At 36.7% G+C, this 121,896-nt stretch overlaps 2 protein-coding genes across 2 annotated transcripts; one reads left to right on the top strand and one right to left on the bottom strand.

Annotated features, from left to right (window-relative positions):
• Nucleotides 1–624: 624 nt before the first annotated feature.
• On the bottom strand, nt 625–86,348 carry enpp1 (ectonucleotide pyrophosphatase/phosphodiesterase 1). The gene is given in 26 exon segments (XM_048208431.1): nt 625–2,672; nt 10,227–10,371; nt 11,121–11,253; nt 17,637–17,711; nt 20,888–21,014; nt 26,575–26,729; nt 26,823–26,862; nt 30,216–30,394; nt 35,530–35,617; nt 38,377–38,446; nt 38,941–39,068; nt 39,171–39,202; nt 40,346–40,477; nt 45,012–45,120; nt 45,442–45,514; nt 45,797–45,862; nt 46,198–46,307; nt 50,849–50,968; nt 52,793–52,872; nt 53,174–53,271; nt 55,635–55,695; nt 58,308–58,433; nt 79,324–79,414; nt 79,416–79,453; nt 81,608–81,680; nt 86,024–86,348. Coding segments are annotated over 26 exon segments (2,631 nt in total). The 5' UTR covers nt 86,153–86,348; the 3' UTR covers nt 625–2,519.
• Nucleotides 86,349–89,523: 3,175 nt separating this feature from the next.
• kcnk3a (potassium channel, subfamily K, member 3a) lies at nt 89,524–112,487 on the top strand. The gene is made up of 2 exons (XM_048208429.1): nt 89,524–89,960; nt 107,610–112,487. The coding sequence occupies exons 1-2, from the start codon at nt 89,678–89,680 to the stop codon at nt 108,488–108,490; spliced, it is 1,164 nt and encodes a 387-aa protein (XP_048064386.1). The 5' UTR covers nt 89,524–89,677; the 3' UTR covers nt 108,491–112,487.
• Nucleotides 112,488–121,896: the final 9,409 nt, after the last annotated feature.

Raw genomic sequence — 121,896 nt, 5'->3', positions numbered from 1 at the left:
TTAAAATTTTACAGATTTTATTTATACTCTAACAACAACATTACACACTAACTAAAGTTTGAAACATGGGATCACGAAGAACGGGACCTTTAAGAGAAGGCAGACTAGTATACAGTTCTCATATCACATAATCTTATTAACTGTTTATCTACTGAACTGCAACTTTCTTTATCACACAAATCCCGCCATGCAGTCAGTTTCACTGGTCAGGGTTAAGGGTAGGTTTAGGGGTTAGCATTTGTTGTAACATAGCATTTGTGTAGGGAATCAGCACTGTTTGCATTTTTCGGCTGTAGGGCGGAGTTTGCATTGAACTGGATTGGGGGGAAAAAATGCGTGTCATTGTGCCTATCTGCCAATGGGAGGAAGCCACACCCTGTTTTGGAGCTCCCACTCCATTTTGGAGTTCCCACCCCCATTTGGAAATCTCCAGGCTGCAGCTATACACTTCTCGAAAATTCAGTCAGTGGCAGGGAAAGTGTAAAGCAGACTTGAAGTAAATTCCTACTGTATGTACACTACCAGTGGACTAGCCTACACAAAAATTCAGATCAGAATTATGAACATATTGATTTAATAAAGAAAACAGATATTTTCAAACAATGCAAGTTTGTAAACAGTATGTAAAACTGTGAAAAAAAGTATTTTATTCATTTTTTTTTTTCAACTGCTTTTCTTCAAAACTTTACAAATCCAAGAACTGCACACACAAAAAGCAAACATTCTGTCTTAAGTTGCAAACACCTTTGCCATAATATTCTATTTTGGGATATATCATACACACCCAGTTATTCAAAACATAAAGCTCTTCTTTCATGAGCTCCTATGTACGTTTCTGTACAAGACCGAAAGTAACTCGCAGAGAGATGTTGAAAAATTCACAGTAAATGCGAAAGCAAGATTGAAACCAAACTTTTTTTTTTTTCATTTGTGGTTGTGAATACAGTATTACAAAGTATGAAAGAAATACATTGACCAGAAACCATGTTTGTGTTTGAAAAAGGAAATCAAGAAACTTCCTGGTAGAGTGTTGTGTATTACATAGAGAATTGTGTGTTGTGTTTTGCAAAAAGTGTTTTATGAAATTGAAAACTCAATTTAAGTCAAAGGCCCAGAATTAGTGTATGGTTTTGCAAATTTGGTTTGTGGTTCTGGTGTTTGAGTGTCAGATTTCAGAAATTGTGTGATAAAGATTTTGTTGTGTAAGCAGCTGAAAAAAAAAAAAACAACTGTAAAAGGCTACTCAAACAAATGATTAAATACAACTACAAGCCAAGTATACTTATAATACTTATAAAACAAAAGACAAGTATACTCAAAATATACTTATACTTTTCTGTGAGTACAAGTCAAGTATACTTAAGTGCAATTTTAAGTATATTTCTGTGAAGTACATTAAAAGTTGACAAAGTAAACTTAATTTTTAGTTTAAAAGAAGTATACTAATAGCACACTTGAATAAATTACTTTTTCATAAGAGAAGTTCAAAAGAACAGCATTTATTTGAAATATTTTGTAACATTATAAATGTCTTTACTGTCACTTTTAATAAACTTAATGCACCTTTGCTGAATACAATTATTGATAACTAACTTATGAATGGTAGTAGGTAATTTTATAATAAATATGTCCATAATGTAGTACAAATCTTACTGAAGTGAATAATATTGACAGTGACGCTTGAAACATAAACTGCACAATCAAAATACACACAAATATTAAATATTTAATCATTATTCACCAAATGAGACAACATGTAACATGCTAATCGCTGCTTACACATCGTAAACCTTGAATAACAAAAGTACCATACAAATGTAATAAGAATGTTGATGCAGATTTATTAATATCAAAACTGACCTGAGAGAGTGAATCATCAAAAAAAAAAAAAAAAAAAAAAAAAATACACAGTGACATACATTTTGCTTCTCTTTTTGATGTAATTATGCATTCTGGCCTGAAGGGGGAGTAAAAGCCACTAATAAACAAAGTAAATAAATCTTGAATTGGCTTGGACATGTTACAAACTGCTGGAAAGAGCATTTGCTTCATTTGTTGCAGAACAATTTAATAAAACAATGTAAAGCAAGTGACACTTTGAGAGTGATTCATGTGGAAAATGTGGCTTTCCAAACCTTTTGATATGGTTTCTTTTTTTTTTAGGTACTTTTTCTTTTTTGAACTGGCTGAATGCAGGATCAAGTCTAACCACAAATCACTAACATATGTGTGCTGAAAAACCTTTTTTTTTTTTTTTTTGAAAAACAGAATTTTAGTTACTCTAAGATTGCTGGGCAGTTTCTAGTACAGTCAGCTCTTCTCCAGTTATATAAATAGATCGCCTCTGAGAATAAAGATTTCATTAAAGCAGAGATCATTTTATTTTTCCATTTTGGGAATTGAAAGACTCTCTGGATGAACTTGTGTGTTTGTTTCAGAGTCTGGTAAAGCTCAGCTGCATTTTAATGTTGAAAAAATCCATTCTGAATGTGGCCTGCAGATGCAGCAGAATGAGGTTCCTAAAATGTTTTGAGTGTGGTCTTGAGTTGTAACGTTTCAGCAACAGATATCCGGTCATGATAAAAGCTCAAGCCTGTCAGAAGCTCGATGTCTCTGATTCGCGCCACGTGAAGCTGAACCCAGTCCTGGAGCCATGAGTAATCTGTGCCATTCTGGGGAAGTAAAAAAGGAAGTAAAACAAAAAAGGAAGTGTAAAAAATAAATGCATAATGAGATATGAGAGAGAAATCCTTAGCTGTATTTGATTAATCTCCTGAATTTTTTAGATTAATAAATACCCTTTTCCATATTATGCTTACACTTGTGAAAAAGAAGTACACTTTAGCATACTTTTAAGAGTACTTATTACAGAATTAATACACTTTCAAAGAATATACTTAATTGCAAACTGAGTGTAATGTTTTCAGACACATAGCTGCATCCTTAAAGGTGCTCTAAGCGAAGTCACGCGTTTTTAGGCCAAAACATTTTTTGTCACATACAGCAAACATCTCCTCACTATCCGCTAGCTGCCTGTCCCCTGAACACACTGTAAAAAAACGCGGTCTCTGTAGTCGCCACAAGCTTCGAAAACGGCAACAAAAACAAACTGATGCAGCCTGGACCACTTAACATAATAAACATGCTCCAGCCAATAACCGACAAGCAGCGTCAATACGCAAGCTACTTACATTTTAAATGCGCGTTCATGACTGTTTCAGGAAGCACGGGGGGGGAGGGGCAGGAGGAGTAGGAGGGAGGGTCTAGCTAGCCTGTTTTGTTTGACAACACTTCGAACGTCAACAGGAAGTTACTCCGCTCAGAATCGCTTAGAGAGCCTTTAAATGAATTATAGTTTAGATTTATATTAAATGCTTAAGAGTGCTTTTTGACACACTTAAGTAGGACTTCAGTACATCTTTATAGGTATTTTCATAGTACTTCTATTGTCTTTGAAATATGGTTAAAGTGTACTGACGAATGTACTGACAAGCTTTTATGGACCTTCGTTCATCTTAGGAAAACAAATTAAGATATTTTTGATGAAATCCGAGAGGTATCTGACTCGTCCATAGACAGCAATTTAATCACCACTTTCAAAGTCCAGAAAGGTACTAAAGACATTGTTAAAACAGTCAACGTAACTGCAGTGGTTCAACCTTAATTTCATGAAGCGACGAGAATACTTGCGCGCAAAAATAACACAAAAATAACGACTTTATTCAACAATCTCTTCTCTTCCCTATCATTATCCTTACACAGTTAACGCAGTGAAGGCTTCCGAGTTTATGTCCGAATGCTGGCTCGGTATTGGCCAAAGCTGCACACCGTGAGCAGCACGACACATGCGTGTGATGCTGACGCAGGAGCCGGCCAATCCTGAGCCTGGAAGCGCTGGACACGAATGACACAGAAGAGAAGATATTGTTGAATAAAGATATTGTTGTTTTTTGTTTGCGCACAAATGTGACCCGTCACGGAAACCAGGGACACAAGTCGGCAGCACAACTATTGAGCAAACTGAGAAAGAAGCCGGGTTTTTTTTTTCAAAATTGGTGATTTTCGTTTTTTTGCAGAATCTGTTAGTTGAGATCACAAAGAAGCATCTCTGTGTTTTAGGTAGCAGTATTGGTTTATTTAAAAGCGTGCATTTTGAGGTTGAAATCTGCTTGTTTTTCTGGGATTCTATCTCACAGTAGGGGCGTGTCATTGTCTGTTTGTATTTCCATACTGGAATCGGATACGCCGGCTTTTGTTTCGTTTGTTATTGCCGCCGCCCTCCAAGGGAAGCGCGGCTACTTATTTATGCAGCGCTCTGGCCGGCTCCAGCTGATATCAAAATTTAATGAAGATGGACGCCGCAAAGAATATCGTAGACGAGCTGAACCGTGGCCGTTACACCGAAAATGTTTTGAAGTACAACATTCGGCTGGATTCTTTAGCTGCGGAAAAAAGAGTGGCAGGACATGCGAATTATTGGACATTTAGAGGCAAACAGACGCATAGTAGTGCAAACTTTCGGAGATGGTTACATCCACAAAGAAGACCCCGACAAAGAGAAAGTGTGCCCGAACAACGAGATCTTTTCTGTTTCTTATGGGGTGAGTTTCCATAAACATCAAAGTTTGTCATTTTGTGTTCATTCTAAGAACACGTAGGCTACACGTTATCTCGTGTGTCTTTTGCTATTAGCTAGCTCAGGAGTTTTGTTTTAATTGTAATCGTTAGCATCGTATCACTTGCCAAAAACCCCCATTACTATAATGGCCTTTTAGATGGTAATGTTAGCATCTGCTATTAATTTGAATAACGCTTCAACTGCTTGAATTGACTGGTGTGAATGACTTAGCTCATGTAAACCTTACTATTCTTGAATTGAATGTGACGCTAATAATTTTAGCCAGTTACTACTTAATATTCTTAACAAGGATTTACTAATGTAATAGTAAATGCATCAGATTAAATTCCTACATAAGTAAAAGTATAAAGTATCCGTAGCCTGTAAAATGTGCGTTATAAGTCAAAAGTAAAAGTATTTATTGAAGAGTTTAATGTACAGGACTTTTTTAATCCTTTGACTCAAACCAGGTCTAACCACTAACTGAGGTCTAAACCAGGACTATAGTGACCAAAATGATCACGGTTATCACAGAATCCTGTTTAAAAAGTCCTAATGTCAAAAAAGATAAATTACTGACATTTACAATGCACATTATCCTTTATTATTAATAGTATGCGGTCCGATTTTTCCCGTTGCGTCTGTCGTTGCTATGCAACCATGCAGCTTTACAGGGGGTATGGCTTATCTAAATGAGATGTAAATGAGCCCTTTTGTCACTCCCAGCAGGTGAGAACAGGCGAGAACTGCAAAATTAGAGGTCATTTTCTGCCCTTTGAGCATTTTTGAGTGCCTACCTTCAAATGGCCACAACTTCTCCAAATATTATCAGATTTCCATGTGTTACACATCGTTGGAAAGCTTGGAGACTACACTTTCAGAATCTGTGAATAACTCAAAATGCCCCAGAACCGACTTGTGTCCCTACTTTCTGTGACTGGTCACAAATGTATCTTGTCGCTTCATAAAATTAAGGTTGAACCACTGCAGTCACGTCGACTGTTTTAACAATGTCTTTAGTACCTTTCTGGACCTTGACAGTGGTGATTAGATTGCTGTCTATGGATGAGTCAGCTCTCGGATTTTATCAAAAATATCTTAATTTGTGTTCCTATGATGAACGAAGATCTTACGGGTGTGGAACGACATGAGGGTGAGTAATTAATGACAGAATTTTCATTTTTGGGTGAACTAACCCTTTAAGCACACTTCTTTTTCACAAGGGTACTGCAGCAGATAAAAACTGCTATGCATATTTTCATTCATGGTTTCAAATCAACTAAAAGGACGATCAGGCTGTAAATTTAAATGGTAACAATTCTGCTACATAAAATTACAGAAAAAGTACATGTTGATTTTACACTTATCAGTTACCAGCTGTGTTGGGGAAAGTTACTTTTAAAAGTAATGCATTACTCCATAAAAAAGTAACTAATTGTCTAAGTTATTTTTTACAGAAAGTAATGCGTTACATTACTTGTGTGTTACTTTTTCTCATCTGCTTGTTTATTTGTTTTAATAACAAAAAAAAAAGGTTTTATAGTTTTGCAAACGTAAAGGCCCTTTCGCACCAAAAGTGAAATGAATAAAGCCTCGGTTAAGCTGCATTCATAGTACAACAGCCAATCACATTACTTTCCAGTGTTGCATGAACGCAATTGGCTAGCGTCTGTGATCTGATTGGCTGACTCCTGCGTTGGTGCTTGAAAAGTTGAGAAATCTTTAACTTCTGCTGCGAGCAACGCAAGCAAAGCAAAGCAATGCAACGGAACCCACATATGGAGTGAATATTGTGCCATAATTAAACAAACAAATCCAGAATTTTGCAAACAAACACAATCTGCTTTGCAAAGGAAAACTCGACTCAAACAGAAAGTGATGTGCAAATACAAAGGTCAGTTTGAGCGAAAACGCAGAGGAGTAACAAATAAATGTATTGTGTTACAAATATAAATAAATGAGCCTACATCATATTTCAAAAATAAACACATACCATCCTACAAATGGCATGTACACCTGTCTGTTACAGTTGTAAGACACTTGCCTTTTTATGAGATCTCTCGGCTTGATTTTCTCACAAATGTGTGCAGGCAGATTTTCTCAGAAATGCAGTTGAGCTACTTCCTCTTCCAAAACAGCAGATGGCACTTTGCTATGGGTAAATTTACCCTAGTCTCCTGAGAGAAGCCCTTAAACATGCATTTATAATAATAATAATAATAATAAATTTTATTTTATAGCGGGAAATTTTATTTAATATTTAAATTTTATTTAATTGGGGAAATAAAAGATAGAAACAAACATCAAAACACATTTAAAAACATATATAGTTCTATATAACACAAAATAATCACGTACAGCCTGAAAGTTTACAAGGAGTTTACAGCTGACGAAAATGAGCGGTGAACAGGTGAGTTGGGCATTTCTCAATACCAAGTATGCAAAGTTTGGTAATTCTGCATTATCTGCAAAATGCAACAGCAGCAATCTTGATAACATCACTCAGCTCGCTCTGGCTACTCCGGTTATCTCTGTATGTATAACCACCAGCAACAAAACATGTTATAAAACACAAATCTGCTTCTTTTCATTTAAACATATTTTTATGTTTTTTTAATGTTTTTGAAAGAAGTCTCTTAATCTCACCAAGGCTGTATTTATTTGATCAAAAATACAGTAAATACAGTAATACTGTGAAATATTACAACTTAAATTAACTGGTTTCTGTTGTATATTTCAAAATGTAATTTATTCATGTGATCAAAGCTGAATTTTCAGCATCATTACTCTAGTCTTCAGTGTCACATGATCCTTCAGAAATCATCATACTCGCCTTGTAAACTTATTTTTTCAGGCTGTACGTGATTATTTTGTTTTATATACAACTATATACAGTACAGTCCAAAAGTTTGGAACCACTAAGATTTTTAATGGTTTTAAAAGAAGTTTCGTCTGCTCACCAAGGCTACATTTATTTAATTAAAAATACAGTAAAAAACAGTAATATTGTGAAATATTATTACAATTTAAAATAACTGTTTTCTATTTGAATATATTTCACAAAGTAATTTATTCCTGTGATGGCAAAGCTGAATTTTCAGCATCATTACTCCAGTCTTCAGTGTCACATGATCCTTCAGAAATCATTCTAATATGCTGATCTGCTGCTCAAGAAACATTTAATGTGTACAATTGTACAAAATATTTGTGTACAATATTTTTTTTCAGGATTATTTGATGAATAGAAAGTTCAAAAGAACAGTGTTTATCTGAAATCTAATCTTTTGTAACATTATAAATGTCTTTACTGCCACTTTTGATTTAATGCATCCTTGCTGAATAAAAGTATTAATTTCTTTCATTTCTTTTAAAAAAAAATAAAAATAAAAATTCGTACTGACCCCAAACTTTTGAACGGTAGTGTATAATGCTACAGAAGCTTTGTATTTCAGATAAATGCTGTTCTTTTGAACTTTCTATTCATCAAGGAATCCTGAAAAAAAAAGTACACAACTGTTTTCAACATTGAAAATAATCATAAATGTTTATTGAGCAGCAAATCAGCATATTAGAATGATTTATGAAGGATCATGTGACACTGAAGACTGGAGTAACGATGCTGAAAATTCAGCTTTGCATCACAGGAATAAATTACTTTGTCAAATATATTTAAATAGTACACAGTTATTTTAAATTGTAATAATATTTCACAATATTACTGTTTTTTACTGTATTTTTAATTAAATAAATGTAGCCTTGGTGAGCAGACGAAACTTCTTTTAAAAACATTAAAAATCTTAGTGGTTCCAAACTTTTGGACTGTACTGTATGTCTTTAAATGTGTTTTGATGTATGTTTCTATCTTTTATTTCCCATATTCCATTGTATTTTATTTGTATGTTCTTGTAAAGCGCTTTGAAATGGAACTTTTAAAGGCGCTATAAAATATAATTGGTAACACTTTACAATAAGGTTCATTAGTTAACATTAGTTAACTACATTAATTAACATGAACTAATAATGAACTCCACTTATACAGCATTTATTAATCTTTGTTAATGTTAATTTCAACATTTACTAATACATTATTAAAATCTTGTTAACATTAGTTAATGCACTGTGAACTAACATGAACAAACAATGATCAACTGTATTTCCAGTTAACAAAGATTAGTAAATACAGTAACAAATGTATTGCTCATGGTTAGTTCATATTTAATACATTAACTAATGTTAAGTAATGAACTTTATTGTAAAGTGTTACCATAAAATTTATTAATATTATGAACGCATGTTTCAGGGCTTCACTCGGGAGACTAGCGTAAATTGTAAATTGACCCATAGCAAAGCGCCTTCTGCTGTTTTGGAAGAGGAAGTTGCTCAACTGCATTTCTGAGAAAATCTGCCTGCACACATTCATGAGAAAATCAAGCCGAGAGATCTCATAAAAGGCAAGTGTCTTACAATCGTAACAGACGGTGTGCATATGTATGCACTAGATTTGGTATTTGTTCAAAGGTTACATGCCAATTGTAGGATGGTTTGTATTTATTTGCGAAATATGATGTAGACTCATTCATTTATATTTGTAAAACACAATACATTTATTTGTTACTCGTCTGTGTTTTCGCTCAAACTGACCTTTGTACTTGCACATCACATTCTATTTGTTTGTGAGTCGAGTTTTCCTTTGCAAAGCAGATCGTGTTTGTTTGCAAAATGCTGGATTTGTTTGTTTAATTATGGCACAATATTCACTCCATACCCACAATTCATTTCGGCAACGCATGACGTCACCCATTCAAAGTAAATGACACGTACACGGACAGCTGCGGACAGCACGGACATGGACTATTTGTATTTATACTACTGAAAGTGTATGCTGGGGTCCGCTCGTTGTGTACAGTTCCACACATGCGCACTATATCGGCTTAATCAGTAAACAAACATCGATTGTTGCATATCATTATTATTGCACATATGGCTGTTTTTACATTGTTCTAACGACGGATTGTAGAGGTGCTTGTGGCGACAGATTTCTTCACACAGTTGTTGTTTTTCCAGCATATGCGCAGTTGGTGCTTTTGTAGCCCAGTGACAAATATGCGCAGTCACAAAAAATGGGATGTACGCGGATGTCCGCAAAGAGCCTCCGCGGACACCCCCCGATGACGGGGATTTTTACGTCACGCGGACACTAGCGGATCCTCGCGTACGCATAAAGTACACTAGCAGGCTACCTCAGACTGAGGGAAATGGTATTGTAGTATTTATTACTTTAAGCTCTCCAAAACTGTCAGTTGCAATGATCATAAGACATCACTGTTCACTACAGCTAGTATCTTGATAACATTATGGCAATAATCTGCTTATTCCTTTTTTTTAAACTCCCATTTGTATGAATGAATGCTACATGATCCCATAATGTTATACATTAGTCTAGTGAATATTAAAATTACTCTTGAGTGTCTCAGGTTCACTTACACAACATGAAAGTTAATACAGTTAAAACAGTTAAAAAGTTACCTAACAAGCAAGTTACTCAACTACTTCCTTAGTACAATCTTGTGGTCAGTGTGGTTTAGATCATGAATGGCTGATTACATACATGACATGTTTCCAGACGATCAGGTCGATGAGGAAGAACGAAAGACACAGCATCTAGTGGGCCGTCACACTGTCGCATAGGAAGGGACGAGTTCTTACAACTTGTAAGAATCACAAAGAAATGTGTAGGCATGGGCGGCCCATTCCTGAAAGAACAAGAGAATCATCTGAATAAGGGAGGAATTCAGTGATAGGCATTTTGAAATAAACATTTGGCCACCAGTGGGCAGTATGAGCTGTTTGTGAGGTACCAATAAGGAAACAAACTTTTCAGGTCTAAGTCCTGTTGCCAAATGGTGTACTAGGCCTAATAAAACATTTCTCATCACATATAACCAGATTTTTGACGTGAAGCATAAAGTTGGGTCCACTTTGCATCTTATTCTGGCCAAGCATTGCTCACTTAGACAGGAAGAGACCATGTGAAGTAACCAACCACAGTTTGTTGTTTTTTCATTTGGGAAAAGATAAATCTAAAATAATTCTACAGAAATTACTACTTTTATTCAAAATGGATGCAATAAGTTTATCAAAAGTGGAAGTAAAGACATTTATAATGTTACAAATAAATGAATAAACTTTTTATTCAAAGAACCCTGGAAAATATATCAAGGTTTTCACAAAAATATTATGCAGTGATCAAATTAGACTGATTTCTAAAGGATCATGTGACTCTAAAGACTGGAGTAATGATGCTCAAAATTCAGCTTTGCCAAAACAGGAATAAATTACATTTTAAAATATATTCAAATAGAAAACGGTTCTTTAAAATGTAATAATATTTCACAATATTACAGTATTTTTGTTTGTGAAAGTGCTAGGATGTTTTTGTCTACTCTCTTCAGCTAATATCTCTTTCACACTCCATCAGTACTGGTTCATTTTGCAAACTTACGGGGATCCCTTGTTCATGAAGTCATAATTCCCATCAAAGTCGTTATCGAATATTGGTCCACTCACAACGTTTACACCATTCAGCTCTTGTGAATACTTCACCAGCAGAACATTGTGGAAGTGATTCCAAATATCTGTTACAAAGACATTAGACATGAACAACAGTGACACAATGAACAAACATGAAAGTATGTGGTTTATGTGACAAGAAGCCATATGATATCAGAAAATGATAGTGATAACCACATTCAAAACATAATTTAAGTGTTAGTGCAGAGTGCTGTCCATAATTTTGTTTATACATGCTTAAAAGGGTCATGACATAATTTTTTTATTATTATTTTAATATGTTCCTTGAGGTTCACTTATAAAGTTTTTTGCTATATATATATATATATATATATATATATATATATATATATATATATATATATATATATACACACACACTATATTGCCAAAGGTATTGGGACACCCCTCCAAATCATTGAATTCAGGTGTTCCAATCACTTCCATGGCCACAGGTGTATAAAATCAAGCACTAGGCATGCAGACTGCTTCTACAAACATTTGTGAAAGAATGGGTCGCTCTCAGGAGCTCAGTGAATTCAAGCGTGGTACCATGGTAGGTTGTCACCTGTGCAATAAGTCCATTCGTGAAATTTCCTCACTACTAAATGTCCCACTGTCAACTGTTAGTGGTATCATAACAAAGTGGAAGCAACTGGGAACAACAGCAACTCAGCCACAAAGTGGTAGGCCACGTAAAATCACAGAGCGGGGTCAGCGCATGCTGAGGCGCACAGTGCGCATAAGTCGCCAACTTTCTGGAGAGTCAATAGCTACAGACCTCCAAACTTCGTGTGGTCTTCAGATTAGCTCAAGAACAGTGCGTAGAGAGCTTCATGGAATGGATTTCCATGGCCGAGCAGCTGCATCCAAGCCTTATATCACCAAGTGCAATGCAAAGCGTCGGATGCAGTGGTGTAAAGCACACCGGCACTGGACTCTAGAGCAGTGGAGACGTGTTCTCTGGAGTGACGAATCACGCTTCTGTCTGGCAATCTGATGGATGAGTCTGGGTTTGGCGGTTGCCAGGAGAATGGTATTTGCCTGACTGCATTGTGCCTAATGTGTAAAGTTTGGTGGAGGGAGGATTATGGTGTGGGGTTGTTTTTCAGAGGTTGGGCTTGGCCCCTTAGTTCCAGTGAAAGGAACTCTTAATGCTTCAGCATACCAAGACATTTTGGACAATTTCATGCTCCCAACATGGTGGGAACAGTTTGGGGATGGTCCCTTCCTGTTCCAACATGACTACGCACCAGTGCACAAAGCAAGGTCCATAAAGACATGGATGAGCGAGTTTGGTGTGGAGGAACTTGACTGGCCTGCACAGAGTCCTGACCTCAACCCTATAGAACACCTTTGGGATAAATTAGAGCGGAGACTGTGAGCCAGGCCTTCTAGCCAACATCACTGCCTGACCTCACAAATACGCTTCTAGAAGAATGGTCAAAAATTCCCATAAACACACCCCTAAATCTTGTGGAAAGACTTCACAAAAGAGTTGAAGCCGTTTTAGCTTCAAAGGGTTGGCCAAATCCATATTAAACCCTACGGATTAAGAATGGGATGTCATTAAAGTTCATGTGCACGTAAAGGCAGGCATCCCAAAACATTTGGCAATATAGTGTATATGCGGAAAAACGGTTATTTTCAACCTTCATTCTGACCCTCTGTCTGAAATTATCCATTTTTAAAGGGTTTTTAAGTGGCAGCTTACTTTAAGGCTTGTCAGTAAATGACCACTGTTGTGATTGGCTAACATCATTGCATAGGAAACAGTATCAAAGCCAACTCGCTATTGCATGCAAGTAAGCGTTTTGTTAACATTATCCATCATTTAAAACAGTCAATTTCAGACAAAGCATTAAGTCATTTACTAACAGTTTGTGATGCAGCTGCTGTCAGATCCAATACAGTTGGCTGCTTCATCTTTCAACAACAGTTTCTTTGCAAACTCTCCATTACACTGTGCCTCGTTTACAAAACAAAATGCTCTGAATAAACATATAATCCTCCAATGCAATCCAGGATCAGTGATTACAATGGGTTATTTTCTTTTTGACACAACACTCACATCCAGTGTAGGCACATGTCAGTCATTAAGTGACTGAATGCCAGTAGGCGGGGCCTATGGTGCAATGATATATAACTGTTCGTCGATGTCTTGCTCTAGAGGCAGTCATATGTAAATGTATTTGCCCATGTGATGTCACAGATCCCGTAATATCCAAACGAGCAGTTTTTGGAGCTTGATTACTAAATATTTTGTTTAGAATCAGGAGGACGTTTTAAGATATGGAACCTGCAGGATGTTTTAATGGTACAAAGACCTCCTATATGTCAAAAGAACAAGGCAAATTTATCCTCTTTTCCATCGTCAGACCAAACCGTTCTCATGCCATTCTGGGCAGATCCTGCCCAGCTTGTATAGATTTGCTTTCACTGTAAGCTGTATTTACACTGTAGGGCTGATTACAGAGCTCTCTGTAATGTAATACAAATGTGTCAGTCATTGCCTTTGTAACGCAAGAGTTTACAGATGATATGAGATGTAAATAGGCAACAGACAAGTGACCAATCCTGAGTGGTGACATCATTTCACACATTCTAAAGTGAAGTGACATGTAGCCGAGTATGGTGTCACATACTCAGAATTTGTGCTCTGCATTTCACCCATGCACACAACAGTGAGTATTGAACACACACTGTGAACAGACACCCGGAGCAGTGGGCAGACATTTTTTCAGTAGCGCCCGAGGACCGATTGGGGGGTTAGGCATCTCAGTTGTGGGTAATGAGAATGGAAGAGAGTGCTTGCGACCAAGTCCAAGTCCGACTCTCTAACTATCAGGCCACAACTGCCATAATTCTATCAGCACAGTTCAGCGCAGTTCGAGAGTGGTTTGTAATCGTGCCGCACCAAGCTCAAGTGAAAATATAACTGGAATCATTCCTTACCATTCTTAAAACTGATTGATTTGATTTCTCATGTCATGACCCCTTTAATAATCTTGATATGTTTCTAACTTCAGCAAGGAACAAATGAAGCATTTTAACTGACTGAAACCAAACAAGTTTTTGCAAAAGAGCCACAAAGGAATGGGAGAAAAAAGAATCTTAATGAACCGTGTTTAGTTGGGTTCTTTTGAATAATATGCCTATGATAAATGCATAAACTATAAACTTTTGTATAATCAAGCCAATCACCAATAACATACGTTATGAAATACGTAAAAGTTCAAACCACAAACACATTCTGATATTCATTTTCACATTTTGACTCTGTAGATGCACTAAATTACATCAATACTAATTAGTCTATCAGAGGAATGACTTCTAATGGAATACAGATAATTCTACATGAATTCTACTTGAAAGTCATGGGGTGGGGGTGAGTTAGTGGAGGAATGAAATTGGTAATCTTCACTCTGATCTAAACACTTGCACAACACAGAATGAAGAAAGCATTTACCATACACAGGTGTTGCAATTACCAATGATGAGACTCTGAGGTTAAAGCAAAACATCAATTAATTTGGTTTACAGGTCTGAATGGCATATTGCGTAAATAACTCAATATTGTCTATAAATACAGATAGCTACTGGTCTTTAATTACTGTTTATTACAATTTATATGACTATCACTTAAATGTGTCTACAGATACACTCAAAGATGATCCTGGTACAGAAAGGTATCCAATTAAATAGGAACATTTCCAAGGTGAAATGGAGGTATGTGGGATCTGGATCTCAACTAGGGTTGTGGAGCAATAATGAGCCGCAGGTCTGTTCTTGTTTTGAAAAAAAAAAGAAATTTTATATATATATATATATATATATATATATATATATATATATATATATATATATATATATTATATATATATATATATATATACAGTCCAAAAGTTTGGAACCACTAAGATTTTTAATGTTTTTAAAAGAAGTTTCGTCTGCTCACCAAGGCTACATTTATTTAATTAAAAATACATTAAAAAACAGTAATATTGTGAAATATTATTACAATTTAAAATAACTGTGTACTATTTAAATATATTTGACAAAGTAATTTATTCCTGTGATGCAAAGCTGAATTTTCAGCATCGTTACTCCAGTCTTCAGTGTCACATGATCCTTCAGAAATCATTCTAATATGCTGATTTGCTGCTCAAACAATTATGATTATTTTCAATGTTGAAAACAGTTGTGTACTTTTTTTTTTTCAGGATTCCTTGATGAATAGAAAGTTCAAAAGAACAGCATTTATCTGAAATACAAAGCTTCTGTAGCATTATACACTACCGTTCAAAAGTTTGGGGTCAGTAAGAATTTTTATTTTTATTTTTTTGAAAAGAAATTAAAGAAATGAATACTTTTATTCAGCAAGGATGCATTAAATCAATCAAAAGTGGCAGTAAAGACATTTATAATGTTACAAAAGATTAGATTTCAGATAAACACTGTTCTTTTGAACTTTCTATTCATCAAATAATCCTGAAAAAAAATATTGTACACAAATATTTTGTACAATTGTACACATTAAATGTTTATTGAGCAGCAGATCAGCATATTAGAATGATTTCTGAAGGATCATGTGACACTGAAGACTGGAGTAACGATGCTGAAAATTCAGCTTTGCCATCACAGGAATAAATTACTTTGTGAAATATATTCAAATAGAAAACAGTTATTTTAAATTGTAATAGTATTTCACAATATTACTGTTTTTACTGTATTTTTAATTAAATAAATGTAGCCTTGGTGAGCAGACGAAACTTCTTTTAAAACATTAAAAATCTTAGTGGTTCCAAACTTTTGGACTGTATATATATATATATATATATATATATATATATATATATATATATATATATATATATATATATATATATATATAAATATGGAATATAACTAGAACAATAAAATGTTGTTCTATAGCATTATTAACAATTTTCTATTTTTATGGTATTTTAATTTACAGTTTGTTTTGTAAATTCTGAATAAATTCTAAACATAGTTATTGTAAACTCAAAATAAAACTAAAACCATAAAAATGTCATTACTTGAAATAAAATAAAATAATAATAACTAAAATAATAACTAAAAATAATAATAACTAAAATAATAATAATAATAATAATAATAATAATAACAACTAAAATAAAATGAAATGAAATGAACTATAAAAAAAACTTCAACTTTATTTATTTCGGCTAGTTGCCAAGGTATTGTTTCTCATTTTTATGCATTTTAAGTTGAAGTAACCTACTAAAATAACTAAAACGAAATAAACTAACACTATAAACTAAAACTTAATAAAAACAAACAAACAAACAAACAAACAAATAAAAAACTATAGACATTAAAAAACTAATACTAAAATGTAAAATTAATTCAACAGACAAAAAAAAAATTATACTAAAATAATAAAATACTAAAATGACACTTGATATTATATCAAGAATTATATATATATAAATATCACTGAGAAGCCAGTGTTATGTTTGTCTACAGGCCCAAACAAACAGAAAACAACATCTCTGCCTTGGTTCTCTTATCAAGCCCATTTTTGTCTCTCTCTGATAGCAATGCAACAAAAATATGCTGAGAAAACTGCATGCTGGATGCTCTTTTAAACATTCTTAGGTGTTTTTGGCAGGTCACCTGCTCCTGTGAGACTCTTTTCTTTGATATTGGTATAAATGCGGGCTGGCCTCAATTCAGCTGTAATCAACTGATTCTAACTGACATACTTTACAGCACTGTATAGATCATGTTTTACACCCATGCTTATGCATCCTTGCTTTTTATTATCTTTTAATGTAGGAACTTTGACTTATTAAAGTATTTTATTTGCATAAACTGAGAGTCATTCAAAAGTTTAACAGGTGCCATCATGTTAGGCAAAATCTTTTATGTTGTTATGGATGATTTCTGCATGACATTTTCTGGCTTCTAGTCTCATTCCATTACACTTTTCCAAATAGAAAGTTGGTAATTCTTACTTTACAAGTTGGAATGCAAAATTATAGCTGTTTGAGTAAAATAGTCTATATGTTTATTGCCATCTGGCAGTCATTCTGAATTCATTTTTTGATGATTATTGACAATGACACTCCAGACCCATATTTCTTTGTTTATGTGTGTCCAATCAAACTACAGTATTTTTTATTTATAGATAATGATGGCAGGGGTCGCTAAGGGTAGAATTTAGACGTATTCCAGCATGCCAAAAAACGGCAAATATTTTAGAAATATTCACGTGGGCAGTCAGAAGAAAGACCATGACTCCATGCAGTTCTTGCAAGAACAAACATGCAAATTGCAAGTGTACATAACATATCACAAAATAGAAAACACTAAGCAAATAAGAAACAGAGCCCAGCTATCAGGTACAGTTTCACTGTAGTCTGTGCGTTTTGCTATAAGCTGAATATAAAACACGGCTTACCTTTGAAAGCTGGAAACATGGGCACCATGTTGCTTGTAATTAAGGAGTCTGGCTCAGTTCCTGTAGGGCTGAAGTCTGAGGAAGGAAGATAATCAGCTATTAGTACAGTAGACAACAGCTCGCTTATTACTTATTAGTTTTGAAAGATATTAATACTTTTATTCAGCAAGGATGCATTAAATTGATCAAAAGTAACAGTAAAGACTGTTACATCGTTACAAAAGAGTTCAATTTCAAATAAATGCTGTTCTTTTGAATACTTGAAAGTCAAAGAATCCTGTAAAAAAAATGTATCACCAGTTCCGCAAAAATATTAAGCAGTACAGCTGTTTTTAACATTGATAATTGTCACAATCACCAGCTGGAGTGCTTTTGATAGCCACCAGAGGGCACTCCAACCCAGACTAATGTCATTCCCTCAAGGACTACATTTCCCATAACTCACTGACCGGTCTCATCCATGATTGTCTTCAGCTGTCTCTCATTAGCCTTGTTAGCTCACCCTATTTAAGCCCTGTTTATTCAGCCATTGCCTGTGTTTACACTTGGCATTAACATACGTTGAAAAGACAAGTGTAAATGCGTTTGCGCTCGGAATGTTATCTAATCAACGTGTCTTTGTTCGGAGGTAGTCCAAGATGCATTGTGATTGGATCTCAGTGTTATGTAAATGCGATCCAGCCATCATATCTACATTCAGAGGGCGACGTCACATAAATCCCCGCCCAGTCTCTCCACGTGGCTGTCAGAAAATAATGGACAGACACAGTTTTGACAAGAAATTAAACTTCTTTGAACTTTACAATAAACTTCAATCTTTAAAACAGTTTATGTAGACTTATATGATGCATTGTGTGTCATTTTTCATTTTAACTGTGCAACATTATCTAAACGAGGCGATCGCGTATGTTTTTATTGTTTCAGTTTATTCATCTCCCATTTCTGGCGCGTTTTGCAGGTTTTTTTTCACATTGCAGCAAAACAGACTTAAAATACTCCGTCATTTTTTGTCATAGAGACATAAGTAATATATCAATTGAAACTATAGAATATCTTCTTTTATTTGTATACACTCAGAGTAAAAACAAAATGTTGTGCTTTTTGTGAAATAAAGAAAACTAACATGATGCGTGATTTCTCCTCTCCCTCTGAACGAAGTCCAATCTGATAGTTCTCAGAAAATGAACTGTAACTTAGTGAATACTAATCACAGAAAAATTACACTTATGTCTGACAATGAATATTAAATAAATATAACTCCTCTGTATAGAAAATTGACATAAGCATATGAGAATCCAATATTTCTCCAAATGTGCATGCTTTTAAACTAAAAGCCTATATTCAGACTCTTTGCATCACAGAAATACATTATATTTTAAAGTATAATATACAACCATTACTTTATATTGTAATAATATTTTTCTGTATGTTTCATATATCATGATGAGCTTGAGACATCACAGAAGTTTTTTCACAGCCTACCTGACTGAAATGCCTCATTAATATGCAAGTCATTTCAGCTCATTACTATCCAATTCTTTTGTCTTCTCAGGTGAGAATGGCCCATTATTCAGTGGTGATTCACGCCTCCATGCATACTGTGTTTCTTGGCAAAAAGTGTCTTACAAAAACTAAATCAATATATTGTTTTATATGAAGGAGTAGGCAGCATAATTTTTACATAATTTTGAAGCAAAAACTCTAGTCTATGACCTCCAATACCCTAAAGAATTGTAAACACAGATTTACTATACTTTTTTTGGCCTTATTTCAGTGACTTAAGTTTTTTGTTTTTTCAATAACCACGCATAAATGTTATTCCTTCAAAAACACAAACATGTACATACATGTTCCTCACATATTATTGTAGCCTAGTTTGTGCTGAATACAGTGTAATGACACTTTTTCCATTAATATGTTTATGAACAACTGAAAAAAGCACAAATGTCAGGGCATGTCAAAACTTCTCCAGGCCCCAAATCAGCCTCAGACTCCAGAGGGTTAACATGATCAGCCCAGTTATTTTTGTATGCACCAAAAAAACTAAATAATGACTTGAGCGTTATGAATCAGCGTGTCGAATCATGATTCGAATCGCGTGTCAAACCGCCAAACTGCTGAAATCACGTGACTTTGGCGCTCCGAACTGCTGATTCGACAAGCTGATTCATAACGCTCCGAAGCTTCATGAAGCAGTGTTTTGAAATCGGCTATCTCTAAATAAGTCGTTTTTTTTTTTTGGCGCACCAAAAATATTCTTGTCGCTTTATAATATTAATATCGAACCACTGTACTCACATGAACTGATATAAATATGTTTTTAGTACATTAATGGATCTTGAGAGAGGAAATGTCATTGCTGGCTGTGCAGGCCTCACTGAGCCATCGGATTTCAACAAAAATATCTTAATTTGCGCTCCGAAGATTAACGAAGGTCTTACGTAGTTGGACATTGTTAAATGACATTAATTTTTGGGTGAACTAACCCTTTAATGCCAAGTGTAAATGCAGCCATTCATTGCGAAGTCTTGTATGTGTCAGCACTGCATTTCTGAGCACTCTGTCTTTGGTTTCTCATGTTCATGTTTTTTTTTTTTGTTTGTTTTTTTACTTTATGCCCGGTTCCTTTGGATTTCTCTTGTTTTGCCTCTGCCATGGACTCTGTTATTGTTTGCCTATGTTTTGACCTTTGCCTGTTTTTTTGGATTACGTCTTTGGATTACCCATTAATAAACTACTGCATTTGGATCCTCAACCTTTGTGTCTCTGAGCAGTTTGACAATAATAATCAGAAATGTTTCTTGGTAATAATTAGAATGATTTCAGAAGGATCATGTGACACTGCAGACTGGATTAATGATGCTGAAATTCAGAAAAATTCAGCTGTACATCACAGGAATTAATTACATTTTAAAAGATATTCGAATAGAAAACAGTTATCTTAAAAGGTAATAATATTTCACAATATTAGTTTTTTTACTGTATTTTTTGAACAAATAAAGCCTTGGTGAACATAAGAGACTTTCAAAAACAAAACATTATAATGCTAGTGTAAACTTTATAATGATAGTGTATATTTCCCTATTATCCATGGCAACATAATGTACATAATTCAAATAAAATTTTAAAACAGCTCAAAAAATATCACTCACATCTCTAAGACTTTCTCCCAAAAGCAGTAGAGGGCAGAAAGGGAAATGAATTTGGAGTTAAAGATCTTAAAGTAAATATAGATATGCTGTTGGACTCACTGGGTGGATGCAGAAGGCCAAAGGTCAGAGTTGAATTGTTCTTATATAATGAGCAGGACTGTCTCGAACTGGCCTGCACACGCACATCAGCACGCACACATGTGTCTGCTGGGGAATGGATGCTAACCTTTATTTGACAAAGAGAGAAGAAAATCAGTGAACAGAGGAAAGAGTTCTTACTCAATAATTAAAACACTCATCAAGTGTATGATGCAAATCTTGACAAAAGCATAACAGTGAAAATGTCCTCATTGCTATTCAGTAAACAGACATTTCCAAACATTCACATCTGAAACATCTTTCAAACCTCGTGAGAAATGCCAGTTTCTTTATGTTGAAGCAATAGATCACTAATCTTGATTTGAATAGTGGCATATACTTCAAATAAAGACTATTTAGGCAGCTTTACGGCTCAAATATGAATAAGTATTTTAACAAAAATACAAGCTTAACATTTCAGCTTTTAAAACATTCCGGAACGGGGTGATTTAGTAATCTTTTGTGTGTCATGCTTGTCCTTAAAGTTACTCCCATACAAAACAACAACAAAAAATGTACTGCAAGATCAGACCTGAAGCCTGAACTCCCACTGTGGACAAAATTGTGATGTCATTTAACAATCTCATGCTGTGTCTTGAGTCAAGAAAGCCAGAAGATAGTTTACTGTAAAGATCATTTAATTTAGTTCACCTAAAATTGAACTTGTATCATCATGTACTCACCCTTATGTCATTCCAAACCAATATGACCTTCTTTTTTTCCCATGGAACATAAAACATTATTTTTTTTATTTTATTTTTTTTTGGAAGAAGAATTTCCTGGTCATTCCTTGGAGGACTGGCACAGTCAAGCTCCATTATGACAAAAACGCCATAAAAAAACTATTGAAACATTCAGTAGCTTTCTTTAAGGAACAAGCTAAAATTAGAGCCATTTTTGCTGACAATATTCCTGTTTAGTTAACTTTTAATATATTAGATTTCAGTCTGTTCCTCACACAAAGCTGGTGTCAGAAAACTTGGAATATAGTGCACAATTTATGGTGCTTGAAGTCCAAAGCACACTTTGTTTTTTTCAGTACAGTGCATGTGACATACATTTCAATGTGTACTGTGTGTGCTAATCTCGCCCATGTGCCTTGAATTTTTTTTGCACTAATTAGTTTGTCCACAAGGTGGCAACATTGCCCCAGCCTCTTGTTTCACAGTCGAAAAAAAGGAAAAGACCAGATGGAACAACTACAAAAACAAACTAAAAGTTGTGAATTTAACTTATGTGCAAATTTGAATATCACATAAAACATTTACGAATAAAGCGCCATTTCCATCCTATGTGTTTAAGAGAACCAAGTCATCATTTCTAGTAAATTGGTGCAAAACATTTGTAATAGAAAGGGAAGTAACTGGAATTTTGTTGGCATTTCAGAATGACCAAACCAACATTTGAGTTGCTGTGCGATGAGATTGGTTCACTGGTTAGTCAAGTTATACTGTACTGTCACATCCTTACACACCTTGGGGTTTCAATCCAACATTTTTTTAAATTTCAAAATTCACATAAAAACAGATGGATGGAAACCTAACTCATGTCAGTTCCAGTCAAAACACATTTGACAACTGCAGGTCTTGGATCGCAGAAAGGTCTAGATTTGAAAATTCACACATAGCGATCGTCATTCACATAAACAAGCTCCAATTTGTCGGCAAACTCCATTAACAATTGGTGAGTGGAAAATCAGGGCTAAAATCGTGTAATGTGTGGGTGGCATAAGAGATACCCACAACTTTTGTAGTTGCTTAAAATAAAGACATTTTTATCAGTCATAACTTCTGAAGAGAAATAGCACAGACATTGCAAGAGGATGAAACTTTCGAGTGTGCATTTGTCGACCACTTGTTTGTGCATGCACGCTATCAAATGGAGTGTACTTTAAAAGTGTACTCATCAGCAGAGTATACATGTTCTGTACATGTGTAGCCTGATTTTTCTGACCACGCATATTTTTACACATAACGCGCAGATGCGGCATGAATTTTTTGCAGTCTCGGAGTCTGACTTGAAGCAGTACATGCAGGTTAGAAATTGAGACAACGTCGACGTCACGTCACTCACATATGGCCTCAAAGTACAGCGAGAGCGATTCAAGAGCAGATGGCTGACTCAGCCGGCGCAGCGACTGCACGAGCTCTGATGATGACACAGCTGTTCCACAATTGGCCATATTCACAGATGACAACAATGCTAATGCTCACAAATCTGTGTTTTTATAACAGTAAAAACTCACTTCACGTAACCATAATGTTATAGTATCATGTTTATCAAAATATATAGACCCACTTTATTGGTATTTAAATAGTATAGGCTTATTTTGAACATTATTGTACAGATGGCAGCATATTAAGCAGTACAAGTGTTCCTGTTGCTTCATGAAAACGTATTTGACAAATATTGCATCTAATCCCCTTTGCCTGTTATAAAGTACCCAAACACATTGCGAGTGTCACTACGGGAAGCAGAAAGTGTCGGCTTGACGGCTCCGTTTTGAGTTCCGTCCCCGACTGCAAGCGGCAAACAAAGTATACTTTGAAAGGCTATGCATTCGTCTGTGTACATTAGCATGTAAAAAAACTGAAGCTGACTTTGGGCTTAAAGGATTAGTTCACTTTTAAATAAACTTTTCCTGATAATTTACTCACCCCCATGTCATCCAAGATGTCCATGTCTTTCTTTCTTCAGTCGAAAAGAAATTAAAGTTTTTGATGAAAACATTCCAGGATTATTCTCCTTATAGTAGGCTTCAATGGGCACCAAACAGTTGAAGGTCATAATTAGTTTCACTGCAGCTTCAAATTGTTCAACACGATCCCAGATGAGAAATAAGGGTCTTATCTAGTGAAACCATCGCTCATTTTCTGAAAAAAAATTGAAAATTATATACGTTTTAACCAGAAATGCTCATCTTGAACTAGCTCTCTTCTTCTTCACCTCTAAGTGTATTACTGCCCTCCACAGGCCAAAGTTTGAACTAATTTTTATATGCAATATGCTAGTTCAATAGTATATAACAATTAGTTCAAACTTTGGCCTGTGGAGGGCAGTATTATGCTTAGCAGCGTCTACATTGCTGGAATTCTAATAGAGGAGAAGAAGAAGAGAGCTAGTTCAAGATGAGAGCATTTCTGGTTAAAACTTATATAATTTTACATTTTTTTTCAGAAAATGAGCGATGGTTTCACTAGATAAGACCCTTATTTCTCATCTGGGATCGTGTTGAACAATTTGAAGCTGCAGTGAAACTAATTTTGACCTTCAACTGTTTGGTGCCCATTGAAGTCCACTATAAGGAGAATAATCCTGGAATGTTTTCATCAAAAACCTTAATTCCTTTTCGACTGAAGAAAGAAAGACATGGACATCTTGGATGACATGGGGGTGAGTAAATTATCAGGAAAAGTTTATTTAAAAGTGAACTAATCCTTTAAGCTTTCACATCAAAACTGAAGAATACTTCCAGTATGCATTCAAGTTCATTATCTGGAAAAGAGTGGCAAGTGCATTCTTCAAAGAACTTCTTCAAAAAAGCAACTTATTCAGATATGTAAAGGCATAATATGTAAAGTGAATAATCAAAGAATTTTCATTTTTGGATGAATTACCACTTTAAGCTAATTCACATGAATTAACAATACAAACACAACAAGAACTGCATGAGGCTGATGAGCAACAGTTTGTCATAGTCTCGTTGTGTCGAGTGTCAGCGAGTGTGACGCTGATGCCAGAGACTGTGATTTACTCTGCGGTTGGCCCACATAATGAGTAGCACATGCTCTGTGAGGTCAGAAAATATGAGAGATGGCCTCCCTCTCCTCCCTTCAGCATCACCATTAAACCTCTTACACCGTCCTTCTTTGAATGTCATTACAAAGTTCCCTTGTGAAAAATTGTTCCCTTGTGTTTAATTGCAATTATAGTGTACTTCAAATCTTAAAAGTATATTTAAAAAAAAAAAACTAGTAGCACTTGCAGATAACATATTAATGAAATAAAAGGCCACTTAAGTGTACTTAAAGAGAGACACTTTAAAAAAAAGTGCACTTTGTAATAATGTCAAGTTAAACATTTTACTTTAAAGCACATTGTAAATCAATGTTACAATAATCTTTAGTCATGCTTTAAATATACACTTATTTTGATGTGTGGACTAACATACTAAAGCACATGTAAAATATTTGATTATTTTAACTGTAGTGTGTTATTTGATTCAAGTTAATATATTTTATTATTTGTTTATATTCAGCAGTACACAAACCATTTTCAAGGATAATAGTAGTAACTATGAAATTAAATGCAAGTCTTTCTCAAAGTTTAACTAATTGCATTCAATAAAAATTTAAACTATAATACATTTTCATGTATCAATAAATATGCAATTAAAGGATTAGTCCACTTTCAAATAAAATTTTCCTGATTATTTGTACTCACCTCCCATGTCATCCAAGATGTTCATGTCTTTCTTTCTTCAGTCGAAAAGAAATTAAGGTTTTTGATGAAAACATTCCAGGATTATTCTCCTTATAGTGGACTTCAATGGGCCTCCAAACGGTTGAAGGTCAAAATGACAGTTTCAGTGCAGCTTCAAAGGGCTTTAAACGATACCAGACGAGGAAATAAGGTCTTATCTAGTGAAACTATTGGTCATTTAAAAAAAAAAAAAAAAAAAAAATACAGTTATATATGCTTTATAAACACAAATGATCACCTTGTACGTGCTTCTGCTTTCCATATTCTTCAAAAAGCTTACGCCGTATGTCCTACGCCTTCCCTATTCAACTTACGGAACGAACGCAGTGCCAGTTCAGTTTTTTTTCAGTAAGTAGATTAGGGAAGGCGTAGAACATACAGCGTAAGCTTTTTGAAGAATACGGAAAGCAGAAGCACGTACAAGGCGATCATTTGTGTTTATAAAGCATATACAGATAGATAAGACCCTTATTCCTCGTTCTGGTATCATTTAAAGCCCTTTGAAGCTGCACTGAAACTGTAATTTTGACCTTCAACACTGCATTCACTTCACTCTAAAGTGTATTCTCTTAAAGTATATTATTTCTGTAAAAAGTATACTTATGTGTATTGTTGTATTGTTTTCACAAATGTCGTTTCAAGTTACAGTCCTGTAATGATTTGAAAAAGGGTGTAGTTCATTTAAATCCCACTGGACATCTTGCGAGAATTACAGGAAAACATTAAATGAAAACCCCTGCTGTGCAACATTGTAACAGCTTAAAATGAGCTATTGTGTAAGTCTTCATCACAATAAACTCCTCTTTAAAGACCCCAGGACAATTAAGTCATATCTGTTAGCACTCATCCGCGTGTTAGTCTACTCCTAAAAGTTGACAAAATTAACTTTTAGCAGATAAACCGGTATGCATTTTAAATTTACAGTCACTTTTGGGAGGACACTGTACACTACATGACTTGTCTTGTTCTCATGGGCGTGTCCAAATTTTTGTCAAATAACTAAAGTGCGCTCTATAAAAAGACTGTTCCTTCTCATACCACCTCTGACTAGCAATATTAAGTAGCAATATGTACCAGCCTGTACACTTCATGTTTCAAATACATCAACAAAGAAAAAAACAACTGTGCCTGTTAAGTGATAGTTGGTGTCGTAAGACTAATCTCACCATTGCATTCAAAGAGTATGAAACCCAGAGGGGCATCAGGATGTTTCTGCTGTATCCGCTGATGTACGCACTTTGCAGGAGTACACAGTAATCAGACTGCTCCTGAAGGACACGCGGGATTCCGTAAGGCAGATGAAGAGGCTTGATGTTGCCGTCTATGAAAGGATTCAAACAGAAAGTTTCACTCGATGATATTGTCACTAAAAACAGTGCCGATATGAACTATTTCTGACAAATGGTTTACTCACTCGAACTTGAGTTGATGAGACGCTGGTTCAGTTGGTTCACCTGAAAAAGTTCATGGAAATGTATATTAATATATTAATATATGTATATTTATATTAATATTGTTTTAATATGTCATTTATTTCTGTGATGCAAAGCTGAATTTTCAGCATCATTACTCCAGTCTTCAGTGTCACATGATCCTTCAGAAATCATTCTAATATGCTGATTTGCTGCTCAAGAAACATTTATTGTTATGAATGATGTTGAAAACAGCTGTGCTGCTTAATATTTTTATGGAAACCATGATATTTCATGATTCTTTGATGAATAGAAAGTTAAAAAAATAACAGCATTTTTTTTTTGTAATAATGTAAAAGTCTTGGTCAATTTAATGTATCTGTAACGTAGCGGGACTCATGGTAAGATCCATATGCAAGCTTTTATTTACAGTGGTAAGCGTGGTCGTACAGGCAGGGTCTAAGCAGGGGCAAACAGGAACAGCAAGGGCTAGGCAGAATCGTAGTCAGGGTACAGGCAGTAGATCGAGGCAGGCAGATAACATTCACAGAACAGGATGGCAAGGCAAGGGTCAAAGGCAGGAACAGGAACAGACAGGGAAACAGGTTAAACACAGGGAAACGCTTAGAATTGACACACAGGGTAATCAAGACTTCGCGATTGGATGGTGTGAGAGCGAGTCCTTTTATAGTCCAGGTAACAAGCTGCAGCTGGGTGTGGTGATTAGTGAGGAGTGTGTGCATGGCTGTATGTGGCGACAGGTGATAGGTGTGGAGTGAACATGTGACTGGCAGGGAGGATTGTGGGAAGTGTAGTCCGGGAACTGACAGGAGCAGACTGTGATCATGACAGTATCATTGTGGAATAAAAGTATTAAATTATTAAAATAAAAAATAAAAAAATCTAACCGACCCCAGAAGTTTTAAATGGCGGTGTATAATAAATCTTTTGGAATGGTTAAGCACCAAGTGGCTTGACTCACTTCCCTTTGGAAAAACTGGAAAGCTATGTGATTGTGACAAACCACAGGAAAAAATAAAGAAATTCAGACAACACCACAAAGCCAAGAGTGAATATGTGTTGTGGATCAGCACAGAGAAACAAACAATCATAACTCTCTGGGCAGAGACTGGAATGACATCCAAAACAAGATTAACTGGAATGATTACTAATCCTAAAGGCCAGAAAACCCTGAAAACACCACTATTTTCCTTTGAACCATATTTTATGTTTGAATGACATACTAAACTTCTAGCCACTTATTTTTTTCAGAATTGCAATATGGTAAAGGTAATATAATTGGCTTTCCAAGTCAATGCGTCTAATGCCGTTCTGGTTGCAATGCAACAAAATTTTATGTGTACAGTGACGTGCTTCACAAGATTTGAGGCTTAAATCCCCTGTTAACAAGCACAAAGAAACGATTGCGAGGAAAAACTCCTCAAAAGTAATGAGGAAACCTTGGGTGGAACCAAGAGGAAACCCATCCTGTCCCTAGGAATGAGTCATCTAATAACAGCCAGATCAAAGACCGGATTATGCCACAAAACAAGGCAGGCACTCGGTTTAAAGCCTTTGCTCGGCCTTTAAAGGGAACAAGTCTGAGCCTAGAAAAAGTCATTTTAAAGCATGCTCAAAAATGTCCTTAAATATAGCATTGGAATCTATTAATAATATCATGACCTGCATTAAAAGTTCCTATGTTTATGCTTTTACGAATATTACCTTTCATGAAGCTGTTTGTGAATGTAAAATGTCTGCAAAGTTTAAAGATCACAATGCATCTCAAATTAAATTTTTTGCCTCCTAAAAGAAAGAATCGATTCTGAACTGCCTAAACAAGTTGTCAGCAATTTCAATCTCACTTCCTGTTACATACCTACGTAACAATGTAACAAATTTGCATAATATCAGCCTATGGTCTTCATTGGCTGTCCATGAATGCCGTCTATCTTGACCCTCAAACAGTGTAGCTGAGGCCTGGAAGAGTTTGGGCCATCTGACCAATCAGAGCAGAGGAGGCTTGCCATAAGGAAGGGTTTAGATATACTGAATCTTCGAATTAAACATTTTTAGGCTCTTTAAAAAATTAGGTGACGTGCAAATGTATATTATGAGAAAATGGAAGTTTTTTTTTTTTTTTTTTTTACCTTGAATGCATATAAGCCTATTGTAGGAAACCTCCAAAACAACATTAGGAACCTTCAAAATGGCATAATATGGGCACTTTAAGAGTGTGTTCACACTTGTAGTTTGGTTTGTTTGGTCCAGATTTGGTCCTGGTCCGATTAGCTTTCAGATTAGCAATTTTATCACAGAACCAAATGATACTGAACCTAAAGGCATAGGGATACGTTCACAACCTGATTGGTCGGCTTTTATGACGTATTGCCTATTCTGAGACAGAACTTACCGAACATCCAAAACAATGCTGTGTGCTTGGATAAATGCCCTTGTTGTGTGCGCGTAGCCTGCGTATGATGGTATTTTGGTCAGCTGGGAACTCGTGAAGAGCTTATAAAATGTGTCAAGGAGTCAAAACAGCAGCAGGAATCCCAAAAGATCTGCTGCATGGAGATGAGCGTCTGATGCCTGTGATGGGCAAACTCACAACTATGACGAGAAAAACCGATATGCTTGAGGATTCAGTCCTTTTTAGGGTCTCATCTTTCTGTTTTTGGTTTGTTTACATGTCTTTGGTCCGTGTTGCATATCATATATGATATTCATATATAATTCGAACCGCACCAGATTTCGTTTGGTGCGCACCAGGGTTTGGATGGCTGCGTTCACAAATGTTCAAATGAACCGCACTAACAGAACAATCGCACCAGGGTTCGTTTTAATCAAACCAAACTTGACAAGTGTGAACACACCCTGATACATCCTGCAAAATTATATAACATCCTTAAAAACAAAGGTTCCAAAGGAGGGGTTTTGCAGCAATGCAATGGAAGAACCATTTTTGGTTCCCCAAAGAACCTTTCAGTGACAGAAAACAAACTCTTTTGAAAATGCATAAACAAATGATTTTTGATTGCTTCGTGATCTCCTGATGTTCAGTGTAGTCTGGATTGGTTTCTTTTACCTCATGCAATCTCACCCTGTTGGCATCTGTGCAATTTGACTTTGAATTTGTATCAAACTACCGCAGAGTTTGATTGGATGGAAGGCCTTTGATGTTAATAAAATATATGAGAACCTTTTTTGTCCCCCCTTTTAAAACTATGCATAATTAGATAATTATATAATTGCAATAAATAGTTGCATTTTAGTACTATCATAGCTTTTTGTCTCTGCTGTCTGTGACCATAGAAGAACAGATAAAGATTAACATGTTTAGGAATAACAGAATGAAAAATGTGGAAGCCCTGAATAATGTTTTTGATGCTAACCTCAACCTCAGTAAGGGAGTCACAAGTGCAGTCCCGGGGGTCACGTAGGGTCACGCTATCACATTTGGATGGAGCCGAGCGTTCTGCGGGGTACACCGGCTGATGGGGTGGGTTCTTCAGCAGATGGTTTAAACTGCCATGGGTGCCATTATTGGGAGCAGGAGGAACACCCAGCAAATCTAAAAAAATAAATAAATAAAGAGAACTGCATTGCTGTTCTTAGCAGATGCTTTTTAAAAGCAGAAATCATGTTATTGGGAGGCAGCCAAGAATAGCCCATATGCTGTAGCACATGCTAAGCTAGGCTTTAAAGGGATAATTTACCCAAAAATGGGTATTTACTTAATTTACTCACCCTCATATCCTAACTGACTTGGATGACTTAGTAAGTCATTCCTCTGCGGAACACAAAAGAAGACTTTTTGAAGAATGTTGGAAACTAAATTAAACTAAACTAAAGTTTCGGTTCCCATTGACTTTCATTGTATGGACAAAAAAATATAATGGAAGTCAATGGGAACTGAAACTTAAAAACTCAAAATATCTTCTTTGTGTTCAGCAGAAGAAGAAATGCATACTTGATTGGAATAACATAAGGGTGAGTAAATGATGACAAAATATTCATTTTGGTTAAATTACCAAGATACAGCATCCATCTATAACATCAGGGTTGCCAACTTTGGTTGCCTGACGGGAGTGAAATTTTGATGACATTGGATGAATCAATAATATCCCCCTTATTTGAGGTTTTAAGGATCCAACACTTTTAATTTTGTCTTACTGCAACTTAACCAAATACTTCACCCTATTGTTATACTAGATGCGCTTTTTAGAAACTGTCCAAATTTGATATTTTCGCTGATCAATGTGTATATGGGAACAAAAGCCTTAAGTGTTCATCATATAAAGTGACTGTGTCTCTTCAGAAGACTTTGATTAAACCACTCAATTCATATGGATCTCTTTACATTTTGAAGCTTTTGGGTAAACAAACTTTCAGTGGAGAGACATAAATCTCTCAGCTTTCATTAAAAATATATTTATTTGTGTTTAAAGGTGCCATCGAATTGAAAATTGAATTTACCTTGGCATAGTTGAATAACAAGAGTTCAGTACATGGAAATGACATACAGTGAGTCTCAAACTCCATTTTTTCCTCCTTCTTATATAAATCTCATTTGTTTAAAAGACCTCAGCAGAACAGGCGAATCTCAACATAACACAGACTGTTACGTAACAGTCGGGATCATTAATATGTACGCCCCCAATATTTGCATATGCCAGCTCATGTTCAAGGCATCACACAAGGGCAGCCAGTATTAACGTCTGGATCTGTGCACAGCTGAATCATCAGACTAGGTAAGCAAGCAAGAACAATAGCGAAAAATGGCAGATGGAGCAATAATAACTGACATGATCCATGATAACATGATATTTTTAGTGATATTTGTAAATTGTCTTTGTAAATGTTTCGTTCATGTTGCTAATGTACTGTTAAATGTGGTTAAAGTTACCATCGTTTCTTACTGTAATCACGGAGACAAGAGCCGTCACTATTTTCATTTTTAAACACTTGCAGTCTGTATAATTCATAAACACAACTTCATTCTTTATAAATCTCTCCAACAGTGTAGCATTAGCCTTTAGCCACGGAGCATAGCCTCAAACTCATTCAGAATCAAATGTAAACATCCAAATAAAAATAAAAAAAGACTTATATTACATCTTGTAAAAAAACATTCGATGGCACCTTTAAAAGATGAACTAAAGTCTTGAGTGAGTAGCTGATGACAGAATTTTAATTTTTGAATGAACGAACAATTTAACATATATGATGGTTAGCTTGCAAGCTAATATTAACAGCTAATCATCTAACAGCTAACAATCTCTCACTGACTAATTTATTAAAAACTAAAATTCACATTTACTTTTGTAAGCTCAACATTGTACGCCAGAAAGGCATAGTATATAGACTTACATGCTATAGTATATCAAAATTGTTGTAGGATATACAAAGCTTTTTTGTCCACATTTTTAAAACAGACAGTTTAAAACTACTACTAAATTATAGGTAATAAGGAGAAACAAAGGCACAATCTAAGTGTTGAATCTAAATTATTGTTTTCATGTCTGTTGTGACATGCACATTTTGAAGTTATAGCTACCTGTACTTCAATCCGGTTATAAATGAAATGTTAGTAAGTGCATAATTGTAATGTGAGTGGGAATGCTTCTTTCCATTCCATTAAACAGTAAAAGTCAAACCCAAATTAAACTAATAAAGTTAAAGACAAATTGGGTCATGCTATTTTATTTTGCATTGCCTTGTTATTTGCCATGATATTTAGTTGGGTAGCATGAGGCAGAGCCTGAAAGCCTGTGTCTGTGTGAGAGTTGGCAACCCTATAACATCTTGGTGACAGATACTATTTGTGGCCTCAAATACCTTTTCAGGATGCTTACATATAATGTAACTAGAGCGAATAGAGAAGCAGAGTGGGTGACGAAACCAGACAGTATGCAACAGTGTTGGGGAAGCTTTGAAACTGCAGGCTGTCAAGTTACAAATTTAAAGTAGTTCATCTACAGTCAATCTACACTTTAAAAAGAACTTGGCTACACCTAACTACTATTTTATTTTTTAAATATAATGATAAGATAATCAGAGCAGTATTTATCTGGCAAAGACAAGACTCGTTTGGGCTCTGTGAAGGATGTCATCAGTGTTCCCGTTTTGCCGTTTGAGGTCCTGGAGTTTGAACTCATTTGGGCTCTGTGGCGTGCACTTAGATGCAGTTTGATGCGGGTTGCTTGGTGTACCCACTACATGAGGGACTACTTGGATTATTACATTTTCACTCTACTGCTCATGCTGCATAGATTTTTGGTCAGATAACTGTATATTTCTCACTCCGGACTACGCATTTGATTCTGATACCATGACTGTCTGTGATGTTTGATATGTATACTGCATTGTTTCTTGTATTATCCTGTTTTTGTTGTATTTATGTTATGATTGTAAAGCGCTTTGAGCTCTGGAAAGGAGCTCTATACAGTCAAACCAAAAATTATCCAAACATTTTTTATATATTTTTACTAGTGGGTGCAGGAAACTATAGTTCATTTATGTAAGTGAGGATAGCAAAATAAAGTAAACTGTGACATTATACCCAAAAATTCTTCATACACTGCGTTCCAAATTATTATGCAATTGACATCAGTAAGATTTCAGTACAATAAACATTCAGATTTTAGTTTTTCTAAGAAAATGTTTGTTCGTTTATTTATCCATGTCTTTTTAGATAACTGGTATCAATCTCAGACAAAATAATTTGCCAGATCTATGGAAACCCTACTTAGAGGTTGTTCCACATTATTAAGCAAGTCACAGTTCCCATGCAATATGGGGAGGAAGAAAGATCTTTTTGAAGATGAAAAGCATGAAATGGTGCAATGATGTGCAAAAGGCATGAAAACAACTAATATTGTGTGAAACTGAATGGAGATTATCAAATTATCATAAGATTTGTGAGTGATTTAGAGCACAGCAGAACTTGGTCAGATTAAGGCTTATTGAGGAAAGTTCCTGTCAAAAAAATTAATTGTATTAAAAGGGCAGCTATAAAAAAAAGCCAGTGTTGAGCAGCAAACATGTATTTGAAGCTGCTGGTGTCTCTGGAGTCTCAAGAAGCTCTCCATGCAGGCTGGCAGTTGTGCATAAAGATGCATTTCAGCCACTCCAAACCTAACCTCACAAAGAAAAACATTTACAGTGGGTTTAGAAATACATGAAGACTCATTTTTAAATAGTTTTTTTCACTGACTAATGCCGTACTACAATGGATGGTCTAAATGGATGGATTTCTGGATGGTTGGTGAGTGGGCACCACGTTCCAACAAGACTGTGACGTCAACAAGGAGCTAGCGGGTGATGATTTGGGCTGGAATAATGGGAAGTGAGATGGAAGGTCCCTTTAGGATCTCTGAGGGTATCAAAATGACTTCTGCAAGATATGTGGAGTTTATAACTGACCATTTTCTGCTATGGTATGAAAAGAAGGATAGTGCCTTCTGAAATAAAAGGATTTTCATTCAAAAAAGATTTCTGGATGGTTGGTGAGTGGGCACCACATTCCAACAAGACTGTGATGTCAACAAGGAGCTAGCGGGTGATGATTTGGGCTGGAATACTGGGAAGTGAGATGGAGGGTATTAAAATGACTTTTGGAAGATATGTGAAGTTCATAACTGGCCATTTTCAGTTATGGTATAAAAAGGAGGACAGTGCATAGTACAATGCACTATTGTACAATGCACTATGCACTATCCCATGCTGCAAAAAAACACCACAGCAATAAAACTGTTTGAAAACGTATTTCTACACCCACTGTAAATGTTTCTCTTTGTGAGGTTTGGTTAATGGTGTCTAAAATGCATCTTTATGCACAACTGCCAGCCTGCATGGAGAGCTTCTTGAGACTCCAGAGACACCAGCAGCTTCAAATACCTGTTTGCTGCTCAACACTGGCTTTTTTATAGCTGCCCTTTTAATACAATACATTTTTTTTGATAGGAACTTTCATTAATAAGCCTTTATCTGACCGAGTTCTGCTGTGCTCTAAATCACTCACAAATCTTATGATAGTTCAATAATCATCGTTCAGTTTTCACACAATATTAGTTGTTTTCATGCCTTTTGCACAACATTGCAACATTTCATGCTTTTCATCTTCAGAAAGATCTTTCTTCCTCCCCATATTGCATGAGAACTGTGACTTGCTTAATAATGTGGAACAACCTTTTCTTAGAAAAACTAAAATCTGAATGTTTATTGTACTGAAATCTTACTGATATGTCAAATGCATAATAATTTGGAACGCAGTGTACAGTGCGGCAGTAAAATTGCTAAAAATTTGGAACCAAAATTATTCAGACACTTTGACCTGACCATGTTTTGCTTAAGTGTTATCTGACATAATTACGATAAAAAAAAATCTTGTCATATTTTATTACTATTTTTAAACTATAGTGAATTAATGAATGAAATGTTCAAGGTGTCTGAATAAATTTTGGTTTGACTGTAAATTAAACTTATTATTATTATTATTATTATTATCATCATCACAGCATCTACTGCAGGAGCTGACTGAAACATCCTAACCAGCCAAACTTCGTAACATCAGGCAAACCCCAGTCCTGAGGGTCTCCAGGAGGATGCTTGAGGATATGAACCATAACACTGGAATATCTGATTAATGTGATGAAAGGAACTTCTTTCAAAAGTTCATGAAACTAAACAGAAAACAGAATTTACCACAAAGGAGGTTGTAGACTTCAATGTTCTCGAAGGGAGCCACAGTCGTCTTATAATGGATTCCTGGTCCATACCCGATAAAAATGGCCTGCAAACAGTAACATTTAGTTAACTAAATCACTCTTAAAAACAAACACTTTGTTTATATTTTGTTATCTAATTCAATGAAAATTAGACATTTTTAAAGTGTGGCTTTAGTGTCCAAGTACTATTTGGGGCCCCTGGATATGTCAACAAAACACCCACAATAGCTCCAAAAACACAGACCACAGTTAAAAATAACACAAAACACTTATTTTGATTTCCATTGCAGTCACAGTGAGACACACATTCCACTCGCCTCTGGCTGAAACACTCAACATTTGAGCAGTGAAAACTAGACTGATCTCATTTCCTTGACACCAAGTAACAAAGATGAAAATGATCCTCATTCCTCCTAACAGGAGATTTCACTTTCACTAAGATGGCCAAAAGCAATGCCCTTGTCAGAAAAAAAAAAAAAAAACATCCCTGTGTTTGTCACTAGTTTGTGCAATTTACCTCAACCAGTTAGATAATTGCCTCTTAAGAGTTCCTGTAAGATGTTTTCATAAGCCCTACCAGCTGCATTAGACATTCCTAGACAACCACATAGACCGGGGGCACAGATGGCTAGAAGTACAAACACGTCACAGACATAAACAAGACTCTGTCAAAGGTCCAAAATGTGGCTAGAGTGTGTGTTTAAAACTGTAATCTGAACACCTTCCAGTTTGAAGGAACTACTAAGTGTGAATCTGGCACAAGGGGGTTATTCTCAATGGACAAGAGTTCATTTAAAGGGCATGTCTGGATTTTTCTCAGTTTTTGTTGAAAGACCCAGGGTATCATAATCCCCTTCATGGGAATTTACCCAGATCCTTTAATATGAATTCAGTATAATCCCCATCTAAGTACTTGGTCTCCTAAACCTCATTACATCACAGAAGCATTTGAACAGAGCCTCAAGCAGAAACTGAAAATAGAATGTTTATTGATGTCTATGACAGATTTAAGCAATATTTTCTCTAGATTTAGGGGATAATGCTTAATTTTGTGGATGAGGGTTTATGTTGATGGAAGGGAAGGGAAGGGAAGGGAAAACACTGGAGCAGCCATGAAACGTAGCTGAGAACTTATGGGGCAAGTCCAACCATTATTTTCTTCTTCTTCAAAAAAAAAAAAAAAAAAAAAAAGCCTAAGAGACTAAACAAGTAATAACTAATAACTAAGGTAGCGGATATTTGCACTAAGTGCAAATAGCGATAGATGCTATTTAAACAAGTCTTTTTTAAAACTTGAGTGGCCCAACCAGACATTGGTGGACGGAGCTAGTGTAAATAGTGTTTGCCAGCAAGAGACGCTATTTGCACTTAGTGTAAATAGACACTCCGAAAAACTAATCATTGGGAAGGAAGGCTTTTAAACCACCCCTGTCGACACAATGGGTCAAGAAAATCTTTTGGTAACATAAAAAAAAAAAAAAAAAAACATCTGCTAAAAACATCAATATCAATATTTGTTTTATTTACTTAAAGGTGCAGTATGTAAGAATTCTGTCCACTAGAGCAGTGGTTCTCAAACCTGTCCTGGGGACCCCCCACCACTGCACATTTTGCATGTCTCCCTCATCTAACACACCCAATTCAACTCTTGCAGTCTCTACTAATTAGCTGATGACTTGAATCAGGTGTGTTAGATGAGGGTGACATGCAAAATGTGCAGTGGTGGGGTTCCCCAGGACAGGTTTGAGAACCACTGCACTAGAGGTCACTAGAGGCCTATTCAAAACAAAGGCGTAGCTTGATGATGCCAAGTTTGAGAGCGGAATCTTGGGACATGTGGTCTCCACCTCAACAGACGGTGCAAAAGAATAGGGATAGGACTCGGGAAGAAATCATGTTCATGGATGCGATTATTAATGTTACTGTAGTATGAAGCAGAGCAGGACCGAGTGTTGTGGGAGCTGAACGAGGCCACTGGAGCAATTGCGCAACACACGCCACGAGCAGCAGAACTTTTATTATGCCACAGTCGCCGGCGCCGCTTCCGCTGTTAGTCATGAGTATGAGGTAACACAGCTCTGTTTATCATATTAGATACATTTGAGAGTGTTGAAAATGATGTTATAACGTTACTCTGTGCGTTCGCTCGGTGGCTGCTGTGAGACACTTGTTTGAGACACGTTGCAGTAAGATAGATCGATTTTAGAATATCATATTAAATGCTGGATGGCTTGTGTTGATGAATGGCATGTAATTCATTTTAAAATGTATTGTATGATGGAGAAAATGCTGTATTACTGTTAATAAAAATAAAGCTGCATCTGATTATGCTATGTTAGCTACTTGACAAAATAGTGTTTTTCTCTGAGGCATGGTAAAGCATGGTACTCGCAAAACAATCAAGAAAATTAAATTTAAACAATAAGACTAAACATGTTGAGCTATATAACAACAATTTGTTTTCTGTCTATAAACGTAACCAAACAGTTGTTCCCTTGTCTATTAAAACGTGTAATATATTAAAGCGTCTTTGGTGTCTCCATGGTTTCTACAAAATAAAACCGGAAATCGAGGGTAACATGAGTATGACGCAATTGACAGGCGACTCCTCACACGTCCCGGAGCCTTGGTTAAAATTGCAATTTTCTCACGATTTACAAATAGTTGGAAACATTTGGGATATTGTAAGTACTCAAGTGAACAAAATATATAACACTGGCCTAGTGGTTTTTGGATATTTTATTGCAAAAATATTACATATTGCACCTTTAATTATATAATAAAAGACAAGTGCTTTGAATATGACAGTATTTTAAAAACCAACCTGCATACTCTTGAAGACATTATCTGAACCATGGAAGCCACCAGTGCAGTATTTAATTTCACTCGGTTTGCTGTTGACCAAGGTGAGAAAGAAAAAATGCTTTACAAAAATAGTAGTAGCTTAAATGGTTATATATATAAAAAATCTTCTGTCATACTTTATTTCAATTGTCCACTTCTACGTACTTTTCAACTACAGGTCAACTAGCAGTCATTAGAGTATTAGTAGACTTTCAGCTTAATATCTGTTAACACTTTGTTTTGATGCTCTCCCAACAGACATTCTAAGTAACTTTCCAACTACAGTACATGTCAAATTATTCTACTAACCCAAACCCAAACCTAACAGTCTACTAATACTCTAATGAGAGTTAGTGCCTTATCGAAAATAAAGTGTAACCAAATCTTTAAATGCTTTTTAGTCAAATTCTAGTTACATTTTGAAACAGAACGGTTTGCACATTGATCAAAAACTTCAAAAGGTTAAACAAACACATCAAGTTTTATAGGATATTGATTCCCTTCATTATAGCACTCATTTTGACATGATATGCGTCAAACTCACAGTGCAGCTTGCCACTGCGGCTGCATGTAGAGATGTGCTCTCTCTATACGGATGCTATTTGCAAAGTGAAGCCGTTTGGGGAGGTGCTCTTTCAGATACGGTCTCATTGGCTGATCAGGATCTCTGCACTTCAAACAGAAAGAAAAAAGGAAAGAATAAAGGTTTCAGCATGATTAAGCAGAACATGTGGTCTATAAGTGAGGTGTGGGGATGCTGTGACAGGGTCATACCGAAAGGTTCTTCACCAGACCTTCATAATCAACTGCCAGATGAATACAGGAAAAGAGAAGAGATGGATCGTTTGACTTACATTTAATGGACATAACACTTTTAAGAAATGGGCATTTCTTCAACTATGAGCACTTTAGACCCACATTTTACACTCTCTCATGATATTTACACTACCATTCAAACATTTGGGGTTAGTAAGATGTTTTTGAAAGAAGTCTCTTATGCTCACCAAGGTTTTATTTGATTAAAAAATTGTGAAATATTATTACAATTTAAAATAACTGTTTTCTATTTTAATATATTTTAAAATGTAATATATTCCTGTGATGCAAAGCTGCATTTTCAGCATCGTTACTCCAGTATTCAGTCACATGATCCTTCAGAAATCATTCTATTATGTTGATTTGCTGCTCAAGAAATATATTTTATTATTAATCATTTTGAAAACAGATGTTCAACCTAATTTTTTTTTTTTTTTTTTTTTTTTGAGGAAAATGTGATAGATTTTTATTTCAGGCAGGATTCTTTAATGAAAAGGAAGTTTAAAAGAACAGTGTTCATTTGAAAATTGTATTTATTTATTTTTTGTAACAATGTAAAAGTTTTTACTGTCACATTTGATCAATTTAATGCATTTTTTACTATTTCTTTCAACAAAAACATCTTACTGATCCCAAATATTTGACAGTACATATATTTTTTATATTATTTTTACATATTTCATCTCAAGTTCTTCACTGACACTATTGTCTCCTTGGTAAACAACAATAACTTAGTTACAATTATTGTAAGAATTTGGAAAAAATTTATATATAAAAAAAAAAAATGTAATAATATATAAGTTATATATGTTTATATAAGGATGTATTTAGATCAGCATAGTTTTTTCTGTAAACATTATTTTTTTAAACAAAGAATTATATGTTTCATATAATTGTATAAAAATAAAGTCTATGTGTGGCATATATAAAAACTAGCAAAAATTAATGAATAACCCATTTTAAAGATAAAATGTGAGTTTTATACCGCAAACCTGCAAGTTCTACAGCAAATCTGCAAATAATCAACTGCTGCAAAAAGTTTATAGTTGAAGAAACACCCATTAAACAAAAAAAACAAAACAGAAACAGACACACAAGCACTATTGTGTGGTGTGCCAAATCTATCTGCTTACAGGAGAAGAACTCATCAGGCACACGTTTTGGTCGGATTCTCGCTGCAGGGCCCTGGATGACAGTGATGTCATCAATGTTATCCAGATAATCGGAGACATACGCAGCTTTCTTACATGACGCTTCTTCCATCCCTGCATGTTTTATAGACAGAGAAGGACAGAAGTATTCAAAATGAACTAATATTTCACAGGTTGCACGTTCAATTTTGTTCATAAATTCATGATTTATTCACCCCCCTGTCAATACAAACAAGTACGAATTCTTTCTTTCACAAAACAATGTTAGTAAATGAAGTGAGTACATTTTTGGGTGAACTATTGATTTAAACCATAGTATTAAGTTCACTGTAGTATTATAACATTCAACTTTTTTTTCTTTTCACTGTCAAAGAAAGCATATAATTCACTGACAGTAAAGGCTTACAGCAAAACCTCCTCTTCTCTCATTATATTCTTGAGCAAGTACTAATTAAACATCAGTGATGCAACTGAAGTGCAGCACATCAAAACATACAAGCTCAATATGCATTCAAAATCATTCCAACCACAAACTCAGAGCGGCACATACAATTAAAAACCCAAGAGTCAAAATTAGCATGCTAGCAAGCCTCATGGCACACTTCAAGGGCAGGAGACACATGTGCAATCCCACACACGCCTTTAATTTGCCCAATCGCAAATAAAGACACACGTCAAACAGATGTCACTGCTGAAGAGCTTCTGAATTTAGGTGGGAACCTGTGATATTTTAGTATTGAGATATAATTTTTAGCTTTCATTTTCATTTTCTGTTTGTATTTTAATTTTAGTTAAGTTTTTAGTAATTTTGTTTTGTGTATTAGTGTTTTAATTCTGTTTCCTGGATTTGTACTCATTTATATGGTTTCTCATTCATTTCATTTTCATTTGCCCATGTTGTTCATTTCTTTAACTGGTTTGTTTGTATTTAAGCTCTGTGTTTCTTTCAGTTGATTGTCTGTTCTCTTCTGGTTAATATGGTTGTTCTGTTCCTGTTTTTGTTTTAAATCATTAGTGTTAATAAAATGTAACTGCTATGAAAAAGATTCTGCTTATCTCCATCTTGTTTGCAACCAGTATTGTCCACTGTTGCCAATTTAGCAATTTTGTCACTAGAATTAGCGACATCCCGACCCCATTTGAGACTTTTTTTTAAAAGCCTAGGGACAAATCTAGCAACTTCTTGGACAAACCTTATCTAGATTCTTATCTTATATTTATATAGATCAGTGAAACTGCCTTTATGATGTCACCTAGCGACATTTAGGCCTGGTTTCCACCTGGTATTAAGATGCATTTTGGTTGATTGGATCGCAAGTGGACAAGAGAGACACATACACGTTTCCACCTTGCATGGGAAAAAAAAAAGCTCACATATAAACATATAAACACGCATATAAACATAAACAAGCATATAAACACGCCCGGAGACGACGGAAAAACATACCGAGAGCATTAGCTTTCATATCTGCTCTGATAGCCACAATACCATGCCAAATGCTGTGAAGAAATCGGGAATGGTGAGAGAACATTGTGCTTGCTACGTTTTTTTTTGTCTTCAAGCCAAACTTGGGTCTTCTGACAAAGTTTAAATCCTGTCTGCTTCTCATAATGTTAGATCAGTAGGCAGTCTTTTGTGGCTGTTTGAACACAATCAACCACATGAGCATTTCCACTACCAAAGCAATCGGGTCTAATTCGTTTTCAACTACCTCTGGAAGTGGTCGAAAGTGGACAAGCTCAAAGCGTTTTACACCCCTAATACCAGGTGGAAACAGGGCCATTTAAAGCGGCTGAAGATAAACTGAAGCACGCATATGCGTTGATGTACACATTATATAGTTATTGTTATTGGTGTGAACAGGCCTTTAGTTAACTATAATATCCCTGGTGGGAACTGGCCTGTTGCCGGAGAAGTACTTTTCTCTTTAAATTATATAATGACTTGTGGGAGATAAATGCTTTATAGAACACTGTATAATCCAAATCCAAATTTTCCAACAAAAAGCTAAAATTACAGTGCCATATTCATGCCACAGTAATATTAGAACTATTGCATATACAGTGGGTATGGAAAGTATTCAGACCCCCTTAAATTTTTCACTCTTTGTTATATTGCAGCCATTTGCTAAAATCATTTAAGTTCATTTTTTTCCCTCAATGTACACACAGCACCCCATATTGACAGAAAAACACAACATTTTTGCAGATTTATTAAAAAAGAAAAACTGAAATATCACATGGTCCTAAGTATTCAGACCCTTTGCTCAGTATTTAGTAGAAGCACCCTTTTGATCTAATACAGCCATGAGTCTTTTTGGGAAAGATGCAACAAGTTTTTCACACCTGGATTTGGGGATCCTCTGCCATTCCTCCTTGCAGATCCTCTCCAGTTCTGTCAGGTTGGATGGTAAATGTTGGTGGACAGCCATTTTTAGGTCTCTCCAGAGATGCTCAATTGGGTTTAAGTCAGGGTACTGGCTGGGCCATTCAAGAACAGTCACGGAGTTGTTGTGAAGCCACTCCTTCGTTATTTTAGCTGTGTGCTTAGGGTCATTGTCTTGTTGGAAGGTAAACCTTCGGCCCAGTCTGAGGTCCTGAGCACTCTGGAGAAGGTGTTCGTCCAGGATATCCCTGTACTTGGCCGCATTCATCTTTCCCTCGATTGCAACCAGTCGTCCTGTCCCTGCAGCTGAAAAACACCCCCACAGCATGATGCTGCCACCACCATGCTTCACTGTTGGGACTGTATTGGACAGGTGATGAGCAGTACCTGGTTTTCTCCACACATACCGCTTAGAATTAAGGCCAAAAAGTTCTATCTTGGTCTCATCAGACCAGAGAATCTTATTTCTCACCATCTTGGAGTCCTTCAGGTGTTTTTTAGCAAACTCCATGCGGACTTTCATGTGTCTTGCACTGAGGAGAGGATTCCGTCGGGCCACTCTGCCATAAAGCCCCGACTGGTGGAGGGCTGCAGTGATGGTTGACTTTCTACAATTTTCTCCCATCTCCCGACTGCATCTCTGGAGCTCAGCTACAATGATCTTTGGGTTCTTCTTTACCTCTCTCACCAAAGCTCTTCTCCCCCAATAGCTCAGTTTGGCCGGACGGCCAGCTCTAGGAAGGGTTCTGGTCGTCCCAAACGTCTTCTATTTAAGGATTATGGAGGCCGCTGTGCTCTTAGGAACCTTAAGTGCAGCAGGAATTTTTTTGTAACCTTGGCCAGATCTGTGCCTTGCCACAATTCTGTCTCTGAGTTCTTCAGGCAGTTCCTTTGACCTCATGATTCTCATTTGCTCTGACATGCACTGTGAGCTGTAAGGTCTTATATAGACAGGTGTGTGGCTTTCCTAATCAAGTCCAATCAGTATAATCAAACACAGCTGGACTCAAATGAAGGTGTAGAACCATCTCAAGGATGATCAGAAGAAATGGACAGCACCTGAGTTAAATATATGAGTGTCACAGCAAAGGGTCTGAATACTTAGGACCATGTGATATTTCAGTTTTTCTTTTTTAATAAATCTGCAAAAATGTCAACAATTCTGTGTTTTTCTGTCAATATGGGGTGCTGTGTGTACATTAATGAGGAAAAAAATGAACAAATGATTTTAGCAAATGGCTGCAATATAACAAAGAGTGAAAAATTTAAGGGGGTCTGAATACTTTCCGTACCCACTGTACCTTCATGACATGACATGAATATGGCAGATTTAATACTACAGTTATATGATCGACTGCAATAGGCTTCACTGGGAATATATAATTGCAATAAATATTTACTAATGTCTGATTGTTATTTTTAGTAAAAGTGAAAAAAAACCCATATCAGATAAAAAAAAGTTCCGTTTTTATAAAATACTTGAAATGCAGATAAATAATATAAAATGTTATGCCTACAAAAAGAATCCCTCTCAATCATTACTTATGATCCACTAGAACTGTGTGTTGGTATATACAGAGACTCTGCCTGTATTCTTTTTTTTTTTTTATTCTTCCATTGCTGTGCTCAGGATGTTTCTGGGCTGCAGCCTTTGGCCCATGGGTGTGTCGTCTGTGTCTGAAGCTCAGGAAGCTCCGCTAAGTTGTCATGTCTCGACACAAAAACAATTTGCTTATGTTGCTCTTGCTTTGTCAACTGCTATCTGTAACTTGACAGATTACTAGGCTTTATAAGTTTTTATGATAATTATTATTCATTAGCAGGCTAGACTAAGGATGGCTGTATACACTTTATTTTGACGGTCCTCTTTAGACATTCGGTTGACTATAAGTAACGTTGCACCTACAGTACATGTCAGTTAACTCTCATTAGAGTATTAGTAGACTGTTAGGGTTAGAGTTTGGGTTAGTAGAATAAGTTGACGTACTTGCAAAGTTACTTATAGTCAGTAGAATGTTGGGGGAGCATCAAAATAAAGTTTAGCAGATATTAAGCAGACAGTCTACTAATAATCTACTGAAGAGGCTTTCACAACAGGTAGTTATAGGAACTAGCCACCAAGGTGGTTCCCCGAGAACTAAATCTTCCACTTGGGACATTTTCCTGGTTGCATTTGCAACGTCAGTAGGAACTCTGAAGTGATTTAAGCCGACAGACAGCAACTTATGCGTGATAAACACAATAAACCATCACAGTACTTACCGTGGTCAGAGACCAGAACCAGGTTGACACATTTGTGCAATTGTCTTTCCTTGAGACCGTTCATCAACAACCCAATAAGTCTGTCAACATTCAGTAAAGCCTCAATCACCTGCAACACAAAAATCAATCACAATTTTGAATGAAAACTTTTCACCAGCACCACCATACTGATTATGTACAGTATTTAAGAGTTCTAACACCAAACAACATAAAATACCAGCTTTTACGTTCTTTCTGTCGACGTTCCTTCTTTGCAGTCGTGAGAGCAAACCATTGATAGGAGTTATATCAATCATTTCAAATGGTCTTGTATTGCATGCAATTCATCAACAAAAAAAGCAACAATGACCAAGTTCATTTAATCAGACATTTGCCCCCGAACTAAACAGAGGTTCACATGTTTTGCACATGTGATTTGTCTTCAGTTTACCTGGCTACTCATTGGTCCATATTTATGACCAGAAGAATCAGGCTCTTCAAAGTATAAGGTGTAAAAGTCTGGCCTGAAACAGAGTATATACAATGAAAAAAACTAAAAATAACATCTAAATTAACTGATTTTATTCAAGTCAAAAAATATTATTTAACATCACTTATTAAATAAAAATGTATAACAACAACAAAACACATTTTTAAGGGTTAAATAAGGCATAAATACTGTAGCTCTTTATGGTAAGAATTACAGGTAGGCAGTGTAGGCAGAACAAACTAAATCAATAGGTCTAATTTATAACAAAATTATTAATGATAATGTAAATAAACAATATAATAAACAAATAAATTACCTGTTTCCTTCAGGTAAATGCAACCATTCAAATAATTTTGCCATCCTCTTTTCAAAAGGAATGTCCCTTAAAAAACAAACAAACAAACAAAAAAACAATATATCAGGAAGTATATTAAAAAGCATATGAATTCATATCTTGATGCCCATTATTTAAATCATATGAACTCTGTTTTCCAACTTTTCTTGGTTGTTTCTAAAAACCCTGATATCTTCTACTGGGTTCAGCAGAAGCCTACATTCAGTCATATTATGTGTATACTGTAATATAGTGTTGCTCTTAATTCCTAGTTTTTGATGTGAATTATAGTCAGTCCTCACAACCCTAATGTTTTGTGATTTTAAAATGCTAAAATCCAGTTAATAGCAATGTTAAAACAATGTGGTATTGTAAATACCCACCTGTTATACTTCATCCAGAAATTTGGGTATTGTCCATTGACCTTCACATCAGATCCAGGCCAGAAGCATGTTGCCGTTTTTAGTTTGTTTCTCATGGCTGTGAGCCAAACCTAAAGACAATCACAGGATGAGTGAGAGTGCTGACAAAAGATGAAGTGCAGAAAAGATAAAACACCACATAGAAAAAAAAAAACCTGCGGAGAGAGCCTTAGTCGACTGAAAGTTAAAAAATAAATAAATAAATAAGACAAAAGTGTTGCAGGTTACTTGCAACAGAAGTAACACATTATTTGTACCAACATTCTGCAATTCTGCTTTCTTGATTCATGTTGAGGCAGTTATTTTAGTATCAATGATATAATATTATATTTTTTGTTAATATTTTGAATTGGTTTTTATTGTTATAATTTTATTTTAATTTTAGTTAAAGTTTTAGCAATTTTGTTGTGTGCTTTAGTCATTTTTATTATTATTATTATTATTTTTAATATGGCTATATAGTTTTTAGTCTTAGTTTATTTAGTTTTAGTTATTTTAGTATTTCAAATTAAACTAAACAAAAATGAGAACTGTTGACTTGGAAACAAACTGAAAAAATAAGTTTAAGATTGTTTATATTTTATTTTATTTCAGTTAATGTTTATATTATATTAATATTATATTAATGATTTTTTTATGGTTTTAGTTAACGACAATAATAAGGAACTGGAAATCACAGCTACACTGTGTTCCAAATTATTATACAAGTGACATTTCTGTAGGATTTCAGTATAATAAACATTCAGATTTTAGTTTTTCAAAGAAAGGGTTTGTTTTATTTCACCATATCTTTTTAGATAACTGGTATCAATCTCAGACAGGTTTGTTAAATAATTTGCCAGGTCTTCTTAGGTAAATGGAAACCCTACTTAAAGAGGTTGTTCCACATTTTTAAGCAAGTCGCAGTTCTCATGCAATATAGGTAGGGATGCACAATATATCAGCCACCATATCGGTATCGGCCGATATATGCTCATTTTTAATGTTATTGTTATCGGCCCGATAATAAAATTTGGCCGATATATTAAAGCCGATAAATAATGGATTATTTCCTTTAGCTGAGACACTTCAGATGCACACGGTTTCACAATGATGGTTTTGAATTGCTTGAAATATGATTGAAAATTCCATCAAAAGGAAAATACAGTTAAGTACAACATATAGTGCAGGTCTGTCATATAGGATACAAAAAATTATAATGAGAACATTATAGTTGTGTGCTTAGGACATATGGCTTTTAATGGTGATACTTTTGTTTTTGTAATCAGGCTCTCAAAAATTATAAAAAAATTTGGATTTAGATTTATAGCCAATATTAGCCTGGTAATACCAGACTCTGCTACTTCACTTTGCTTCGTAGACAGAGTCTGGAATGGCATAATAGAGAAGTGTTTTCTCTCTCGCTAGGGGACGCTTGTCTGAAGTTTAAAATCATTGGTTACCCGTAAGCCAATCAGATACGTTTAGTTATGACGTATGTTATCCGCCTGTACAGCCGCATCGAAGCACAGACATCATGCATCGAACTCAAATCTATGATTGAACTTCCACTGTAAACCTGTTGTAAACACATGATGATGTGAGCGAAATACCGGAGTGAACATGGCTGTAAACGACTTTTGCAGATTATGCGAAGTTAATGCATCCCGAAGTTTGCATCCCGTGTCTCGTTTCCCATTTCCGCGGTCGTTTCGGTTTTCGATTTCTCTAACCTACAATGTAAAACTCGGCGCTTAGCATCTACGTCACGGCTCTCAGCCCGCCCTCTGTTCGTTGATTGGCCTGGCTGTTTCCAGACCGGTGGCAAACACAAAGCTCTGACGCTGTATCAGACTGAGTACAGAAGCGAAATGAAATTGAGCGGAAGTAGGAAGTCTGACGTAGTCAGGCTAAGCCAAATATAAAGAGTATAAAAAGTTCAGTATCGGCCAAAATTTTCATATCAGTGCATCCCTAAATACAGGGAGGAACAAAGATCTTTCTGAAGATGATTTTGCAAAAGGCATGAAAACAACTAATATTGTGTGAAAACTGAATGGAGATTATCAAACTATCATAACATTTGGATTTACAGCACAAGAGAACTCGGTCAGATAAAGTAGAAATACATTTTCAAATAGTTTTATTGCTGTGTTTTTTTGAATGAAAATCCTTTTATTTCAGAAGGCACTATCCTTCTTTTCATACCATAGCAGAAAATGGTCAGTTATAAACTTCACATATCTTGCAGAAGTCATTTTGACACCCTCAGTGATCCTAAAGGGACCTTCCATCTCACTTCCCAATAATCCAGCACAAATCAGCACCTGCTAGCTCCTTGCTGACGTCACAGTCTTGTTGGAACGTGGTGGCCATTTACCAACCATCCAGAAATCCATCCATGTGACCATCCATTGTAGTATGCCTTTCGTTAATGAATAAAACTATTTAAAAATGAGTCTTCATGTATTTCTAAACCCACTGTAAACATTTCTCTTTGTGAGCTTTGGTTAGGGGTGGCTGAAATCCAACTTTACGCACAACTGCCAGCTTGCATGGAGAGCTTCTTGAGACTCCAGAGACACTAGCAGCTTCAAATACCTGTTTACTGCTCATAAAATTGCATCTTTTCATTATTTTCATCTTCAGAAAGATCTTTCTTCTCCCCATATTGCATGAGAACTGTGACTTGCTTAAAAATGTGGAACAACCTCTTTAAGTAGGGTTTCCATTTGCCTAAGAAGACCTAGCAAAATAATTAAACCTGTCTGAGATTGATACCAGTTTTCTAAAAAGATTGTAGAAAACAAACAAACAAACACTTTCTATGAAAAAATAAAATCTCAATGTTTATTGTACTGAAATCCTACAGATATGTCACTTGCATAATAATTTGGAACACAGTGTATAGTAAAGTACATTTCGGTCATGAAGAAGCACTAAAAATTCAAGCATGCACGCCTACATTCAGAAACCACAAAGGCATCTCTGTAATTACCATAATAAGGCAATGTATAGGATGGATTCTAACCCAGTCTTCAAAGTAACACGGGCTACCAATGAGTGTGAACATCTTGCACATTTAAGAGATCATTAGTTAAAAGATTTAGTCTCAAATGGCAACAACTGCCACTTTTCTCAGGCAAATCTCTATATCTCCAACTAGAAGCCCTCACACTGCACATATTTCAGCACCATGGACGGGGCAAAACAAAGGCGTATAGCTGAAAGTCGGGCACAAAAACTAGAGGGACAAGTGAGGAGTTTAAGGAAGTTCAGAAGCCCTGGTTGGCACCAAACAGGATACAAAATACATCCAAAACAGGATGTACTTTTTGACCATTTGCTTCATGTTTGATTGCAAACATGAGTAGGTTGCAGTGTGTTTAACATCTGTGCACCACCCTTCATTACCCTCAAACAGCTTGGTGAGCTCTAAAGATAATGATAAGGGTGGTAACAGAGGATGGGTGTAACGTTCCTCTTGTCCCACACTGATACAGGAAGCAATCTGGATGATTTCAACCTTAAGATCTTGAAGAAAGTTCCACTCTGTCACTCTTTATCTTGACAACAACAGAACAAATGTGAGATGATGAAACGGCTCTATCAAGTTCCAGAGTGATTTGTCCAGAATAGTGTGATCCAAAAGAACATCAGGACTCTTCAAGCAGTGCCTACCAGAGGCTCAATAGAATTTGAAAGGATGTGTTACTGAAGAATTTCCAGGTTGATTTAGGTTGGCATTGTCTTTCTGATGAAGCTGGTTGATCAGACACCAGCATCCCATGTTTACATAAACATAATGCGTTGAAGACAAGTTTGCTCTGGGTTGATAAACTCTTGAAATACAAGGTAAGGTCACCAGCATATTGTGGTTTAGATACCTTTATTGCAAAAATATAAAAGATTCTATTTAAGATTTTTTTTTTTTTTTGCAAGTCTTCTTAAATTAGGATGTAAAGTTCACACTACCGGCTTTAATAACTACTAGTTAGTTTTCCTCCAAGTCTGCTATTAATTTGGTTGCACCATTTGTTTTTAAGGCACATCAACCCATGAGAGGGCGAAACAAACCAAAATAATAAAAAAGGAGGGGCAGAACAGAACAGAACTCCAAACACTGGGTCAGAAAAAAAAAAAAAAAAAAAAAAAAAAACTCAGGCAGTTGAGAGTATACATACCTTATATAGTAGGGCTGTCAAACGATTAATCGCATACAAAATAAAAGTTTGAGTTTGCCTAATATATGTGAGTGTACTGTGTGTAATTATTATGTATATATAAATACAAACACATTCATGTATATATTTGAGAAATATTTACATGTATTTATTTATATTTTATATTTATATTATATATAATTTATAGTATATATAAATAAAAATATTTTGTACATAACATTTCTCTTAAATATATACATTAATTTGTGTGTATTTATATATACATAATAATTACGCACAGTACACCCACATATATTACGCAAACTCAAACTTTTATTTTGTATAAGATTAATCGTGATTAATCGTTTGACAGCCCTATTATATAGAGAGTTGTGATAATCACTGCTGATGTCCTAACTTAAATCAGTGCATATTGATTTTTTAGGTTTCATCTGTGTGCATTTACTCACTGGTTCACCCAGGTACCATGAGGGGTTGAATTTCTCAGCAGCTTTCAAACTGAAAGAGGCATTGCGAGTGACATCATACATCTTATTGTCCACAATTCCATGTGATTCTGGATATAGACCCTGCAAACAAAAACATTTTATGAGAACATTATACTCATTATACTCATTATTGCCTTTGGTTTGACTACATTATCAAACAGCTAATTATGTGTTGCTAATGTAATGTTACACAAACCATGTTCCCATTTGCATTCTCAGCCACCTTCAAAAAATCAGCATCCTTGGAAATAATGATAGAACAATCCCCGCCCCGCACATTGACAGGACTGGTGACATGTTTGTGATGGTAGGAAAAAGAGGCTGTTTCAAACTGCGTTTCTTTGGTGTTGACTGATAAATTTGCACATGGTTTGTCTTAAAGCATATTAAAAACACTATATAGACATATAAACAACATTAAAGGTGCCCTAGAATTAAAAATTGAATTTATCTTGGCATAGTTGAATAACAAGAGTTCAGTACATGGAAATGACATACAGTGAGTCTCAAACACCATTGTTTCCTCCTTCTTATATAAATCTCATTTGTTTAAAAGACCTCCGAAGAACAGGCGAATCTCAACATAACACCGACTGTTACGCAACAGTCGGGATCATTAATATGTACGCCCCCAATATTTGCATATGTCAGCCCATGTTCAAGGCATTAGACAAGGGCAGCCAGTATTAACATCTGGATCTGTGCACAGCCGAATCATCAGACTAGGTAAGCAAGCAAGAACAATAGCGAAAAATGGCAGATGGAGCAATAATAACTGACATGATCCATGATTACATGATATTTTTAGTGATATTTGTAAATTGTCTTTCTAAATGTTTTGTTAGCATTTTGCTAATGTACTGTTAAATGTGGTTAAAGTTACCATCGATTATTACTGTATTCACGGAGACAAGAGCCGTCGCTATTTTCATTATAAAACACTTGCAGTCTGTATAATTCATAAACACAACTTCATTCTTTATAAATCTCTCCAACAGTGTGTAATGTTAGCTTTAGCCACGGAGCACTATCAAACTCATTCAGAATCAAATGTAAACATCCAAATAAATACCATACTTTCGCGATTAGACATGCTGCATGACGAACACTTTGTAAAGATCCATTTTGAGGGTTATATTAGCTGTGTGAACTTTGTTTATGCTGGTTAAGGCAAGCGCGAGCTCCGGGGGAGAGGAGCACGAGATTTAAAGGGGCCACAGCCTGAATCGGCGCATATTTAATGATGCCCCAAAATAGACAATTAAAAAAATTAATAATAAAAAAAAAAATCTATGGGGTATTTTGAGCTGAAACTTCACAGACACATTCAGGGGACACCTTAGACTTATATTACATCTTTTAAAAAGACACCTTTAAAAAAATAGATTTTCACCACAGGGAGTCTTTAAAGGGATAGTTCACCCACAAATGAAAATTCTGTCATTTACTCACCCACCAAGTTGTTCCAAACTTGTACGAACGCATTTCTCCTGCTGAAAATATTTTAAAGAATGTCGGTAACCAAACAGTCAATGGGCCCCATATACTTCCATAATATTTTTTCTTTTGTCCATACTACGGAAGTCAATAGGGCCCATCAACTGTTTGGTTTCCCTTATTCTTCAAAATATCTTCTTGTGTCTTCAACAGAAGAAAGAAATTCATACAGGTTTGGAACAACTTGAGGGTGAGTAAATGATGACAGAATTTTCATTTTTGGGTGAACTATCCCTTTAAGACCAATAGTCTTACGGTACCCTCACTGATGTAAATAGAGATTCAAATCAAACAATATAAACTACTAAAGAAAGAAACAGCAACAACAACAACAACTGTAATTACATTTTGACATGTATGTGTTGTTCTTCATGAGCAATTGTGGTTTAATTTCAACCTGTCACTTACTGTCACTATGGTGTAATGATTTGGGAAGGTCTTGGTGGGATAAGCAGGTCGCATATATGGCGTGGAGGTTCCACATTTCCCTGAGGACCAAAACATGACATTAGCTCAACCACTTAATCTGGTGTACTAATTCATATAAACCAGTGGTTGTCAACCAGGGGGTTGGGGCCCACTAGAGGGCCTCAGCAAACCTCCAAAGGTGTTTCAAGATGACTTAAAATGATTTAAATTATATTTGACTCATTTTATCAGACTGCCAAAAGTGAAGTTGTAAATGAAGAGGTAAATGTTTTATTACCACAATGTTCAGTACATGCTCCTAACAGATATAAGAGACATATTAATATAGCCAGGGTCAAACTTTGTGCTAATGTGACATACTGAGTTTGCTGATGACAGGAAGCAGGCTGCTGTACGCTGTCATGTATCCTGCCCTGAATCCATCCAGAGACACCAGCAGCAGAGGCGGTTTAGAAAACCTACAGAAAAATTTTAAAGAATAAAGTAACTTTAAAAACAGAATAAAAAACTTTGTGAAATGCTTGTCATGCCATGGAAAAAAAGTAGCTACCATTTTTAGTTGAAGTGCCCATGCGTAAGTAAAAATAGCAATAGGAAACATGAGTACAGTTTCACCCAGAGAACAGCAGATGTTGGTGTATGTCTACAGGCAGAGCCCAAAACATCATGTCACACCCAAAATGCCAAATCCAACAATGCTTTGAAATCGACTTGAATTACTGAAAAAGCTCTAACTAAGAAACAAGCTTGCATGCTCTAACGGTTGATATTATAAAATGTATTTTTTGTATATATTGCTCTCTATTTGTTTTGATCATAAAGCTTTTAACTGGTTTTGGATGAGTGATTTAATAGACAGACTTATATCACCAAAAAAATATCACCAAAGGAGCAATATCCCTACAGTTTTTGTCTTGCTGCCTTGTGTAATGTCAACACTATAAAGTTAAATTAGCATTCCCTTCTGCTTCCACACATCTCCCAAAAGACCCATCAGCCATCCGTAACCATATCCTTCAAAGCTGAAATGAAGATTGTGCTGTTATAAAGACATGCATTAAACAGTAGATCGATTTATTGTGAGACTACTCAATTTCAAACTATAATAAAATAAGTTATAAAATGAAAGGAAACAGCATGAAATGTTCAAGCCCACTGTAAAACAACACACAATTTTCTTGAATATTACTTTTATATTTTCCAAATTATTATGGCTCCCCACTACACCTCATAATGTGTTTTTATGATGAGATGCAATGGCAGCAATAAGTGTTTTAAAGTCTTCTCAACAGAGCATATGGCTCATTAAGTTCTCTATTTGTGTTTACGCTATGGGCAAAGCTGAATGTATTTCAGAGTGAGTTTATTATAGCTAATGGTAAAGACAACACTGACCACACAGTCCATTTACCCAGAGTCAGACATAAACACACACACGCCTAAACATCTCTCTGTGCATCTAAATAGATGCATTTATATACAGTGCCATTTAAAAGTCTGAGTCCACATGTGATTTAAAAGCTAATTTAATCTTGCAAAAGCACAGTAAGTTTTAGGATGCAGACAATTAAAAAAAATTATATTTGTTATACAATAAATACCATTTCTAGACAACTAATCAAATAAGTACACTGGTGATCTAAATACTAGGACATTTCCAAAATCATGTTTATTTTTTCACGTCAACTACTGAAGTTGTTGTGCTCATATAATTTGTCATAAAAAAAAAAAAAAAAACAAACAAACATTAAAATATGAAAAATGCAATGGACTAAGACATTTGAATGGCATATATCTAGTTCAGTCATGAAACTCTAGATGTCACAGGCTAGGTCCTTTACATGCAATCTACAAGCAATCACTTCATTACCACATGGCACAAGCTGATTGGCCTCTGCTCATCCTGCAGCCAATGAGATTATTAAATAGTCTGTTCACACAGAACGTACTTTTCCATTCCAAGGCACTACTTTTCCATTGTTTTTTTTTCTATGTAAACATCGGCTAGATGGACGTGTATGACCATTGTGATTGCATCTTGTGCCTTTGCAGCGTCTTGCGTTCTGAAAAAAAACGCGACCTTGTGTTTTTCCCCATTCCACAGGCCACGTCTTGCGTTTTTCAAAGCAAATTTCATTTTAAAAAATATTAAGATAGAAAACAATTATTTAAAAATGAAATAAAATTTCACAATATTACTATTTTTCTGTATATTTGATCAAATAAATACAACCTTGGTGTGCGTAGGAGACTTATTTCAAAAAAATAAATAAATAAAATATAATATTCCATAATACTGTATGTGTGATTGGTGGAAGGCATACAAATTATGTCATATTGAGTGGTTGAAAGTGTAAATGAATTAATTTATGTCTATTCTTTCACATTATGATTGTATTTCTAACAACAAATAGACAACATTGTAATAATTAAATATTTGCTTGGTCATGATTACAGCTTATTCATTCTAGATCATTACACAGGACAAAAGTCTCTCTGAAACTAGTTTCCCTCATATAAAATGACTGCATGTGAAGTCCTTGGCAAACTAACCATTAAGCAGCTGTTTTCACTTTCAGATGCAGTCAGGGATTTAATTTTCAAAGGAAACAAATATTGTTTTAACCCAAAAGTTGGTAAAAACATATTGTCAAAGGGACGTGGTGGCCAACACACACAGTGTTTCTAGAAAATATTCAATGACTCATTAACTATAGATGGAGATGCTACTCTCATTTCTAAGCTTTGAGATAAGGATATTAACCTGATACAGAGCTTGATACAGAGCCACAGATCTCATTTATAAACATAAGTCTGTTACCCAGCAGGACACTGAGGAGTCCTGATGTCCTCACAGTCCTCTTCAAGCCAAGTTTTTGCACCTGTGAAGAAAGAAGGAAGAGAAAGCAAGTATTAGTAACTCGAATCTCTGGCCAGATGTTTTTATTCTTTCAGGGTTCAATTTTCCAAGATTTTTCAGTGACTTAACGGTGAGAAAGAGAAATAAAAGGGTGATGAGGAACAATTCAACTTTTTTTGAAGGAGGGAGAGGGTGCCTTGTTGCCTTGGTAAGATGATAACACTACACAAGCATTCAAACATAATCACAAAAGAAGCCAAAGTACAAAACAATTCTGGAACTTCATCACAGTCTTCTAAAGATACAAACAGACTGACACAGTGCAGGCAGCTTATTTTCAAGTAATATTAATTAGCTGTCAGTGGCTAATGCTCCCACAGGAACAAACATGGTTGCTATTGTGTAAATAAGTGTTACTGAAGTAAGACAACTAGTGGAATTATGAGCTGACACAGCCATCTAAAAAGGGGAACAAATTCATTCATATGTGGGCCATATGTGTTTTCAAAGGGTTCGAAGATCAGTTCCAGTGCTTTCATTTCAGCTACAGCCAAATCACACAAACATACTGCAAAAACAAAGGGGAGAGCAAGGCTAGTTGTAACAAGGGCTAATGTTTTTTTTTTTCCTTCATTTTTTAATGTTGGTGTCATCAAAACAGTCTTAATTTAGACTAATTTGTTAACTGGATCTCCAAAGTAACATTACAGCATATTTTTTCATGTCAGGTCTAGGCATGCGCGTGTGTACGTGTGTGGGGTGGGATTACAATAAACCTTATGGGGACAAATTGTAGTAAACAGACGTGTGTGTGTGTGTGTGTGTGTGTGTGTGTGTGTGTGTGTGTGTGTGTGTGTGTGTGTGTGTGTGTGTGTGTGTGTGTGTGTGTGTGTGTGTGTGTGTGTGTGTGTGTGTGTGTGTGCGCGCGTGTGTGTGCGCGCGCGTGTGTGTGTGTGCGTGCGCGAGTGTGTGTTTGTGACATATCAGGACACAAATTTGTATAATGACATGGGTATGACATAGGTATTACAAGGAGAGGGTGACTTATGAGGACATTACCCCATGTCCCCATTTTTCAAAAGGCTTATAAATCATACAGAATGAGTTTTTGTGAGAAAGTAAAAATGTGCAGTTTCCTGTGATGGGTAGGTTTAGGTGTAGGGGGATAGAAAATACGGTTTGTACAGTATAAAAACCATTACGCCTATGGAATGTCCCCACAATTCACAAAAACAAGTGTGTGTGTTTGTGTGTGTAGAACTTTGTGTGTAATATCAAACAACACACTACTAGGGCTGCAACGATTAATCACGATTAATCGTTTGCAAAATAAAAGTCTGTGTTTACGTAATATATATGTGTGTGTTCAGTGCATAATCATTAAGTATATATAAACACACATATACAGGTAAAAGTTTAGAAATATATGCATGTATTATAAATATATATATATATATATATATATATATATAATATATATATATATATATATATATATATATATATATATATATATATATATATATATATATATATATATATATATATATATATATATATATATATATATATATAAACAAATACTTTATATATAAGTATAACATTTTTCTTAAATATATACATTAATGTGTGTGTATTTATATATACATAATTATTATACACAGAACACACACACATATATATTATGTGTAAACAGACTTTTATTTTGCAAATGATTAATTGCGATTATGAAGTACTTACATGCTTAGAATGTTAGTCAACACATAAAAATAAGTGTACTTTAAAACATCACAAAGGTTTATTAAAACAATGATTTAAAATGTACTTTTAAGTCAAACTTGTATTATTTTTTGTGACATTATTGAAAGTGCACTCTCTTTAAGTACACTTAAGTTGACTTATTTTTATTAATATTATATTGGCTGCATGCAAGTACTGTTTTTAAAGTATACTTTTAAGATTTGAAATACGATGCACAATCAATTCAGTACACTTCTTTTTCACAAGCGTTGTTTTGTTGGACTTTTTAAAGTTTATTGAAAAGTCTATAATTGGCTATTTGGCAGATCCAATATGACAACTTACCTTACATTATATAGTGATGGCATAAACTGTCTCCTTTTTACAGTGTAATAAAAGTGGAAATATTTAATAGCTTTTCATGCAAGACTTTAAGATCCAATCTACTTGAGCAAATGTGTGATGACTAGTAGAAAACAGTAGTGCTATAATACTATTTGGATACTATTCTATCCATCATACCCAAAAAGTGACTTAAAATAATCAGTTGCACATTTGTGAAAATATTTAAAAGAAAAACAACTGGCCATGAAAACACCATGTAGGGAAGCTTCACTGCTCTCTATCCTGCTGAGGGGAGATGAATTCCAGGCCTGAATAACTTCAAAGGCAAATCCTTCAAATCCATTACAACTTCACAGACACGATGAGCCGTTCAACAAAACAGATACATGTCTGTTCAAGTGCTAAGAAATAAACCTAACCAGCTTAACAATCTTATACAACGCTTATGGGATTGCATCGATCTAAAATGTCTTTATTTTCACTTATACAACATAAATGACAACTAATAAATATGTAGCTATGGAATACAGAGCAAAGCATGTTGTGTACCTTCACATGTGCTCTTGTAGTCAAAGCAGCAGTCACCCACTTTCACACAGTCGGCAGAACAGGAGCAGAAGCTGTCCACCAAGCGCTCCTCACCGCAGCGGAATTTAGAACACGTCCAGCGTTGACCTGGAACACAATGACTGATGGTGAGAAACAGCGTGACAGAAGATGTGGGAAGATTATAAGAGTATTCGATTCAAGTGCTTTAAAATGTACATTTTGTTTCAAAGCAGTTTCACAGAAAATGAATGTATCAGTGCAGTATCAATATAAACTGCTGATGATTTAGTATGACAAGCCTTCAGAGCTGTATAGAAGAGTGTATATGATCATAGAGCATATTTACAAACAGAAATTTGTAATTTTGTTGTGTTTTGTCATTTTTATTAGTTTTTTAGATATTATAAATATTTAAAAAAAAAACGAATAAAAATGACAAAAACAACAAAATTACTTAAAATCTAACTAAAATTAAACTGAATATAATATAAAAATTCAAAATATTAATAAAAACTATAATATAGTTAAAAATTAATACAAATAAACAGGTCAACACGTTTATTTGTATTATTTTTTGTTTTAGTTATTTTGGTACGTCAAGTTACACTCAATGAAAATGAGAAACACTGAAGTATCTGAATCTGAAATAAAATAAGTTTTAGGTTTATTTATAACTATTATAACTACATAACTATTTAAACATACAGTGGGTATGGAAAGTATTCAGACCCCCTTAAATTTTTCACTCTTTGTTATATAGCAGCCATTTGCTAAAATCATTTAAAGGGCACCTATTATGCAAAATTCACTTTTACATGGTGTTTGACCATAAATGTGTGTTGGCAGTGTGTGAGCAAAACCACCCTAGAATGAGAAAAATCCACCCAGTGGTTTTTTTACAGTCTCAATAATTCATAAGCACTGTCTCAGAACGCCCTGTTCAAAGATTGCTCTCACTGTGACGTAGAATTGCGCTAAGCCCCACCCACGTGGTTTGATTGACAATCTGGTTTTGGCATAGACCCCGCCCTCGGTGATCTGTCAACCATCCTCCATTGTTTCAACGACAGCCGGTAATGTCTCCTAAGAAACATAAGTGTTCTGTTGTGGGATGTAATAATGAACATAGTAGTTTTCACTTACTTCCGACATCAGAGCCACTGAAAACGCAGTGGATGGATTTTATTTACGAAGGAAAGGCGCCACTCAAAATTCCAAAATACGTTTATGTTTGCGCGAATCATTTTTTGACTGACTGTTTTGAGAACGAGGGTCAATTCAAAGCAGGTCTTGCTTCAAAGTTAATCCTCAAGTGTGGATCGTTGCCTACTGTTCGCGATCCAACGTCACCTCCAGAAGAAGTGTATTTAATGTTTTTTGAGCAAATAGTCATTTCAGTCGATGTCAGCCAATTCAATAACAAATGCATCTAAAGTTGTTGTCGTCGTCGTAGAATGTCTGTGTATATAATTTAAACCTTGTTTGTATAGTGTGTATCCACACGTATATATATATTTTTTAAAGATATTGTATTAAAAACTGTGTATGTTTTCTGTAAAGACAAGACATCATTACAGCGTTTTGTAACGAAAACACATTTAAACAAACTGGATCCATTCTGGGATGGTCTACCATACATGATGGAGTGACTTGAAGTTGTTTCATCCGTCTTGTAACCTTTGATACAACAAATAGCGTCAGACAGTTTTATGTCACGTATTATTTTTTGCAACAATTACAAATGTAAATAAATTAATACCTGTTCTATCTCCCTGCAGCATATATTTTCTGGTTCTGTAGCCATCTTCTCACATTTGCCACATAAGCACCTGTACGACAAGTAATGTCAACATGACGCAACCGTTCCCTCGCATAAATATAATTTCGTTTGTACTTAGCAAACGTTATCACAGTATTTGTGTTTGTAGTTTCAAAAAATTGCGCGAACGTTATCACAGTGTGTGTGTGTGTGTGTGTGTGTGTGTGTGTGTTGCACATCCATAATTGAAAAGGGGACGCGATTAAAACTCTATAAGTACATAAATGTATCAAATGACCATTCAGAGACGTCCTGCTCCATTCTCAATTGTGTTTCTTCTGCCGGAGTCTCTTCATCATCTGGGTCTGATTCCGGTTCAAACATGTACGGCTGAATGCCATACAAAACAGCGGGTCTCTCACTCTCAGCCATTCTGCTTCTACCGACTGTTTATTGCCATAGGTATGCAAGTTACGCCCTCATCCAAAGCAGGGCGGGGATATGCAGCTCATTTATATTTAAGGTGGTACACACCAAAACAGCTCTTTTTAAAACAGGCCCCAAAAATGACATTTTCAAATGGTTATAATAAATTAACTGTGGGGTATTTTGTGCTGAAACTTCACAAATACATTCTGGGGACACCCAAGACCAATATTACATCTTGTAAAAAGGGGCATAATAGGTGCCCTTTAAGTTCATTTTTTTTCCCCTCAATGTACACACAGCACCCCTTATTGAGAGAAAAACACAGAATTGTTGACATTTTTGCAGATTTATTAAAAAAAGAAAAACTGAAATATCACATGGTCCTAAGTATTCAGACCCTTTGCTCAGTATTTAGAAGCACCCTTTTGATCTAATACAGCCATGAGTCTTTTTGGGAAAGATGCAACAAGTTTTTCACACCTGGATTTGGGGATCCTCTGCCATTCCTCCTTGCAGATCCTCTCCAGTTCTGTCAGGTTGGATGGTAAATGTTGGTGGACAGCCATTTTTAGGTCTCTCCAGAGATGCTCAATTGGATTTAAGTCAGGGCTCTGGCTGGGCCATTCAAGAACAGTCACGGAGTTGTTGTGAAGCCACTCCTTCATTATTTTAGCTGTGTGCTTAGGGTCATTGTCTTGTTGGAAGGTAAACCTTCGGCCCAGTCTGAGGTCCTGAGCACTCTGGAGAAGGTTTTCATCCAGGATATCCCTGTACTTGGCCGCATTCATCTTTCCCTCGATTTCAATCAGTCGTCCTGTCCCTGCAGCTGAAAAACACCCCCACATCATGATGCTGCCACCACCATGCTTCACTGTTGGGACTGTATTGGACAGGTGATGAGCAGTGCCTGGTTTTCTCCACACATACGGCTTAGAATTAAGGCCAAAAAGTTCTATCTTGGTCTCATCAGACCAGAGAATCTTATTTCTCACCATCTTGGCTTCCGTCGGGCCACTCTGCCATAAAGCCCCGACTGGTGGAGGGCTGCAGTGATGGTTGACTTTCTACAACTTTCTCCCATCTCCCGACTGCATCTCTGGAGCTCAGCCACAGTGATCTTTGGGTTCTTCTTTACCTCTCTCACCAAGGCTCTTCTCCCCCGATAGCTCAGTTTGGCCAGACAGTCAGCTCTAGGAAGGGTTCTGGTCGTCCCAAACGTCTTCCATTTAAGGATTATGGAGGCCACTGTGCTCTTAGGAAACTTAAGTGCAGCAGAAATTTTTTTGTAACCATGGCCAGATCTGTGCCTTGCCACAATTCTGTCTCTGAGTTCTTCAGGCAGTTCCTTTGACCTCATGATTCTCATTTGCTCTGACATGCACTGTGAGCTGTAAGGTCTTATATAAACAGGTGTGTGGCTTTTCTAATCAAATCCAATCAGTATAATCAAACACAGCTGGACTCAAATGAAGGTGTAGAACCATCTCAAGGATGATCAGAAGAAATGGACAGCACCTGAGTTAAATATAAGAGTGTCACAGCAAAGGGTCTGAATACTTAGGACCATGTGATATTTCAGGTTTTTTTTTTTAATAAATCTGCAAAAATGTCAACAATTCTGTTTTTTTCTGTCAATATGGGGTGCTGTGTGTACATTAATGAGGAAAAAAAAAAAAAAACTTAAAATGATTTTAGCAAATGGCTGCAATTTAACAAAGAGTGAAAAATTTAAGGGGGTCTGAATACTTTCCGTACCCACTGTATATTATTATCTAATTCTATCAAAAATGCTGGTTTGTTTGTTATGCTTTCAAATAATGAACATATTCATATGTTATATATGAACATATTCTTAGCAACATATTACATATCACATATCCCTGCTTTCTTTCTTCTGGAATGCAAAAGAAGATACTTTGTAAATGTTTCAACTGGTTGTCCACACAATGAAGGTCAGTGGGGTTCAAAAACAGCATGACTTTCTAAAACAATGAGGAATATTTTTAAAATATATTCCACATTCAAAATATATAAGAGGTCTACAAAGACATGAGGCTGAGTAAATTACAATTCTCAAAGAAACCACCTTTTTTTTAACATAAATGCTCAGGTTTAGCATCTGCTGGTAAGATAAGGATTATGTACATTTGTGTTTGCAGTAAGTAGAAGTGTTTATCTTGAGACATATTTGTGAATCTTTATTTTAGGGCAAAGATGTTACATGAGATAAAGCAACAAAAACATTCTGTAGGTCTGTGGGTTTTTGCATGCATGATAGCAACAGCTGCATCTGTTTTACTGGCAATGAAGTTCTATAGTATTGTAAATGTGAAAAAATGAGACCGGAGGAGACAGCAAGACAGGAAAAGAATCTGCGTCAGCAGAACGAAAGTCATTGATCCCTTATGTGCAATTCACCAAATAAAAGCAAAATCCACCCATTTCACACATGCAGTGCACACAGCAGGCGCCATGGGGAGGAACATTTGGCTACTGTGTTGGAAAAATGGAACTGATTCAAAACATCAGGGAAAAAAAAATAACTACAGGGAGGGACTTTGAGCCCAAACTCGGAGAAACCCACAGTGACTCCGCACAGTTCTAACACTGTAGTGAGGGAATTTCAACAGGTGGGTGTTGACGGTACAGACATTCTTGTTTCCAATGTTTGCAAAGCCAAACTTTTCTGGGCTGTTCCAGCCCTGCATAAATGGTCAGTGTCTGTACACACACTTTAAATAACTTCATTTTCCATTTTTCTATCTCAGACACACACAAACACAGATGGTTTGCAGGTCTACCGAAAAACAAAACATAACTTAAGGCTTCCTCAAACTGAAGAGTGTGATGTTACAGTGCCATGACCCAAAGAAGAGTTTACACCTATTATTAACAACTGTCTCGGGTGATCCATTCATTAGAGAACAGCACTAAATGAAGGTGTGAACAAAATGTATTAATCAGGTAATCAGAAACGCACAATCCTTTGAGAAAAGTACACATTAGCATACTGTTATAAAGAGTATTGATTACAGAAACAATATATACTTTAAAAGAATAGTTAAAGGATTAGTTCACTTCAGAATTAAAATTTTCTAATAATTTACTCTCCCCCATGTCATCCAATATGTTTATGTTTTTTGTTTTCTTCAGTCGAAAAGAAATTAAGGTTTTTGAGGAAAACAGTCCAGGATTTTTCTCTATATAGTGGACTTCACAGGGGTACAATGGGTTGAAGGTCCAAATTGCAGTTTCAACGCAGCTTCAAAGGGCTCTACATGATTCCAGCCAAGGAATAAGGGTCTTGTCTAGTGAAACGATCGGTCATTTGAAAAAAATAAAAATAAAAAAAATAAAATAAAAAATGAAACCTTATATTATTATTTTTTTCACCTGAAGAAAGAAATACATAAATATAGCTGCGAGCAGCGATGGCGGGCCCAAGCCCGGTGGCACCGCCACCCCGGTGGCTTCAGGGCAACTGTGCATGGCGGGCAATAGGCAGTTAAAACGGTTAACCATCGAAGGACTATGTCAAATTCACTCTACATTTACTGCACTATAAGGTGGTGCTATTAAGCCCCTCCTTCCTGCCTGTTTCTAAGGCTTTGCCCATGTCTACTGGCTAAGAATCCTGATGTGTGTATGGAGTTTCAAACAATTTGAAGCATGCTAAGAGTCTCAAAAGCGTCCAAAATGAATATTAAAGTTTGATGCGTTGCCAAGGTAATTGTGTTTGAGATATCACAATTCTTTTCAAAGGTCTACATCGGCCATGTTTTGACATTATACAAAAGAAGTTTGAAGAAAATCGGGTAAAAATAAGATGTTGATCTCAAAAGCATGCTGAAAGTGACACATTTTCTGCTTCCAGTTGGTGGCGCTATGGCTTTGAATCACAATAGTCACATCCATGTGATCCGCCTTCTACAACGAAGACTAAGCCGAAGTTTCATCAAAATCAATTAATGTATGCAGAAGTTATAATACTTTGTTTCCCTTTTCTTGCCATAAATTCGTTGCCTCGACACGGCCAAACCGTTTGAGATATCCAAAATCCGTTTGCAATCAAACAACTTCAATGTGTTAGCAACAAGTTAAAAAAAAGCTTGGTGTAAATTGGATAAACCCTGTAGGAGTAGTAGTATAAAATTCATAGCCTGTTTTTTCAAAAAATTAACATTCAAACAAAAATAGCCGACTTCCTGTTGGTCGGAGCTAATGAATGTAAATTAGAAAATTGTCCGGCTTGATGAGAACAATATGTGTACCGAGTTTGGTGACTGTAGGAAAAACTAACCCCTCCACTTTTGTCAAAAGGTGGCGCTACTGAGCCCCTCCACCACGCCCATTTCTATGGCTTTGTCCATGTCTACTGGTTGACAATATTGATGTGTGTGTCGAGTTTCATGCAATTTGAAGCATGTTAAGAGCCTCAAAAACACTCAAGAATATTATTACAGTTTGACCTGTTGCCATGGCAACAATATTTCAAATATCAAAAATCCTGTCATAGGTCTACATCTGCTGTGTATTGACATTACACTGATGAAGTTTGAAGCAAATCAGGTAAAAATAAGAGGGTGATCTCAAAGCATTTCAAAAAGTGATACACTTCCTGCTGCCAGTTGGTGGCGCTATAACTTTGACTCACAATAGTCACATCCATGTGATCAGACTACTACAACCAACACACTCGTGAAGTTTCATAAAGATCAATATATGTATGCAGACGTTATAACACATTTCCTGTTTCCTTTTTCTCGCCATAAATTCGTTGCCTCGCCACGGCCAAACCGTTCGAGTTATCAAAAATTCGCTGGCAATTTTTAATCATCAATGTCTTGACTTCATGCTGACCGAGTTTGGTGGCGATCGGATTAATCGTCTAGGAGGAGTATATCAAATTCCAGAGCATGCGTTTTTCAAACAACCCTTAATAGCTGACTTCCTGTTGGCGTGGCGTTTAACTTAGAGCACGAAAGTTGTTCGGCCCGATGAGGTCTATATGTGTACCGAGTTTCATACTAATACGTGCAAGCGTGTTTAATATATGGACCAAATTTTCAGACTTTTTTCAAGGGGGCGCTGTCGAGGCCCCTGCCACGCCCGGGTACCAGCCTCTGCGGCGTCCTAATGGCCGCGGATTCCAATGTGTGTGCCAATTTTCAAGAGTTTTTGAGCATGTTAAGGCCCCCAAAAAGCCCAGGAAGACGGAAAAAAAATAAATAAAATAAAATAAAAAATAATAAATATAGCTGCGAGCAGCGATGGCGGGCCCAAGCCCGGTGGCACCGCCACCCCGGTGGCTTCAGGCCAACTGTGCACAGCGGGCAATAGGCACTTAAAACGGTTAAACATCAAAGGACTATGTCAAATTCACTCCACATTTACTGCACTACAAGGTGCCGCTATAGAGCCCCTCTTCCCTGCCCATTTTCAAAGGATTACATGTGCCAAGTTTTAACATTATTCTGATGAATTTTGAAGCAAATCAGGTAAAAATAAGAGGGTGATCTCAATGTATGCTGAAAGTGACACATTTTCTGCTTCCAGTTGGTGGCGCTATGACTTTGAATCACAATAGTCACATCCATGTGATCAGCCTTGTACAACGAAGACTAAGCCGAAGTTTCATCAAAATCAATTAATGTATGCAGAAGTTATAACACTTTGTTTCCCTTTTCTTGCCATAAATTCGTTGCCTCGCCACGGCCAAACCGTTTGAGATATCCAAAATCCGTTTGCAATTAAACAACTTCAATGTGTTAGCAACAAGTTAAAAAAAGCTTGGTGTAAATTGGATAAACCCTGTAGGAGTAGTAGTATAAAATTCATAGCCTGTTTTTTCAAAAAATTAACATTCAAACCAAAATAGCTGACTTCCTGTTGGTCGGAGCTAATGAATGTAAATTAGAAAAGTGTCCGGCTTGATGAGAACAATATGTGTACCGAGTTTGGTGACTGTAGGAAAAACTAACCCCCCACTTTTGTCAAAAGGTGGTGCTACTGAGCCCCTCCACCACGCCCATTTCTATGGCTTTGTCCATGTCTACTGGTTGACAATATTGATGTGTGTGTCGAGTTTCATGCAATTTGAAGCATGTTAAGAGCCTCAAAAACACTCAAGAATATTATTACAGTTTGACCTGTTGCCATGGCAACAATATTTCAAATATCAAAAATCCTGTCATAGGTCTACATCTGCTGTGTATTGACATTACACTGATGAAGTTTGAAGCAAATCAGGTAAAAATAAGAGGGTGATCTCAAAGCATTTCAAAAAGTGATACACTTCCTGCTTCCAGTTGGTGGCGCTATAACTTTGACTCACAATAGTCACATCCATGTGATCAGACTCCTATAACGAACACACTCGTGAAGTTTCATAAAGATCAATATATGTATGCAGACGTTATAACACATTTCCTGTTTCCTTTTTCTCGCCATAAATTCGTTGCCTCGCCACGGCCAAACCGTTCGAGATATCAAAAATCCCCTGGCAATTTTTAATCATCAGTGTCTTGACTTCATGCTGACCGAGTTTGGTGGCGATCGGATTAATCGTCTAGGAGGAGTATATCAAATTCCAGAGCATGCGTTTTTCAAACAACCCTTAATAGCTGACTTCCTGTTGGCGTGGCGTTTAACTTAGAGCACGAAAGTTGTTCGGCCCGATGAGGTCTATATGTGTACCGAGTTTCATACTAATACGTGCAAGCGTGTTTAATATATGGACCAAATTTTCAGACTTTTTTTCAAGGGGGCGCTGTCGAGCCCCCCTGCCACGCCCGGGTACCAGCCTTTGCGGCGTCCTAATGGCCGCGGATTCCAATGTGTGTGCCAATTTTCAAGAGTTTTTGAGCATGTTAAGGCCCCCAAAAAAGCCCCGGAAGACGGAAAAAAAATAAAAAATAAAAATAAATATAGCTGCGAGCAGCGATGGCGGGCCCAAGCCCGGTGGCACCGCCACCCCGGTGGCTTCAGGGCAACTGTGCACAGCGGGCAATAGGCACTTAAAACGGTTAAACATCAAAGGACTATGTCAAATTCACTCCACATTTACTGCACTACAAGGTGCCACTATAGAGCCCCTCCTCCCTGCCCATTTTCAAAGGATTACATGTGCCAAGTTTTAACATTATTCTGATGAATTTTGAAGCAAATCAGGTAAAAATAAGAGGGTGATCTCAATGTATGCTGAAAGTGACACATTTTCTGCTTCCAGTTGGTGGCGCTATGACTTTGAATCACAATAGTCACATCCATGTGATCAGCCTTGTACAACGAAGACTAAGCCGAAGTTTCATCAAAATCAATTAATGTATGCAGAAGTTATAACACTTTGTTTCCCTTTTCTTGCCATAAATTCGTTGCCTCGCCACGGCCAAACCGTTTGAGATATCCAAAATCCGTTTGCAATTAAACAACTTCAATGTGTTAGCAACAAGTTAAAAAAAGCTTGGTGTAAATTGGATAAACCCTGTAGGAGTAGTAGTATAAAATTCATAGCCTGTTTTTTCAAAAAAATTAACATTCAAACCAAAATAGCTGACTTCCTGTTGGTCGGAGCTAATGAATGTAAATTAGAAAATTGTCCGGCTTGATGAGAACAATATGTGTACCGAGTTTGGTGACTGTAGGAAAAACAAACCCCCCCACTTTTGTCAAAAGGTGGCGCTACTGAGCCCCTCCACCACGCCCATTTCTATGGCTTTGTCCATGTCTACTGGTTGACAATATTGATGTGTGTGTCGAGTTTCATGCAATTTGAAGCATGTTAAGAGCCTCAAAAACACTCAAGAATATTATTACAGTTTGACCTGTTGCCATGGCAACAATATTTCAAATATCAAAAATCCTGTCATAGGTCTACATCTGCTGTGTATTGACATTACACTGATGAAGTTTGAAGCAAATCAGGTAAAAATAAGAGGGTGATCTCAAAACATTTCAAAAAGTGATACACTTCCTGCTGCCAGTTGGTGGCGCTATAACTTTGACTCACAATAGTCACATACATGTGATCAGACTCCTATAACGAACACACTTGTGAAGTTTCATAAAGATCAATATATGTATGCAGACGTTATAACACATTTCCTGTTTCCTTTTTCTCGCCATAAATTCGTTGCCTCGCCACGGACAAACCGTTCGAGATATCAAAAATCCCCTGGCAATTTTTAATCATCAGTGTCTTGACTTCATGCTGACCGAGTTTGGTGGCGATCGGATTAATCGTCTAGGAGGAGTATATCAAATTCCAGAGCATGCGTTTTTCAAACAACCCTTAATAGCTGACTTCCTGTTGGCGTGACGTTTAACTTAGAGCACGAAAGTTGTTCGGCCCGATGAGGTCTATATGTGTACCGAGTTTCAGACTAATACGTGCAAGCGTGTTTAATATATGGACCAAATTTTCAGACCTTTTTCAAGGGGCGCTGTTGAGCCCCCCTGCCACGCCCGGGTACCAGCTTCTGCCCGGCCCTGTTGGCCGCGGATTCCAATGTGTGTGCCAATTTTCAAGAGTTTTTGAGCATGTTAAGGCCCCAAAAAGCCCCGGAAGACGAAAAAAAAAAAAAAAAAAAAAAAAAAAAAAAAAAAAAAATTATAATAATAATAATCCTTAGAAAAACAAGAGGGCCCTGCGCGAATTTTCGCTTGGGCCCTAAAAATATAGCTGCGAGCAGCGATGGCGGGCCCAAGCCCGGTGGCACCGCCACCCCGGTGGCTTCAGGGCAACTGTGCACAGCGGGCAATAGGCACTTAAAACGGTTAAACATCAAAGGACTATGTCAAATTCACTCCACATTTACTGCACTACAAGGTGCCGCTATAGAGCCCCTCCTCCCTGCCCATTTTCAAAGGATTACATGTGCCAAGTTTTAACATTATTCTGATGAATTTTGAAGCAAATCAGGTAAAAATAAGAGGGTGATCTCAATGTATGCTGAAAGTGACACATTTTCTGCTTCCAGTTGGTGGCGCTATGACTTTGAATCACAATAGTCACATCCATGTGATCAGCCTTGTACAACGAAGACTAAGCCGAAGTTTCATCAAAATCAATTAATGTATGCAGAAGTTATAACACTTTGTTTCCCTTTTCTTGCCATAAATTCGTTGCCTCGCCACGGCCAAACCGTTTGAGATATCCAAAATCCGTTTGCAATTAAACAACTTCAATGTGTTAGCAACAAGTTAAAAAAAGCTTGGTGTAAATTGGATAAACCCTGTAGGAGTAGTAGTATAAAATTCATAGCCTGTTTTTTCAAAAAATTAACATTCAAACCAAAATAGCTGACTTCCTGTTGGTCGGAGCTAATGAATGTAAATTAGAAAATTGTCCGGCTTGATGAGAACAATATGTGTACCGAGTTTGGTGACTGTAGGAAAAACAAACCCCCCACTTTTGTCAAAAGGTGGCGCTACTGAGCCCCTCCACCACGCCCATTTCTATGGCTTTGTCCATGTCTACTGGTTGACAATATTGATGTGTGTGTCGAGTTTCATGCAATTTGAAGCATGTTAAGAGCCTCAAAAACACTCAAGAATATTATTACAGTTTGACCTGTTGCCATGGCAACAATATTTCAAATATCAAAAATCCTGTCATAGGTCTACATCTGCTGTGTATTGACATTACACTGATGAAGTTTGAAGCAAATCAGGTAAAAATAAGAGGGTGATCTCAAAACATTTCAAAAAGTGATACACTTCCTGCTGCCAGTTGGTGGCGCTATAACTTTGACTCACAATAGTCACATACATGTGATCAGACTCCTATAACGAACACACTTGTGAAGTTTCATAAAGATCAATATATGTATGCAGACGTTATAACACATTTCCTGTTTCCTTTTTCTCGCCATAAATTCGTTGCCTCGCCACGGACAAACCGTTCGAGATATCAAAAATCCCCTGGCAATTTTTAATCATCAGTGTCTTGACTTCATGCTGACCGAGTTTGGTGGCGATCGGATTAATCGTCTAGGAGGAGTATATCAAATTCCAGAGCATGCGTTTTTCAAACAACCCTTAATAGCTGACTTCCTGTTGGCGTGACGTTTAACTTAGAGCACGAAAGTTGTTTGGCCCGATGAGGTCTATATGTGTACCGAGTTTCAGACTAATACGTGCAAGCGTGTTTAATATATGGACCAAATTTTCAGACCTTTTTCAAGGGGGCGCTGTTGAGCCCCCTGCCACGCCCGGGTACCAGCTTCTGCCCGGCCCTGTTGGCCGCGGATTCCAATGTGTGTGCCAATTTTCAAGAGTTTTTGAGCATGTTAAGGCCCCCAAAAAGCCCCGGAAGACGGAAAAAAAAAAAAAAAAAAAAAAAAAAAAAAAAAAAAAAAAAAAAAAAAATAATAATAATCCTTAGAAAAACAAGAGGGCCCTGCGCGAATTTTCGCTTGGGCCCTAAATATCACTAAAAATATCATGTTATCATGGATCATGTCAGTTTTTATTGCTCCATCTGCCATTTTTTGCTGTTGTTCTTGCTTACCTAGTCTGATGATTCGGCTGTGTGCAGCTCCAGACGTTAACTGGCTGCCCTTGTCTAATGCCTTTTATAATGTTGGGAACATCATGGGCTGGCATTATGCAAATATTGGGACGTTCACCCCGACTGTTACGTAACAGTCGGTGTTATGTTGAGATTCGCCTGTTCTTCGGAGGTCGTTTAAACAAATGAGATTTATATAAGAAGGAGGAAACAATGGGGTTTGAGACTCACTCTATGTCTTTTCCATGTACCGAACTCTTGTTATTTAACTATGCCAAGGTAAATTAAATTTTTTAATCAAGGGCACCTTTAAATTTGCATGCACTTCTGTAACTGAAGCTGAATATCTTTACCCATGTAATATTCATCAGTCATGGTCCCACATTGGTTAAATACCTTCTGTCTGAATGGCACACTAATAGTAGTCAATGAAATATAAACTCTGTTAAAAGAATGTTTAAAAAAAAAAAAAATCGTGGTGTGCATCGAGGGGCACATATCGGCTGCAAAGGGCACTCACGAGCACCCATCTAAAACCTTAAATGATAAATGGGACACCCTTTGGTCTTGTGAACTTAAAGGCTGCTGTATGTAATTTTTTTTGAGTGTACTAAAGCATAAAAATACCATAAAATGCAGATATTTGGGAAACATGCTTAGTTCACATACTTGTTTCTCTGAAAAACAGTGCTACAGCCAGTTATTCTACTTTGAAAAGTGCGTTCTGTGTGGGAAAGTCTGTTTTTTGTTTTGGTCTGTGTTATCCAGCCCACTGCCAATTTACCCGATTACAACACCCCGTGTTGCCAGTTAATGGAAAACACAGCATATTGTAGCCATGGAAGCCAGCAAACAAACTGGGTCAGAGATCACAGATTCCACCCGACCTAAGTCGGCATTTAAAAAGCTCTATGACCAGAGGCATATTAAAATGTGGATAAATCAACTCATCAGCTCACAGTGTAAGGCTCATCACTTTTCATTGTTGCTCGTTCCTGATGCATGTCCTGGTAACCCGCGTGAGCGTCGAGTCTGAGGAGGAGGGGGTGGGGGAAACAACGCTCTCCAAATTTTTGCTGCAGTACCCATATCAATCACTAGCTGCCAATATTACATTCTGCAACCTTAATGGACATGGGAAAATGGAATGTGTTAGTTCACCACGTTAAGAAAAAAAAAAAAAAAAAAAAAAAAAAACGCAAGAAATTCTGAGTGTTTCTACTGAAGACCTTGATAATGCCATCTTGAAACAGGCCCTGATAGAGCAGCAAGAGCACTTTGACGCATCAGTATTGGCTGGGTTAAAGGACTGTGGATAACTTGGTGATACCACAATTAACAGATTTGAAATGTCAAGTCAAGCAGGCTAATGAATCTGTCGGCGGTCTCGCATGAGATGTTGAAGAGTTCGGCAGGTCTTTGCAAAAAGTGAACTCCCTATTTGAGCCATAGTATGGGTTCACAAGTAAGACATTAGAGATCATGACCGAAAGACTGTATCCCTCTCTGCAAAAATAACAGAGATAGATGTGAGCCACTGCTCAAAGTTGAGGCTATTGGACTTACCAGAATCTGGATCTCTCAAGATGTGGTTACCTGTATGGATATTCTCCCTAACTGGTCAAGAGATTAAAATTGAGACAGCTTTACCATAGAAGGGAAACAGAATCCTCGCATTCATGCAATTTGATCTTCAAACTTCTTGATTGCGTGGATCGTCAGGCATCTCTGAAAGATGCAAGGGAGGCTTACCCTGTGAAGGAAACAAAGGGTGGATACTGTCTTTCTTTCCTGCCTTCAGCAACAAGATGGCAAGGAAGCTAATGGAATTTGGAAGATGATCGCTCTTGGTCTCAAGCCATTCCTCATTTACCCAGCTGAGCTCAAGTTGACACACTGTGGTCAATCTTTCAACTTTGAATCTCCAAAATGAAGGAGAGACTCTAATGAGACTCTGGCAACACCACTGAAGAAGTCATCACAGTAAACATGTATCCATAGCTGTAATTCAAGGGACTTAAAATCTATTGGATGTCCATCGTTTTCAAAAAGTTTCAAAAAGTTTCAAGGCGGTAGTGCACTCATACCACTAAAACAAAGGGAGTCCTGATTTTAGTAGACAGGATGCTACAGATGTCTATAGACTACACAGAGAGTACAGTAAATGGAAGATCTGTATGTGCTCTTATTAATATTAACAATACAGACCGTTCAACTGCAGGTCAATGCTCTCTTCCTGGGTCATCTATTGCTTTGAAAACATTTATCTCCAATTTAAATTGAAGATATAAAGCACTTTTAATTATGTCACAAAATGTGCTATGTAAATAAACTTGCCTTACCGTGCCTTGCCTAATGTGTTCTGGGCCGTGGTGAAGAACTACCTACAAGTACTCATCCATTAAAAAAAAAAAAAAAAAAAAAACTACTGCACTGGTTTTAACTTTGCCTGTTAAATGCAGCTTAAAATATATTAAAGGGGTGATGAACTGAGAAATCGAATTTTCCTTGAGCTTTTGACATATAAGAGGTCATCATACTTTAAGAATATCCTGTAAGTTTTAGAGCTGAAAACTTCCTTGTTAGTCCAATAAAAGCTTAATTGACACCAAACCCAGCAAACAACAGGATTTACAAAGTGGGGATCTATGACGTCAAAGGGCAGCAAGCACCGCCTCTGCAGAAGAAGATCAACGCCTACTTCATCACTGCCTGTTTAGCCCCGCCCACACCGATTCACGCATGACATGCAATAGAATAGGTAGCCTAAGTAACACAGGCCTATGTGGTACTAAACCGGATCGAGCTACCAAGCAATAAACATGCCGTTGAAGATTACAAAATATTGTGCAGTGCCTGGACTCGACAGTAATGCAACATGTAAGTAACTGTGTTAATTACAATGCCTGATCTGATATGTAATGATTCGTGTACAGTAAGATGTTCTTTGTCTGTGTGTCAGTAAATCAAACCAGTGACTAAACGTCAACTTGCGTTGTTTCTCTTTAGTAGGATGAAAATAATCTGTTATTTAACGGTGATTAAATTATATAAAGAAAGCGATCAAAGAAATCCCCCTTTGCAATCATTGGAGCAGTGCACGCTGAAGCTGTCAATCAAACAGCGGCAGTTTATCAGTGACTGACGAGCAAAACTCCTGTTTTATTCAACAAATCTTTTAGCTATATCGCATTTGCACTGTTAGTGAAGATGAAAACATTTGTTAGTGTGCAGAAATTGAGTTGCAGAATGACGAGATCACTGCTTTCATGCGCTCAACATGTCTGTGATCGGCTACACAGTGTTCATCTCTACAACCTTTCATGCTGCGATTTAAATATAATGCCATAGATCTAAATGTAATGCAACACTTTTCATGATTATTTAACCTTGAGAGCTGTAATAGTAAAAACACGCTAAAAGAGAGTAATACTTGGCTATTTCAAATGGAAAGATGTTAGCCAATCACAGCAGTGAGCGTTTACACTTAAGTCTCACAGCAGACACACCCCTTATAACAGAGCGTTCGACCAGAGGGCTACAATCAGGGTAGGAAAAATGCCTTTTATTTATAAATTATGACAATTTTGGATGTAAAAAGCATAATGACATTATAAATGCACCCCAGGAAACATTATAAAACAATAAAACAATGCAGTTCATGACCCCTTTAAAATAACAGTATGGTTAGAATAATTTGTTATCATTTAATCATCCTGTTGTTGTGACATTCATTCTTTTGTGGAACATAAAAGAGGAAGTTTAGCATAATGAGGCTGACAAGCTCCAAAAATGACAAAAAGCATCATAAAAGTCATCCTTGTGACTTGTTCACTATATTACCAGAAGCCATACCATAGTTTTGTGAGGAACAGACTGCCATTCACATGATCACTATTCACTTTCGTAATGGAAGCATTCCAATGAAAGAAAGTCTTAAAGATTTCGAAAGAAATAAGAGTGAGTATAATGATATTGTTTTTTTTGTGCTTTATCAACATGCAGTAACAAACTGATGTCATGAAGTGATGAAATCAGAGACCAGTTTACTCGGCAGCCATATTTGCAACACTAGGCCTACATGTAACCTTACATGTGAGTCTCTATCACTATATATTATCAACTATAACTAACTTCTTAAGTTTCACTTGCACTGATAGAGCAAGATAATTTATTTTATTTGTCCTCTTTCATGGACAAGTATTTTCTTCAGTGTAAATGCGTTTAAATTCTTCATTTTCTTCAAATCTCTTAACTTCCAGCAAAAGAGTTTTGAATTGCACTGGCTCTCTTGATTCAAGAGAAGTAAATCACAGTTTCTCTCTGTTGCAAGGCATGTGATTGGCTGTTTGCCACTGATGTCATGCATTCATGCTCCACAAACTCAGAATCAAAGCCTGAGTTGCCAGAGGAAAGTCGATGGTCAGCATCATGGTACCAACAAAGCCAGATTGGAGTGGTTTGGCTTTGTCAATTTGAAACCCTTAATGGAGTGTACTCACACCCCCAGGGTGCATGGCATGCCCTGAATTTGGTTTGCCAAAGAAATGGCATTTACAAGTGCTTACAAGTTAATCACTTGATCCCTAAAAGGGTAGTGGGAACTTTGGGAACATAGCCAGGCCGGGGTCTCAGGACAACATGAGAGTATGCCGGGGCGAACTAAAGGCACTCGGGTCAGGAGGGACCGCCTTCACAGAGAGGATGCTGAGCTCAACTGACTGGAGCACTCTGCAGGGCTCTTAGCACCATGGAAGCGTCTCCAAAGCGAATGAGGCGCAGTCTGTGAGGGTTAACCTCCTTGTGCATCTGCAGAACCTGATGATCAGGTCGTGCTTCTCTAAGGACATACCATCCACTGCATCATGACATGCTGCTATAGCGGCCACATTCAGCTTCAAGGTGGAGAAGGATAGCAGTCTCTCCAGCCTTTCCTGCAGGAAAGAAATATCTGACCAAACGGCACACCTCTGTGGGTCTTCAACTTGGGAAGAACACCAATTAGCAAAAAGACATCACTCCAAAGCATACAGCCACTTGGTAGAGAGGGCTTTGGCTTGAGTGATAGTGTCTATCACCACTGGTGATAGTCCACTCAGGTCTTCCACATCCTGTAGAGGGGCCGGACATGGAGCTTCCAGAGGTCTGAGCACAGGTGCCAAATTGTGCCCTTCATATGAGCAAGAAGGTCCTTCATCAGAGGAATTTGCCAGGGAGGGGACTGATGCAAGGAGCGAGAGAACCAAGCCTGGATGGGCCAGTAAGGCACAACCAACAAGACTTGCTCCCATCCTCCCTTGACCTTGCACAGTTTCTGTGCAATCAGGCTCACTGTGGGGAACGCATACTTGCACAAACCCTGGGGCCAGCTGTGCACCAGGGTATCTGTGCCAAGCGGAGCTTTGGTCAGGAAATACCATAGAGCTGGGGTGCCCAATAGGTTGATAAACCATTAGATCGCAAAGACAATGCTGGTAGATCGCACATAATTTTAATAAATGCTTTTGTTAAATTTTAATTAAAAGAAATAACAATGTCCTTCCTTCTCCTTTTAGTGTCTGTTGGACTTGCATTTGACTAATACATTTTGACCAGGTGAGGTTTTTTGTTTATTCAGTTGCCATGACAACTAGACTGCTTCGCATGAATCACACTTTCCAAGAGCTTCGGAGTTCGGAGAACAGAGCGCAAAGTCAGCTTCCTCCAAATACACATGAAACAGCCGTCTCCAAAGAAGGAGATAGCGGGCGAGTTGTGATATGTGGCATGAGTTGATACTGCCCTGCAAATTAAATGTGCTACCACCACTGTGTTGCTTAAAATATATTAAAATAACAGTCTGCTTGGAATAATTTGTTATCATTTAATCATCCTGTTGTTGTGACATTTATTCTTTTGTGGAACATAAAAGAGGAAGTTTAGCATAATGAGGCTGACAAGATCCAAAAATGACAAAAAGCATCATAAAAGTCATCCTCGTGACTTGTTCACTATATTACCAGAAGCCATACCATAATTTTATGAGGAACAGACTGCCATTCACATGATCACTATTCACTTTCATAATGGAAGCATTCCAAAGAAAGAAAGTCTTAAAGATTTCGAAAGACATAAGAGTGAGTGATATTGTTCTTTTTTGTGCTTTATCAACATGCAGTAACACAATGACGTCATGGAGTGATGAAATCAGAGACTCCAGGAAATTTAAACAGTCAGATCATGGTCCCTTTCAAGGAAAGTCCAGTTAACTCGTCCTGGCAGCTATTTCAGGCATTCAAGAATAAGTCCTATCTATTTGAATAAGGAAATCTTGTAATCTCAAACTGTCCCATAAATGTTATTTCTTATGTTCTTATTTCAAGCTGGACCATGCGCATGTGCAGTCCCAAGCGTGCTTCTTTGGACACTGACTGCTTCTATAGCAATTGGCGCTACTAATGCAAGCTGCAGTGATGCAGACTTTACCAATTGGTGATTGGTCCTTTTATTTAGAATGCGGGACTCACTTTCTCCCATTCATAGTAATATGAGTGCATCGACCTGGTATCTAAAGCCTTTGATGAGATGCACGTTAATACTAGGTGTAAATTAGGGCCAAAGGGATAGAGAACAGCAAGAGAACGAACTGGTGTGATATAATTTCAAAAACAAAATCAGGTCAAAACAAAGTTGGTTTGGACTCGCTGCTGACTCCAAAGGAGGAGATAGCAGGCGAGTTGCAATATGTGGCATGAGTTGATACTGCCCTGGCGATTAAATATGCCACCACCACTGTGTTGTCCATCCAGACTAACACATGCTTGCCCTAGATCAGGGCTATTCAACTGGCAGCCCGCGGGCCAAGTTCGGCCCACCGATCATCTTCATCTGGCCCCTGGGCACCCACACCACTAATCCTACCCAAGACTACCAAGCATATTATGTGCACGCCATAAAGCTAAAACTCATTTTGGCATATATTTTCTACGAGATTACATGCTCGTACTATTGATACACATTCTCATGTGATCGGGTTGGGTGGCCATAGTGACGCCTGCAGCTGCACTGTTTGTACCATGCACTCTCCTCCGACTGACCTGAGAAATGTTTTCCGTGCAAATATTTCAGCAATTATGTGTGTCCCATATTTCTGTCGACTGAACCAGCGATACCAATCATTGGCGAATTAATCATTCTTTTGTCTCGATTCTCTTCAGTGAATTGGCCAAACGCGCTTGCATAACTATCTGAAACGTTCCGTCACCCTCATCGCGTTTGCTTAACTATCTGAAACGTTCCGTCACCCTCATCGCGATTGCATAACTATCTGAAACTATCTGAATTTTTATTCGTTCGGACCGCTCTGTCACTGAATCATCTGAAGTTGTTTTTCAATCAGTAACAACAAATACAGAACAAATAGCGCTGTTTTCAGGCGTTTCTCTAGTTTACTTTGAACTACGCAGCATGGCAAGGTGGATAATGGAACAAAAGCTTAAAAGAGCTGTGTTTATACCCAGTCACCATTATTAAACACCGTTGCGACATCCAGTAAGAAACGTTTCAATTCGACAAATCATTATAAACCACAAAACACTCGATGATTAAACTAATTTTAAATCAGATGAAACAGCTTCAACATTCCCAACAATGAGGAAAACAGGAGAAACGTGCCATGAATGAAGACAGAAGACTTTTAAATCCCAAAATCACCACACTTACAAACATTTACCATGAATGAACTGTAGTAATTTACCATGGATTGTGGAAATGTGGAATATTTATATTGACTAACCTGTTGTAGCCATTTATATTGCAATATATTTATTAGGTGGGTAGGGGAATATATAATTAATTTCTTTGTGATGCTGTGTATAGTTTTTACATGCATTTAGGTGTTTTTTTTTAGAGATATATATATATATATATATATATAGGCCGATATAACATATAATATAATATCATTTGACAGTGGTAGTAGTGAGTAGCCATGTATGGTTTTACCTGTGGTTACCAAGTCTCACTGTCAGAATATTTTAATATAAGCCTATATTAATTACCACTAAGAACCACACTGCTGTCATTTTTGTTGTGTTTTTGTTATTGAGAGGAAAACATGCAGCAAAACATGCAGCAAATATTTACATATTCATCTAAACGATGCTCTAAGCAGTGTGGGCGACATGGGGATGTTAGCTTACAGTATAACGCTGAAAAGGTATTTCAAACTTATTTTTGCCCATAAGCGAAGAAAGAAAAACATCTTTGCAATGAGTATATCAGGACCTTGAGAAAAAGAGAGTTAAAGAAAGTGCAAAATAAAGATAAATGACACTTACTTGGTTCCACACACACTTCCTTGTAGTCCTGACAGCAGCTGCCTTCATTTACACATGCAGCATCACAGTAGCAAGCTGCATTAGCATCACGACTTCTTGGATATGCAGCGATTTTTACAGCTATCAGTAACTATCAGGTAGAAAACACACAAAATAAAGAGCATGTGGACAGAATGATATCTCAAATATAATGTGTCAAATATAATAGTAATACAGAGCTTCAATCCTATGCACAGTGACATCTAAAATCATTTAAAGGTGTTTACACAATGGATTGAAAAGAGTGATTACAGATTATATACGTTTTGCCCTCACCGACCACTTTATTAGGTACACCTGTTCAACTGGTCATTAACGCAAATATCTAATGAGCCAATCACACTGCAGCAAATCAATGCATTTAGGCATGTAGACATGGTCAATATGATATGCTGAAGTTCAAACTGAGCATCAGAATAGGGAAGAAAGATGATTTAAGTGACTTTGAATGTGGCATGGTTGTTGGTGCCAGACGTGCTGGTTTGAGTATAAAAGAAACTGCATTTACTGGGATTTTCATGCACATATCTAGAATTTACAAAGAATGGTTCAAAAAAGAGAAAATATCCAGTGAGCAGCAGTTCTGTGGAAGAAAATGCCTTGTTAGATTCCAGAGGTCATAGGCGAATGACCAGACTGGTTCAATCTGAAAAAAGGCAACAGTAACTCAAATAACCTCTTGTTACAACCAAGGTCTACAGATGACCACACCGGGTGCCACTCCTGTTAGCTAAGAACAGGAAACCGAGGCTACAATTTACACTGGCTCACCAAAATTGGAAAAAAAATTGTAATAGAAGATTGGAAAAACATTGCCTGGTCTGATGAGTCTTGATTTCTGCTGCTGTAGAGTTAGAATTTGGCATAAACAACAAATGAAATCATGGATCCATACTGCCTTGTATCAACTGTGTGATGCTATCATGCCAATAATGGACCAAAATCTCAGGAATGTTTTCAGCACCTTGTTGAATGTCACAAAGAATTAAGGTAGTTCTGAAGGCAAAGGGGACCTGGTACTTGCAAGGTGTTCCTATTAAAGGAACACACCACTTTTTTTGATAATAAGCTCATTTTCGAGCTCCCCAAGAGTTAAACAGTTGAGTTTTACCGTTTTCGAATCCATTCAGCTGATCTCCGGGTCTAGCAGTACCACTTTTAGCATAGCTTAGCATAGTTCATTGAATTTGATTAGACCGTTAGCATATCACTCAAAAATTGACCAAAGAGTTTTCAATATTTTTCCTATTTAAAACTTGACTCTTCTGTAGTTACATGGTGTACTAAAATGAAAAGCTGCGATTGGCTAGGAACTATACTCTCATTCCTGGCGTAATAATCAAGGAACTTTGCTGCCGTACCATGGCGTGCAGCAGGAGCAAGTGATATTACGCAGCATCTCTCACAAATGTCTCCATAGTCACAAGGCACGCTCCCTGCGCAAGCAGGGGGTCACAGGTGCTGCGTAATATCATTGCGCCAGCTGCACCCATGGTACAGCAGCAAAGTTCCTTGATTATTACACTGGAACGAGAGTATAGTTCCTAACCATATCAGCCTAGAAAATCACAACTTTTTATTTTCCATCGGTCTTAGTACACAATGTAACTACAGAAGAGTCAAGTTTTAAATAGGAAAAATATCGAAACTCTTTGGTCATTTTTGAGCGAGATGCTAACGGTCTAATCAGATTCAATGAACTATGCTAAGCTATGCTAAAAGTGGTACCGCCAGACCCTGGAGATCGGCTGAATGGATTCGAAAACGGTAAAACTCGACTGTTTAACTCTAGGGGAGTTGGAAAATTAGCCTATTTTCAAAAAAGTGGAGTGTTCCTTTAAAGTGGCTGGTGAGTGTACAGTATGTAATAGGGCTGCGCGATATATCGCATGAGATTGTCACACGCATTTCGTCAGTAAAGCCGGTTCCCTGATTACTGCTAAATCGCCATCACCTGCTTTCAAATGGAGTGGCATTTAATAGACAGAGCCGTAGATCACTGAAAAGCCACGCAATATCGCGTTCATTATCGAAGGTGATTCATCTGGTGGTGGCGATTTAGCGGTAATCAGTGAACCGGCTTTACTGACGAAATGCGCGTGACAATCTCATGCGATATATCGTGCAGCCCTAGTATGTAATATATAGATTATAAAGGGTGATCTTTAATTAAAATGATTTCAGTCAAAGGCTGGCCTAAATTCAGTTATGACCAGAAAAAAACTGTAGAAAATTGATATTGTACCTTTATCACTGCAGCGAAGTTTCAGTATAAATATGACTGTGAGAATTAAAGCCAGCAAGGCGAGCAGAAGGATCTACAGAAAAACAAAAACAAGAGAATCCAACTACAGTTACAAAATTCAGTAAAGAATTGAATCATTATTATAATTGCATTAAAGGATTAGTCCACTTTCAAATAAATTTTTCCTGATAACTTTTTCCGTAAGTAGAATAGGAAAGGCGTAGGACATACAGCGTAAGCTTTTTGAAGAATACGGAAGGCAGAATGCCGAAGCACTTGCAAGGCGATCATTTGTGTTTATAAAGCATTTGTATTTTCCATTTGTATTGGTTCGATCGTTTCGCTAGATAAGACCCTTATTCCTCGTCTGGTATCGTTTCAAGCCCTTTGAAGCTGCACTGAAACTAATTTTGACCTTCAACCGTTTGGAGTCCATTGAAGTCCACTATAAGGAGAATAATCCTGAAATGTTTTCATCAAAAACATTAATTTCTTTTCGACTGAAGAAAGAAGGACATGGATATCTTGGATGACATGTGGGTGAGTAAATGTTCAGAAAATGTTTATTTGAAAGTGGACTAATCCTTTAATATAATTTGCTTGGATTTTAGGAAAACTTAATGGTTAAGGATAGGGCTAGGGTTTAGGAATATGTTTCTTGGCATAAATGAAACTATAACAAATCCAAATTTACTAGCATAAATTGGCCCTGTAAGTCTACTGCATGGCATCACACTACTAACCACAAGGTCATGAGTTCAATCCCTGTGGACACATACACTATAGCAGACATGTGCCGGTATATGGTAGTACGAAATATCACGATAATGAACATGCATGATATTGTTATCGTGGGCAATTCAAAATACTGTGAATAATTATTTATTACTAATTATTCCGATTTTAAGAATGCATTTTACAAATACTTTTCCCATCAACCTGTTTAAATTGCACAACACAGCTGTATGCTGCATCAAAGAGGTCTGATGTAAACAAGCCCAACACTCATGAGCAGCATTGCGGAATGAGTGATGGAGATGAGCTCTACATTCATTCTCTGACAGCAGATGCAGCTGTTACACCAGTAACCCCATAAACAAAGCAGCTGCGCTACTTTCTGTTTCTGAACAGTATTTAAATGTTTTAAACAGCCATTCAGATTTTTGTATTCACTACAGCACCAAAGACTTCATGGGCTATTTATTTTCAAAATTTTTATATTTTAATCTGGACTTTCCAATTCTTTGTGTGTAAATTTCCCCTCATCATCATCTTCCACAGGTGTTACAATGCTGAACGTCTCAAACTGTTGTGACCGTTGTGCAGTAGACGAAAGGGAGCAAGATTTCACTGAACTTGCACACACTTTTCATTTGTTAAGGTTTAAAGTGAAGTTTTCATGATGCACTACATGATGCATAAGCAGCTTTGTTGAATTTAGAATGTCACACTAAACAAAAATCAGTTATTTTCTGTCAAATCTTTTAGCATTCTTTTTTCAGTAATAGTTCTTCCAAAAAAAAAAAAAGCTTCAATTCCTTAAAGGTGCCAAGATCAACTATAAGAATTACACAAACCAGCCACAAATTTAAACTTGCACATTTATCTGATAAACTGATTATTTGGTATAGGCGTTGTTTCGAAATATCAAAACAATGGATTGTTGCAAATGCAGCCCTAAAAAGCCTCATTGGGAATAACCTTAAGAGAACTCCACTAGCTCAACTCAAAGGGATGCTGTAATGCTATATTACACAGTGAGTTACACAGTGAGACTTCTAGAGGTAGTTAATGACCAACATTTCACCAAAGCTCTGGTGCAGCCAGTTGTTACTTGTTTTCACCACTGTGCTGTACAGTAGAAACTTCCATGACCTCTAAAGTTTTTTATTAATTTCTTTGACTCCCCTGTCTTTCCAAGATTTCACTGACTGTAGGGACCCTGAAAAAAATATTATAAGCTATATCTCAGCTATCTAACAGCACAAATGATCAAATATAGGCTACTTTACAAAAACAAAAATGAAAATCGGGAAAAAAAAAAAATAGACAAAACTTTACATCCCAGCTAACAGAGTTTTGTTATAAGAACGTTCTCTAAACAATAGTGTTATGATGATCATTTTCACATTGGTTTACTTTCATCCTCTTCAATAATGCTTCAATTCCTTAAAGGTGCCCTAGAATCAAAAATTGAATTTATCTTGGCATAGTTAAATAACAAGAGTTCAGTACATGGAAAAGACATACATTGAGTTTCAAACCCCATTGCTTCCTCCTTCTTATATAAATCTCATTTGTTTAAAAGACTTCCGGAAAACATGCGGATCTCAACATAACACCGACTGTTACGTAACAGTCGGGATCATTAATATGTATGACCCCAATATTTGCATATATGCCAGCCCATGTTCAAGGCATTAGACAAGGAAAGGCAGTATTAACGTCTGGATCTGTGCACAGACAAGGTAAGCCAGCAAGAACAACAGCGAAAAATGGCAGATGGAGCAATAATAACTGACATGATCCATGATAGCATGATATTTCTAGTGATATTTGTAAATTGTCTATCTAAATGTTTCATTAGCATGTTGCTAATGTACTGTTAAATGTGGTTAAAGTTACCATCGTTTCTTACTGTATTCACAGAGGCAAGAGAGCCGTCGCTATTTTCATTTTTAAACATGTGCAGTCTGTATAATGCATAAACACAACTCCATTCTTTATAAATCTCTCCAACAGTGTAGCATTAGCCGTTAGCCACAGAGCATATAGCCTCAAACTCACTCAGAATAAAACTTTAACATCCAAATAAATACTCACATAATTCGAAGCATGCATACAGCATGCATGACGAACATCTTGTAAAGATCCATTTGAGGGTTATATTAGCTGTGTGAACTTTGTAAATGTGCTGTAATATAGTCGAGAGCTCATGTGGCAGGGAGCACACAATTTAAAGGGGCGGCGCTGCCAAAATCAGTGTATAGTTAATGATGCCCCAAAATAGGCAGTTAAAAAAATTAATTTAAAAAATCTATGGGGTATTTTGAGCTGAAACTTCAGACACATTCAGGAGACACCTTAGACTTATATTACATCTTGTGCAAAAGGATTCTTGGGCACCTTTAAGTCAGCAATTACAGAAAAAAAAAAAAACAGTTGTTTAAACAAGTTTATTGCAGTCATTTGCCTGTTATTAAAAACAGACATGTTGATCTGCTTTATCAATGCAGTAACGTTTTCATAAACACCTGCAATTGCTGATGAATCAACTCAACAAATGTCAAGGGTCAAGAGCCCAACTAAAGTGAACGCCGATCTCCATGATGGTGACCTCAAACAAAACATTTTCAATATCAACATCTAAAACTCAGTGAAGCTGGTAATGCTGTTTGTGGAGTTGTATAATCAGATCTTAAGAGATTTAATGTCTTTTATCTTCAGTTCATCTAAGGCTGAAGAAAGTCATAGTTTGTGTTCTTTCTCTTTCTATCAGTGCTTGTTACTCAGTGGTGTTTGAATGTTATAAAAGAATGTTTCAGGAACATCATACTAACCTATAAATAACATTCTACTAACAATAAGGAAACTGGACATTTTCATGTTCTTGGAATGTTACAAATCAATGTTCCTAGAATGTTTAATTTTAAATCAAAATTAAGTTGAAAGAACGTTTGAGGAACATCATACCTTTTAAAACACGTTCCACTAACGTCAAGAAAACTGGACATTTTTTTTTTACATTCCCAGAACCAACACTGAATATTTGGAGAACGTTCTTATAACAAAATTCTGTTAGCTGGGATACAATATAATTCTCTTAGAAATGTACACATAACCTGCATCTAAGAAAATACACCTTTTCTATTCTTTTTTTGATCAATTTCCACAGGTGCCTAAGTATCTAAGTAGTATATTAAGTTAAATTATCCATATCATCAGCTATACTACAGCACACTATACTATACTATACTATACTATACACTACTATACTATACATTGGTCTTGTGGGAAGACACACTCTTAAAAATAAAGGTTTTTGTAGTGATGGCATAGAAGAACCATTCAGTGAACATTTCTTAAAACAACAATTTTTCTTAGTGTAAAGAACATTTAGATACTCTTAAGAAGCTTTTTCCACTTTAAAGAACCGTTTGAACAATGGAATTGGTTCCATAGATGTTAAAATGTACTTCATTGAACCAGGTGCCAATAAATAAAATAAAAAATAAATTAAAAATCTTCTATTTTTAAGAGTGTATGTAAACTTACTACAAATAAATAAAGAATATAACAAAAGAAAACCTTTATTCTGTATCCTTACACAAACTACACTTAACCAACTACTTAAAGGTTCAGTCATGAGTTTCTTGTTTAACCTAGTTTCCATAACGTCCATGAGACTTCGCTTACCGCAAAGAGGATTTTCACATATCTTGACTTTGTTTTTGTGGCGTTTTGTGTCCGTTTTGACCGTTGTCCTGTCCCCAGTAGGTTGGCGGCGTGCTCGCTCATGTGTTCATCCCGCTTGGCTGAATCCATTATTGATCGCGCGCTCAGTTTGTGTTGTACAGGTTTGTTTTGCAGGGACTCATTTCAAACTTTGTTCTCTAGTGACTTTGTAGCTCATGTCGTCAAAGGACCGCCCAGCTGTAGTCTATCTACCAAAGGTAACATGAGCGGCAGTACATGCCCTCTGCGTCCGTGTAATTATGTTTAAAGCCGGGAATAGGCAGTCGACTGGGGAGAATACTGGTTCCACTGAAATTATTGTTGTAATCTGTCGATTTAAGATGATGAAACGTTCTAATTTCACTGACTCTTTCGGTAGAGGACCATATTCGGTAAACCAGGCCAGCAGAGTTTTAAATTGCTTTGGGGAAGAAGAAGAAAAACAAACAAACAAACAAACACTTATTTGGATAAGTCAAACAGAAATTGAAAGATGAAGTAGGTTAAAATAGAAACAAGTGCCACCGTTTTCTTCTCAGAGTGTGGTAGATTCACCCTAAGGTTAAATATTTGTTTCTGGTTGTGTTTGCATGTGTTTCCATTGCAGCTGCAGTCAGTGTGTAATAAGTAAAGGTTCAAGCCTTTATTTGTTCATTACATAATTGAATGCATTCTGACATTCAACATAAATTGGAGCATTATGTTATTATGACCTTGATATGCGTTAAAGAGGACTTGGAATTACTGCACGTTATGGATATATTATGCAACTACGCCCTCTCATGGACAGTCACCGCATGTACCTCATTCACCTGATATTCAGTAATTAGATGAGCACCCACTTATTGTAAGAGTGGAAGTACTTTGACCCATTCACTTATCAGAAATACCTACATTTATGTTTTTGTCTTACTTAGTCAACTATAAGAAATGAGAATGGCATATTCAACACAAACCAAAAAAAAATAATTACAAATTAAAGACCTGTTTTACTGTATTACAGGTTTGATTAGCCGCTTGTTAGCTGTATTTTCATCCAGGTGAAGATGGCAGTATTTTGCAGCTCATTATTGTGGAATATCTGTGACATCTGTTGTCTGAATCTGGGCATTGCCAGCAGGGCTGATTATCTGAGCTGACAGTATCACATTCCTAATTCATTTAGTCTCACTTACCGCATCCTTCAGGAAACGGAGGGAATCTAATTAGAATGAACGATACAAAGAAAGGTCATTACATTAAGTCAAGTCACCTTTATTTATATAGCACTTTATTCAATACAGATTGTTTCAGAGCAGCTTTACACTTATAAACAGGAAAATATTGATTCAGTGTAGCAAACAGAGTTGAATTCTGCTGTAAAGCAGCTCTGAAATGACTATAGTGAACATTATGTCATTATTCAGTTTAAATCAGTTCAGTGTTCATTCATTTTGGTTCAATAACTGTGTAAAGTTCATCAATTATGGAATGAGTTTAATTCAGCTATAAAGCAGCTTTGGAGAAAACGGTGATGTCATCATCCAGCTCGGGTCAGTTCTCATCCGATAGTGTCGGTGCAGTCAAATCGGTAATATTGCTGAATATTAAGTGCGACAGTGGCAATGAACCCAAACTCCATCAGGTGACAGAAATGGAGCAGAAAACCTTGGGAGAAACCAGGTCAGGCCCAATTCTCAGTTATTGATCAACAAATATCAATGGAATTTCTGTAAGCGTTGTCATTTTTAAAATGGTATGGTGTGGTGTACAAAATTAGGACATTTTTGGCAGATTAGACTGTTTAATGCAATTTTCATGTGATAATTGAGCATATGAAATACTACAAAACAATCAAGAACAAATTTCTTCTATGCAAAATTACAATAGTTATATAATATTGTTAAGTCTGTGGCCCAACAACTGCTTTAACCAGCTCAATCAAGGTCTACCAGCTTGATTTCAGCCCCACAACCTGGTAGTCCAGCTAATTCATTATCTAGATCAGCTTGGACCAATTCATGACCAGAAACGGAGGACTACATAACGGAATACATGTAACGGTGTTACGTAATCAGGATACAAAAATCCAGTAACTGTAATTCGTTACAGTTACGTCAAAAAATGTAGTAATCAGATTACTGTTACATTTTGAAAAAAGGGGGAATACTAAATAAATCATTATTTTGCCATAATAACACCATATTAAGTGTTGCTTGCCTGCTGGTGCATGCACAAATAACACCCGTCTACAGTCTCCTCAGGCGCAGATTAAATCACTGCTGCTAGTTGAAACGATGCTGCCCGCGGGGAAAAACGCTTTCAATTCATCGAAATTTCACTGCTATTTTGTTTTCAAAGAAGAAAATACAAACAACATGATTGCACAGTACAAACTCTGCCTTCCAGCTATGAAAACACTCTTTATCAAAGGACTAAAAAATAATCTGTAATACCATAATGTAGCCACTAGATGTCTGAATAGCCCTTTACATATATATGTAGCTTGTTCAGTTTGTTTATGATCTGATGTCACTTTTATAAGCCTATTTTTAAGCTCTAAATAACAATAATAATATTGTAATAGATAATTTATCAGATTAAAATATTTCCATTGTTGAGACCCATTCAAAAAAGTATGGCACATGTAACATTCAAAAACTTGCAAAAATTGAAAAGAAATTATTAAAATTAAATTTAAAAATGCAATTTATTTACAATAAAGCTGACCTCTTACAGTAAAGTTGACCCCTTTCTTTCTTTATATAGGCTATGTGACCTTGAAGTAATCCAAAAGTAATCAGATTACATTACTTTCATATTGTGGTACTTGGATTACGTTACTGAATACTTTTTTTATGAAGTAATTTGTAACTGTAACGGAATACATTTTTTAAGTAACCCTCTCAAGCCTGACCAGAAATGACCAGCATGTTGTAGCAAAACCACTTACTGTCAGTTTAACCTCATATAGCACAGCTACAATCCAGATATCAGGAGATGTCCTGAAAAACAACTGTTGTATGATATGGTTCCTAATGCTTGTTATACAAATCCATCAGAACAGTTTTAAAAGCTTTGCCTAAAGCTACTGTCTCACTTCTTCTAACATGTTAGTCCTTAAAAAGATCCTGTAAATAAAATGCAATAAAATTGTTTGAGTTTGTGCTAAAGGATTTTTCATGTAGCCTACTTTGTGAGATCAGTTGTTGAAGCTTGATCACCTCCACTATGATGTCATGCAAATGTTACTTTTTTAACCATTGTTACATCTGATGAATCTCATTTGTCCCACTTTACCTGATGTATGGAACCCACCCTCTATAATGTAGCCTATATATATAGGCTAAGAAAAGCGAAATAAATAATGAATAAAAAGCTACAATAGGATTCGCTTTGGAAATCATCTATCTGAAAGGGGCCCCTTTAAAATCTCTTTATAAATGAACTGTCTGCTTTGTACCACTGGGAGGTTATGAAGATGAAACAAGGCTGAGATCTGTTGACTCAACAGGCACATGTGCACCCGTGGTGCTGAAGGAACAGCTCAGTGAGCCCCGTCGCAATGAAACAGCCCGGTGCTTCCTCATCATCGTCAGTCCTCAAAGTTTGTGGCTCATTTCATTCGCTCTGACCATGAAGAGACAAAACATCAGGACCCTCGTGTTAATCATCTGCACTTTCACTTATTTGCTCGTCGGAGCGGCTGTTTTTGACGCTTTAGAGTCCAAGATGGAGATCACCCAAAAGAAGATCTTGGACGATCGAAAGCGAGAGCTCATGGACAAGTACAACTTGAGCAAAGTCAATTTTGACGAGCTGGAGCGGGTCGTGCTGCAGCTGAAGCCGCATAAGGCTGGAGTCCAGTGGAGGTTCGCTGGCTCCTTTTATTTCGCCATCACGGTTATCACCACTATAGGTATGTCAGACCGTCAAATCTCGTCTCCATCAACTTATTTTGTTCATAAAACTTTTCATAGCTGTCATTTTGCTCAGGTTCCCCATACAAGACTGACCAAATATGCGTTATGGGCATAATAAATCATAAATGAATTTTAGGTCGCCCATGTTGTAGCTACACTGATATGTTTCATCTGCAGGATCCGTGAGCAAAGATATGTGAGTTTGACTTGTAAAAAATAGGTTATTTTTATACATTTCATGTATAATAATAGCTAATAATAATAAAAACACATCACGTGTTTTGTTATTTTGCTATAATCCAACATGTAAATTAGTAACAGCATTATAAATCATAGTAAATATAATAAATCACAGTAACAGCCTTGTAAATCATAATGAGAGAATTTAAAATACACCGTGTTGGTAAATCCAGTTTAAGATGCTAGCTGACATGCGAACTTCTAGCTAAGATGGTCATTAGCTGTTCAAACTCGCTCTTAATTAATTGGCCATTAGCGGTGTGTGGTTACTGGCAGTTATGGTCCAGTCACGAAATTAGCTGGTCTAAAATGGTCGTTAGTTGGTCTGAGCTGGTCTAAGCTGGTCATTAGCTTTCTAAAGCTGGTATATCATTGTGGACCAGCAACAAATCATCTACCAGCTGGCCATACTAGCTTAAGGGGCAACACTGATTTTTAGGTTGCTGGTCAAGCAGCTAATGACTGTCTTGCACCATCTAATGACCAGCTGCTAGAACCCGACTACTATGTTCCAAAACACTGCAACCAGCTTAAACTGGATTTTCCAGCAGAGACTTGGATATGTGTACTTAAACTTACACAGCCTTCAGAAAAAGTCATAGATTTCCCGGAGGCGTTGAGACATCTGTGGTTTAGCATGGCAGTGACTTGACAGTGTACTGTGTGTGTGACACTGGACAGCTCTTGAAGAATCAAATACTTAGTAGCCAAAATAACTGGGAGGTCTTTTAATTCATCCAAAGATCAACAGACCATGTTCAGTGACCAACCTTCATCTGTCAGTGTCTCAGCGTCTCAGCGATAGGAAATGGGTAGTTGACATTGACATGTCGAGCAGTGACAGCACTGTCCTATAGTGTGACCTGCTGCACTTCATCTAAAATTACATTAAACGTTTATTTCTAATTCTTGTATATTACAGTTGCTTATTTTTTGCCTCATTAAATATTTGTACTGCATGTATTAAATAGAACTAAATGTATGGCACCACAACAGACATACATACATACATACATAAATGGGGCATCCCCTATACATTGTATTATATATGTATATGTAATACATACTGTACATATACTTTTTTAACTTAAAAATTCCTGTTCCACTACCCAAATTAACATTTTTCATTAAATATTGTCCTTTTTGTCTTTTTAAATCAAAGTTGCCCTTGTGCCTAATTGTATTGGATGTTTGTAGTGCACTTCAAATCTTAAAAGTATGTATTTAAAAAAAAAAAAGAATAAAAATGTGCTTGCTGATAAAGATATTAATTGAATAAAAGGACACAAGTGTACTTAAAGAGAATACACCTTTTATGAATGTTTCTTAACACACTTAAGTACAGTTTTAAAAGTGCACTTTGTAATAATGTCAAATTAGAAGATTTATTTAAAGTGCTATTTTAAATAGCTAATTATTTTTATTAAATTAAATAGCTGATTATTTTTGTTGTGCTTTAATACTTGTTTTGATGTACTGACTAGAATACTTAAATCATATTAAGTAGCCTACTTGATTATAATTTGCCCTGTAATGTGTTATTCAATATCACATATTAAGTTAATATATTTGAATTGCACTTTAACCATATTTCAAAGATAATAGAAATAATTATGAAATTACATAAAGACATACTTAAGTCCCACTTAAGTGGGTCACAAAAGAACTCTCAGTTAAATATAAATGTAAACAATAACACATATTTATTTAACTGGAATTAACATGCAATGAAGTATCCTGAACACATTGCGTTCACTTAAGTATAAAGTATTTTATTTCCGTAATAAGTTCTTTTTTTAAAAGCATACTTCTTTTGCACAATGGTTCTTATAGATACAACTCAGATCATTATGTAAGACTGTAAATCATATTAAAATCTCAACCCCATTTTAGGATCCACAAAAACTCAATTAATGTTTCCATTGTCATGTATGCTGCGTTTCCTCTTATCAGACACATCCATGGTCAGATCTGTTTCATGTGTCTGCTATAGATCAGGTTACCGTGTACACTTGCCATGAGTAATCTAATCATCAGTTGAGCAATCAGCCTGACAGCACCTTATTGTCAATGCAGGACACTCTGTAAACAAGGAACTTTTTACTATCTGCGGTCTGTGGTATCAGCTTAGTACACTGAGCTAACCTGATCCATTAGTCTAGTGGAAGTTCGTGCTGCAAGTTTCAGCCCTTTATCAAACAGAACCGTAACCACCATAGTTATTGAGAAAGACATGTTCCCCCGAATATGAGTGGTCAAATGATATCTTGAATATTTGGTTACATTATTCATGCCAACAGGATATTTTTGTTTGCATGGTGACCAGATCGATTGATTTAAAGATAGGAAGCTTTTATAGCAAGTGACTCATTCACAAATAAATCTATAGATCATTTAAATGTTTTTAAAGCTTTTCAAAATGCGGCCTGAACTTTGAATATTCCAAAAGAAACTCAAAAAGCTTCAGCCGATGAATTTAACTACGTTTAGGAACTAACTTAAAATAAATATAAAATGAGGAAATTATTGGTTTTATTATTGACATTGAACATCTGTTGATAATGATACCAATTTGTGATGTAAATCAGTTAAGGATGGTCCAGCTGATTAAATAGTTGTCCTATAACCAATTAGTCATATAGTGAGGTTGACTTTTTTAGAATTTTGAATTATTTATAGTTTTGATATTTGTAGTGGCTTTGCTGTCATTAGGTTTTCTGATAGTATACTTGTAAATTAAGCTATTAAACCTGAAAAATACTCTAGGGAAGTACGTGAACTCAGACATCTCTTGCTACGCACACTTGAATTTTGTCCTGAAAATTTTGTTCCGTAATGTCCCAACTAAATTGGCATGCTGTTTAGCATTATGCTAAACTATTACACCAAGCAGTTAAGCTTGCAAAATATAAGCTAACTTGAAAAAAAAACATATTGTAAAAACATCATTTCTGTCATGACAACTCTCGGTATGGTAATGGATATGACAGTGTAGATATATTTGGTCTTGGCGGAATACAGTAGATCTGCTACGCTGCTGCTGCTTAATTGCTGCTGCTGCTGCTGTTGATTATTGCTGCTGCTGCTGCAGAGCAAGTACGGGACTTGCTACTGCCAATACATACACGACCCGCTGCTGAGAGCAAGTAAGACATGCTGCTGCTGTACAATATAACTTACATGAATAACCGTAGCAGATCTATACAGGTGGAGCTGGGGAAGGTGGAGGGTTTCTGAAGCACACTGGGCTACTAAGCAATGCTAACTCATGTATTTAAAGATTAAGCACGCAGCTCATTGGCTGCTAATACAGCAGGAACCAATCATCTGTGACTTATAGATATTGATGTGATAATTAGCAGGTGTGTTAAAGGACCTATTAGCCTGCGCCATCTAGAGTTTCATGCCAGAACTTTGTATTTAAATAACCCAGGCTCATCAGGAAAAAAAAAAATACGTGCCAGTGGCGACATTTCTGCAAAAAGGAAATGAAATTGCTTCCTGCATATTTTGTGACACTTTCAATGTGAAATGTCCAGTGAGTGGCGTTAAAAGCACATTCACTTTCTTTAGAAACAGATGAAAGTGAATTATTGTACGTATTGCAGCAGTTCAGTAAAGTAAAACACTAAAAGGTTAATGCTCTATCGCATTGGAAAATAATGTACCTCCTACACCTACACTAAACCCTTCTCTAAAACTAACCGATAATGTTAACAAAAGCAAATGTGATATAAAAACACATTTCTTGGAGCAACCATGACATTTTAACTTGCTTCTACCATTTTTTTGAGCTCTTTTATCGTGACTCTTGTTTTATAGGTTTCGCACTCAAGCGTTCCTCATCACAAGTGCAGTGCTGTATCAGGGGAGCTACTGAGCAAGTTTATTGTCAGAAAAGACATACATACGAAGATGATAATTTGAAGCAAACATCAAAATGTATTCGTTTACAAATCATGCACTTTGGTAAAAGTGTCTTGACGCCATAAAATAGTATCGTGTATGGAACCACACGAAAAAGTCTTTCTTAATTGATAATCTGCCCCGGTTATCATTATTTGTGAGAAAAGTTATAAAAATTGTTGGTGTTTTACTGCCACTGTTTTCATTTCAGCTGGAAACTGCAGTAAACAATATGTATAATTATATGTGTTTGGAGTTTTGTAAGTGTATAGGGAGAGGTACATTTTTCAGATAAGTCTAAGTTGAATTTAAAAGTCATTGTTGGTTATAATAACAACAGTTTTAAATTAAAGCTGCAAGCAGCGATGAAAGGGCCCTCGCACCTTTGTCACCGCCACCCGGTGGCTTCAGGAAAACAGAGCACGGTGGGCAATAATGCATTTAAGTATATAAAAATATAGAAGGACAATGTCAGTCATTTTTATTTGCCACACTTCCTGCTACCAGCTGGTGGCGATATGACTATAACAAAATTTTGGCGTGTAGATGTCTTCAGGCCAGGACTCTTATCAAACGTGATGTTTGGGACAGATCAGACATTGTATGCCTGACTTACAACAGCTTCCTGTTTCATGGTGAAACATCAGACTTTGTCAGGCCGCTGCAGACACGCCGTTCAACGAAAACTCAAGACCTTTGCAATTTAACATCACTAAGGCCTAAAGATATGACTTACCAAACATGTTTTTCTGGTTAAATCTCAATGAGGAGTTAACCGTAGTGTAAAACATGACATTTCCTGTTGCCCGCAGGTGGCGCTATGACTGTAACTGAATATTGGTATGTAGATGTCTTCAGGCCAGGACTCTAATAAAACGTGAAGTTTGGGGCAGATGGAACATTGTATGCCTGAGTTACAACAACTTCCTGTTTCATGGAGAAACATCGAATTTTGTCAGGCCGCCACGGACACGCCCTTCAGCAAAAACTCAAGATCTTTGCAATTTAACATTGCAAATGGCTTTAGATTAGACCGGCCAAATATGACATTGATCTGATTAAAGTTCTAGGAGGAGTTAAAGTACAATGTCTGGAAATGGCAAAAACTGCAAAAAAGTTTGCAGAGAAAATTCAAAATATCTCACTTCCTGTTGGGTTTTCAGATTTTGCTCCCAGGGACTTTTTTGTTGGTATTGGGCTGTTCATGTGTCTACTGAATTTAATACTTGTACTTTAAACGTAGTGCGAAGGGTGATTAGTTGAAATTTTATAGGTGGCGCTATCGAGCCATTTTGCCACACCTAATTCTGAAACCTACATCAGACGTAAATTTTCACCACGTCTGACGCGTGCGAAAAGTTTCATGAGTTTTTGAACATGTTTAGGCCCTCAATTGTGATTCATTTCAGAGAAGAAGAATATTTGACCAAGCAATTACAATAGGGTCCTCACACCTTCGGTGCTCGGGCCCTAAAAACATCATAAAGTGATTGTGTAGTACTTCTAATTAAGTAATGAATCAAGTATCCAATAGGAATTGGGTGAACCTGAAATCAGCCTAATAATACAGGACTTGAAGATTGTGTATTCAACTGTTCAACCAACCCACTGATTATAACAATATGCAACTACAAGATTTTCAAAATATTGGTTGACACATCACTAATATCAATAGCAGAATTCTTGACGTAATTTGCTGAGAGAAAATATCAGTTGTTCAGCACAGATTCTGAGGGACTTTTAATTCCAGAATGTTGATGTGAAAGATGTGGGATCAATACAGTTCCAGGGTCCGGCGACAATACAGCAGGACACGAGCCCCTCTTCTGTCCTCCTCTGCAGGGAAGGAGTGTTTTGGATGGAAAGAATGTGAACAGAAAAAATAAATACCCTCCTGGCCAGCAGAGCAGCAGGTCATACATCAGTCGGAATCTGTGGCTTTTTGCACTTTATACATTTCGGATGACTTTTCACATAGAGAATCTGTTGATCAGCTTGACAACTCTAATGTCCCAACTGATGTTTCAAACAGACAATGAAGGTACTATGAAGGCCTTTTATTTGCTGCATTTTTTATATGCAACTTTACCCAAAGCATATTTACAGATCACCAGCCACCTGGACAGACTTTTTATGACACCTATGGTGCTAAAACACATAAAGGAAGTTATATCGAGATTACAACATGCAATGCACTGAATTTCCTGCCTTAATACAAACAGAAAAAATCATTATTTCCTGATATCATGTACAATATATAGTGTATCTCTAAACGGAGATAAAATTTTTATAACTAATCGACTTTTGCTTACAATCTAATCCATCAATACTGTATCCAAATATTTTTGTATTATGCCGTTGTCCCAGGATTGATTTTATCATACCACAGAGCTCACTAGATGCACAATATTTGAATAATATGGGCCTACACATAATATCAGTAATAAAACAATATTAAAACTAAGTATTAAAGTCGTTATGAAATCAAAATGGACAATTCGTATTTTTAGTATTTATTATAAATAATTTATCTGTGCGCATACATTTTTAAAAGAAAATTCTAATTTTTTTTCTTGTTTGAGAAGTCCTTTCATTAGGATATACATCACAATAGGGAAGTAAAGACTATCGTAACTTCTGTTTCATGCCGACTTTAATTTAAAAAAAAAAATGTATAAATGCTAATGTTAATTGATATAAATTATGATTTAAATTGGAACATATTACTGCTTTGGAAGAGATATTTAAGATAAAAATGTCTGAAAAAGAGATGTTTAAGCACTTTAAGAGTAGAAAGACTTGTCCTTGTGAGGTTGTTGGCATGACTTTGTACAGTGCAAGATGCTTACGTATACTGTATATGTGGATACATTTTCACAAAGTGACACATGGCCAGTTGCCCAGTAGTGACAGCATCGCTGGTGCCTTGCATGGACAGTCACCGTCATTAAAGACCCCCAGCAATTATGAATCCAAACAAAGCTGTGATCTTATATTGCTCTAACCTTAAATATATTACCCTACTACAATATGTGTTATTATATTATATTATATTATATTATATTATATTATATTATATTATATTATATTATATTATTCATATTCTGTGTGGTGGTTAGTTTGCAGCAGTGTAGCCTATGCATCATCTTTTATGTCAGATTCTTACATTTAATCAATAAAGTCAAAATAAGACACTATATGGATGTTTCCAATCAAATCAGTATCAACAAACATCCATCTTCGCAATGCAGAGGTGCCATAGAAGTTGCATCTGAAGTTGTATTTAGATGTGTTTACACAGACTGTTTAATGTAGCTCAGAGGTGATGTAAATGCATTTAACCTGCAGTTATAAATGCATAAATAATGTTTTAACATTTTAGAAATAAAACATTGTAATATTGATATATGAAATGATTTTAAAATCGATAAGATAATTTAAATATGAAACTAAAACTCCTGTAGGTGGCAAATCACTATTAATGAGTGAGCCATTTAATCATTCATTCAACCGTTTAGTTCAAATGGCTGATTATTTCAGGAACAAAGCATTTGACTTTCTTAATGAGTGAGTCATTGAATCATTAAATCAACCTATTTGTTCAATAGGACAGATTCATTCAGTAACGAAACACCGCCGTGGATGTGTCCAAAATCTCCCCCTATACTCTCATTCTCTAATCCTTATAATACTCCACTAATATAGTCCACTTGAAAGAGTGAATGAAAACAAGTGAATTCAGTGAAAACAGTTCTGCTGTGGCTATTTTCATTGGCAAAATAAAGCAAAAACAATATGCAATATTGTGTCTAAAATGAAAGTCACTTTACATTAACATTTTGTTTATTAAACTGTTAAGCTATGTTATAAAATCAGTATCACATTTGCAATCGTACTGATATTTGGGGGTAAAAACTATATCATAGACAAATACTCATACAGGGGCATTTTTACAGCATTTTAGTGGAGTAGTCTAACCTATACATAAAAGGCAACATCACACAGTAGGATGTACACAAGTAACATGACTTGTCTGTACAAAAAAAAAGTGCATAACATTTAAAATAATGTTTATAAATCAAATATAATTTTGTAAATGGCATTAACAAGCGCAGATCACACACAGAGTACTTTTTTGCATTTAAAAAACATAAGATGCAGTGGAATGAAATGGAATGGAAAATCCACACAAAGTCTCGAGACATGCTTTTTAACCCTTTGACGCGTACGATCACACCGATGTGATCAGTCTTGGCTGGTTCCTGGAGCATACGATCACACCGGTGTGATTAGAACATTCAGCGCATCACATGATCAACTGCCAAATTCAAATGCGCTTGCGCGCTTTGGCTGGCGCCAAGCCAGAGCCGGACGCGCTCAGCGCTTTTCATATCACAAATATGCAGTGTTTTCAACCACATAATGTTTATTTTAGGTTAAATACAGATGCGTACTAGCAAAACAATACATTTAGAATTAGTTCACCGAATCACTTACTTTCATGTATTTTTGGACAAGTGGATAAATTCACATGTAAATCCAACAGATCCGATTCTCTGTGCGGCGCAAACTAACATGGCGGCGCCCATCGCGCATATAGCTCAACTAACGCAATCGTTATAAAGGTGTTTAAACAGCAAAACACATCCACTTGCACATATTTGACAATCGGAATATCAGATATTTCATGCTATAGTTAATAAATTTGTGAATATTTTGAATAAAAAGGAAAAATGAAATAAAAGCAGACCATCAGTCATACAGTGCTGCAGCGTGTTACGTGACTAGCAATGACGCGTCAACATGGAAACAATAAAGTGACACGTTCTAAATAACGGTCGCCTTGAAAACTCACGCTGGGGGTTCAGCCAGCATATTTTAAACTTACGTGCGAAAGGGTTAAAAGTCGAACTTTACATGGCTTTCTAAACATGTGATTGTGCTTATTTACATAGAAAAGCAGTGCAGAAAATGCACTCTGTATGAACGGCTTGGTTGTAGTTTTGATGTAACCAAAATCTTCTCCACATTGAGGTTCTCTATTTCTGTAATGTTTTGAACAATGCAGCAGCGCCGCATCAAGTTGGTTAAACTGAATAGGCTAAGAAAAACATTGAAATGCAACAATGAAATACAACATTATCATCACATCTCTGACACACACCTAAAATTTGAATGCACTGTTTTTGCATTCAAATGTCAAATGTTTAAAATTCAAAATTTAATTTGACAGCCCTATCATGCAGTGTATGTGTTGACTGTCTAGGCGTGTTTTTGTTTGGTTTTTGCAAAGTGAGGGACATACTAAAACAAGAATTTTTGTTGATACAAAAATTGCAGGTTCAAACAACTATTATTGTAGATGATATATATCGAACAACCTTACTGTCATAGGTGGCTGTCTAACAAATCCAACAAAGATGAGATGCGTGATGCAGAATGAATAAAGATACCCTTTAATGAACACCAATAATAAACTCTACATATACATTAATGCAATATAATGAACAGAGGAAAACTGAGGTCTTAAATACACAAGGAATAATAATCAACAAAACAAGAAACAGGTGTGCAACTAATCAGAAACCATGACAACTAACTATGAACTAGAACTCAGGCAAATGGCGACAAGGAAATTGAAACAGCATGACAATGAAACTAAACATGACATGATAATGAAACTAAGAACTAAACATGAACGTGGCACCCGCTCAACTTCAGGTTAAAATCAGAATAAAACAAAGCATAGGACATTTGGAAAGGGACATGAATAAGAAGTTGGAAAACGTATATATTATCTATAGATAAATTATATAATTGTATAATAATTATACAAATATGAAGCACAATACAGTATACACTATCGTTCAAAGTTTGAAGTGTGATTTTTTTTTTTTTAAGAAATTTATACTTATTCAGCAAGGACGCATTAAATTGATCAAACGTGATGGTAAAGACTTACAAATTCAGCTTTACATCACAGGAATAAATTACATTTTTAAAATATATTAAAATATAAAACAGTTACTTTAAATTTTAACAATATTTCATAATATTACTGTTTTTACTGTATTTTTGATCAAATAAATGCAACATTGGTGAGCATAAGAGACATGTATTTATGGAAATATATTCAAAAATCAAGTAACCAAATGATTTTCTTTTCATGTAAAATAAAAAACTGAATAGCATTATATAATCACACAACTCTGCAGCACTGGTGTGCCTATCTCATTTTTCAAGAAGATATGAAATATTAAAAGTGACAGCAGTGGGACATCTGACTAGAGTCACTGCTAGAGTTACATATACCCTGCTAAACAATACTGCTCAGCACATGTGCACACATACCAACAAGTACAAGACACAACATTAAAAAATAGCATATATATGTAAACATATGGGTCTGTAATTCTGCATATGTCCTGCAATATCAGTGGAGAGTCCTATAAACCAGTTTTATGCGTGCCATATGATAAACTGGTTATTAATAATTTCATTAATCCTAGATGTAGGGCTGGTGAGCTGACAATGATGTAATTCTAATAAAGGTGGATGCATCCCAGATCAGCCTTTGATCTGCCTTTAACCCCCCCCCCACCACCACCACCACCACCACCACCACCAAACACACACACATACACATACAGGCACATATGTGTTAAATTTCGTCCCTCATACTTATTATTATCATCCCTTACTAATGTTTGTTACTTAATGTGGTTTACATTGTGATTTAGCCAGTGGCAAACATCTTTAATCCTTTATTTCAAACCATCCCATCCCCCAACACCACACACTCACACTCTCACACCTTCTCTAAGTATTTAATCCCCAACCCCTTTATAATATGTGTTCAACTACTGAATGGATTTGCACTGACTGCAGCACATTTGATGATAAGGTGAAATAATAATTCAGAAAAAAAGAGTTATTTTAGGAGATGTAAGCTGAATGGATGGAGAGAAGCAGAGACATGAAATGAGCTCTAAACAGCAGCCTGTATGTGCAGATGGCTCGACTGAGCCCTTTCAAAGAAATAATTCATGCTGCTTCTATAATAAGAGCAACTGGACTCCATCATAGTGCAATGCAAATACAATTACAGATAGCCATTATGAGCATAAGCAATATGAATCTCAATTAAAGAACCTCAACAGGTGCAGGGAAATTATAGATAATGTACCGTCTCAGGTTACACCTGTAACCATGGTTCCCTGAGATGGTGAACAAGACACTGTATCATGGAGTTGACGCTATGGTAATGCTCCTTGTGAGCAGGTTTCTGGAGCATGTGTGTTACATGCCAATCTTGATTGGCTACCACAGTCAGGTGATGTCACAGCTACGCCAGCAAAGGTATATAAGGGCACCTAGAGAGGATGTCATGTCTTCAGGCAAGCCTGAAGTATGGCAACGCGATGCAGTGTCTCATTCCCCTTTTCAGGGAACCATGGTTACAGGCGTAACCTGAAACGTTTGCCTTTTGAACTTTGTCATGGAGTTGACGCTATGGGAATGAAATACCACTACTCTATACTGAACAATTGCCAACTCACCATGCTTGTGAACTGTCCAGGAGGTTAACTGTAGCCAAGTAATTGCCACGCAGTGCACACATGACCAAGAACAAGATAGCCTGAGCCTACGCCCACAGCTGAATCTCTGCCGAGACTCAAACTCGTGTTGCCTCTGCCATCCATTCAAAGGAGATACCTGCTCCAATTGAGAACAGTGTTAAGCATTCTGTCCACAGGACCACCCAGGTGAAAAAAGTACACTTCTATAATGTACTTAAAGTGCTTTATTTTCGCACATTAATTTTGTACTTAATATACTAAAAATTCTATATAAAAATTTTAGTTACCAATGTTATTCACACCGAAGAATTCCGCCACTGAACCCCTAGGGAAACGCACTACCCGGAATTGGGTGTCCTAGAAAATAGTCAACATCAAAACATCTGACTATAACCTCCAGTGTGAACTGAAGGAGCTTCTTAGCGGGCAGAATTGACCTTGCAAACCAAGGAAAACATACTATCATGGTCCCCCACTATGTCTGCACTTCTCACCTCCAGGTATAGACTAGAGGGGCAACAAAGGGAAGGGCCAGCCCATTACTCCGAAGGCCACAGAAGAGGAGGTGGGAGGTATTGACGTGATCACAGATGGAGCACATCCTAGTGCCAGAGAGAGAAGGATGACCAATGAGGTTGTGGGACACAATTTGCGTTATTTGCCATCATCCACATTTATCACAACATAACTGTTATAGAGGAAGCATATTGCTACCACCTCCACATTGTCGGCACAATAACAGACAGAAAGAGGCACAGGACGCGAGCAGCGTAATTGCCCGTCTTTCTTCTTTCTGCCCATATGAAATATGAAAGATGCTGAAACTGCCTAATGCCTAATATCGACTCCATATGCAAGTACTGGAACAGGCAAAAAATATAAAGGTGATGTGTCACCACGTTGCCCATCCTGAATTCATTTTTATGATGGATTTCACATGAGGCTTTACACCGGACTTTCGGAATTTCGTCATCCATGTATGGAGAGGTGAATATTCATACAGGAGGGAGTAACTCCACCTCAACCCTCGCTTCACTCGTGTGAAGTGTGAGTTAATCAGGCAAATTCTCCTTTAATCCCAGACTAATGCAGTTCCCCCCTGGTGAACACGCACCCCATGAAAAATCCCAATATTAATCTCCTGCAGGGAGAGCGCTTCTCATCCCTGGAAGATATTTCACACTCTCCTGTACCGAGATGTACCATTTGAACGCCGCTGAATTAAACCCTCGGCTCCTTGAACTACTGGACCACTATCTCGACAGCAGTACCAAAAAGTCCGGAAGGCAACACTGGGGCGTCAAGAAGAAAAGCTCGCTCTTTGTCCTTTAGCCCCAAGAGGTTAAGCCAAAGATGCCCCTCCATGTCCCTCCAAAGCAGCAATGGAGCAGACCAGAATGCTTAGTCTGGTGGGTAAGATCGGATGCTCTGCAAAGCTCCAGGACTTCGTCTTGGGGCACTCCCTCACCCAAATCAAAAGGTCAACTTGACAGCCTGTAGCACCGACATGGTGTGCTGGGCTCTTCTGCCCTGGCCCGTCACAAAATATGCCTTGCCCAAAAGCCTTGATGTAATTTGACAAAGTTTTGATGGCAAGGCTGGAGCCTTCCATGAGGACGCTGCACCTTCGCATATCCGTGTTCAGCCAGCCCCCTAATGTTAACATAACTGGTCACTAGAGCGGTGTGAACACCCGCCGAGAATGGTTTATCCCACAACCTCATAAAATCAACATGGAGATCAGGGATAAAGGGAAGACTCACCAGAGCGGGATGCCTATGACTTGCAAAGAATCAACCAAACGGTTTGGGGCGATTTTCTCTTTCTCCACAGACCAATCTAGCTTTAACATTGCTGTGGCATGGGACATTACGTCGACTGGATCATCATATGTGGGGGTGAGGGAGGAGGCAGGCTCACTCAACACATCTGCTTAGACTAACACGTCTAGTTCCTCATAATTAGACCGGGCCAATAGTATGCTCTCTGCCAGATTGGAAGAAGCCGTCAAGTAGGCTTTTGTATCTGGCATGAGAGCTGAGAAGCTAGCAGGTGATGCGTGAGAAAAGGGTTAAATCTGTCTCTAGCTCATCAGCTAACTTCATCTACGACCCCCACGATCGCAATTGCTGGGCTGCCTCTGCAGCTGCGGGACCTGATTCACAAGGCGTAGATGCCTGGCTCCCATATCCCTTGAAAAGAGCCAGGCGAGAGCGGAGATTGCTCACTGTGAAGCAGTCATAGTAAGAACAACCAGCCCTCTTGAGGCTGAACGAGTGTGCTCTGCTCCAAGACACATAACACACAACTCATGAAGATCGCCAGATGTATCTTTGACACAGCAGCACACACTTTCTGAATGACTTGCTGGACATTTTCTTTTTCTACTCCTAGCCACAAACAAACAGAAAGTTCACACACATGGCGTGCAAACAAACGGCTTCTGAAGACAAAGAAGCTGATGACGTCCTCTCTAGGTGCCCGTATATACCACATGTGCACGTGACGTCATCTGACCATGGTAGCCAATCAAGATTGGCATGTTGCACACATGTTCAGACACCGGTTCAAGTTACCATCAACTCCATGACGCAGTGTTGAGTTCCACTTCGAAAGGGAACTACAGTGCCCTTTCATCATATTCAACATGAATATTTTGCAAAAACAAGAATTTGAATTTGAACATTGGATTCCTATGGAGCAATTCACACACATCCAATTGTGTCAAAACAAGGGAGTAATGAGTAACTAAGGAAACTAAACTAGTTATTAACCAAATGAATTGTCTCGCGCATTAAAGGATCATAGCTTACGTCTGCATTGCAAAATAAGGATAGCCATTCAAGATACTGGACCAGACAGATTTCAGTTTTTAAGCACAAACACACAGACCCTATATTCCTCAAATTAAATCTAAACGCACATGAAAATACAAATAATGAACTTTATTAAAACCTCCTTACTAAATATTCTGTTAAATATTACAAATATACCTTATGGATTTAATCACACATTTAGTATTGTTTTTGCTGCTAGTATTTGATGGTTCCATCAGCAAATGAGTTTAGTTAAGCTTATATTAATCATTATTAATTAATATTCATAATGGTGTTTTAGTTATTTCATTTTTACCCCTCAATTTTTGGATACAGTTGTATCCATCACACTGAAAATAATGAACATTTAGAATATTTTTTTATGCAACAATGGTCTATTAATAAAATCCATGTTGTATTTATTTTAGATTACACTGCAAAATAATGTACATGGAAGACCTCTCTATCTATAATACTCCTTTTATTGCCTGTTCTAATGATTTAGTAAATTTTGCTACAGTTGTTATACTGTGAATGAGCTTGTCACTGTGGTAATTCCTTAAAAGAACATTTCAAGCTTAACATGATTTACTCTAGGACTTGGTTGATCTAGTTCTTAGATCAACATCCTTGTCACATTGTGTGCATCTTCAGTGGAAGTATAATATTTGTACTAGCAGCCTTATTACGTACAGTACATTGTTATATAAATGGGATGGTGAAGCTTCTGTATCAAAGTTTTAAGCCTGTAGATTCACCTTTGTGTTCATAAGCAACACACTAAATTCCTCTAAGAATATAACCTGTTTATTTGCACTTGCTGATTCACACCTTAACACCTGCTTAACACCTGATTCACTAAAAAATTATATGAATCAGGCAAATGGAGCAAGGTGAGTGAAAATATATATATATATATATATATATAAACCGAAGCTACAAATAAAAAATAAATATCCAATATCTAGTGGTGAACAAAATATCCGTACATTCCCATATGTACATTCCCATATCTTGCAGGTTAGTTCTGAGTGCTAAGTGTGTGTAGGATGCAGCGGACTACTACTGTCTGGGACTGTGAGCATCACTCCACCACTGCGATCCAGATATATCCAGATGCGTGTACCTGGATATGTACGTAGTTATAACACATTATTTGATCATCATTTGATGAATCATCATTTGCTGCCATGATCAATAAAACTGTACAAAAATGGCTCCTGATAAAGCCTACTTTCTGTGGGCATGTTTATAGGTAAATTATGGTGAAAAACATTCCTAAAGGGCTATTTATTTGCAAATTAAACCCAGATGTTTTTTTAACATTGATTTTAACATGATTGTTTCATATTATTTTGATTTCTTTCCTCAAATGTGTAAGTGAATGCATTTTGTCTACTGCGAGAGGATAAATAAATGTACAGTATGAAAACACTTCAACACTGAACTGACTTGAGCTATGAAATGACACTATTGTCTCCTGTAGAGTTGCTTCAAGTTTAATTGAATATGTTTCATAATTGATGTTCTTTGCAACATTGACACTGTTTTTGAATGAAATTGAATCAACACTGAACTAAATTGAGCTGAATAATTATAATATCATCTTCTGTTGAATTTAATTTGTTTCATAATTGACAAACTTTGCAACACTGTTATTGAACCGAATTCAGTCAACAATAAATTGAGCTAAATGATTGGTCTAAATAATGATATCTTCTGTACTTTTTCATAATTGATGAATTTTGCAACAATAACACTGTTATTTTGCTGTGTATCACTGTAAAGCTGCTTTGTATTGCAAGCACTATATAACTAAAATGTGACTTGGCTGCAAAGTGAGTGCAAATGATGGAAAAGGTAAAAACAGGCAGAATGCAAATGCAATTAAATACCAATAACAAACCATACGATAAATAATGATAATAAAGAACTCTTTTAAACACATTATTTTTCTCATATTTTTCATTAGTTGCAGCACCTCTCTTCTCAGTCTGTCAGTAACGTTTCCCGAACAACGATGTAACTCGCTGCTGAACTACCATAGTACGATGCATCGTTGAACAAATCAACTAGCTAGTCACGACTGTTTCCCGAAACCGTATTGTCGCAAACCTGTCGTTCAACCACGTTGGTGAATGACGTCACGCAGATGGTGGAGTAATAACTTCTTTAAATGAATCCGTTTGAGATCGAATTAATGCTAGAATTTCTGCTATAAATTACAGACATGGCATTAGAGGACTAATTCTCATTTTCCTCAGTTATTTTGCTTTATTTCCAGATTAAATCAAATGCTTGTTCTTACGTACTAGAGCACGTACGCACATGCGCACTCTCCAAAAATGGTGCTTTAAATCTCTTGACAAACTAAAATATATAAATGACACTTGTTTATATTCGAAATAAAAGATATACATTGTACTTGATGTCAGCTTGCTTATTTTACTCAAGATAACGATTTATCAAGTTCACATGTCATAAAAAAAGGAAACTATGCTTCTAACCACAGGTCGAGAGCTGTCGTTCCAACCGCACAAGTTTGCGATGTAGTTTGCGAATGTTCGTTGAATGAACTATGTAAGTAACGACGGAACTTGCGATGTTAGTTGGCTAACGATGCTTTTGGGAAACGCACCCCTGTTTAGTTCTCTATGAAGCCCCTCCTTCCAAAAAGCACATTGACTCTGATTGGGTGGCTGGATCAGTGTGTTGTGATTGGCCAACGGCTTCAAGCATGTTCTGGAAATGACATGCCCCTTACCATAACCTCAATTTTCACTACACTACTAACGTAATTCAACCAGTCCTCTTCCCTTTTTTGGTTTGCCTTGGGTGGGAATTATTTCAGTGAGAAATATTGTGATGTGTACGTTCCTGCAAGAAAACTTAAGACTACAATTGAGGTGTTTCAGGGAGTTCAGAAACAGTGTTTACTGATATAGAGAATAACTCCCTTCGGAGTGACTTTGCTCAAACAACATTACACACTAAACAAGTTGAAAATGTAAAACATAATAGATCCTCTTTAAAACCAAATTTTGCTCACATTATTTAAAAACAAATTGTGTTAAAAATGAGCTATGTTCATTCTATTTTCTAGGATATGGTCATGCGGCTCCCAGCACAGATGGTGGGAAGGTGTTCTGCATGTTCTACGCTCTCCTGGGGATCCCCCTCACGCTGGTGATGTTCCAAAGTCTGGGTGAACGCATCAACACCTTCGTCAAGTACCTGCTGCACCGTCTCAAAAAGTGTCTTGGCCTTCGGCACACCGAGGTCTCCATGGCCAACATGGTGTGCATTGGCTTAATATCCTGCATGAGCACGCTGTGTGTAGGAGCAGCAGCCTTCTCCCGCTATGAGGACTGGAGCTTCTTTCATGCGTACTATTATTGTTTCATAACGCTCACCACCATTGGTTTTGGGGACTACGTGGCCCTGCAGAAGGATAATGCGTTACAAAACAACCCCCAGTACGTAGCGTTTAGCTTCATGTACATCCTCACAGGCCTCACGGTCATCGGCGCCTTCCTGAACCTGGTGGTTCTGCGTTTCATGACTATGAATGCCGAGGACGAACGTCGTGACGCCGAACAGCGTACGTTGCTGTCCCGCAGCAGACAGACTGGCGGCGCCGGAACCATGTCCGACCCGCCGTCCTCATCTGGTGCGGCCCATGGAGGAGGGTCCGGGAAAGGGTTGTGTAACGTCTACGCCGAAGTGCTGCATTTCCAGTCCATGTGCTCTTGTCTCTGGTACAAAAGCCAGGAGAAGATGCGCTACTCAATTCCCATGATTATATCTCACGATCTGTCCACTTCGGACACATACATGGAGCACAGCGAGACCTCCGACGCCCTCCACTCTAACGGCTGCGTGTGCAGTGCCTTGCAGGAGCACTCCGCCACCAGTTCAGTGTACACGGGCCTGCTCAGCCCAGCACATTACCATAGACTCTCCAAACGCCGCAGCTCCATCTAGAGGGCTGGAGGATGTATTGCATGTGATTCTCTTTCGCCTTACAAAACCAACCACTGTTATACTTGGGGTTGAAAAACCGCTGCTTCTAAGCTGCTCGGATCCTCTGTCAGTCGAATATATGTAATGTAGTGATAGGCGGGGGAGGGCGGCCTGTCAGCAGGTGCTGCTTGAGGACCAGAGACATAGAAGCGTGCAATAAAAACAGGGTAAAGGCCTGTATTTTTTGAAGTACACTTTGAGGTTCTTGAGAAAAGGCAAAACATAAACTCCTAGCTCTTCATTGAGCTCAATGGTAAATGGAAACAAATGCTGGTCTTTCAAAACCAACAGGTCCCAAAGTGTCAGGATTTTGATTTGAATAGACAGTTCTTGTGATGCAGCCATTTCGACAGTGAATATTATCTTTGCAGGAGTTATGAAATAATCATACTAATTAAAATAAAAATAAAATATATACTTAAAAAAAAACAATCATTTTAAATGAGAACTTGGCTAATAATGAGCATAGACCTTAGTCAGGTTGGCACAATATTTAATTTCTGACAGGAATAGAGTGCTGCAGTGATGGCATGTTTGTAGGCCAACCCAGAAGTAATAGGATTTTTCCATTGTCTTTTGGATTATTGCAGAAAATAAGCTCTGTGACCAACAGTTCACAATTCTTAAACGTTTGGTTCATCAAGATAACCTTCACAAATGAACTCAGCTTTTTTGAAGTGTAAATTCAATCGTTAGAAGTAAAATCTAAATGTAGGCTATAATTGTACTACACCACAGTGGCATGGCTTCAACATCACCAACACAAAGCTTCCGACAACTCTTTCAGTCTCTCTTTAAAAAATATTTTACCTGAAAGTTTGAGTTAGAATAGTTTGCAATTACAAAACACAATGAGTAGATTTGCTTATCTGTTTGGCGCAATGATATTCAGTGCCCCCGACAACCTCTGTAGTCCCATTTAGCCACTTTTTAGCAGAAGTAAAAGCTTTAAAAAATGGTATTACTCAAGTAAATTATGTCGTAGAATTAAACGTGGAAATATATTGTGCTTATGTTCACCACAGACGTTATTTCAGCAAAAACCCATTGACTTCAAGATGATGTTACTAGAAGTGCTAAAATGCTAACTTGTTTCCGAGATTTAGCCTACAAAAATGAGTCATCTCTGCAGGACTCTATGAAAACAAGGCTGTGAGGGATAGAAGTACAGTGCGTTCAATGGATTGTATTGTTGTTTACTGAAGAAATGTCTTTCCAGAAGAAGAAAAAAAACCTCTCAGTTTGAAAAATAGTTTGAAAGTTGTGAGATAAGAGAATATGGCATGACCTTTATACAGTGCATGACATTGTAAAGGCCCGTTCACACCAAGATCGATAACTATGTTAGCGTCCACAACAACGGACGATATTGTGCTGTTTATTCTGCAGTTTTGTCATCTGCTGCTTTGAATGTTTGAGCTCTTTAAAGCAGGATGGGTTCTGATTGGCTGTCAATGATTTTAGCGTTCATCAGCTGGGGAAAAAAATCGTTTTGAAAGTGATTCCAACGATATTGTTTCTCTGCGCCATTATCTTTATAGTTGTGGTATGAACTCTGCTATTCTTTTATATTTAGAATGATTTTTAGAATTATATTTTTATTGTTATAGTTATCGTCTTTGGTGTGAACAGGCCTTAATTAAAGACTGAAAGTTTATCTCTCACTGCCTCCCTCTCTTCGTAAAAATTCAATATGGCGTCTAACCTGACTAAGGTCTATTCGCCTTTGTTTTCTTCCACACTCAAACTCACATTCACAATGAATTGTACTGTTCATCTATCCATGTGTTCTCTTTTTTCCTTTTTTATATCTGCTATTATTTTAATGTATCAACACGTTTAACGTGTCACCACATTTGTCTGAATAATTATTTGTTCGCATTATTGTAGCTATTGTAACATCTATTTTTTTAAATGTACTGGATTATATAATTACATAGGAACATATTGTACTTGCAGTTGCACTTTAGATGAAATCTATTAGTTCAGGTTTGTATAGTCAGGAATGCACAGATTATCTCTTAACATGAAATCCGAATGGACCCTATTTACTTACTTAAAACACATTCCTGGTTCTATTGTGCACAATTCAACACGTTATTCCAAAGAAGAAGAAAAAATGTTTGTTTTTGCTGTAATCTTTGATTCAAATTTATTAACTTGGTCTGCTTCTGAAACAATTTTTAAAAACCAATCCAAGTCAATTATTAAAAAACGAAACCAAGCCGTGTGCCCAACAGCAGAACAGCCATTTAGGCCTCGTTTTGGGCTACTGTTGTTGATAATGTCTTTATAAAATCTTTCAATTTCTTAATGCAGTTAATTTGCTGACTAAAATAAGCGCAATAAAGGTTACGTCAGTAATATCAAATAATGAATTGTTTGAACTTGACCTTCAGCCCCAGGCATTTTATAGCGTTCTGCTATTGAATGACCACTTTTACAATCAAACCAATTTTAGCGAATCTTGGAAAAATGTCACATTATGGAAGTAATGGGTTGCAAACTGTTTCGTGTTGACTGTAACTGAAAAGCAATAGTGTTTTTAATATATTTTTGTTAATACACAATTTGTAACCTTGTATAACTACATCAGGTGTGAAGGTGTTGATATTTTAAGACTGACTAAAATTGATATTGTTAGCATCAAGTTTAAATGCAATTTTGTGTATTTACATACGTAAAACCGTATATTAGGAGGCACAAATGGCATTAAACTGCACTTTTAAAATCCAAAATACTAAATGTAACATCACTAGTTTTTAGAAACTGGATATTTAATTGCATTAAACTCTTAAGTGGAAACTTCAGTGCTTTGTACTATTCTAACATTGTATGCTTTTGCAATTTTAGAGCAAATAATCAATAGGTCACAACTTTCTCTTTAATAACCTTGAACTGTCATCTCTGTTTTCTAATCCAAACTCATGTCCAGTTCAGGATGTGATTAAAATTAAGATTTAAAAATACAAAGCGGAATAAAATGTGCATATATATCACATGGGCCTGTCATTTCTTCATTTATCTTACTTAGAAATGTGCTTGTTGTTGCTACTTTTAGCACATAGGAAATATAATCGAAGCAATATGTCATAAGAACGTGTTTATTGTATTAATGTCTTAGTCTCACATAGTTATTTACCTACTATAATATCAATAAGCCATATTTTGGTGCTTGTCACGTCACGTTAAATAAGAAAGAGTTTGACATTGTTTGCTGGGTGCCTTAGATCGCTATTAATGTTTGTTCCATAATGTACAAATTGCACATCGCATGATAGAATTGAGTGTTATACCCCCTCAAAAATGGAAAATTCTGCCTTGATCCTGTTTGTTCTTTCTTACATTGTAAATCAAAGAGCACCTGCTAATGTTACTCTACCTCAGAGGGTTGAGTCAGTGTGGGTTTTTCCCGTCTTCTTCATCTCCCTTTTTCCTGCAAAGGGGAAAAAATAGCTGCCTCTTTTCAGCAAAGTTGTCAGTTCCAATCATCTTCATCCAAGCCTCTCTCTCTATTTGGGAATAAAGCTGCATAATATGTCCACCTAGGGGCAAAGAAAGTATTTGGCAAGTGGTTGGGCGGAGAGCACAAATTAAAGCTGAGAAGTGTGTGTTTGTATCCATGTTGAGACATTTCAGTTAAATAATCATTCTTCCACAACTTTATCCATTGCTATGTTTCTGCAGTTGAAGGAAAAGAGAAGACATTTAGATTTTCAGAATATAGAAAGAAGTGAATTTGCTTCATTGTAAAGAGTTGAAAGAATCTTATTATTGGCCTTCTATTCTCAAAATATTTCTTGCTGAATTGATTGTGTTTAAACATTCATTTGAAGTGGGCCTGTTAAATGCTATTCTTAAGGGATGTATTTTTAAATTACCATAATTATTGTATTTTGCTATCATAATAAACTGATGTCCCAGCCGTCTGTTCAATAAATACATGATGTTAACTATGTATTAAGATCTTTCTTTTGTTGATAAGCCACACAAGTTCTTCTGATAATCAGTCATTTTCTGCATTTTAACAATCAATAGGCCAGTAGTTGGCGATGTCTAAATATAGACTGAACACATAATACGTATGCACATGGCGTCACCGTTTTAACATATTTGTGTTTTTGTAGTTTACAATGGTATTGTTCTCAAAAACTTGCACTTTGAAACATGTTTTCAAAGGTTTGTGTAAATGAACGGCTACAAGAACAAGAAACAAGCAGATGAAAAAATGGCAGGAACTTCAGACACTTGCAACAGTGCAGTGACATCACTGGAAACTTTATTCTGTTTCTAATTTTTGTAGTGCTTTTAGTGCTTTCTATTCAGTTCTTATTTACACTACAGCTATGCTAAGTTGTGCTACGTGTATTTCTATGCTACACAGCAAAATCCCCAGAGTTAAATTAGCTCTGTTCAGAGAACAGAGAACACTAAATAGTGTTAAAATAACACTGAAGCAGAGTTAAAGTTAATGAGATAATTAAGCAATTAATTAAGTGATGATTGTGCATTAGTGATGAACACCTGCTGTTAACAAGCAGAATCACTGAAGAAAAGAGAAACACAAGAACTACTACTGACTTCAGTCACAGCCTTAGATGTACGGAGCCCCGGACATGACATTCAAGAAAAAAACAGCAGGCTAAATCATGCGCACAATTTATTAATTCGTTCCTTCGATTTACTAAAACATGAGCGCGATTTAATATCTCGTTCCCTCAATTTACTAAGACTTGCGCACGATTTTCTATTTTGTTCCCTTGATTTATAAATCATGCGCATGATTTATCAATCGAGGGAACGAAATAATAAATCGTGCGCACGTTTTGGTAAATCGTGCGCACAATTTAGTAAATCTTGTTAAGAAGTTCATCACTAATGCACAATCATCACTTAATTAATTGCTTAATTATCTCATTAACTTTAAACGTTATTTTAACACTAAGCGTTCTCTGTTCTTAGTAAATCGTGTGCACGAATTAATTTTTTTCTTGCATGTCATGTGCAGAGCTCCCAAACACCCTTTCCTTCTGTCACTGTTCAAATAAACAGATCTAAACTCACATTTGTGTTAGACAAATATCCTTATTTAAAACTTTATAAAGTAAAATAATGAGCTTCTGGCACGACAGCATTCGATGTACATCCAAAAAGCGTTAACTTCCATGTTGTAGTACACAATGCCATGATGTTCTACACAATGACATGACGTACAACGCGTAGTACGTCATGTCATTGTGTAGAACATCATGTCATTGTGCTTTTTGGATGTACATCGAATGCGTATGGCTGTCACCTTTTCATTTTTGGGTGAACTATCCCTTTAAGTAAACAAGAACAATGAGAAAAAATGACAAACAGGCTGAATGAAAATGCACTTTCACTTTCTGACAGTAGGGGGCGCTTATGGAAATCCAGAGATACAGCACAAATAACATATTATACCACTGTATTAATCATGATGCTGATATACGCTACCTTCTTTTCTTTTTTAAAGGAATCTCAATTCGCAGTTGTTAACTACGCTATTTTACGTTTTGGAGAATTTGTGGGTAATTTGTATGAATTTGTAAGATCTCATTTGTATGTTTTTGTAAGATCTGCTTATGGCTCACTGAGCAATTCTGACTTTTTATCTTAATTCTGACTTTTTTTTCACAATGGTGAGTTTATTTCTTTTACTTCTTTTTTAAATTGCAATTTTTATTTATATCTCACAATTCTGACTTTATAACTTGCAATTACGAGTTAATATCTCGCAATCCAGAGAAATACATTTAGAATTGCGAGATATGCCCTCGGTTTCATAGACAAAGATTAAGCCTTAAAGGGATAGTTCACCCAAAAATGAAAATTCTGTGATTATTTACTCACCCTCAAGTTATTCCAAACCTGTATATATTTCTTTCTTCTGATGAACATAAAGGAAGATATTTTGAAGATTAGGGGAAACTGAACAGTTCTGGGGCACCATGGACTTCCATAGTATTTTTTTTTCCTACTATGGAAATCAGTGGTGCCCCAAAGCAGCCTGGTTACAAACTTTCTTCCAAATATCTTCCTTTGTGTTCAGCAGAAGAATGAAACTCATACAGGTTTGGAATAACTTGAGGGTTTTAACTGAAAGCAACTCACACTTACATATCTTAAAATATGTTAATGCCATTTTTCTCAGGATTCACACCAGAAATGTTTTTTTTTTCTAAAGCATGTTTATAAAAGCTACTTAAATATCCTAACTGAACTAAGGCTTAATTCCTGGCTAAGCCTTGTTTATGAAACCCGGACATAAATTCGCAATTGCAATTTAATTTGCAAATGCAGTTTAAAACTTTTTTCTCAGAACTGTCAGATATAAACTTGTATTTGAATTGTAATTATAAAGTCAGAATTGCAAGATATAAACTAACAATTCCGACTTTTCTCACAATTCCAACATTTTGTCTCATAATTCAGACATTTTATTCTCACAATTGTGAGTTTATTTCTTTTACTTCTTTTTAAATTGCAATTGTGAGTTTATATCTCACAATTTGGACTTTATAACTTGCAATTACACATTTATTTCTCGCAATTCTGACTTTATTTCTTGCAATTGCGACTTTTTATCTCGCAATTCTGACTTTTTTTTTTGCAATTGCGAGTTTATATTTTGTAATTCTTATTTTTTTCTCACAATTGCGAATTTTTATCTTGCAATTCTGACTTATAACTTGCAATTAAGAGTTTATATCTCACAATTCTGAGAAAAAAAATAAAATATAAACTTGCAATTCTGACTTTTTAAATTGGAACTGCAGGTGTATATCTCATAGTTCTGACTTTATTTCTCTGAATTATTAATTTTTATCTCACAATTCTGTTTTTTCTCACAATTTGTGAATTTATGTCTTGCAATTCTGACTTTATAACTCAAAATTACGAGTTTTTTTTTATCTCACAGTTCTGACTTTTTTTCTTTGAAATTGTGAACTCAGAATTGCAATAAAAAAAATACATATATATATATAAAAAAATCAGAATTGTGGGATAAAAAGACGCAATTACTTCCATAGAAAAGATATTAAGACATAAAATGGAGAGGTTGTCTGAACATATGCATTAACAGACATTCCTTCAAAGTAAGTCCTATCACACCAAAATTTTGCACCAAATATTCATCTTTTTTGTGAATAAGTCTTCGTGAGTCGGGATAAGTCGGGATGATCAGAACGAATAGAGCAAATAAAGTTTTGATAGCGACACATAGCCAAGGTTGATATTTTATATATATATATATATATATATATATATATATATATATATATACACACACACATAATTTCTATTAGAAGTAACAGTATTTTAATTGTATACAGGGCAAAGGGCCATTCACATAGAATGTATTTTTTTCATTCCACCGAGAATGTGTGTGTTTTTTTTTTTTTTTATTTCAGCGCTGACGTGTTTGGCCTTTGCAACTCACACATAAGATGCACATACAGACTGACTTGATACAAAACAAAACAAAACAAAACAAATGATAAATAATATGGCCTTATATGGAAAATCTGAAACCATCATATTGTGTAAGTATATCATTAATATAACATATATATATATATATATATATATATATATAATATGACTGTTAACAGCTTGTGCTGATTTAAAACTTATTTTTAAAACATTTTAGAAGTCATGCAAAGTCTCAAGCCCTTTCTTTGCAAAGAGAGAAGAGTTTGAAAGAAGTGGGAGAGCTGGAGGATTTGTGGGATGATTAAATAATACAAACACAGCTCACACAGCTGTGACATTCCTCTGTCACGTGAGGGACTCTGAGAGCCTCTTATATGTCTCCAACTTCAGCTTCTATCAGCATCAAAACCACGACTCTCATTCCATGTCAGCTGAGATTAGATGTCCTCACGTTTCAGATGAGGACAAATCTAGGGTCTGAAATTAAGCAGGCATTAAAAAATAATAAGACTATGACCGAGTTTATGATTTATTGAGGAAGGCAGAAAGAATGTTTAATAAATGAGAAATTATCAGTTCAATGAGAATTTTATAACCTTTTCTTTCATCAGTGCACATCATTAATGCTCTGTTTGTATAGCATTTTTTGAGGGCAAAATGTAAAAGTGTATTAAATATGCCTGTTAGATGATAATCAAATATACAAGACACAAATAACACTGATTAAATGGGTATACATGCATTTACTGTCTTCAGGGAGAACTGAAATCAAAATTATATTACATTACGTTGTGAATAAGAAATGCAGAATCTATTCTGTTCTAACATCTACATGTCATAGTTTCCTCATTTTTTGTTCAGTTCTTCAGTTCAATTTTACTTAATTATACATTTGTTGACTGTTTCTCAGTGTAAGAGTTTCTTGTGATGTATGTGACAGAGCCCTCCAGCCTCAGGAGTCCTTGGCTCAGACTGTTACGTAACACTGCCGACTGCACTTTACTGATGTTTCAGCATGTGCTCCAGGATCACTTTGCACTAGCCTGTTTGTGCTTTCTACCTCACTTCCTGTGCAAAGATGCAACTACAAATCAAGAAAAAAACTACTCAGCTTAAACATATCAGAAAAAAAAAAAAAAAAAAAAAAAAAAAATATATATATATATATATATATATATTATTCTCAATGACTTCAAAAAGCATAATAATAATAATTTAATTAAGCTAATGAATAATTAATTAAATGTTTCTCTTCATTCAATTATTGTTTATTTTTTTCTTAGTGGAAAAACTGTGAATGCCAATAATAATAATAATAATAATAATAATAATAATTATTATTATTATTATTAATTTAATTACAGTATAAACTATTAACTATTTGTTTTGTTCATAAAGTTATTCATTATATATTTCCTTTAAACATTAAATTTCATTAAATTATAATTTTATTTCATTAATAATAATAAATCAATAAATAAATGAATGAATGAATGAATGAATGAATGAATATAAACTTCCTTGGAACATTTTTTTTATCATTTCCTTTTATCATTTTTCCTACTGGAAAAATTGTGAATAATAATAATAATATGTTTAGCTTATTAATTCTTAAACCTTTCATTTAATTATTTGTTTGTTTGTTTATTTATTTCTGTTCAAATACTGAATGCCAATAATAATAATTATTAAACTATTAACTATTTATTTAGCTCAAAATTTATTCATGAAAGATTTCCATTAAAACACTTAATTTCATTAAATTATCATTTTATTTAATTAATAATAATAATAATAATAATATTTATTTAGCTCATAAATTTTAAATCAAAGCCACCCAGCTTACCACCACTTAACAGGAGGTTGAATTGCTGACAGCCCAGATGACCAAACTCAACACCCGTGTCCAGACCAATCAATCCTCCTGCCCAATCTTCTCCCCACCATGAGCCCGAACCTCATGCCAACAGCCCACCTCCTTACAATGGGGACCCTAACTCCTGTCGGGCATTTCTGTCATTATGCTGTCTGCACTGCAGCTCCACCGTTACGGCACCGAGGACTCCAGGGTGGTACGTCCTAACCTTGCCTGGAAGGTCTCTTAGGTCTTCCAACCAGAGACAGTTAAACGTTCCTCGGGTTAGATTGAAATCAAGAGGAGACCGAGCCTTTGCTGTTGCTGCACCAAAACTCTGGAATAGTTTACCTGTTTTTATTAGAACTGTCTCCACACTACATGAGTTTAAAACAAAACTCAAAACCCATCTTTTTTCGTTGGTTTTTTATTGTCGTTGATGTGTGCTGTGTCTGGTTTGTTTTTTGCGCTGTAATTTATGGTGTACATGGTGTTAGTTTGTTATACTGTACAGCACCATTGGTCAACAATTGTTGTTTTTATTGGTGCTATATAAATAAAGCTGAGTTGAGTTGAGAGTTGAGCACCCTTTTGTCACTATTTTGAAGACATCCGTGAGATTATCAAGCTGTTCAACCGATTGGCAAGGGGAGATGAGGCGGCTTCCAGGCTGGTATGGCTCTTGCTGGAAGGTCGCTCTGTCACAGATTATGCTATCCAGTTCCAAACCTTGGTGGCCTCCTGCGACTGGAATGAGGGGGCCCTGTGTTCCAGGTTTCTTGAAGGGCTGGATGACAACATATAGGATGAGATTGCCACCCATGAGCTACCCATGACCTGGTTTCCTTGGTTGACCTGGACCCTTCATATAGAAGCTCAGATCCTTTGTCTTGCCAGCGTTGATCTGTTCACACTGCCTAAAGCTTGGGGGAGTGCTTCTTTCCCCAATTCACCCCCGTCTAGTCATCACCTCCTCCAACAGACCCCAAGCCCATGCAGTTGGGGTGTCTCTGCCTCATGCCTCAGAAGAAGCAAGATTGCTTGGTTCCAGGCCTATGTCTGTACCGTGGGAAGCCTGGGCACTTCTCCATCAAGTACCCTTTAAAAGCCAAAGCCCATCAGTGAACCGGGGAATCCTGGTGGGCGCCTTCTCAGACAATCACCAGGAGGGTATTGAGCTGTACCTGCTGAATTCCTCGCATGCCCCTGTCATCCTGGGGTATCCATGGCTGGTGCAGCACAACCCTCACATGGATTGGTCTGGGAATTCTGTGTTAGCCCTGGAGTCAGTTTTGTCTAGTGTCTTGTCTGGGTGCTGCTTCTTCTCTTGGCTCTGTGTCTCCTGTTTTTTAGGTGGAGGCAACAGATCTGACTGGAGTCCCGACGGAATACCCCGATCTTCATTGGGTCTTCAGTAAGTCCCGGGCCATGTCCGTACCACATCACCGGCCGTATGACTATGCCATTGACCTCCTCTCTGGCACTTCTCTGCCCAAGGGTCGGTTATATTCCCTTTCTGGTACTGAGCGAGAGGCCATGGACAGGTATTTTCAAGAATCTCACAATGCCAGCCTCATCCGCCCCTCTTCCTCACCCGTTGGGATGGGGTTCTTCTTCGTTGAGAAAAAGGACGGCTCCCTGCTCCCCTGCATTGACTACAGGGGATTAAACGACATCACAGTTAAAAACAGGTACCCCCTACCTCTCATGTTGTCTGATTTTGAGTTATTGCAGGGAGCCCAGGTCTTCACTAAGTTAGACCTCCACAACGCTTACCACCTGGTGCGGATTCATAAGGGGGATGAGTGGAAGACAGCGTTCAGACACCCGCCAGTCCCAGACATCCATAAGGCTCTGCGGCGGTGCCTGGGGTTTCCCAATTTTTATAGGCGCTTCATCAGGTCAGTCAGGTAGCTGCACCCTTAATGGCTCTCACCTCCACCAAAATACCTCTCAGATGGAATAGTCAAGCTTAGGAGTCATTTGATGCTCTTAAGTCCCGATTCATCTCTGCTCCTGTTCTCTCTATTCCAGATCCTGATTGGCAGTTCATTGTTGAGGTGGATGGCTCCGACGTTAGGGTAGATGCGGTCTTGTCTCAGCGGAGCCCAAAAGATGGGAAAGTGCACCCCTGCGCCTTCTTCTCCCATCGACTGAGCCCAGCTGTAGCATGTAACTATGACATTTGTAACAGGGAGCTGGTGGCAGTCAGGTTGGCCTTGGGTGAGTGGCGTCACTGGAGGGAGGGGTTAGCGCAGCCCTTCCTGGTTTGAACGGATCATAAGAACCTTGAGTACATCCATTCGGCCAGGAGGTTGAGTTCACGGCAGGCTCAATGGGTACTCTTCTTTGGCCATTTTAACTTTGTCCTCTCGTACCTGCCGGGTTCCAAGAATCTTAAACCAGATGCTCTCTCTCGTCTGTTTGAGGCTACCAGTTATGAGGCGGTGGCTGATGCCATCGTCCCTAAGGGGGTGGTGGTAGGATCCCTCTCCTGGGACATTGAGAGTCGAGTGGAGGAGGCCAGTTTAGGGATGGAAGTGCCAGAGGAGTGGCTGGAGGGTCGGCTGTTTGTGCCGGTTGCGTTGCGCCCTGAAGTCCACCGATGGGGACAAGAATCCAGGTTGGTCTGTCACCCAGGAATTCGGAGATCACTGCCATCTGCCAGCGGTTTTGGTGAACCTCCATGGGCCCGGATGTCAGGCAGTTCGTTTTGGCATGCTCGACTTGTGCTCAGAACAAGAATTCTAACTGCCTGTCTGTTGGTCTGCTCCAGCCCTTGCCCATGAAAGAATATGGCTATCTACCAAGGACCTGCCTCTCAAGGTAGCCTCTTGTAAATTGGGTCCCAGATTCATTGGTCCATACCCTATCACCAAGGTTCTGAGTCCAGTGGTGATTAGGCTCAAGCTCCTTCCTTCACTTGGTCAGGTTCACCCTGTTATTTGTGTATACAGGGTCAAATTGAATGCCAGTAATAATAATAATAATAATAACCAACAACAACAATAATAATAATATAGTATTATATAGTAATATAGTATTAAGTACTATTGATTGAGCTCTTAATTATTATTCATGAAACTTTCCTTTTCAAGAGAATAATGCAAGTGTGACCAATCAATTAAATGTATAATCCTTTCAATTATTTAAGTCCTCTTATTTATGGATTTGCATTTGATGCAATTGCACATTTAAAAGTGGTTGTTTTTACCAAAACTACTGGCCCAAGCTCCTGTTTTACCAAAATCACAAACGTACAGAAATATGAATGACAGATCAGGTGTCATGGTCAAATATGCATTAATTAACAAAGGCCTTGTGCTCCAAATGACAGGGACCTGTTTGAATGAGGTTCATCATGAGGCTCACCAGCAGAACATGTTCTTGAATCGACATCCTTTTTTATTCCTGGAACGATCTGATTTACCAATCACTGCCATGAGATTTTAGAATTAATTATGATTGAAATCAACAGAAGGCACAGCAGGTGTGGTGCTATAAATCCACTGATAATTTTGGGGAAAATTTCCAAAAGCATATTTTAGTCTCATAGATAGTAGAAGGAAATCTTCAAGTGCCAGTCTCTCCTTCCAATTGCCCCTTTTAACTGCAGCTTCAGGACCGTCTGTACAAACACAATTTATGGCACTATTAAAAGACCAAGTACAAAAAAGTCGAGCAGTACAAATACATAAATAGACTGCAGTGAAAAAGAGATAAAGAGAGAGAAAATAACTCAAGTAGCTCTAAATACATGTATAGCCAACCAAATTAAGTCAGCAAATAAAGACTTGTTTAACTGTATAATTTCCAAAACATAACATCTTATTTGGCGTTACCATAGGACTAAGCGGTTAATCAACATTACAAGCTGTCCAGCTGGATTTTATTACTTTTTATTACAAACAAACCTTGATGAAGCATTAAAATATCCCCTCATGTCATTTGCTTTTGCGTCAGTGGTCTAAAGCAAAAGGTTAATTGAAAGCAGTGGGGTTCATCAGAGCATCAATATAGCAGCTCTGAGGGGAACGGCTGACGTCTGAGGACT

This window comes from Megalobrama amblycephala, linkage group LG11, assembly GCF_018812025.1.
Source record: "Megalobrama amblycephala isolate DHTTF-2021 linkage group LG11, ASM1881202v1, whole genome shotgun sequence".
NCBI lineage: Eukaryota > Metazoa > Chordata > Actinopteri > Cypriniformes > Xenocyprididae > Megalobrama > Megalobrama amblycephala.
This window is presented reverse-complemented; position numbering and strand designations above follow the sequence as displayed.

Excerpts from the sequence above, each read along its gene's own strand:
- kcnk3a (XM_048208429.1), top strand. The coding sequence starts at position 89,678 with ATGAAGAGACAAAACATCAGGACCCTCGTGTTAATCATCTGCACTTTC. Across the intron at positions 89,961-107,609 it reads CACGGTTATCACCACTATAG|GATATGGTCATGCGGCTCCC; the intron begins GTATGTCAGACC and ends TCTATTTTCTAG.